The sequence below is a fragment of the Tinamus guttatus genome, unplaced genomic scaffold (genome assembly GCF_059628265.1).
Source record: "Tinamus guttatus ecotype Peru unplaced genomic scaffold, ASM5962826v1 Tinamus_guttatus_pri_ptg000376l, whole genome shotgun sequence".
In the NCBI taxonomy this organism is placed as follows: domain Eukaryota; kingdom Metazoa; phylum Chordata; class Aves; order Tinamiformes; family Tinamidae; genus Tinamus; species Tinamus guttatus.
Genome location: NW_028288910.1, coordinates 1,385,793 through 1,529,971, shown reverse-complemented (window position 1 = coordinate 1,529,971; position 144,179 = coordinate 1,385,793). Strand labels below are relative to the sequence as shown.

Sequence of the window (144,179 nt, the reverse complement as noted above, 5' to 3'; positions counted from 1 at the left end):
GACAAAAAAAACCCACCCGAGACATCAGTAAGCCTCCATGCAGCAGAGCAAACTCATGGCTCTTTTTAGTAAGTGTTTTGACAACAGTGGAAATAGTAAGTGATTAGACACCAGTCCACAGATTCATATTTTTAACTATGAGACCTACTGCATTTCCTTCAGAAGGAGGCAAGATTTTGATTGCAGACTTTTTAGTATGTAGGCAGAAAGATTTTTTTTCCAATGGCAAAAGGCTCTTATTTGGTACTACTGAAATCTACTATGATTTAATAAGCTCTAGGCAGTCATATTTTTCTGATTGCACAGTCTGTAGCTGTTAGCCTACTTTATAAGTAACTCAGTTTCTTGAGAGGAAAGAAATCAAAGAATATCTTTTTTCTTTCTATTGGTAAATATAGGACACAATACCCTAACATCAGAGATTCAGCAAAGCACTATTAGTACAATCCAATGATTAATAGCAAGATTTTTTTTCTCAAGAGAATTATTATACATCAGCATATTTGCTAACATCATTACTAAAAAGTTATGAATTAGATCAATATAGACTTGTATAGACAAGCATTTAGAAGCAATAATAAAAGAGAGAATCTGTTTATTCAAAACTATGGCCATTACTTATGCAATCATTTATTCAGACTGCATTAGATTTAGGTTACCCTAATTAACTTGTCATAAGTGAAAAAAACATTCAAGGAAAAGTAATAATAATGTCTCTAAGGCAGTAGCAATTTGAGAAAACTGCCATGTGAATATATAGAATTTAGAAGGGCTACATCCATTTAAAAAGTCCCTTGGGCCATGCAGCTTCCCGCAGATTGATCTTCCATCAGTTATGCCATAAATGTTAGGGCTTGGTTGATTTATTACAAATATCTGCCCCTGAGGGTTAATGCCAAGCAAGAAAGTGCTTGAAGACTCTTTCATATTCGCAGCAATGCTCTCTTCTCATATGGATTTTATTGTTAATTTGAGCTTGCTAAAATAATTCTGAGGGAATATTTTAGCACTCCAGTTCATTTGCCTAATGTAAAAAGACTCCCCCAGACGTAAGGAGAAGAGCAAGCGCCGCCACCGCGGGCAGCAAGGGAGCTTCCCCCTGCTCCGCCCCATGGGCAGCTTCCTGCACAGACTGCAGTTACCACCAGCTTCTAACGCATGTTTTATTTTTCCCAAGAAAACAGACCAGGCAATATAGACTCCTTGTATGAGCCTTTTCCATTAAAACCTTTTCTGTTACAAGTATAAACTGGCAACATAGAGAGCAAAATATGCATTTACAAAAGACTAATGGTTATATTTCTTCACGATTCAATTAAGAATGACAGACAATTCTATTTCTTTCTATTTCTGTTATGAGTATATGCAGTCTTTAATCTGAATTTTTTTTTTTTTTGGATCATCAGTCTTCCCAGCTTAATTTTGCAGTGAAAAAGCTTCTGTCAGCGGCCTTGATCAAATGTTGGCTTTGAATGTTATATATAGTAAGGACAGAGAAAAAGGAAACAATAGAGGTCACAATACAGTAACAGAAAGCTTTACAATATAGGGGCCATTACAGAAAAAGAAACAGGATGAAAAAAAAGCCTGCTCTCATCCTTACATACTAACAGACTATACTATATTTTTACAAGTGTTTTCTATAGGTTCTTCATTACTGACTTCTGAACAAGTTTTGTTTTCACTTCTTTTTTTCACTCTTCCTACTAGTAAAATTAAACTACATGACAACTATGACAAAAATTAACCACTCCATAAGAAGGAAATAGATTTTTTTTCTCTAATCCTCATAGTTGTTTTAAAGAACTGGAAGAAAAGAAAAGCTAGAAGATTTTTATCAGCAAAGATCATTTTCTAATGCGGTTAAGACTATAGGCCATTATGAAGCTGTAAATCTTTCAAGATATGCATGTTCTAAAAGCCTGATTAAGAGGATAAGACCAGGAAAATTCCAGCTTCCTGTAGAACTTTGTGCCTGCGGATTTCACACTTACTTGGATGTTTCTCTGATGTGGAGCAGGCGCGTGTTGCTCCGATGCTGCATTGACCCAGGACACGCATCCCCTAGGAGCTGCGCTCAGGGAAGTTTTTCTAGACAGTCCAATGTAATTACAATGCTATAATGTGGAAACCAGAACAGAAACACTAATCCTGGAGTTGTCTTTAAAAGCCCAGGGATGATGGCAAAGCCCTTCGGTGCAAGGCCGCAAACCACAGAGCTAAGAGCTGTTTCTCAACTCATGTTTCACTGCCCAGAGCCTGGGGCATCCCCAGCTCCCAGCCCCGGGCTGCCGCGCTTTGCTTTAAGCCTGGATTTAGGCTAGCACTACAAGCTCTGCAACACTGCTGCCTTCTCAGCTAAATCAGGCAGCAATTTTCTGTGAGAAAGATAAATTAATGAGGCGGAAATGCTCTTCAGTCATGGCCAACAGGACATCATTACAAAATCAAAGGAAGCTGAAGCAACGACTGCAGCTGGCAGTTGCAGCTTTCCATTTTTTAATCAATGGCAAATATTTTTTCGCCCATCGTGTGTCTGAAGCAGAGAGAACCCGTTAGCAGCACGGGTGGCCGTGAGAAGAGTATTTGCAAAGGCCAGGATGGGAGTGGGGATGGGAGAAGCAGCTGCCACGAGGCGCTCAGCGCTGAGGGAGGAGGCGAGGCCGCAGCTCACGCAAGCAGCGGCAGAGGGAAGGCCCCTCGGGAATTCCTGCTTCCCGGCCGGGCCTCCGGCTCCGGGCTCCCGCTGGCTGGTCTGCAGGCAGACACCCTTCACTGGCACGTCGTGCCCTGCATCTGACCCTGCAGCTGAAATTTCCTTCCTCACTCAACAACACTGCGATGGCTCTGTCTCTCCAAAGACTGAAATGGGATCTTATCCACAGCATTTCTATTTTTACCCTCATTACGACTGGCCAGATCACTTAGTTTCCTTTTTTTCTCCATAATGGTGGAGCCCTGACAAGCTATTAAGCAAATTAACTCAAGTTTCAAACCAAACTTTAGGACTAAAGTTTAGTTTCATACTCGGGCAGCCAGGCAGACCAACCTAACGCCTTCATATCCGCATCTAGAACTCTTTAGACTACACCTCATCCCACAAACTCACCTCCACAAGCCACCATTAATACAGAGGCACCATTTAGATTACAAAACATTCTATGAAAATACATTTACTAAAAAGTCCACAATATTTATTTAAATGAATAAATGAATATGATAATCTTAACTACATTCTAATTTCCTCTAATCAAGTTATTATAAGGACATAACACCGTAAGATTGGGAATATCTCTTTGGAGGGATTTAAGCCTTTTCCTTAGAGCCAGGCAGGCAGCAGCGCTGGCAGAGCGGAGCCGCCCCGGGAGGAGGAACGTGTTTCCCCCGCTCAGGGCCAGGGCCTGGTTTTTGGTTTTTGTTTACCTGAACATTCTGGTGAAGGAAACAAGTGACAGCCACTGCTCCAGGCCCAGCTGCGAGCCTTTCATCTGGACCCTGGTAAGGCACACAAGGGAGCGTGACATGTTCCTTTCCCTTCTCTTTTTGCTGGGTGTTTGTCCCTACTGCACCTCCTTTTCTCCCTGTCTATATGAACAAAATTCTTTCACTCTTTAACTACAGACTGTTGTCATTTAAGTTCATGAGATTCTAAAGCAGTATCTGGCAAATGTAACATTTCTTTTTTCGTTGAACCAAATGAATGTGGTACGTAACTTCAAGTCTGATGCTTGCTAGTTCTGTACTACATCTGGGAGTTCAGAACTCAGTCATTTAAGAGTGTAATTTCAAGGCAGGAGGAAATCACATATCATTTGAGATACTGTTGGTAACAATCATCATAGCTGGAGCCCAGAATCATGATAGGTTATTCAAATACTACTTTCTGCAAAAGCAGTGAGTTGGATCCTGGGCTATAGCAGTTCCCCTTTCTCTGGTGTCTCAGACATTACAGGCACGCACCACTACCTGTTTGCATAATTCTGCTTTGAATTTATGACAAGCTGCAGTGACCACCAGAGATTTAAAACACCTGTTAAGCAGCAGAGCCCTAGGCCTGGGTTTCCTTCCTCCAGCCACATGCTGCAAGGTTGACAGCGATGATCAGGTGAATCTGAATGTCCCTGTGATGCCGGGGACTAAGTCTTTAACAGCGGAACGTGGTTTTGGAGGTGCTAACTCCAGCGCTCCCAACACGCCCCCTCGGCCCCGAGCTCCCCAGCTCCCTGCAGAGCACCAGAGCGCTCAGGACTGCAGCCAGCCCGGCGGCTGCTGCTGGGGCTGACCTGAGGGTCTGAATCCAGCCGTTTCTTCCAGTAATCACTTATAGGTGTAGACACTTGAAAATAAACCTGTGAGGGAAAACAGGCTTACCTGAGTGTCACGCAGAAAATAAATTGTCCTTTCCTTTGTATTCAAATTCATTGTTTTCTTAACCTGAAAGTAGAAACATAATTTCAGAAAAATGACTCATCACTAAATTATTCCAAAGCCATGTTAGTACAGTGACTAACTCATAAATATATTAAAGTTTCATTCTTCCCCAGCTTTAACCTCACTATCTTCAATTTTAGCACCTATGTGCTAGCTTCTCTTGGAGCTGTGATTCAGTCTGGTCTGGAGCCTCCTTCCTCTGGCATTACGGAACATTTCAAACAAAAGAGAGTTGAGTAACAAGTACAAAAACTTAGAAAAGTTCTTAGAAAAGAAAAATTAATTTTACAATATGATTCAAAATAGTTTCTTTGTATTTCTTTCAGACAATTGTATTTACAAAATTCAGTTCCTCCCACCCCTCATTTATCATCTATTTCAGGCTCATAGCACAGAGTTATCAAAAGTATGAAGATGTAAATTGTAATTAATCTACAAGGGTATTGGTGCAGATAGAAAAGCAGAAGTAGAATACTAGAGAAATATCTAGCTTAAAGCCAAGTGTGACTACCAATAACTTAAACTTTTGTTTAGCCCTTAAACTGTATCAGCCCTTAAACTGAAGCATCATGATTTTTTCCTAATACTGGTCACAAGTATTTCTCAGTTTTGAAATATTTAGAAGTATTTGCAAAGACCCCAACTCTGCACAATACTGACCAGGGAGGACAGAGCGCTAAGTTAGTAACAGCCAATAAAACTTTCTGTTAAAGGTTTAAAGAATAGAAGTTCTCTTCTTGTAAACCATTTCACACTGATATTTTAAAAAGAGGCTAGCAACACCTCCTGCCTCCATTGTGTGGTCTCAAACATCATGTGGGAAGTTAGCATTTCAGACAGTGGGGAAACCTCTTGTCTCATAAAAGAGAAAATGTCAGGACTGCAAGTTTTAGATGTTCTGATTCATCCCCAGTTAGAGGTACAAAAATAAAAAATACTTAAAACACCTGGTTATTTTGGAAAATACTCTAAAATAGTACCATAATTATGCAAGTATATAAACAGTATTTACAATAAAACGTCTTTTTTGAAAGAAACTGGTGCCACTGCATTAACACAATTCAAAAATCTTCAAGCATTAAGCATCCTGCAGTTAGTTCTTTTTTGCATGGTTTTCAGTAGTTAAGATTTTGCAGTTTTTTATCCAAAATGGCACTCCTTCAAAAACAAACAGAACGTGCATGTTGAAATTTCCATGCTTTACAACAAAAGAAGTTAAATGGAGGGAGAGGGTGACATACACAGCTTTGAACAACACACAGGGATCTGGTGAGGAAGGAGAGGACACTCAGTAATAGCTGAAGAGGCAGGGAACTCGGTGGGAAGGAAAATCAATTGCACTTGGCCCTTTTTCACTCACAATGTTTTATCAGCCACCACCACCACCTTCTAGAAAAAGGATTTTTTGTTTTTGGTGGTGCTTTCAAGACAAGCACAAGCTGTAGGACAAATGTCTTGAGAGCGGGGTCTGAGCATCACTGAGCACCCGGCAGTGCGGCCGGGTAATAAAATCACATTACCCCACTGGGAGACTGAACACATCACAGCTTTGTCGTATGGACAGAGAAAAAAAATCGTCTTAAAGCTGAATATATAAAAAATGTTTTGGACAAATTAATTCATGTACCAGAGAACAAGTATCTCAGCAAGGAAGCAACAGTAGAAGAGCAAAGCAGAGAAAGGCACAACTGCATTCCAGTAAGGAAAACCAGTTATTAATGAAACTTCTGGTTTCACTTTAGGGTTCTGGTCAAACTCTTACTTTCTTAATATAACACAACCTAGCAAGACTTAGGAGCCTGGAGAGCACTACATCATCTCCCTGCTACCAGACTCTGCAGAATGCAAACCAAGTTTCATGCATTTCTCAGAGCATAATGCTTCACACGGCAGATCCAGCCTTTGGTAGGGCCAAAGTGCTTTAGTTTCAGAACTTGCAATTTAAGGAGTTAGTATTTTCTGAAAGCCACGGAGACAGCGGCAGGAAATTTAATAAGGAAATTTTATTTCCTGAAGCCAAAGCATGAGGTGAAGTGCTCTGAGGGCTGGCGAATGCCAACCCATTGATTTGCCTGACTGAGAACCCCTCAGCGTGCGGCTGTTGGCCATGCACATCAACACTGCTTACTTCCTCCTCCTCCTCTTCAGTGTCCATCAGTAGAAGACAGTAGACAAAGTTACTTCTAGGAGCTTCATCCAGGGTTTTCACTTGTCTAGTTAAACACTGGATCTGGCCATGCCTATTTAGTAACAGAAGGTATTTGATTTGCGCTATTCCAAGCTGGCTTCGTTCACCATATGACATCTAAGACTCCACAGAAGGCCAGTCAATTTAGCAGACTGAAGATAACAACTATTTAGTTTCTAATTTATTAAAACTACTAAATAAATGTAGGAAAGTGTTAATAAATGCAAGATCACCGATTTTCACTGGGCTTTGTGGTCCCCTCGGCTGGTCCCCCACTGGCTGGGGAAAGGCACCTCGCTGTCTCTGAGCGCTCATTGCCAAGGCTGGACGCGTCTGTGCTAACTCAACCTGCCAGGAAACACTGCAGCCTGCCAGGAACAGGACACGAGAGCCCGAGCTAGGCAGGGAATGATTAACAGATGGGTAATGAAAAGAAAATGAAGTATTAGAAAATTTTCTAGGGGCCTGGCACAGGAATAGGAATAGCTATCTATGAAGTCCTCTTCATTTGAGAAAATGACAACCAAATCATAATCCTAAGTTTCTTAGCTACATTTTGCTGGCAAAGTTTTTCTATTTAATGTAAAGGATGGACTGAGAGTTGGGTGGCACTGGGTTTGCTCTTTCACTGGCTGGTAAGCGCCACAGCCCAGGGGGTCCCAGCTAATTGGTAATGACTTTGCACTTGTCACCAGCAGCAGTTTGCTCTGCTCCTCTCTTCACTGCCATCCACTCAGTGCCCAGCCAGCGGGCTCTGCATGAACACATCTCCCAAAGAACTCGGTCCGTCTTTCACCTCCTCAGCTTACAAATTCTTCTGAAGCTAAACCACTGAGTGGATCTAAGTCGGTTCTACTGTGAGAGGGTCTAGCCTCATTTTTAGAAATATAATTATCCTCTTGAAATCCTAACTGGCTGAAACTAAGGAATTTCATTTCTCCTCTTCCAAATACTAACTAAGCAGACACAGCCCTAGCAAAATCTTAATGAAGGCTTGAGACAGAATGAAATTCTGATGGGTAAGTTTCATTGCAGAGCACGAACAACAGAAATGTCAAGGGACTGCCAGTGAGGACACCCATTGCTTAGCACCACGAAGTGTAAGAAAATTGTTTGCTGCTATAAGGTGTTACTTGGAGTTAAAGTCACCTGAGATAAGCTGTCTATCTCAAACAAGCCTCTGTAGGGGGAAAATTGTAGGTTTCCTTACAGACATACCTTAACACAGGCATTACAGCCTGCTCCCGTTACTTCACAGGCCGGAGGGAACACGTGAAAGGCCAGATGTGAAGATGAGTATCTGTTTCGACAAGACCAGGCGCTCTGCACTGGGGATATCATGGCTGTCTTCGCTGCCTCGCCAGCATAGCAGTGGGTAGGATCTCATGGTTGCCATTGTACAAATGCATTTACTGCCCAGGAGTTTCAGGAGTTTTTCTGAAAGTCTCTGACAACAGTATTTTCTCCTCTTTCCTTCCTCTCTTTTCAGATTTCCAATTCCATTATGTCAAACGTCAGCTTTAGATCAATTCTGCCCTCAATACAGACACACATAGAGCAACTATACAGAAGAGAGCCTATGCTGAAGCAACACTTGTCTGCCCCAACTGTTCTAACGGGAAAGATTTTGTTTCTTTCCTCTTTTTGTCAGTCACATGGTGCTATTTCATAAAATCCTCAGGAACAAAATCTTGACAAAAATTAAAGGTACAAAGAAGAACCTGTTTGAAACACACACAACTACAGGGAACATAACTGAGTTATCTGCTGAAAAAATGACAAACGGAAATAAAGCCGAAACTGTGAAATGCTTTATTTTACTAGACTGTTTTCCACATTAATTAAAAAATACCTTTCATTAGTTTGTGCAGTGACTGCCCAGTTGGTGATGAAAAAGCTAAGATCAGAAAATGTGGAAGAGCCATCTTGTACGCTGTGTTTGTTTGGTAGAAAACATCTGCTGAAATGTGATTAAGATGCAGCTTCCTTCATTTTCATTAAAATGCTGCTGCCTTTATGTTTACAGAGCTTCAAAAAACAACTTGATTTGTATGCTTATGTAGTATCCCCTGCCTTAAAAAAAAATAAATTTAACTTAATTTCATTGCTATGCTTGTGGAAGTGAATGCCAAGAAGAAACTTTAACTTACTATGGTTGCCCTCAGGGATAAACTAGGAACCTATTAACTCAGAGCCCCCAGTGGCGGCTACTCCTAACGAGGCCTGGGAGCCCTGCGGGATCCTCGGAGCAGACGCATCCCCCAGGCACCACCAGAAGAGGAAGGCACCAGGCTCCGACAGGGACGAGGAGACCTGCCGCACGGAGCAATGCCGGCTCCTGCAGCGGCTCTGGGAGAAGCCCTGAAGATGCCACTTGTCCACGAGCACAAATGCAACTCGGGAAAAAATCACCACCATTGCAACTACATGGTCCTTCATCTCCAGCAAAGCTACAGAACACCATTTTCAGCATCTTGTCAAAAGCTTTCTGTACTAGAATTTCTAATTTAATAAGCACTTTGAAAAAATTAAAGCTTATTTGGTGGAAGCTGCATTAGATGGCAAAATGGGCTTTTTTTTTTTTTGCTCATAAATGACATAAAAACAAGCCCTGAAAGGCAGAAAGTAGTTCTTTTTCTAGGAAAAGAGCAATGAGTCTGTTTTCCTAGCGGATTTTCCAGTACTTACATTACAGCTTTTGTATTACTCACTCTTGTGACTGCATTCATCTTGGTAACTGATAAATATTCAGTCGGGATTCTGTTCTTAAATTTATCTGCCATCTGCATCACGTTCTGTTGGAGAATATGTTATTATTTTCCTGTATCTCACATAAACGCCTGCGAAGGAGCTGCCGCGAGCGTTCAGAGCGCAGAGCTGTCCCTCGTGTTGGGCCAGGGGAGGAGGCTCTGCAGTTCACGCTCGGACACTGTGCCCACTTCCCCTTCACTGCTCTGGTTCTAGTTAAAGCACAAAGTCTAAGGCAACAGTTTGGAATTGCTCACTGAGTATCTCTAACTTTCAGCAAGAACACGCCTGGGAATTTAGGCACTAGACACGCTCAGCTCCAGGAAATGCTGGAAATCAGACTTGGATTTGCCAGACACAACTATTTGAGTACACATATTCCCAGCTGGCGTCAATCTGTCAGTTTTTGTTTTCTGGATGTGGTAACACATAATCCATTATATTTAATCAAACTGTTTCCTCCAAAATGTTCTTATGTTACTCTGTGTGCCTACACATCAACCTGAGATGCATACAGTAAAACTTACGATAAAATGAGGATTTAAGGTTAGAAATGATGCTCTGAATTCACCCAGACTACCATTCCGTTCTCAGACAAGTGAAACTGTATCTGTACAACTGTTTGAAAAACGGACACTGAGAATCAATAGCTAGTCCACTTGGCAGGTTTTCCTGCTCAGTGCAAACAACTGTGTTTTGAAAGATCTGTTCAGACAGCAGATAGGATCTAATCCTTTTCTAGAAGAGAAAGTCTGTCACGTTGCTGGGGAATGCAGAGGTCCTCTCGGAGGGCAGTGCCCGACCCACACGCTCAGCTTCCCGCTGCCTCCGTAGCACTTGGGTACCTGCACGTACAGGAGCTGCCTGGCTGGAGACTTACCAGGCTCAGCAACACCCTGAGAACATTGTATCTCAAGTACTTTTTTCATCACCTGTTCTTACTCAAATATCATCTTTCGGTCTTTGAAAACACTTATTATTTTTGCATCTATTTTGGGGTTATTATGAATCACTTCTAATAACATATATCGAATATGGAGACTGGCTTTTTTCCTTCCGCAACCTAAGTATTTAAATCCAAACACACCCACCACTCAAGCAAACTCAGTGTTTATAACTGAGGGTTACAGTGTCTTCTGAGGACTTCTTGGGAGCTTAAAGCTATGCATATATTTATGGTATAGCACTGAACTGGGGACCAAATCTGCAGTGTTCTCCTATTTCCCTGCTTACATCACCTCAGAAACCGACCTCTGAATTTTGGATAATTCTAACATAACCCAGGCTCCGTGCACTTAGCATTGAAATTGGATTTCTTACTTTGCCCTAAGTGCTAACTGCCCCTGACGCACTAATACTAGGTGTGTTGTCCTGACCTGTGTTTAGCTCTGGTCGCATCTCATAAAGCAGGAGCCTGTCAAGGACCGCAGCTTAACTCCTCTTCCAGGCTAAGGCTTCATTGTTCACTGCTCTCATTCACAGAGCACAATCCATTCTTTCCCTGATTTGGTGAATAAAACATGACTGAGCTATAAAATATAAATGAAAACATGTTGATGCTGAGAGTAAATTAAAAGAACAATTCACTCTTTCTTGCCAGACATTTCCATGTTGGCGTGCAGAGCCATTTGTCTTCTCTCTGCCTTTTGTGAAGCTTCAAACACAGCGTCAGAGAGGAGCCTTTCCTCCCTTGCGACACCCAAGGATGTTACACGTGTTCTTTCCACACAGAAGGAACATCCATGTGTTCTTTCACACTCGCCGATACTCCTTTCGCTTCTAACATTCCCATGAAAGCTGGATTAACGATAACTTCCCATAAAGTGAAGCTGTAAGTAAAGGAGTAACTGTGCACAAGGAAGGCATTTTCTCATTCTACACAAAATTTTCTGATTTTTTCTTTGAATTCGTTAGTATCATAACAGGTTTTGTAGTCTCCAACAGGGCATCGCTATATCCTGTTATTAAGGTTTGGAATATTTTGGATGGTAAAGACAGACAAGTATGGAAAACATTATGATCTTTTCCATAAATAAACTGTTACCTTTGTGTACTCCCTATTTGTCTCAGTAAGTGCTTTACGTGACTCAGGGCTGAAAGACCGAGCTGGAAAAAACTTTTTTTTTTTTTCAGAGAGAAGGAGATAAAGAAAAAGTAATAGGACCATGAGAAATCCAGCTAACTCTATTAAAAAAGTAATAAAGATAATTTATGAGCCAGGCTGCGCAGACTGCTTGGAGTAGCCGCTGGGATGTGCCGAGCTGCATTGTGCTCCGTGCACAATGGGAACATCCCGAGGGCCCGGGGCAGCTTCACAGCAGCGCTGCCAGGTGGGAGGCTGCTCAATGCCTGCTTCACACAGGGCTCACAGAAGACTGTCTCTTCGATTCCAACTCTGGAATACACTAATTCAACAACTTTAATGATAACAGACTCAAGGTCCCCCATTTACTGCCAGCTTAGCACTTAATCTTTTGAGCAGAAATGCAACGGTGGCCATGAACATGGCCTTTCCTACACATTCGCTACACAATACCGCTACACAATAATTCTTTGTTTCATTAACGTTTTAGTTGGGTGTGTTGCTGGATCTGTTTAGAGAAAAACCTCACAAAAAACACATTAGGCATATTAAGGGAAAAAATCCACAATACAGATCAAGATGAGGCTTAGACGGGTAGTACTGATATGACAGTACTGTTTTATAACATGGCACTGAAGCCCTGCTCCAAGTTTTATTTGTCCCCATGGCTACTTCTTGAACAAAGCACTTCTTTTTTTATATGTTATTTAAAAGCAAATTCCTTAATGTTTGAGATCTTGAGTTCAAACAAGATATAAAATCATCTAAATAGAACAGAAAGCAACAGTTCACAACACTCCATACTTTATGTAGCTCCACATTCTTTTAACAATCTTTTCATCATTATTTCTCATTATTCTCAGACCAGTACATCAAAAGCACACTCTTCTGAGCTGATTAAGTCTTATAGCTAAAATAAAAGGTAGTCATTTGCTCCGTTTTGAAGCCATTAAGCAAAGCTATAATCGCAAGGAGAGATGAAGAACAACAGCTAACTGGGGTGTCTCCTGCCCGCAGCCTGAGAGAACATGCTCTCAGGACAAGAATACTGAAGGCAACAACCCTGCAGAACCGGGCAGACCCCAAAGCTCAGGGCTGTGCAGTGGGCTCATTACAGGTGCTCGTGTCCTGCATTCTCAGGGCAGTTGATCTAACCGTGCCTGAAGCACCACGCCGCAAGGGAAGGAGAGGAGTCAAACCGGATCATTCAGCACTGACACCTTGAGGCTCTCCCGCCCAGCACGCGGCCTCCAGCTCCACATACAGCATTGGACACCCCAAGGCTCTCCCGCCCAGCACGCGGCCTCCAGCTCCACATACAGCATTGGACACCCCAAGGCTCTCCCGCCCGGCACGCGGCCTCCAGCTCCACATTCAGCACTGACACCTCGAGGCTCTCCCACCCGGCACGCGGCCTCCAGCTCCACATTCAGCACTGACACCTCGAGGCTCTCCCACCCGGCACGCGGCCTCCAGCTCCACATACAGCACTGACACCTCGAGGCTCTCCCGCCCGGCACGCGGCCTCCAGCTCCACATACAGCATTGGACACCCCAAGGCTCTCCCGCCCGGCACGCGGCCTCCAGCTCCACATACAGCACTGGACACCCCGAGGCTCTCCTGCCCGGCACGCGGCCTCCAGCTCCACATACAGCATTGGACACCCCAAGGCTCTCCCGCCCGGCACGCGGCCTCCCAGCTCCACATTCAGCACTGACACCTCGAGGCTCTCCCGCCCGGCACGCAGCCTCCAGCTCCACATACAGCATTGGACACCCCGAGGCTCTCCCGCCCGGCACGCGGCCTCCAGCTCCACATACAGCATTGGACACCCCAAGGCTCTCCTGCCCGACACGCGGCCTCCAGCTCCCCATTCAGCACTGACACCCCAAGGCTCTCCCACCCGGCACGCGGCCTCCAGCTCCACATTCAGCATTGGACACCTCGAGGCTCTCCCGCCCGGCACGCGGCCTCCAGCTCCACATTCAGCATTGGACACCTCGAGGCTCTCCCGCCCGGCACGCGGCCTCCAGCTCCACATACAGCACTGGACACCCCAAGGCTCTCCTGCCCGACACGCGGCCTCCAGCTCCCCATTCAGCACTGACACCCCAAGGCTCTCCCACCCGGCACGCGGCCTCCAGCTCCACATTCAGCACTGACACCCCGAGGCTCTCCCGCCCGGCACGCGGCCTCCAGCTCCACATACAGCATTGGACACCCCAAGGCTCTCCCGCCCGGCACGCGGCCTCCAGCTCCACATTCAGCACTGGACACCCCAAGGCTCTCCCACCCGGCACGCGGCCTCCAGCTCCACATTCAGCACTGACACCCCAAGGCTCTCCCACCCGGCACGCGGCCTCCAGCTCCACATTCAGCACTGACACCCCAAGGCTCTCCCACCCGGCACGCGGCCTCCAGCTCCCCAGTCAGCACTGACACCTCGAGGCTCTCCCGCCCGGCACGCGGCCTCCAGCTCCCCAGTCAGCACTGACACCCCGAGGCTCTCCCGCCCGGCACGCGGCCTCCAGCTCGCGCTGTGCCCGGCTGTGCGGCGGCACAAAGGCCGCTGTCCCCCCGGCAGCCAGACCCTCTGCCCAGAGCCGGGCTGGGCCGCGCAGCACGTGGGCCGCCCGGGCCCGGCCTGCTGCCCTCTCGCTGGAGACGCTGAGAAGAGCCAGGCTCCTCCATTTGTGTGTTAGGCTAAATATGGATTATGTCCAAAGTGTGAATTTTCCAAAAAACAGTCTTGCAGACACCACTGGAACCTGGATCCTACTTGTTTTGCCTAAGTTGTTCTAAAATCCTTGCATTTACGGATGCCATATGTGCAAAAAACATGCAGCAATCATGCACATACACACACCTACACCTACAGGAGGGCACTGCCTGCTATGTCTTTTTATTTTGGAACATGTCTACTCCACATGCTATGTATTTAGAAAACGACTTCTCCATCAGCGCACGCTTTTACGTCAGCAGTGTTTTGCTTGAGTTTCAGCACTGTGAATAGGTACAGCTGTTGCATGTTATTAGTAAGCAACACCTCCTCCACAGAGCTGCAAAATGGATGAGGGCTATGTTTGAATTGTGAGCAGAATTAAATTTGCAGCAGAAGATCAAACACTACTTTAAAGGGCTGGCACAATTAGAGCTGAAGCTTTCTTTTGCTACAAGACAACCTTAAAGCTTTTGCTCTGTAGAACACAGAACGAACGTCCTCCTAGGTGCCAGTGCTCAGGGTTTACAAACGCTTCCACGATGAAGCTCAGATTTTATCATTCACACTCTGCTCACTGTGCCTTCTTTTATTCAAAGATGCTTTTGTCTTTTACATCAACTCAGGGTCCAGACAAAAAAAATCGGCAAGGAAAATCAGACAGTGATTTACTCAGAGCACCTGTTCCATGTAACGCCCAGATAGGCTGAATCAACACCACGGTCATTCTGGCAGTTCAAAGAATAGACCTGAAGGCACCTACTGAGTCATGGAGTTTGTGGCTGCTCTAGCCCTACTTTGTCCCCTCCCCCAATAAACTCATCTGAATCCATCCAAAAATTCCTGTTTCTTCCCCAAAATAAATCTGTTGAAGAAAAACTTCCAATTTCCAGCAAACGGGTATTCAATTTCAGTTTATGCTTGTGCACTGCTATGTTGTACCTTCCTTTGGATAGCCCTTTTGTCTCCCTCACACTGCTTTTCCAATGGTCTCTTTTGGGCCCTTACAAATCTGTAGGCGCCCTTCCTGACATGGGGATGCCGTCCCTGAGGAGGGAGCCAGGGGCTTCCTTCGCTATTCCCAGCACCCGTTCTGCTCATTCTGGAGCTGCTCTCCCTCCTTTGCTCACTTTGCCCCACTCCACTCTTGCAGCTTCACCTCATCACGGAGCGTGACCCGGCTCCCCAGCTCGCTGCCATCACCCACAACGCTCACAGTCACCAGATCCCCTGTGTCTGATGTTCTGACCCCTCTCCTGCTGCTGTGCACTGCAGCTTCCTCACACAAGAGTTCCACTTTTTCTATGAAGGTCATTAACAAAAACTGGTCTAAAATAATCTAAGCTTTTGATGACTTATTAAGAAAAATGTGTCTCAAGCAGGACTAAATAATGGTACTGAATTCTCCTATCTCTCTTTACAAAATTAAAAACTCTGGGGAGAAAACCACCCTAGGAGAATCTCTAACAACAGTAAAGACTCCTCCATCCATATGGAGTTCAACCTCGGCACAACTGTAGTTTTTCTCTGACTGCTACAGACTCAGACGGATTTTGTTTTATCCATGATGCTTTTTCCTGTATCTTTCTGCACTATGGTGACTCACTGTGGGAAACTACATGACAACACACCTAATCAAATAAAAATACTAGAAAAGATGTACTTCACACTGATAAACCAGAATGATGGCAGATATCATACCAGCATTGGCAGAACCCAGCAAGGCTGCTGCATGTGGCATCCCTGTCCCAGTGGCGATCCCCTCTGCTGGAATCCACGCAGCGCGCGCAGATGTGCCGAAGAGAAGAGCGCGTCTGTACATCAGCTGTCTTGGACAGCACACTCGGTGCAGGAGGCTGGTACTGTCCACAGCCAGGGACGCCTAAGGGAACAGTAAAGCACGAGCTTTCTGCCAGCACGCAGTGGGGTTCATGGCTCCGCATACACAGAAACAATTACCCAGAGCTCAGGAGCTGGGAACTGCACGAGCTGCTTCTGGAGAGCGTGCATGTGAACAAGGCCAGGTGACCATTTTAACGATTAGTTGTTTACCTAGTAGAAAAGCTATGGAAAACCGAGTTCATTAACAGATGATAATTAAATTTGTGTCAGCCTACAGAATTGACATTAAAGAAAAAAATGCATCCTCCTTTGCCCTCCCTCTAGCCACAATAAAGCCATGTGCAGCTCCAGATAGTTCTGCTACCTCATTAGTGACTGCAAGCTGGCCCCGGGTCACAGGTTATGGGCGTGCAAACACCCACGCAGAGCTGGGCCCCACTGAGAGCCCCTGCAGCCCCCAGCACTGCCGGGGCAGCGCTCAGTGGCAGCAGTGCCGGCACACGCGGCACCCCAGGCTAAAGCCCTGTCTGCACTTCAGTGCTGAGCGCACTGCACGTCTCCAGGCCTCTGAACTCGGCGCAGATAGGGATAACGATTGCTGGAAGACAATCAGGCTGAGAAATTGAACCAGACAAGAAATATTTTATACTCTCAAACAAAAAGGACCTATATAAGTAAAAAAAAAAAGAAAAGTTAAGCTCCTCACAGCCTCTCACTATTCAATTGCTATTTTCAAAGCACAGCTGGGAGGCGCTGGCTTAGGCAAGCAACAGTGCAATGCGGCTCAGTGTTGAGCCCTCTGTTGCAGAAGGGTGAAGTAATATTCAAGCTAATTATTATGGCAAGTTTCTTTTCCAGGTTCTACACTGTTCTTTACACTGAAGTTGTTGGTGAAAGCAGTCTACAAGTTACACATTTGCAGCATTTAAATTCTGGCAGCAATACACGTGAGGACACAGAGTTCTCGCATAATGAGCTGTGCCAAGTCCCCGAGCACTGTTGTTAGTCACACACCTACAGCGGGAACGCGCTCCGAATGCCTGTCACAGCACACCGAGATTCATCTCTAGCAACACCCAGGTTCAGTCCTTGCCTCCCTTTCCTCACAAGAGCTCACAATGCCTTCCTCTTGCTGCAGACCTCTGCAGAACCAGAGGAAAGCTACACATTTCCTAGCACCACCTCGGGAAACTGTATGAGTGCAGCACCTCGTCATTCCTTACTTTCAATTATCATCATTAAAAACCGTATGTAGTGAGCCACCATGTAAGCGGAGGAGGATACATCTGGAGAGGAACAAAGCTGGACCAACACATAAGCTAGTGGTGAGACGAGTCTGCCCAAGGAGGACATATGGATTCCAACCTAACCAAGCACAGAGTGAAGAGTCACTGGATAAGGTTATGTATTAAGATTACTGTGGTGCCTAAATTAAACTTATATCGGCAATTTCTTACTTATTTCCAGTACCACAGACCGTAATAATTACAAGAAAGGACATTTTACAATCCAGATTTCTTCAACTAGATCAAGCCTTGGTATTCCTGCTTCAGAGCAGGCTTTCTACAAAAATCAGATGTTGGTAGCTAAAAGACTGAGTTTCTGGATGGTGCTGGTTTACTACTTTGCAAATTTGGAACCAGCAGCAACAGTGCAGGACAGAGAGAAGTGCTTCAAGGTCTGTTTACATATAAAGGAAGTGTGTGTCACACAGGTCAGTACTCCCTGTGACACGGACTGGCCAGCGACTGCTTCCCTCCTTCCCACACGGGAACCCCCAACCAATACTCACGGGAGCAAATCGGCAAACACATCAAAAGAGAGCCCGTGCAGATGCCTTACTCTTGGATTCATCCTGAATGTGGTTCTCTTAGCTTTACCTCCCTTCTCTCCTTCTAAGAGGAAGAAAAATAAAAATTCTGTGGACATCCCCTTCCTGACACTGCAGTCCCAGCTTCTCCATCTGAAAGACGGGGGCTTGCACAGACTACCAAGGAGGCACTTGCATGGCCTGCAGACACGGGCTCCTCTGCTCTTCTTCGGATTCACCGTGATCCAAGGGGGAAAGCTGCACCCTTGCCCAGCTGCAGTCTGACTGGCCTTTCCCTCCGTACAAGCAGTGCACAAAATGCCTCCGTCTTACGCATAAGTAAACAGAAATCTGCAAACAATGAAACTACAGCAGCAAAAACAAGTCGCCCAGCACCCTGGCAGGCCTCCGAGGCCGCAGGAAGGGAGCGGCGCTGCCCCTCGCCGCAGGGATCCCTGCCGCCGGGCACCGGGCCCCGCAGCATCAGCGCTTCCGTCTCACCCGCTCTGCTCCTCCACAGCCCCCGAGCAACCGGCGGGGCAGCTCATCGCCCTCCTTCACCCTTCTTCTCCAGAACCAACATGTTAACAGGCCACACAAGACGGGCAGCTACCGCTGCACTCGCTGCCCTTCTTCATCCTGCCAGGGTCGCTCCTGCCCAGTTATATTTCACGTTCTTTGCCATCAGTGCTGCACATCACTCCTGCCTCCATCCATGATCCATCCATACCTCACGCATCTTCCAAGCTCCAGAGAGCAGCCATTCTCCTTGCTGGCCTCTTACAGAGCCTATCATGCACACGGCATGTGCCCTTTCACAATTAGATCTACCACAGCAAAACAAATATACAGGAAATATTGTTTTTATCCTTTCTGCAATTACTTGTAAGTAGCTAGTGAACTGCTTGTATTACATTGTCTTATTAAAATAAAAAATATAAAATTTGATTAAAATTGGCAGTGCAGTGCATGTAATTTGATTGCAATAGCTGAATAGGAAAACCACCTTGGAAAGGGAAAAAAACGCACCTAAGCACATGCCTACCAAATTCCTTGAAACACACCTCTAGGTGCCACATATTGTCATGGCTCGCTGGCGTCTCAGCACCAGCAGGGATCTACCTATTACGAATTTATCAAACATGTCACTTTATCACACACAAGAGCTCACACATTTGCTTAGGAAGCTTAGGAAACAAATAATTTTGTTAAGTCCCCTGATAAAGAGTCTTTCTATAGGAAAAGTGGAACAGCCTTTTGTGATTCATATGCTGAACTTTGCTATGAAACAAAAATGGTAATTGATTCACTTCCATTACCACCACCCAGCATCTTCTGTGCCAGGAATGTCAAATTGACATAAACATTCTGACAGACAATCACAAAGTAATTGTACGTTTAATCTCACTTAAATATGCATAGACTAATAAATCAGTAATAGGAATACGCTGCTGAACAAGGTTTCTTAAACCAACTTGAGATCATTTGTAATGTTGATTTCTGTAAATTCTGAAGTATATAAAAATGCGGCATTAAAAAAACATATTAAAGGCAAGACTGGGAGCTGATTATATTGGAGCAGCTCAATGTCCTTGCAATTTCAACTCAAAATTTCTCTGCCTGATGAAGGTTGCTGTCAGTGTGCGATCGGCAGCCCCCCGCACATTCAGGACGTTTGGGTGAAGCAGCACAATCATGGGAAAGGGACCTCGAATCCATCTTGATGCTGAAAGCAACAGCATTCCCAGAGAGGAAAAGCACTCCAAACTCTTAGGCTTTAAGCAGAGAAAGATAATGGATGATAACAGCCTTCTTATTCCCTTGGTTAACTACTGTGCTAACCACAACTTCTACCACTATATGCAGTAAAAAAGTAATGCATTTATTCTGGACTTCTTATCTATTCTTGCTTTTCCAGGTTCCAGATATTTTCCTGGAATGTGTTGCCTGCATCTGAACATAAAAAAATAGCAAGTTCAAACCACTGTGGCAAGAGCTGCTGTACAGGCATGGAATTACTTTTTATCTCATTTTCTCTGAGTTAAAAAAAAAAAAGTAATTACACAGCCAGATGAAACCTGGGTCCCAAAGAAGAACAGATGTCCCATTTATTAATCTACACCAGCCTTTTCAGAAACCTCAGGCATCTGGCTCCTCCTTGCAAGCCTGGTATCACTTGCCACTAGCTTTATGGCCAGTCATTTGTGGGATGCTGCTTCCTACCACAAGGCATCTCTCAGTGAACACTTTTATCTCAGTCTGTGGCAAGACACAGGGAGTCTTCAGTGAAGCAGACTCTTCACAACCCTAAGAGCTAGGACAAGGCTCTTGCAAACACCAGGAAACTGCAACAAGCCCAAGCACACCTTGAGGGGCACATCGTGCTCTTGGCATCAGCCCGCTGCTGGGATGGACATCTGGAGTAACTAGACACTGGCAGAGACTGATAGAGCCCAGATGGCTGAAACGGCTGCAGAAAATGACTTCCAGGCTCATTTCCTACTAAAAGAAAAAAGTGACTTGTTAACATTCATGGCTGCAAAGGAGAGGCCCAGCAGCTCTCGGCTATATGAGGCAGATGTAGTCAGCTCAGTGAAGTGAGGAAACCAAAGCCGGTGTCTTTAGCATAAACGCTCTGCTCAGCGGTACCGTATCGCAAAAGGCAGTGCTGCACATTTATACTGGGTCAGACTTTACTCCTCTATCTCAGCTATCTTCCATAGTTATTCTACAGCACCAGTGTATTAAGCAGAAGTATTGCTTGGTCAGGGTCACAGCATTTGACTCTCTCTGTCAATACACAGCAGCACAGAGCTGAAAAAAAAAACTCTGAAAAAAAACAGCCTGGCAGAGTCAGTAACTGCATCGTGCTGGGCAAACACCTGGCAACAGTGCTGTCACACACATACGCATCTGATGGGCAATTCCGAATCTTAAAAAATACATGTCCCTGATCCGACTTCAATTAAAACAAGAAGGAAAGTATGAAGGTTTTACAAACATTGGTACTAGTCGAAGACAGGAAGTATTTCTGTTAAAATGTTGTAAATACACATTATAAAAATGTATTATGTTGTGTGTGGGAGCCACGCTGCGGGCGGCCTGCGCAGCACTGCAGGAGGCTGACACGCGCGTCGGCCCAGCCGGGCTGCAGCACCGGCACCGCGGGTGAACAGGCCACGCCACAGCCTGCTGCCCTGCCGTGCCCTGCTATACGGGGACTCCCGTTCCACACTGACAAAGACAGACCCGATCAAGGGCTGCAGCACCTACCTGGGGCAAGGCAGACTGATTTGCTCCACGGGCCCTGAACAGTCAGTGCCATCCCCAAGGCCGATGCTGCCTCGCGGCACCACACACACACAGCGAGGCCGTGGCAGCACCGCCAGCGCTGCCGCCTCCCCCAGACTGCGCCCTGCGACAGGCACTGATGGCACCGCCACCCCAAAAACAGGTGAAGGGAAACGAGAGTCACATGGGCTGCACAGGAAAGCAACAACCAACATCTTGGAGACTATTCAGGGTTTTTCTGAAAGAGCAAATAGAAAGACATGATGAAAGATTGAAAGGTAATGAGGAAAGTGTTAGAACTCCCCCTTTTAAGTACGTTTTTTTCTAGAAGAAAGCTATGAAGAAGAACAAAACTGAGGACACTGCCAAGGAGAGCCGTTAGGCAGTGAGTTGTAACTGTTTTAATGATTTCATATCATGTTATCCAGAGTTCTCAGAAGAAGAACAGCAGACATTGCATATCCCAAATCGATGGGCAAAACCACCACCTGCTGCTCCCTGCAGCCCAAAGAGCACAAACTGCTCTTCAGAGAGCTACGCCAGCCAGCAAGAGGTTCCTGCTGTACCTGGAAGCCGTGCGTGAAGCAACGCCATGGGCAAGAGCGGGCAAGGGACTCAACAGGCTCCTTGCAGCAGGCAGGTGCCAAGGAGTATCTGCACAACTGCCTCTGAGTTACGCTTCAGAGCAGCGTGCAAAGTCCGTTAGCATTAGTGGGAGTTTTTAAATGTACATATGGACAAGCTGCAGCTCCAGGTGTGATCCAGTTACATGTGATCACCTGCCTCACATGGTGTCACAGAGCATTATCACATCAGCAATTATAATTAACACACGCTAAAGAACAGTGTGCACACACAATCAATTAAAAATCAGTCATGATCTCTCTAAAAATATCCACAGTAGACAGACCTAAGATACCAATCTCTTGGCTGCAAAAAAACACTAGGATTCGTTTAACTCTTCTGTTTCTGTGGGTTTCTTTTTCAACAGAAATCCACCTCTAGGCACTGCAGTTATGCAAGCACTCACCTGGAAGTGTGATTTTGCACTGACTACTCAGATGGCAGATATTTGTCAAAGACTTTTAATCCTGCCCACTCCTGCTCCTTGACTCAGCACAAAGAAACAACAAACCCTTTTACCTAACATTACATGATTCCTCAAAATGCTCTAGTAGGAAATTTAAGTGAACCTATATCCATTAACATTTGATTAAAAACCTAGAACCAGGAGGAAGGATCTGTCCTTAACCGAAAGGTGACTTGTCCATATGGAGTTTTCTTGGTACTCTGCATGTAAATGAACTAATCACATGAATGCTTGATCTGACATGACCTTGACTAGCACGAGCTTCCCTTTGCAAAGGGAAATTAGCAGACTCCTCTAATTTATTAGAAGCAATTCAATTGTATTTCTTACAGTACTCTGCCTTTCAGTTGAAGCTTTGTCATAATCATACTAGTTATTAAAAAGCCATGGTACATTAGATTTTAATTTCAATTAGGGGTACTATGACAAAAATGGACAGCTGCTAATTTGGTAGTCCTTGCACTGTGACACTGTATGTCTGCATGTTCACAGTGACATGCCCTCTTTGTCAATGTATTGGAATCTCCTGAGGAAGGGAGCCTAACTGAGGCTTCATAAATTCTCACAGATGATCAGAAATCACGTGGAGCCAAAAAGGCCCATTCCAGCTATCACTGGCTGAATTTTCCAAACAAGACATGTTAGGGCTCCAGTCTTGCACAACCTTCAGTCCATACTGACTTTCCATGAGGAGCTGTCTCACTCATTGACTGGAGCTGCTAAATCTGTACTGCAGGCACTGATGCCCTGAGGTCTAGTGTTGAACATTTCCGCTGCTTCGTCTACCAGCAAAGAAGAGAGTTAGCACAAATACTGGGAGAATGTCCTTAAAATCATGTGATAAATCTAGCATCACTTTGCTCTAAAGATTGGATCCTGATCAAATAAGTATCAGCTTGAGACTGGTAAGAATTCAGACCAAGTAACAAATCTGTGTTTCAGCCCTGACAATTTGCAGAAAGGATGTCTGAATTCTCCGGCCAAAGCATGCAAAACATATCTAACCAGGTAGTGAACAGCAATAGAGCATCAGCAATGGCAAAGAAAATGCTAAGAATTGAACAACAACAACAACAACAAAATATATACATATATTTATGGCAGGTTTTGAAATGCAGCAAAAAAAGGATGAAATACAGCTGCAATTCAGCAAAGGCCCAGAGGGCTATGACCTGTTCGGAAGAGACAAAGGCAGGCAACAGGGTAGCTCTACACATTAACAATGTGATGTACTGCCAAGAAATGACAAATGATTAACACAGTCAGTTTAAATCAAACTACCTGAGAGGAAGGATGGGAAAAGAGGCTTTCCTGCCATAAGACAGCTAATGGTCTCCCTGAAGTGCTCTGATCAGCCACACTCAAGGACAGCTAAGGCCGCTGGAACACGTACAGAAGGGCTAATAGGTTCATCGCATGCATGGAGAAAAGGTTAAAAAGCCTGGTCTACTAAGCCAATAAAATTAAGGCTGACAGGAGACATGATTGCTAAAATGTGCACCCAAGAAAGGCAGCACGAAACACCACTGAATAAGATAAAGCAGATGTAAGCGTAAAGACAAAAAGAGTGACCTAACTCTTATAAGGAGGTCTGCAAATACTACAGCCATTGGTACAAACTCTGGCTCTTGGAAGCACCTGCAAGAGCCCTCATTCAGTACGAGGGTACAAACCCCCTAGATCTCATGACAAGAACAGGTTCTGCAAAATACAACCGGGCGCGTGTGCGAGCTCCGCATTAGACCTGATGCCCCCCGGCTCCTGCGTGGTGACGCACACAACCTGGGAAGCTGCGTGGTCCACCTGCACCACAGCCCGTAGGGCCTGCATGACACTGCTCTCTTCATTCCACTCAAACTCTAAGGAAAAGGAATAAAAATTCGCACACCTTGCAAATACGAAGATAGTGAAAAAGCAGGACTATGCTTTATATGTTGAAGTCATTTCAGCTGGCCTGGTCCTGCATGTGTTATTCATCAAAGGGTCCTCAAGGCAGGTCCATCTCTATTACACGTCAAAATAACAAGTCACTGATTGGGTTTCCCATGTCCTAGAAAAAATGTCCAATGAAAAAATCCCAATCTCATTCAGGAAAAATGACATTTTTCCTGATTCATCATAAATAAGATTATTTCTAAAGCCCTATTACTTAGCTACCACAATAATTCAGTGTTCACTGTCTTACCGAGTTAAGTGGCAGTAGAAGTGGGTCATTATTTTTTTTATCCTGTGTTTATTCACATTCTGCTATTAAACCTGATAATTTCTTTTACCAGATGCAAATTTCATTATCAAATCAACCCAACAAGGCTGCCCAGGGAGGCTGCGGAGCCTCCTTCTTCGGAGATCTCCAAGCCTGCCTGGATGCCACCCTGTGCCCCGTGCTCGGGGTGTCCCTGCTGGAGCAGGGCGTTGGACTGGATGATCTCTAGAGGTCCCTTCCAGCCTCAACCATTCTGGGATTCTGTGAAACAAAGACAGAAATGTTTATGAACTCCCATGGAATACATTAGCTTAGAGAAAACACGACATCTGTTTAGAAAGCTCAGAAGATAGGAGGTAAAGCAGACCTGTTGGTATGGATAGTAGGTCTACTAGAACAGTATCAGGTGTCATTTTTAAGTTTATTAGAAATATTATCATATTAACCAGGCAAAGCTGTTCAATTAAACAATTAAAATCTCCCATTAAGTGTGGTCTGGAATTGATTTGTAGATATTTTACAATATTTGCACACTTTTTTTTTTTGTCTTCTACTGACAGCAAAGCAGAATCACAGAAAATACATGACTTTGCTTTGATTCTATTCAAAGTTAAACATTTTGGAACAAAGTTTTATTACTGGCAGCCTTTCTGTAGGAATTCAGCCAAATAGTACTTCAAATGAAAAAAAACACTCTATCTCTTTTTTATTCCAAGACATTGCTGGAAATGTAATAGCTTCTAGTAGCTTCCTGACCAAAGCACAGCTCAGTGCCTAGGCACCTATTTTTTCACCTAAACATCACTTAAGCTCTAAGATTAGACCAAACACTACCATAATCCCTTAACTAAATTCCAGTGTGTGCATATTTTAGTTAGATGCAACCTAATACTAGTCTTTATACTTCTTTTAAACAGGCCACCAGCACTGACAGCACCTGAACGCAAATTGCTAGCAATCACCAGCTTTATCCCAAGGCCATGCACTCGGGTGTGTTGCAGACGTCAGACAGCTTTGAATTAGACAGGACAGTTGCAACAACATGCAGCTCAGAGTAGAACACACAAAGACACCCCAGGAAAATAACCAGGCATTGCGCTGCTGCATCATCTGTGCTAGCTGTCATTAATTCACTTAGCTTAAAGCGGGTGCAGACAGTTCCATGCTACATCAGCATCACAGCATGCAGAAGTAACTAACATGCCAAAAATGCAAGTACGTTTGGATCCTGCTGGGTTTTGTTGCATTCTCCTATTTCATATTTCAACCCCAGAGGATAATTCTCTGTTACTGATGCGCTATTTTGGAGAAAAGAGGCTGAATCACGCTTCAGTAGTTTATTAAGATCCTTCAAAAGATTTTATTGAACTTGTGTACCCAAAGACATGAACTTCTGTACACTTAAAATGGAAGGTAAAAGCTATCTGTTAATGTTTGTTAATTCCGCTATTGAAATAGAATTTGGCGCCATTCATCTATGCCTTTCCCTTCCTTAAGAAATCCGTAAGGCTCCAGCATTAACTGGCTCCCTTCCAGAAGGCTGTTCCTAAGTCTCTGTGTTGCTGCAGAATGTTCCTTTGCAACTGCAGCCTCTGGCGATCAGCAGTGTCAGTACAACGGGTCACCCTTGTAGAGGTGCACGCGAGCTCTGCTGAATTTTCACATCTCTCTCAATGTTGTGACCAGGCACTTCCATTTCAGCAGTCTCTTATCTTTCCACTGGCCCCCCGATCCCTGAGGTAAGCACATGGCAGAAGACCACTGCACTAAGATGAGGTGGTGCTCACCCAGTGGAAGAGGGTGGCATTCCATGTGTTTTATTAGGCCTGATCTCAGCTTACAATAAATAAAATGAACGGAGAGAGCAAGGATTTGTACAACTGCAGCTTCCTGCACTAGAACTGGGCTGTGCTGTGCCACGTCAGGCACACTGGCACTACCATTAGCCAGGAAAGCCAGCTCCCACAGGGTCCAGGAAGCTTTGTGTCCCAAAAAAACAGTCTGTGGGGAAAACCTAACAGCTGCAAGTTAAATACATGGTTCCATGCATCTGAATGTTGTGAATCAACCTATTTAAATATAGATGAAGTTTTACACACATGAACTAAAACATAAAATATAAACAGATTATGTTAACAACTGTATTTCATGACAGCCACCAAACTCATGTACTAAATGAATCATGTACTTTTCTCTAAGAGGATATTCTCATGCCTAAGAGAGGAGAATGACCATTTGTTCTTCAGTCAAACGCTTCCGAAGTCACTGTGCAGTAACTGCGCGGGAGGGACTGCTGAACGCCAGCAGGATCCCACATGGGTCTCTGTGCACTGCCCCCTTGGCACGCTCTGCAGTCTGCTGGGTACTTCGGGAAGCAGCATCACCCCGGAGGGTACCTGCTGCAGCCCGCAATCCTCGGCATCCCCAGGCTCCTAAGGACAAAGCGCATCAGTATGAGAAGCAAAGCTCTAGCAGCTGGTTTGCATAATCTTTCTGGAGGCTCTGTAAGGCCACCAGAGCTTTGGTATGTGTGAATGGAAGGAGAACATCTAGCAGCTTTGAAAGACCAAGTTAAAAAAAAAAAAAAAAAAGGACAACAGGACAGAGCAGAATAATAACAGATGGAAGACAGGGAGCACCAACTGAGAAATGTAGAGGAACATTACACTGCAAGCACGAAGAAAAACGCACTCACTGTAACCACACAACACAGCAGCTGAAGTGTGATGTGGCAGCAAAGCGGGGAACGACATGCGTGACTTGATGTGGACCTGTGGATATACCACAGAGATAAAGTTTCTGCATATAAGTTTTTGCCTTTTGTCCCACAAACCATAACTTACTTGAGAAGAAATTTAAGAAACATGTTATGGTATTTAAATAGAAGAAAATTGTTTTTCCACATTTTAGCAATGTGAGAAGCACAAATGACCTCAGCAAGTGTGGGCAACAGCCCTCCACTACAGCCCTGACTACAGTCAACCATGTTGGAGAATATGCACCATTGCTCTGCTAGCTCTCAGGGTCTTTTCCAGAATCTCATATTTATGGCAACAGACTGAATCTGTGCTTTTCAGAATTATTACTTGATCTGGAGAGCGTAATCTTGTTAAGCACTGACCTCTTCCTGCACAATTCTGACTGTGTTCAGCTCTGATTGAAACCTGGGCACTCAGCACATTATACAGGCAGATTCCTAAAGCAGCTTTTCAACGGGCCATGTTTGAAATGTAAGTGCTAAGTAGAAATGCAATTATAATAAGAGAAAAACACTACTTGTCTTTGTCATGCAGCTCTTTAGGAGTTTTTTTCTTCCCACATTGCTAGATTCCTCCACAGAGGTATTTTTGTATTTTCCTCTCTCAGCTGCCTTTATGGCAATTTAAGGCTCCATCCCAGAACTGCACAGCCACATTTTGTGCACATCGCATCTGTGTTCAGTGTGTACATGTGTATGCACTTACCGCTTTGTGAAAGAACTAAGGTTAGTATTCAGCACATGAAAAGGAGGGTATTTATTTAAATACACACTTCTTTATAGAGGACAACAAAATCTTTATAGCCAGGTAAAAAGTTACATACCTTAAAAGCATTATTGCAAAAGGTAATGTTAGCTATTGATTCAAGCAAAACATGGCCTCTCCTCTGCTCTCCTCTCCTCTGACCATTCTAGGTGCCATTCCTCACAAGCAGAGAGGCAGATCACACTTGTACCACTATTTCATTAGATAATGCTTAAAAAAACAAAAAAAACCCTAAACTATTGCTATCTTTAAGGAACCAAAAATTGCAGGAAGATGTCATTCCAAGCGGCCTTCCAACACTGCAGTTGACATCAGCCAGGCCAAACAACTGCCTGTCTCACTGGTGGTTGAATTTCTGAGTTGAACTGAAGCAGCACAGAATCAGTGCTAATCCGCACAAACCAAGATGTAGACAGTTCAGCTCCGGCACCCTCTCAGCGTGGCTGCAGGCAGGTATCAACTTAAATCTCCTCCTGGCCACAGAGGTGGCAGCACAAATTGTCACAAGTCAAGGGCTCCGCAGCAAGACAGTGGCAGCTCATGCTGTCAGCGTGACGGTGACCTACAGTTCTCATTTGCCTCTGCTAAAGCAGTAGTGGAGCCCAAGAGTTTATCAGTGCTAGCCGAACCTTACAAAAAAACCAGCTGGACCCAAAGGAACCAGGAGGACCCTGGTGACAGAAGTGACCACGGGCTGCACTAGGTGCTGCAGTAGCAGGCAGATGTCCTCGGTAGAAGCCAAGGATGTTGCACGCTACTGATTCTGGCATGGGCTTCATTTCTGGCGTCTCGCCCAACAGCAGACTAGCAGGAATTCCAGGAAAGCCTTGGATGCACACGGACTTCGTGCTAACCACCACAGACGCCAGCCCACGCTGCTAACGACGCTAGTGCTGGGCGTGGGTCTGGAGGCAGGGCTGCCTCGCCAAGTAGCACGCTACTACACATAAAAACACCAGAAGCAGTTAAAGACATTGGATTTAGCGTTCATTTCTGTCATTAGGCTGCAATGGGACTGATATAAGCTGTAAACAGAAACAAGTGTCACTCTACTGAAACACACTAATTTATTCACATTCTGTCTATGGACATATAATTATTAAACACTTTTTTCCCAACTCTGATATGTCATATCTTAATGTTGACTTCAGCATAGACCTCACAGCAACTTAGTAAGATTGAAACTTTTCCATAATTAATTACAAGGATACAACAGATGAAAAGGATATTTATAGTCCTCTCCCACTCTGGAATTAGCTTAAAAAGCTTCAGAACTGACCAAAGCTCAGAACTAGCGCACAGAATAAGCAGACATTGTTCCACACTAGGACAACATGAATGAATTTCATTACACATTTCCATTCTTAAATCTGTCTGAACACCTGCATTTCATTGGCATTTCAAACGGGATTTTCAGCCAGAATTAGAAGGAAAATAGTGTGCGAGGGAGGGTTCTGGTATGATGCAAGAGAAAAAAACACAGCTTGAAAATGTCTCTTGTGATACCATTTAAAAATGTTACCTTTCCTTCTGCTCTCACGCACTTTATCTCGTGTTACAGCTGGCTCGGGGATGCATAGCTCAGCTCCTCAGACAGCCAGGTTGACTTGACATTCTGAAATGAAAGTCCTGTGTAGTTTTAAGCAAAGGTTAGAACTGTGTGATTAAAGGCACATTATTCTTCGTTGCATGTAGGTACCTCTTTGCCAAGAAAGTGAAGATCATGTGAGGGGGAATGAGATACAAGTGTATTTCCCTTCTGTTTTGTTCAGTCATGACATATTAAGTTCAGTTTTTCTTGACAATACTAAGCAATTTTGTTCTATTTTTGACCTGTCAAACATGGGATAACGTCCCTGAAAACAGAATTAGAACATCAAAACAACTTTTGTAGCCAAAGTTCAGCCACTGGAATCAAGTGGCCCATTCTAAAAGGCTGCTCTGCACATACATTATTGCCAGAAAATAGATTTTAGACTTGATATCTTGGCATGCAAATGCAGGAAACAATCAATTAGACCTCTATCTAAATATATATAATGCTGTTAAAAAAATTCAGGGAAGTGGTGCCAAGATGTCTTAAGGCAAAGGAAAGGTTTCCTCTCAGGAGAAAGTTTGAGATAGCCTTGAATTAATTATAACAGAACAGAAGGCACAGTGGTATTTTCTAAAATATGGAAATCTTTACTGCTTTTTACTTAGGAAATACGAGAGGGGGGGGAAAAAAGGATGGTAGGAAACATTTGACAGGCTGTCACTGGGAATACCGAAGGATTTTGCTTTAGGAAGAGCAACCTTGCAATCACTCGGGCCTTGCTATTAAGGAATCATGTGCCTGTGTTTGGACACTAAGCAGGTGCCTCCTTTGCAGCACACGGAGAGGGGATGCAGCTGAGCTGCAAGGCCGCCACTCCAGGATGTTCCAGCTCATTCGGGATGGTGGGAGAGGCACAACAAGGCAAACAGCAGCCATTTTTCTAGTTCTTTTGATTTTTTTCCTAGTTTGATACCCAGTGAGCATCAGGTTATAAAATAAACATTTCTCACACAGTGTGCTAAAAAAGTAAGGTTCTGCTCTCAGTGTGTTCATAGGAATGCCCACTAAACTCTCATACCACTCCTGAAGACAGTGGAGTTCATATCAATTTTCATGATCAGACTGTAAGCTCAGGTTGAACACATCCGGCTGCATAAAGAAAGGGTGAGATTTAAGTGTATTTCTTCACTAGACACAACTAATACGTAAATGAAAAGCCCACAACACTAGTAAGATTTGAAGCTGGTATCTTGGCAAACAGAACATTGTTAACAAGCCTGTGAACAAAACGCTCACACTGCTGCAACATATTCATTTTCCAAGTGCAGATTTCCAACTGACCACAGTCTTCCGACCCTCCGAATGTGCAAAGTGATCTCCCCAGTCAAAAATCCTTTCAACGTGCTACAACCAAGACAACTGCAACTACTGTCTGTAACGTGCTCTGAATCCTACAAAGCTGGATATATTTCCAATACAGAAGCTTCACTTGGAAGGACTGGAAAACAGGAACAAGTCTGATAAATGACAAATGGCAATCAAGCTAAAAAACAGCTCAGATTCACTGGTTGGCTTAAAAACACTGCTGTTCCACAGAAAATAAAAGTAGATGGATAATAGCGACTTTCCCGTTGTACTAAGTTGTTAACTGGAAAATACAGAACCCTCATGTGAGCAGCAGTGTAAAAGGCAGCACATGTTCCTTATTAGTGAAAACTGCCTTAAGAAGCAGTGTGGGTTCTGAGTCACTGAGTCTCAGTGACACATTGTTAGCTGCTTCTACAGCCACATGCATCCATTCTCTCCAGCTTAATATATTAACTAATTTCTTGAGTAATATATTAGATTGACATAAAAAATACTGGGCCTTATTGATTAAAATCAGCAAAAAAAAAGATTTAAAGAGATGCTAAAGAATACATGAAGCATTAAATATACTTTGACTTGAAACAAACTAGGCTAGATAACTGAGCAGTTCCTGTGGGTTTCCAATAGTCAGGTTTTCTCAGGTAGGTGTTGCCAGCACTCATGAGAGGTCACAGAGAAATGGCCATGAAAGTTCAGATCATGGCTCAATCCATTTTCAAAGCAGAAAACCCCAAGCAAACGAAAAAAAACCAAAGGCAGCAACTTGCATACACCTTGTGAGCGGAACTGACAGTGTTTAAAATGAAAACGTACTGTGCAAATCTTCAAAGCTTCATGAACACTCTGTCAACATTACAGGGCATTTTTTGAATAATTAGATTTGTCTGTACAAGAGCAAAATGATCCTGGAAGAAAGATCCACATTCTGTCCATGACCAGTTCTACTAATCTCAACTAGACTCTTCATGTGCTTGCAGTTAAGCCAAAGGTCCAAGCCTGCTGGGACCAAGTAAAACACCCAGCACCCTTCAGAATCTATCCACAAAGACTCTGCAGTTCTCTGAAGAGCCTCGTTGGGCTCCGGGCTTCATGGACAAGGAGGGCTGACAATTACAGGCAATTTCAACCTTCCCAGCCCACTGAGAGAGCAAACTAGCAAAACTTGGTTATTCTGCTGTACGAATGATGAAAACTAAATCAATAATGACAACACAGGAAAATATAAAGTGGATAATGAATTACAGATTTTTTCCCTTAACTCTAACAAAATAAAATTTCAAGTTATTTTTAAAACTCCATTGGCATAGAAATACTGTAATACTTAACAATGGATAGCATGAGCCTTTCAACTACACACGGCCAGCTTATGGAAGCAAACTTAATTAAGCTAACATGTCTCAGAATATATAAAATTCTGATGCATATTACATTGTATTATATTATATATATTATATATGTGTATATATATGTGTATATACATATATTTGTTGAATCAAGGCACAGCTTGCAAGTTTTTTGCTATTCAGTTCCATTGGCCTTGGAAAGGCGGGTGAAATCATGAATGATCCTTAGCACTAGGGGGAGCCCCCTCCACAGAATAAGACACTGATGGGCACACGCAAACACTCCTCCAGAGCCTGGATGATCTTTGCATGAACTTCCCGAGCAGGATCACAGGGCCGCGTCCACACAGCCCACCCGGGCTGAGCTAACTCTCAAGCCCACGGGTACATTCTGTGTTTCCAAGCTTTGTAAAGGGGCCTTCAGAAGGCAAAAGGTAGTTGTCTTTTATGTCTCAAATCTCTTTTCTGCTTAACTTGGTTTATCAGTGAGCAGACAGCATGGTTGTCTGTTGCTTTTTCCTATGTAATACCAGTTTAGTAAGAGTATTTTTACTGTTCCTGTGGCCAGATATTGCAGGGAACAGCATATAATGACAAAAAGGAAAGACATTTGACAGTTATTCACTGGTAATCACAAAACCCAAAAGCTTCCAAACTATTCTCATTTTCTGCAGATCACATTTTATGGGTCAAATTTCTCCCTTCCACCAGGAGGTGTGCACTGAAAGCCAATTCGGACTCCTCTCCACAGTTACTACAGCAAGAAGCCTAAGACACTTAGGATGAATCACTGCTTTTCCATAGGCAACACGGAAATGTGTGAGTATGGCTACACATAGTGCAGTAAGCAAGACACACACACACATTAATTCCAGCAAGACTGTAGGCTGCGGCTTCACTGAAGATGTTTTAACAAGGTATGGCCTTGTCACCTGTCAAACCACTCCGTGATTTCCAAACGTGTAATTGAGACATGTGGCGGAATAAAAACAACTTCTATACTTATTTCTCAACCTGTAGCCTCAGGCTTGCTTGCTCCGAGAGCAGTTTTCTGTGTCTCTCTAGTCCTGTCAGAGGTGAACATTTTTGAGAGACTGTGGAATGAAAACATTCTTCTCAGCTCTGCTGCTACCTCCGCACTGGCATGAGCAGGTTTGCAGGGCTGTGAGGAGCACATCTGCCCCACAGCAGGTTTGCTTTGGTTCCGCATGGCATTTCACTGCTCAACCCCCTGCAAGAGCAAAACAAAACCAGCTTGTGAAATCAGCTCTTCAAATCAGCTCGGCCCCACCGGGGTTGCCTGTACTGCCCTGGTGGTGAAGGACGCAGTGTAAGAGAAGGCACTGTGGGTGCGCTCTGCTTCGAGAGACCTGGCTGTCTAGGAAGGTCCCTCTTCCCTCCCCACCACGAAGGGTTTGGTGGGGAACACAACCTGACGCTGCCTCTGGGCTCCCTGGACTAGAACTCAGGGAGCTCTGGCCCAAACCAGGTCTCACCCAGCTCTGGGCCACCCTCTTCGGGCTTTCAGGCCCTAAGTAGAAGTGCAGTTCTCACAATTTCCAGATGGACTGTCAGCTCTGGCGAACCCAGAGCTGAGGGTGTTTTATAGCAGAATTCAAGGAAAAACAAGAGCTAAACTAAGCTTGGATTGTACATGAAATTTGTTTGAAAACAGTATTTTCTCTGTACCTTTTTTTCCCTCTGTGTTTCTAAATGGGCAGACCAGAAAGGTCATTTTCTGGCTCTTTTCTCAGCAACACTGATGTTTCTGTGATATCTGCTACCGACTCGTATTTACATTTTCATCTTTGTGAGAAATTGTACACGCTATGGGAATAAACTCAGGTGTGAGCTACACCTCTCATGAGAAACACGGGGAAAGGCAGCTCTCAAACCTGCCTCCTGCCTTTACGTCGGGCTTCCCTTGCTCACAGCACCTCCTCCTGCTGCCTTCACGCTCTCCTGACTCTCACGGGGACTGGAGAGCGCCCCGACGCTCCCTGCTCCAGCCCGCCACAGTGCTACACAGAAAGTGGCGCGCTGGCATTAACTCACGGGATGCACAATTTCCTTGCAGCCAGTTTGGAGCTGGGGTCACTGTTTCTGCTCTCAGAAGCTTAAAATTTTTCATGTTGTCAAGTTGGTGGTGGTAGCAGATAATAACCACAAAACATGGAAATGCGACAGCAAAAAAAAAATGCTGTCTAAAAGCAGGTTTTTCAGCTTGGCTATTCCCAAGCCTTCTAGTCTATGATTAAGCCTTGTTTGAAGGATTAAGCCTACTGAAATGCTCCCTCTCAAAATGTTCCTACCAGCTGTTTGCCTCCTGCCACCCCTCTTCCCTCAGTGAGGAAGAACATACTGGCTCTCACATCTGCATTCTCCATTACTAAAAGATCAACTGCAAACTGTAAAAGCTAAAAAGCAAAGCTGCACCATGGAAGCTGAGGGCAGGCCAAGTATCCTATCTCATAGAACCAGCGCCTTCAGCTGAGTACCCCTTCTCCTGCCTCTTCACTGCTGACACCGGGCGTTACTGATGAGCCTGGTTTTCGCCTTACGGGCTGCAGTTAATGCTCCACATCACACTGTGTATGTTGAACAGACTGAGGTCTTTGTTCTTAAATACATGTGACCACCAACGCTTGCGGGATTTTTTGTCGAAGGTAAAACATGAACTATATACTCGTTTAATAAGGAAGGAACTTGAATATTCCTACCCTTCATCAGTCATGCAGGTAAAGCCCAATAGCCTCCACCCAGCACTATGTTCCATGACGTTTAGCAGTTCCTATCGCGTGGAAGGGGCTGAGCAGTGTCAGAAAGGATCCAGCACATGCGAGAACAAAGATGCAATGGGCTCATCGGCAATGAGGAGGAAAAAACACATTTCTTTAAAAATCTGCCTTGACCTTGGGAAAGACAGAAGTATTTGCTGCTGCAACTCAGGCAGAATTTTTCGTGTCTCGTCTCAAATTTGTGAACTGACACAGGTTTTGATTCAGTGCATTTATTACTTTTAACAAGGAATCTTAAGGTCTCTCATCTACTTTAAGGCTATTGTTGTTACTTTTTTTTACACTTTGTTATGGAAACGAGCAATTGTTTCTCATAAAACCTTGGAAATTTCTGCATGTGCTTTAACCTAGTCATAAAAGAATTGTTAAAGCACCAACAAGAACTTGAAACGATTGAAAACGATGATAAAGACCTAAGACTCTCTCTTTCATCTCAAATGATAACTCTGCTCTATTATTAAACTAAGTATAATTCAAATGTCAAATAGATTAAATGTTTTAATTGGATCAAGGTTGACATAAAAGAAGATCATCCAGCAGAATTGTTTAACTGTGTGCTGTATCACAAACCAAAATCCCCATAGATTTTAACTTAGCAATTTTTCCTTCCCCATCTGAAGTAACCAGTAAAGTTAACTGAATTCTTTGCAACAAGCAGTGCTCCATAGCCACTTCCTGGAGGTCTCGGAAGCTGTTACTGCCACATGTCTGTCAAGGTCCTGCCAGTATTAGTTGTAAAAAAAACAATCTCTAAGAGCTGGCTGGAGGTTTTGGACCCTGTAAGTCCTGTCTCTCTGGCTGCACCAATGTCTTCTCTTTTGTGCATTTCTCACCTAGGAATTTAATTATAATCAAATTTGCAACAGTTAGCATAAATCCCCAAAAGAGAACTATGTATCACGGGCAGAATATTTGGGAAATAATACTGCATATCTATTGCTTCAGGCATGGCCATCTTATTTTACTCTTTAACGTTCTGATCCATTGCTGACTTAATATGGTATCATTATTTAAGAAGAGAAAAAGATAAAAAGGGAGGAGGCACTTTATGGAACCAGTACATATCCAAACCCTTTCCCATTCCTGTCAGAATAGGAGGGACTGTAGTACTCAGGTCGCAGACAGTTCATAATCAACATGATCATAGCACTGGAGCAGAGACTGATTTTCCTACTTTCCCAGTGGGGCACATTACAAGCAACTTTGCATGTATTTGCTGGTCTCTGGGGTCCTTCACTAGAATCCCAGATTTCTCCTTTGGAAAAACAGAAAAATAAAAACAGCATTCAGAGGGACAGCAAGACAGGAGGCTGCAACACACCACTAGTGAAGGGACAAAAATAACGTTCCACTGCTAGGAGCCTGGAGGTACAAGAGATACCTTGGATCACAACCTGCCTCCACAGATCACAACATTCTGAACAGGAGTCAGTGGGCCCTCCACATTCGTAGTGCTGCTGTCCATTTTCTTTCTGGGATGAAAGTCCTCCAGAATGAAACCATAACACTGCTGAGGGACAAGACAGCAGGTAAAGACGGCTGCTGAACTGTGCCACTCTGCTGGTGGATGGTGACATGTCCAGCTGGACCGCTTCCACCGCGGCTGCTGGGGCTCTCTCCTGTTCTGGCTGGCTGGTTTCATTCTCTTCTTGCACTAATTCCCACAGTCTTTATGGCTAGCAGAGGTCCTGGTGACTGGTAGGCAAAATTATAATCCTTCTTTACCACACACATTTGCCTTCCCAGCCAGAAAGTAAGATAGCTCCTGATCTTACCCATATTTAATCTGTTTTATTACCTTCAGAGCGTGAGAAAAGAGGGCTAGCAGATATTTTTCAAGTAATGTAAGCTCAGTGATCAATATTCTCTAAAATATCCTCATGTATCACCATCCAAGAACAAACCTTTAATTGTGAAGCACAGACATCTTCAGTAGTTTCTATGTCAGATGTCACTCATATCTTCTCACCAAATTCTGCAGAAATTTGCCTGAGTCAGAATAAAAACCTCAAGATCTGGTTCACTAGTAATAAAACTTCTTGCATTCTTAAAATGCAGAAGTAGCATTCCTGAGTTCACTTCTTGAGTTCAAAATGGCCTAAAAGTAAGAAGTTATGTTTTCAGGGGAAGTTCATGCAACTGGCTCATTGGGGTAAATCTGCTCACCTTTCATTATCTAAATTAGAAAAACTGTGGTGACTGCAGCTTAGACAGAGACTGTTCCTCTTGCTCTGAATCACTTTAGTCTGTACTATCCCTGCAAGAGCAGCGTATACAAACTGAGTGTTAACTGCAAAATCACCTGTGCACTCAGAAAGCCTGCCCAGCTCACCACTGCTATCTCTGCTACCCAGGCCAAACTCTAACCTATGTCCATATGTTTAAACGAGTTGTGAACACTGGATACCAAGAAATTCCATGTGAGATTCGCTCAGGCCTGTGAGGAACACAAGCATTTATAAACCTCCACAAATAGGTGAGGAAGCCGCAGCTCAGAATGATGAGGAGGTCAGCACAGCAGACTGCAAGCAGAAACTGTGAGCTCGCACGTGAGGACTGGACGCAACCCTTTTAAAGTAGTGCTGGATATTCCTTAGTAATGCCCCATCATCCCAAGGCCAAAATTTTTAATACAGGGCAGCACCATTTGGGACAGCTAAGAGCAAATTTCTAAGCAAGTTATAGGGAAGACAGGAAAGAATGGGTAGTTCTGTTATTAGTTTTTAGTTATTTTTTCTTCCTTCATATTCTGATCAGCCTCAAATGGGGACAGACATGAGTCTAGACGATCTCAGCTGCACCCTATACCACACTGCAGCAAGATCATGTCTCACTGTTATGTTTCAGTGGGAATCCTGCTAAGTACACCAGAGTCTGCCCCACCTATGAGTGCCCACAAACTTGCACTCTCATGTGCCCTTCTGACTCCCCTCCTAGGCAGAGAGCGACTTAAAAGGAACCACTCTGGCTCACTTCAACTCAGACAAGGTCAGAGTTACACCATGTGCTTCTTTCTGCACCTGGCAGCTTTGCAGGAAAGACAGCCAAGATTGTAGTGCAGACAGCTCTAGCTGCAGTTATCCACACTGTGAATGTCTCTGCACAGGGGTCCGTGCTACAAGGCACCTCAAGCTGCAATTTGACCCATTTATGTGTGGCCTCAGTACTGTCTTTGATTAAGTATTCCACACTGCTGTAAACAATTTCAACTTCAAAGAGAGATTTCTTCAAGAACGTGATTGTCTATGGGAGTTGGCATGTTGAAGAATGTGCACAGATTTGAAACGAGGATGAATGTTCAACTTACTTTTACTTGAGCTCATCACTACATACCAGAAGTCACTGCCCTTCAACGCCTGCTTGAAAGCCCAGATTAAAAAAAAACAGAGTTGGCAGTTTCAATCCAGCCAACATTGACAATGTTGACAGCCACTGCCATGAGCTTGATGCGAGCTGGCAGCTTCAGCAGATGCTCATGTGCCTGCAAGTAGAGGCTATTCTGTTTTTCACTTGAATGTTGAACAGAAGAAGTTTAGCTGATTTGATGCGAGCTTGTCTGAGACAGTTTTAAGTAAAAGTTAAATTAGGATATAAGGGCTGTGAATATAGATTCTACCTAGGTTCTCCGTTCAAACAGAAACACATTGCTTGAATTGTGAGAGAAAGTTCTTATCTGTGAAAACAGGTTTCCAGTCTCTAGTGCTATGAAATCAGCCATTCATTAGCATCAAATGCAACACACTCTTTTAGGGGGAATAAAAGTTTGGAAATAACAAATTTTGGAGGCAGCTCTGCTAGTGCAAATGATTCTCCATCATCTTTTATAGGTCTCTAAAAATGGGATATGTATTCACCTCTGTAAAGTTAAAGACGTAACTGCCACCCACTTAAAGCTCTATTTGGAGAGAAATAAAAATAGCTTGGTTTAAATAGGAATCTGGTCCTTTGTTTAAAATGATTATTAGAAATCTGACTAGAATAATTATTATAGTTTCACTAATAACCTGAAAATCAGGCAGAATTGTGCCTTCGAACATTCTGTGAAAACATCTTCAGCCATTAGAGCTATGAACGTGACTTTCTGCAGAAGACCTGCTCACTCTTTCATGATATTCTTTCCCTTTCAATTGACCCATTCAACAGAATATAGTAATTCTGGAAGAAAACAAGAAGTCCCTGTGATTGTTCCAAGACATCTCAAGACTCATGTTCATTTAAGTTCACAACTGCACTTTTCAATTATGTGGAATTCAATTATTGTGCTATCAATTAATGATAGCATCTACATCTCTGCGATTATTATTCCACAAGGATGTATTGGCATACAAATATATAATAACAATAATAATAATAAAGTATTCCAAAGTAAAAGAATTAAGTAACTATGTTCAAAGCAAATAAGTCAATTGTCTATGTCAATCCTTTTATTTTCACTATAGATATGCAGATATTTTGCTTCTAATTGTACATATTTGAGAGAGGGTGACAAATATTTCATTTAGAATAGAAGGAAGAATTTGTTCTGTGATTTGTAGTCATCTTCTGGAGGAAACCATTATCAGATCCTTGTAGACTTTCAACAGAACTAGTTTTCTCAGGTAATGTTCCAACTCAAGCCAATAATTTTTCTTCCTTTTTTAAAAGTAATTCTATCTTTGTGAAAACATATGCAAGGAATTCCTTGTACTTTTAAATATGATTTAACCTTAGAATTCTGTGGATATTGTTTGAGTGCAGTAAGGCCCTGGCACTGGCGCAGACAAGCGGACGGGGTGCGGGCAGCGGGCAGTGAGCTGGGCTGGCAAGCGGCGGAACCGCTCGGGTCAGAGGGCTGCGATGGGCAGCACGGCGTCCGCCTGGAGACCAAGCCCTAGCGGCATCCCAAGGGCCAATGCTCTGCAGCATATTCATTAATAAATTAGACGCTGGGACTGAACACACCCTCGACAAGCCTACAGAACCAGCGAGGTGGGAGGAGCAGCTGACGCACCAGAGGGTTGCTCTGCTGTTCAGGGGCCTCCACAGACTGCAGGGATGGGCAGAGAGGAACCCCGAGCTCAACATGGCCAGTGTGAAGTCCTGCCCCCGGGCAGCAATAACACCAAGCAGAAGCACAGGCTGGCAGGGTGACTGGCTGGAGAGCAGCTTTGTAGGCAGGACCGGGGTCCTGCGGGTGGGCTAAGCGGGGGCCAGCAGCGTCCTCTGAAAAAGGCACCTGGTGCCACCTTGCGCTGCATCAGAAGAGCGTTTCCAGCACACTGTCCCTTTGCTGAGTGCTGGGCACTTGCACTGTCGTTATGGGCAGCTGTATCCAATGCTGGGCTCCCCAGTACAAGAGAGAAAGGAACAGCCTGCAGTGAGTCCAGCAAAGCACCAGCAGTCACTTCGGAACTGCAGCATCTCGCATGAGAACTGCGAGAGCTGGGAGCGCTGCAGCGGCACGGCCTGCGCAGGAGAGGGCTAAGGGGCCCTTTCCAGTGTGCCTACCTGTGGGAAGGGAGGGTGTGCAGGGAAAGGGGCCAGGCTAAATGTTTACAGTAAATTAACCTAAAAATCATGTCACTTCTGTGAAAAAACTTCAGTTTTGTTGTACACCAATACAGATATATAAATCTCTTAATTGGAGTCCTCCTAAGGTTTAGCTCAGGAAAACCAAAGAGGTTTGTATCACAAACTTAGCAACCATGAGCAAAATAGCGAGCTTCTGATAAAGTCTGATAAAGTATATGAGCAAATCAGCAGAATATGGTCTGAAGTACTCCTGCGAGCACGCAGATCAGATCGAGCAATTATTATTCCACTGGATTTAGAAAACCAGATACTACTTGAATCTCTAGGAGTTAAACACATTAGCAGATTTTTATGATAGACGTTTTACAGAACTCCCTATACTGTAATTAGGTACTTCAATTACTCTTTCATTTCTTTGGTAACCAAGTATATCCTGTTAAAAGAAAGACAATAAACAGTAATGAAATTATTCACATTTTTAGTAATGGTAAAACAAGTCCTTCAATTTTCTAATCTTACTGGCTTTGTGGAGAAAAGTCAGCACTAAGCAGGGCCCAGCATTAACTGCAGGCAGAACTGAAGTGCCAGTGGCCGGGGCATAGGATGGGGACAGAACGGCCAAACAATGCCGAGAGAGAGGAGCAGAACTTTGCATTAGGCTCTCCAGAAGGAAAAAATTCCCTTTTATGCTTGAAACTTCCCTTGATATTCTATACGGGGAAGTAATTCTCACCCGTTCTTTTTTCAGATCCAGGTGATAAATCTAATTTTTGTTCAAAATAAATGTTTATGAAGTACTTTTATGTGCAAGAATCTAAACATAGCATCTACCAAAAACTAGAAAATATAAGAAAACATTATGATGAAAGTGTGAGAGGGGCAGCAGATTGTTCTTCCCAAACCTATTGATTCTAACCTCAGATGTGCTAGCAAAGTTAACACTATTGTGTTGAGGATTGAACCCAAATTCTATTTTCTTTTTACCATCCCGTCCGAGCAGTTAAAGGAAGAAAAATATCAAGAATGACCAAAAATGTCTCTTGCCAGTATCGAAGTGTTAACTATGATGCTGATTTCTTTTTTTTTTGCAGGAAAAAAGAGGGTGGATTATTCTCTGATGTCTATAGCAAGCTCTGATGTCTATGATAAACTTATTCAGCTGTTGGGTTTTTTTCAAGGAAAATTCAGGGTCTGATCTTTCACCTTTTCTAAGTACAAAATAACTCCTGATTTCAGGGAAGACGACTAGTGACAGCTCAGAGTTAGAACTTTGCGGGGGAAAGAAGTTTGATTAGCTTTAAGACATAGAACAGCATAATACCTGCTGAGCAATCTCCCTCATCTTTCGTAGAAAACGCTGCAATAGGTACTGACGTCTGGGAGGATAAACACATCACGTATGATAGATGTGTGGGACGGAGGGAAGCTGCAAGCCTGCAATTTAATGCAAGCAGGGGGAGTATTTCACTCACAAGGGCTCAAGTCCTCTATTTATAGTTCAAATAAAGTAGAAGCCAGCATAATGTGATGCCTCCCGACCGCCTGCCAACGACAGCGACAATTACGAGGAGCGGCGGCTCCTTCCGGGGGCACGGGCAAGCGGTTCTGCGTTCGCTCCGGAGCAAGGCCAGGCAGAGAGCCTCAAGCGGGTTCTTTCCTGTACCTGACGGGGAAAGCTGCTCACCCAAAGACAACAGCACGCAGTACTCTAACGAGGTGAGGTTCACGTCTGTCTGTAACCACAGCTACCAGAGACGGCAAGAGCCTTCCTCGTCACACAGGCAATCTAGCAGGCTCTGTCACCCGAACACCTCACACCCCTCTCCCGGATTTCATGACTCTTGCAACCATGTACAGAAAAACACCCGAGGGCAGAAGCTAAGGAAAATACTCTTCTAGGGTATTCCTGCCTTCCTTATCAAGGGTCTGATTCAAAGTTTCCTGAAGTTTAAGTCTCCAGTGATTTTAATGGAGTTTAGACCAGATGACAGAAAAAAAGAGAAAAAAAAAGAAAATAGAAGGATATGGAATGCACAGATCCTGTAAATGATTTTGTGCACTGAATAATCCCTATGCAGGTAGTAGCATTGGTGGGATTCAGTCCAAACCTATATACCAGGAAAGAAAATGACACAAGCACACAAAACCCTGTCCCTCAGCCAGCAGCGCAGAATTGCTTTGCAAGATGTCTTCGGAGAGCACGGGTATGTCAGGCTGCGTTATGCAGCTGAAAAATTAAACATTCTGAAGTCAAAGACAAGCTGCTTCTCTTAATGTATTTACTAACAGCAGTCTCCCAAGATTGTCTTGGCAGACTAAATGGGTTAAACTGATGAAGTATTTTTAATGTGTGTTGACACAGATCCAGGATGAATGTACAGTTACATTAGTTAAGTTGGTGACTACTCTGCCCACTGCCAGTAGAAAGGTCTTCCTCCTTTATTATTTAAGGCTTCTATTTTTTAACATTTATTATGTAGGAAAAAAGAAAGTGCTTCTGCCTTCTCTGCAAAAGCACACTGCAAAAGCCATAAAAGACATACTTGTTTCATTTCAATGTTTCCTTTACTCCACGTTCGTACATCATCTTTCTCCTTTTCTTTCTCTTCCTTCTTTATAGGGATGCAAGAGAAGAGGAAAGCTAAAGTAACTTTGTGTCCTCCTGATTACTGAGAAGCCCTAGAGGAGGATCCTGAGTTTACGCTCAACCAATGGTGGCCAACTAACTAATTCTTCATGCTTCTTTCAACCCCGCTATGAACTTGCACCAAAAGACGACTGACAGCTAAGCATGTGCTGCACGGAGATGAGCGCTACCAGGAACCCAGCCCTCTGGTGTGGTATTTTCTGATGCCTTGCCAGTATGTCTGCTTTGTTGGACCCTAATCTAAGATTTTCTAATTCATGTTGCAGATGTCCTCGCAGATCAGGCTATGCTGCCCATAGCCATTAGCAGCAAATGGGAGATTTTAATGAATCGCGAGTGACAGATCAGTTTCCTCCTCCTGTTTCTCTAATACAGACTAAAAAAAGTTGTAGAGAAAACACAGGTCTGCTTTTGCTGTCTCCTGCTAATAAAAATGACAAAATTATTTTACCATTTTGGCTGGCGTTTGCCTTATGTCAGCTTGTGGCATTTTGACATTTCCAATGAAGCTGCGACCTCTTCACGATGCCCGCACGGGCTGAGCAGCACCGCAGAGCGGCAGCGCGAGGGGCAGCACGAGGGCAGCGCGAGGGGCAGCGTGGACGCTGCCCTCGGCGAGCTGCACGCTCGCCTGCCCAATCTGTGCTAGAGTGGACTGGCCTCACTCAGCCACGCTGCAGGGACATCTCGTGTTAGTTTTAGTCAGCCAGTTCCAGGTTTATTTTTAACTATGATCACTAGGACAGTAGACTGTGAATCCCATCCAAAGTGCCAGAATATGGGCAAGCCTATTCACAGCAGCTCTGTTTTGCTATGTGATTGTCAATATATGTAAACAGATACTGAGAGAGGTAGATTTGCTTTTGAAACACTGATTTCTAAAGAATAGTCATGAAGCGCAGATAACATTCCCCCTGACAGCAAGGCAGCAAGACTTTGTTGAGAAATCAATAGCATTTTGCAAAGAAGCTTAGAATAACAGAACAACATTCACTTAAGCCTGTGATAAAAATCAGCACTGTCATCTTCAGTCTCTGTGGTTTTAGTCCCCACAACAAGCAGAGAAACAGAGTCTAGAACAAAAACTCACTGTGATCTTCCTTCCTACCTTCACTTAGGAGTACATGGGCCGATGCATTTGTATCTGGTACAGGAAGATAACCAAGGAATGTTCCAACAGTTTCACCAAGCAACTTGTTCTTAAGCAGCATTCTGGCATAGTTAGGAAATGTGTTCACAGGATAATGTAGTATTTTCAAAGATACCTAAGTAATTTAGGAACCCCTCATGACTTTTCAGAATGACATTAAGTCCCACTACAATACAGTGCCTTGACTATGCTACCCCTTCACTACCAGTCTGTCCAAATATTTGCTTTTACTGCAAATTGCAGCTGTATTTTGCATGAATTAGGAGACAACTGGGTTGCAGCTTGGTCTTGTTTGTGGTGTGAAGGATTCCGAAGCTGACCACAAACCCCTGGCATAAGGAGGAATTTCATCTTGATGACCCAACAGTTTTAAAATGTAACAATGAACACTGGCCCAAAGCATGGCAATGGCCAACGGTAGTACCAACTGTAATCGCTCCTTCTCATGAAGGCTGCAGAACGCCCCTTGGACCTTCCTTCCCTTCGGGCAGACGCAGGGCCTGTCGTATTCACTGTGAAAGGGAGCAAGGCCTCTTGCAGCTCCCTAAGGTCAGCGATGCTGCCTCCTCCCGGCTCCAGCCCAGCCTTTCCTCAAGCCTGGCACTCAGACGTAGCTTGCTCTAATAAGGTGATCGCAACTAAAGACTACACTGCTACACTGCTCGGACTCAGTCTGGCTCCTGAACAGCTGCTCTGAAAGCATTTCTCCTGCTACAACTGCACTCCTACAAGCTAATAAATCCCTTTGCCAGGGAAAGTATGACAGTTTAAGCCCATTTCTTCCTCTCAAAGCTGACACAAGAGGAGTAAGCAAACGGCTTTCCAGAGGGAAATTCTACAGACTTTCATCATACATTTCAAATTTTCCTTATTCTGCATCACCAGCAATGATAATTAACACTCAACTGTGCCAAGAACCTGTTTGAAATAACCTATCCTTACTTGCTTCTTTCTAGAAGCAGAAATGTCTAGATAAAAACTAACAGAACATAAAAAAAAAAAGGGCAAAAAGCTGCTGTGTGAGCTCTGTGCTCCAGATTAGAATGCACAGCCCCCAAGTCCTGACACAAAAACATCAGCAGCAGAAGTACAACTAAAGATACTATATTTGAATACGCTGTCTGTTCAGAAATGCTCCACAGGTCTTCTTGGGGAGCCATGAGAAACAGACCAGCTGGGAAGGAGAAGAACCAAACGGCAAAGAGATTTGTGACATTTGCCTTGTGCTAAGCCTCACTGATGCCACTGATTCTTCTCAAATCATGGAAGACATGGAAAAGAAAAGCAGGGACATTTGTTTTCCTGCAAAGTTACCAAAACAAGAACAGACCTTTCTGATCTCTGAGAAAGGAAGCCGCCCCTCCACAGTATCAGAAAAGCTAAAACCAGTGCTCCTAGGTCAGCAAGTGAAGTCTAAAACAAGACTGCACAATTTCCCCAAAGCTTTCAGCCTCAAATTCTGGACTGATACTAAAAACTGTAAGTAGACTCAATAAAGATATATCTCTATTATAGGAACACATTTTACATGTTCATAATGACTAATAACTGGAAGAGCTGGACAGTGCCTATAGTCATCAAAGAAAGTGAGGCAGGGAACAGCTTTTATTTATTAATCATCAATCCTATTTAGGATCTCTTGCTGCAATGCATTTCAAGATGATGTTATACTTGCTCCTTAGTATAGTTTGTTTCTTGTTTCGGTACAACACACTGTGAAGCCAGAAGCATTTAAAAGTACCCAATCAGATTTCCAGTATTCTAGAACTGAAACTCAAGTATATTTTTATATTAAAAGAAAGCATTCCTTTATATTAAGCTGGGCCCTGGCTGCAGCTGCACCTAAAGTGCTATGCCCCCATTAAAAGCAATAAGAGGAAATCAATTCTTCATCTCTTTTCCCTGTGTCCACAGCCCCTCCCCTCACCCCTTCTTCCCATATGGAATTTGGATAAGCAGAAGCAGTGGTGTAACATTGCTAAGCTTGTGTTCCTGAAAAAGGCTTATCTGCACATATTATAAACACAGAGCTACACACTTAACTCTGATCAGAAAGACAGCACTTCCACACAAAAACGTCTGGCAAAAAGAAATGCATCAGTTGTGTATTGCAAATAAGCTGAACACAAACAAGTTTTGCTGTTATGATTTTAAATAAAATTTTCCTCTTCCAAGGACTTATATAATTTCACACTTCGGGGAAAAATCTCCCAAGTTTTTCAAACGAGATTCAGTCACAGCTGTTCTATCACAAATCTAGAAAATCAAAATAATAAGTCAGATAATTTGGCTACATAAAGTAAGTCTTTGCTTAATTTGTTTCTCATAAACCAGCTTGTATACAAGTGCTGTGGAACTTTTTCATAACATGTATATTGACAGAGGGCAAGAGCAAAAGAAAGAGGGAACATGGCAGTAAAGAAGACAAAAGAGGAAGAACGCAGGAATATGCAGCCTAACTAGCAATGAGCATTAACAGACAAATAATTTAAATTCTCTGGAGCCACAAAAGCACCGGAGAAGGAGGGAGCACATTCCACTCGGTCAGATTAAGAAGATCACAAGTTAATGATAATGAGAAAAGTCTACTGGAATCACTGAAAATAAAAATGAGAGCAGGAAGAAAAAGAGAGAATATGGCATAATCCGCGTAGTTCAAAGAGGGATTTAAATTTACCAATCCAAAAAGGAATGAGGCTTTTCAGAGTCACTGCCCTGTAGTCTTCCCAAATCAATTATTGTGCTATTTGAACACAATTCTGCCTCTGAAATGGCCATTCCTGAATCCTGATAAAATTCTTCCATTTCTGGTGAAATACTTTTTCTTAAGATACTTGTAGGCATCATGCCAGCTAGCAGTGACTAGGTGTAAATGACATTAAGATGCTGCAGATCTTTGCAGGCATTCATGAACTTTCTTCGAAGAGCTGAATCAGGACTGGTATTAAACCCAAAGGTAATATACATGCGCATGCCATAGCAACTATTTTTTACTCTTGTATGACTAGCCAAACTGGTAACTGGACATTCCTAATTTAAAAAAAAAAAAAAAAAAAAAAAGATAAGATAATCCCTACAAGGTTTACCTATAGCTGGTTTAATCATAATGAAGATATGGGAGCTAATAATAGGACAAAATTTTCTATCACCTGAGACGATCAGCTGATAACTAAAAAATGAACGGTACAAGCAGACTGGCATGAGGTTTTCCTCCTCAGCTAGTATTTGTGTTAGGTTTGCACTAGCAGTAGTACACAGTAGTTAAGCTAACTCGTGGCAGGCAAGGAATAACTACAAACCGGACCTTCTATTTGCAGAAGAAAAATCTCCCTTGCTAACAAACAGCATCATCCCGACTCAAAGCTAACATCAGATGCCAGGGTCTGTAATAACCCCAGGAATGGCTCAGTCACAGCCTTGTGGCACGAAGCCCAGTGCTCCAGAGCTGTGGCGGGAGGACACCAGCCCCTGCAGGACACCCACAATGCCATAGGTTGGGGCATTTCCTGACCGAGCACCATTTCGTAGCGACCCAAACGGAAACGCTCTGGGGCCCAGAGTTTTCCCAGTGCAGTTACGCTCTGATGGAACAGCCTCTTAGAGCCTTTAAGTCAGTTTTATTTTAGCAATTTTTGTGAAATCTAATTCTTTCCTGACAGATCACATACACTGATTGCACCAGATAATGGTTTAATTCAGGCATAATTCAGGATTGTTCCTGTCCTTGGTTTCAGACCCGGCATTTACATCCCAGTGCTGCATAAAAGGTGTATGCAGTTGGAAGTTGAGAAGTCAGTTTTCTGTGTGTTTTCCTCCTCCGTGGTGTCTCTGTGGCTTAGGAACTGAGTGCTTCTTTGCAGCAGGGCCTGCTGAAACACAATGCACACACAGGTATTTTACGGACCTCTACCTTCCTCTGGTTATTTGAGAAAATTGGTTGCCAAGCTAATCTTAGTGGATATAACTAGGAATGCAGCATATACTTTGATTATACACTTCACTTTCTGCAACAAAGTACTCACTGAACACAGTGTTACCAGAAAGGCCCAACAGTTCTTTGTGCACTAAATTAGGATTTCTGTGGTCTATACGAGCCACCCTTGGCTGCCATCTTTTGATAACATTCCTTCACCAAAGAAAAAATATAAAGATTTACTTCATATTCACTGTCAATCAGGTTTCCACTAGTAGCAAATGAGCTACAGAGAGTCAAACTGATCTGCAGGGATTCTGAAGATCAACAGAAACAGCTCCTGACAAACGACGTCAGTGAGACTGATATCAAATACTAATATTGAAGACAAATATATGTATGAGTTCAGGATAAAATTAAAAATACTGAATTAGCAGTTATTTTCCGGTTCTTATTCCATAAAAATTAGTTAACATAACCAGGGAAATACACATATTGCGATATTTACATATGATCAAAACACATCATAAACGTGTATTTCTTTCATGTTTTAACAGAGACTGAAGTGGCAAATACTACAAGGAATCTTTCAGCACCGTCAGTTTCTTTGATATTCCACAATATCTCATATGTGTTTACACCTCAAGATTCATGCACCTCTGCACTAAACAGATGAATTCTTCAAATAATCCTATGAAGAATTCTATCTGATTTACAAGTTTTAATGTCCTTAATCACACATCCAAATTAGGTATCTGCTGTACCAAATACCACTTAGATTCATTTCATCAAGCAGGATTAACTACTTAAAAGAACCAGCTTACAACTAGCTTGCCAAAGAATTACTCCAAAAGAGCCACAGGGTTCTGCAGATCCCGGTAATGCTCCACGCAGAATTATTAATAAGGGCGGAATTCCTTGGAATGCATTAGACCTCCACTGCGTCCCGCCAACCCCCTATCACTACGATCATCAAGAGAGCTCGAGAACTTTCCCCTCAACATCCGAGCACATGATGTCCTGTGCCTCTAGGGAACATCCTGCCTCAGCAGCCTGCGCTCACGCCAGTGCATCACGCAGCCACCCTGCAAACACTCCTTCCTAGTACTACTGAGCAATGTTATAAAGCCTGCAGGGGAGGGCCTGGAGCTACTTGTGTAGCTTTTCATAATTTAAGTCTTGCTCATTTTTAATTTTTCCCTGTAGAATCAGTAGAGTCTTTACAGGACAGATATAAGGGGAGGTGTCTAGGTAACAGTGCACCATGACTGACGCACAGAAAGAAACCTGAGCAATGAAGAACAGCTCTGGAAGGCAAGAAACCTGGAAGAAGCCAGAAAGAGAAGCAGACTCCAGCGTGATGCAATATCCCATTCCACTGGGCTCTCTAGTGTAGAATGTATCAGGAATCACTACACATGGATATCCTCAAATGTTCCTTCACACAGTCTGAAAAGCAAAAGCACTGTCATCTTTTAAGCACTATTCTGATTGTCTATTAGACCAAACAAATCACAAATAATTCTGTATGTGCTATATAAACTCAATGCTTCCTCTCTGATTTCCAAGACACCTAGTGCTCTTACTCTCCTGAGTTCTGAATTAAGCATGCAGTTACAGAGAGCTGCCCGCTCACGGCTGCGCATTTTTAAGTGAATAGATAAAGGGCAGAGCCTTTGCTTCATTCATGCACCCTGGTTTGTAACTCTTTGACACCAGCTGCAGCTGTTGTATCTGCTGCAAGGGATAAGATTTCAATTTATTGCTCAACAAAAGATGTTTTGTTGTGACGGTATATTTGGGCGCTGAGGTTCACAGTGCCAAACATCTGCATTTATTCGAACAGATGTGCAAAAGAATCATGTTTTGTGATTTATATTACCTTGCCTGATACCAACTTCTTAATAACTAGCTAACACTAGTGAAAATCAATGGGGAAAACCGCTTCGACACCTCATGTGTCACGTTCTTCACACACTAAACATGCAACAAAAAGACACTTAGCTCTTTATTAGGGCAGAGGAAGAGCAATTTTGCATTAGCTCTCTGTTCAAACACACTTCTCTGCTCTGCATGCCTTTCTGTGGTATAAATTTGCCGTTTGCAAGCTCATTGTGTGCAACTGCTCAAAGTACTCATAATGTGGAAAAAGTGCACCTACTAAGTGGCTGTCATTAAAAATGATACTGCTTTTAAAATGCTTCTTATGGGTTATATCACTTCAACAGCTTAGCGTATTGCCTTGCACAAAGTTTTCATAATATAGGGACTCCATATATTTGATCTGTATCCTATTAAACTCCACAAATTGCTGTTATCATAGTCCATTATTGACCTGATTTGTAAAATAATGCTTAGAGCAGACCTTCAGGACTGCAGATGTTTTCAGCACCTTGATTTTGGCCTCCATGTGTTGTAATTCCACATCATCACCAACGTGCATGCTGCACCCTCACTCCCCTGTCCTGGGGTTACCTTTCACTTGTTACCCTTGTGCCGGTGTATTTTCTCAGGTTTATGCTGCTGTTTTTTTTTAGATTTTTGGGGGGCAGGAATGACTGGTAATGTATTGTGGGAAAATGTAGACACCTTTTGCCTAGACATACTTTTTCTTTTTCATCCTATTTTTCATGGCAATCCTGACCTGCTTCCTTTTATATGACAAGTTTTAGATCTGCCCCTTGGTCCACTTGGTAAAGTGGTATACTTTATTTATGACCAGAGATAACAGATATTTTATATAGCTATGCTAAAACGCTAGATTTTTTCTGACTTGTTTAGGTTTAAGGTATCTTCTGAGCTGAAAAGTTTACAAAGAGGCCACTTGTTGTGTCCTATGCTTAGAAGAGCAGCATAACCACTAAGCTTAATTTACCAGTTTACTCAGATTGCCGGAATATCTAGAAAAAATACAGCACTGACTTCTGAAGTTCTTATGTTCTAAAGATTTCTCCTCAGTTCAGGCAGTAACTTGAGCCATTAACCATTAACCTGAGCCATTATCCACAGCAATGTATCTCTACATTGAAGTACTCCCTTCCTCTAAGGTTGTTCAAGCACTAATTATGTTGCTATTCATCATGTCCTTCGACTTCTGAAATTCTGGTCAAGCTTGTCCATGTCAGCAACCTCAGTGACATCTTTCTTTAAAATGCAAGAGACACAATTAGGGTAGAAAAATGACCAAACGAATAGCTCTAACAAGACATCCTTGTGTGAACTTGCAACAGTGATGATTAGCTGGACATGGTGACCTGATAGGTTTACGTGTATTAGCCAGCTGCATTAAAATTGAGATGCTGAGATGCTTCTCACAACAAGAAACCAGTTAAGGCAGTTAAACTGACACCATCCACATTTGGTAGGAGCTACTTCAATCCAATCGCTCTTCTATCACTGTACTGACTTTTCATACAGAACTACTCCTGCATGTGAAATTAGAAAATGACCTTAGCCGTTCACCTGACTGAAAACAACAAGAGTCTGAACAACCTTGACCATTTTTGGATTAGCTCTGCATTTAACTAAACTCAGTTGGTGTTCATGGACAGTGAAATCACATTGCATCATTTCTGACATTTACACATTTCCTCTTGTTTTGTTCCTTGCGTGTAATAAATGACTTCCATATGTATTTTGAATTTAGGGAATGCATCAGAGACTCTTCATTATCCATAGTAATTATGCTACAGTCTAACAAAACAATACTTTTGCTATTTTCCTTCTTAAATTGAGAACAGGGAGGAGTTTATGCAGGGTTCCTGCTCCTGTTTCAGAAGAATTTTCTGAAAGTACACCAACATAAGACTTAGCTCTCCAGCTCTGATCCCTGGCAGATTCCCAATTTTTATGTTTTTGTTAGAAGTGCCCACTACACTGGGCAAACATCAGAGGAAAATTCTAAAAACATAAGCATGGATTAAGCCTATAAAGGTGTAAACTCCTCACAATTATGGCTAGTTTATATATATATATAAAAAAAAAGCTCTTATTTTTTGTTTTATATTGGTCTTTAAAAAGCACTTGTAAAGTGTCCCATATTCTTAATAAACACTAATCTGTGCTTTGAAGTCTTTATGAGTATTTTTAATAAGCATTTCCCTTGTCAGTGAATGTAAGTAACGTTTTGTGTTGCTGAGGAGAAAAGCATCGTGCCAGGATGCTTTGTAACTTTTGCTTATATTTGCCTTCACTATTTTTGAACCTGTTGCCTTTATACTTCCCTTCAGGTATCAGAAATTGGCAGCAGCCCATGTATAAAAGAAAAGGAATAGGAAGTCCAAGTTGTTCTCTAAAATCAGAATGACTTAAGAGATGAAGCAGAGAATAAGCACAGAAGATGAAAATGACACATTTTGATTGCAAGAGCAGTGTTTGAAACCAGAAACAATTTTTTATCCAGTACTGCTCTTAGAGCTGACTTAACTGTTGGGCATAATACTGACAGAGAAAAATACCTTCCTAATGTGTAAACGTTAATACTCTAGTAATTCAGTTACTAATTAATTTTTCATAAAAAAGTAGGGGATCAGATATTTCCTTTCTGTCCTGAATTTTCAAGGAATGGAGCATATTTGAGTGAGCAGATAATCTAGCAGCAACAGATTCAAAAGGCCAAAAGTGCTCCTTTTTTATAGCCAGAGAAGTCCTCTTTCATTACCACATGCTAGCCACATTCATACTCATTTTACACATCTCCACTCAGGAGCACCATTTCTGAGCACAGCTTCCACACTGCTGCACATCCCTTGTTCCTAAGGGGCATAAAGCTGCCACAGTGTTCCACACAAAACAGCCAGTGGTAATTCCCATGGGGAAGGACCCTCGAACTCCTGCAATGTTTCAGAGCATATTCCTTGAAACTAAATCTGTCCAGATGAAGCACTGTATGCACACTGCACAGTGCCGGAGGTGATACGTTCAATTATTAAACAGAGCAGTCATTTTATATCTATAATTAATTAGGCAGCTTAAAAAACACACAAGCACCGCCTATTTTGGCAAAAGATTCAGTGTACAGTAAGTCCCGGTGTCCCTCCGTTCTTAAACTCTCAGAAGACCTTAGTGTCCACTCATGTCATTTAAAAGGCCTTTCCGCAGCGGTGTTGCATGTTCCAGAAGCTCAGCTAAAGATTACCGAGGAGTTAAAGAATTTTTATAGTACAAATGTAGGAATGGCTGTCAAAACAATTTCTCAGGTAGCATATGCGAACTCTCCCTTCATTCTCCCCAGGGCTATTCTTCACTCCCTCCACAAATCACATGCCAAATGTTTAACAGCTGCTACTCAGACGTGGGATTTTTCCTGCACTTACCCCTTCCAGTCACCTACAGAACAGCCAGGCAGAGCCCAGGATTTGATTATCAAATACAAGCATTTTCAACTGCAGCAAATAAGAAAAGATAAAGTATTTCTTTACACATTCTTATTTAAAAATCCTACATTTTATATAATATTTTAGCATCCATGGCATATAGATTGACATATGAAAATTTCCAATGCAAATATTCAACAAAGGAGAAGAAGCAACTTAACATAAGAAAACTGATTAAAAAAATTGTGCTTATTTAGCCTTTACCCTCCCCATTAAACACATCAGCTAGAATGCCAGGTATGAGATTTGGTTTTGATACCGTAATATCCAAGTATAAGGAATTTAACTAGTTTCAATTAACCCTAAAACAATTATCCAAGAGCTAAGAAATGTCATTTAACCATTGATAAAAGTCAACTTTCTACAAGCAACCCCAAGGCTTTTAACCATTTTTTGGTTTATTCTTTCAAATCCATAATTTCTTCAATCATTTGAATCAAAGTCAACTTTGTGGTAGTATATACAATTCCACCAACTTCAATGAATTCATGTCCACCTTCCACTAATCCTGAATTTGATCCAAAATAAATTTGATCCAAAACCTGAATCAGGATATGCAACATATGGCAAAGTTTAATTACCTTTTGGAAAACCAAGCAACTCCAGCATTTGTTCTCCTGATTTCTTTCAACTCTTAAAATTAGGCATTTGCTTGGTTTGCCTCACAGTTACTGATTTTTTTATGCCCCTCCAAGAGCCCTCTCAGCTGACGGCTTTGTTGCTTTTCCATTATTTTATTTTAGAAGGCACAGTTCACCAACCCAGTAATTCCCAAGTGAGCTTGCATCCAAGATAGATGGCACTTGCTGCCCGAGTAGCGCCACAGACCTTTCCATTTGTGTACATCTATCTCTAGTCTGCTGCTACAGCTGTTCACTCTGGGATTTGCTGCATCAGAACTGCTTTATTCTCCACAATGCTCTAAATCTATGGACCAGCTGGAAAATGAAAGTGGCACAAAGTAAAAAGTCTCGCTTTTCTAAGCTAAGGGCATACAAAACAACACTCCTTGCAAACAGCAGCATTTAACTAGATGGAATATTAACTTTCAGCTTTAAAGTTGTAAGGAGATGAGGAGATAACTAAGGGAGCAGTTTTCTCTCCAAACTATACTGTCATGTCCATAATCATCAGAGGCAACGGCAGTAACATCCCTCAACTGGAAACATATTCTCTGTCCCCTGAATCAGACATATGATTCCTGGCCCGCCAGCAAGCCACTTTGTTAACAATGCAGAAGAACTGAAAAGCCCATCTTTCTGTTAAGAATTTAAAGGACAGATAGATAAAGTATTAAGGGATTTTGATTCTAATCCAGTTTGTCACTATCTGGCTGCTGCAGAGACTGAAGCGTGTTCTATATCACAGCTGATTAGATTAATACCTGACAACTGCATGAGAGCTATGAACTTGTCTTGGAAAGGTGAGATGGGTCAACAATTAAAACAAGGTTATATTAGAATTATAAGTAATTATTTTTAAAACCTTAGAATAATAGCTATTCTGGCTGAGAGATTAGAACATATCCTACCGAAACATACAAGGGGTCAAAGCAAAGTAGTACACACTGCGGAGGGAAAATCAACACATAGTGGAAAGGAAGAGGCATCACTGACAAGTAGCTTAACATCTTCAGAAAATATCAGCAGCTGCCTGAATGGATGATTATTTGTTTTGCATGCATGTTGCCCTCGAGTGCATGACATATTTAATTCATTACTTCACATAATCTGCCACAAAATATTGTCACTATGTACATGTAGCGATCATAAGTACTATTAAAAATAGGGTATTTTTGGTTAAAGTTTAAGTTTTGGGTTTTTTTTGGACAATTTATTCAGAAATACCTTCCTTGTGTAAGCATTAATAAAGCAGTTAATACATTAATATAATATAGAAAATGGGGGATGGGAAATTAATTAATGGAAGCTCAAGCCTGAAGATTAAGGAAGACTAACGACAAAAAGAAATGATAAAAGAATGTGAAGAACAGCTCTTCTGCCAAAATTATTGTGGTATTGCTGGTGAAGTGTCTGGAAAACTTTTGACGTGACATAAAATACAATTACTGAGGAAGACCAAGAAGCGAAGTCCTTTGTTATTTCTTTGTACTAAAGTGGCGACCAGGCATAACTGCTTACTAACTGAAAGAGTGGGGTATGGTTTTTTTCTTTGCCTTAGAAAACAAACAAACAAAAAAAACCCCACACACTTCAAATTACACTAGTGCTACCTGGAATTCGGTTTTCATAAAAGACTCTTCAGCTGAACTGCTGAAATGGCTTGTTGGTGTAGGTGTCAATTCACATCCCAAAGCCATCATCTCAGTGGGTAGCTAAAAATACAGTGTCTCGCACGCAGCTGCAACGGGGCTATCTGAACAGTTCATGGTTTACAAAGCTGACACATAGCAGTTACGCGTCCTGAGACTCCAATCCCAGCCTAGTCTCTAAACCACAGGAGCCTGACATGTTGCAATTTGCTACTGGCTGGAGAAGGAGCTACCCACAAGCTGGGAAGATAATGTCTGGTTTTGGGTCACTCCGATATTATAATCTCATTGAGCTAAATCCCTGGTTGGTAAGAGTCATATATTCACACATCTGGAATTCTCCTGCATGCGATTACATTACCTGCTATATTAGTAATGTGACCTGGGTTGAAGTGCTGAACTTCCAGAAATGAAAGCCTTGCTAATTATAGTGTGAGTCAAATGGCTGAGAATCCTTTAGGCAGAGTTGTCAATGCTACAGAAGGAACAGGCAGTTAGGAGTATGTAGACAGTGAGGTCCACAAACACTTCCATTTTAGAAAAAAAATCTGAAATGCAACTATTTCTTCAACTCCACTTAACAGACATCTAGTACAGAAAAGACTTTCAAAAAATTTCAGTTTGCATACATACCTCCTATATATCCAAGCCACCTTGCATTCTGCTGGGCCTATTTTCTGTCCTAATTCTCACTGATCTCCTGGGGAGGAGACTGCGAACTGCACTGGAAAATGAATTAGGACAATCTCTGATAATACAACAAGGTTTGCAACTAGGCCTATCATGTCAGCCTGCATCTGAAAAATATGACTGGCTTTCTATTTGTTATTTGTACAGTACAATTCACTTAGTGCACAGAACAGTAAGAGACAGAGCAACTGCTGCACAGAATGCAATTTGAGTATATAATCAAGCAGGTGGGGATTCAAGCATTACCATATTGTGCTCTATTACAACTTTAACTTATTGATGCCATTAGAATGGTTTGTATTATATGTATATATCAAAAACTGTTATATTTCACCCACGCAGAATACTACCGAAACACTGAATCATATTCAAACTATGGAAAGACTGAAGATTGAAGGCTCCAGATGAGCCTTTTTTTCCCCCTGAATTCCTCAGTTTTCCACCGCTACGATGAGCAATTCCACTAAATCCAGTAACAATACAGGGTTTGGAAAGTCATTCTTTTCCTCTGCTGGAAACTGTAATAGAGAAATTTGAGTTTACATATTTAAAAATATAAACAACACAAAGCACTTCAAAAGATTCTCTCCATCTTACTCAGAAAAGCTGCCACCCACTCTTTTTATTTTTTCTCTCCAATTTTTTTTTTGTAACAACAGCACAGCCAAAACAAGAGGCATTGCATGTGGAGAAATGTGCATAAATGAGGCTTGGACTTGGGCTTCAGGCTTGGACTTTCTGGCTGGGAAGTCATTGATACACCTCCTGTCCCAAACCACTCTTCCTGCTCATATACTTATAAAAATTTTATTCTGAGATCTAACCCTTGTATTTTGAATCCAGCTATTCCAGATGTGCTCGGAAGATATGCTTTGGATGGGTTTTGGATTGCCTTCCAGTTCTCATTCTTCCAAAGCTATTTCGGCACACGGGGATGTCCTTTGACAGTCGTATCCTGCAGCAGTGTTTCCTACTTCAGAGCAAACGTTTTAGCACAGGTGCTGCTCTCACACAGTTCAAGGAACTTCTGCATCAGTTCAACCAGTGATATTCCACTACTCCATCATCTAGGAGCAGCTCACATGTAGCTAAAATACAGCATTCCAGCAAAAGTACCAAAACTAATGGAATTAAACTAAATAAGAAAAATCCTAGTAATGGCAGCTGACTGGTAAGAAACATTATGTTCACAGAAGCCTAATTAGATCAACTTTCAACTGCATTAAGGAGAAAAAAAAGCTTACAAGATGGGTTAGAACTTTCCAAAAGCACGCAAGTAATTTAAGAGTTCAAGTTCTAAAGTAAAGCACGTGGTATGAAGGACTGACTCTAAAAAAATGGAAGTATTCACTAGAATTGCCACCAGGTGACCAAAAAAATTTCCTTTTTAGGAAACACTAAAAGCATGAACTGGAAATACTGATTTTTCCAGCAGGGGATAACTCTAGTATGCTAAAGTTCATCTAAAATGGCACCCAGAAACCAAGAAATCATAATTGCATAAATATTCTATATTAGGTTCTATGTTAGAACCTCCCAGAAGATTTTAAACTTTATTGCGTATTTTCTTTTTACTGTAAAAAAAGAAACAAACACCAAATGACAATATCTTGAATCTGAATGCCACTCAATGGAAAATTAAGTACATAGGGGAAAAAAAAAAAAAGATTATTTTAGCATAAATTTAAGTCTTTTCTTTGAAAATTCAACCTCATTCTATTTCAAAATTCAACCTCATTCTATTTAGCCCGTCTTTTAAAAGATACATCATCCTTTATTATCCCATTAAAATTTTTTATCTATAATACTTTTCAGCTACTTAATTATCTTCCACCACATTACGTAGCACTTTTCTCCTTATGCTTTCTTCTGCACTACTTTCATGTAACAAAATAGCCTCTGATAAAATCTCTACAGACTCCAGTTTTTGTCTTTCAAATCCCTCCCCTTAACATTTCTCTCTGGCAAGATGCTCCAAAATCAAGGTGGGCTCACTTGACCATACCCCTTCTAACAGTTCCTTTCTCTTTCAGTACTCCCTTAGTAATTCTTCCCCTAACTAAACACCATGCACATACACAGCTAAGAAAACTCTTCTGACTGTTCACTACACCACATATTTTATGTGGTCTCTCTGATGTCCCTCCTTTACTTGTGTTTTTACTGTAACCCACCCCTGGGGAAAAGACAGGGCATAAGCAGTAAATAATATAGGTAATTTGAAATAAGATCACACATCTTCATATTTCGAAATGAGTATAAAATTTGGTAAGGTATGCCCTTATTAAAATCCACAGCCACATTTTTTTTTAACCACACCTGTTAGCATAAACCCAATTACAAGACTTCAACAAAATCAATGGAATGATTTCTATTAAACTTGACAGGTATTGCATCAGGTATCTGAGCTATTACATTTCAAGGATAGGGCATATGTGAACCCATTTCTAAAATGACAGATTTCACTAAGCTGCTGAAGAAAGACAGGCTTCAGTATTATTTTTTGAAAGATATTTTTGAACCTGCAGATCAAAAAAATAATCATGCCATGAATAAAAAGTAATTGAGAAAACTGTGGCAAAGATGACATTACCATGGAAAATACAAGAAACTGATCTATTGTGATCTAACATTAACAATGTTAGTCGGTATCGTCACCATTCCATATCGTCCAAGATGATTTTCCAAGATGCCTGAAGTTAAGCTACCCAAGACGCAGCAGGACGTGCCAGTGTTGCTTCACAGAACGTTGTAGATAAGATAAGGGAAGGGCAGGAAAAAGTAATAAAAAACATTCCTGTGAAATACTGTTTTTGCTCAGCCATCTTAAATTGAGTAGAATACTGTGTATACATTGAAAGTGAAATCTTACCTGTAACCAAGATTACTAATGTATTCTAAGGACAAGTTAATTCTGTCTCAGGTAAAAACAGATGCAGCTTATAAACACTAGACCATCCAGTCAAAGACAAGGAACATGGTATGTACACATATACATATGTGTATGTGTGTGTACATACAGTTTACTGTTTTTTCAAATGTAAAATAACCATTTTGAATGATGCACAAGCAAATGCAATATATTTACTGAACACTGTCAATAAATGCTTGCATTAAAAAAATAAGATTTAAAAAATCTACCTAGGACCAAACTACAATACACACCAAACAAACACACTGTGTGAGGTTGTGAGGATGGCCAAGATCAGATGAATGTAAGGATGATGCCTTCTCATTAAGCTTCGCACACCTTAGAGGAACACTGCTCTGTGTAACATGTCTCAACTATGTCCTTCACCTGAAAGATGTGCTTTGCACCACTGGGTACAACAGAAGTCAAGTAGGCACCAAAGAAGTGTCCTGTCTGTTGTTGAAAAACTAAACAAACACGGCTTCCAACGTTTCCCAAGATATTATAGCCACTAACAGTGTTTCAGAAATGCTGACACTGTAGAGATCCAGGATCCTACAGAGGATACATACAGAGAAGAGACAAATGAAAACAAGTACCTGTGCACTAGTGAGGACTTGCATTGTTTTGTAGCTATAAAATTACTCACATAAGTTAACAACACTGAATAAATTATATACAGCCCTTGTGGAAGGAATTCTTATTTATGGTGTCATTTAAACTCAAATTGAGTCATAATTCTTCCTCCACAGGAACCTTTTGAGAAACATCCCCCAAAACTGTAAGAAAGATTTTGTAAAGTAAAATTTTCATGTATAAACTAATAGCTATTGTATCAGGATACTGCTAGTTATTGTAACAAGATCTAAGTATTTCTCTAAACTCCATCAATTCACCAGTCCTGCACAAGTTGCAGGTCAGCATTTATCTTTTATCATTTACACAAATTCTGAGTTGGTTTTGATTACTCAAACCAGTATTTACTGTTCACAGCTTTCATACCACCGTAGAATTATAATTTAACCTTAAAGAAAAATGCACATGAGAAACTACCGGATAAGTAACTGATAAATGTCTCACGAATGAGAAACTGTCTAATCTAGCAAACAGATCCTAGGAGGAAAGACTGACATAAGTACGGTAGTTCAGAAAGTCTTGGAGGACAGTCTGACAGTGGTTTGGGCAGAACAAAACTCATGACTGTTCCTGGACTTCTGTAATGTATTTATAAACCTGCTAGAATTGCTATATCCCTTCTCGGGATGCAAAACTGAGGAATAATTCCTTTATCAATCATCAGTGTCTCTTTTTTATGCTACCCCAGCATCCTTCACAGTCTGATACATTTTTCACCATCTGATATTTGCTATTTGCTCTTCCTATAGGAAAGGAATAAATTTAACTGGTCCACAAAGTAGGATTTTTTGTTTAATTTTAACGTGGCATTCCCTGAGATTTTCTCACTGAGTGAGAGAATAATAACACACTTCTGGAGCGGGCTTGGTACTTGAGCCAGATCCTCCATTCTCACTTCCGCCGAGTCGTTCTCTGATCCCCGAGCCTTCTCCACAGCTGGGTGTCGGATTATTTTGGCTGGGAGCTGTACTTGCACAGTTGGTACCACCTGCTGTAAATTCTTCAGTCCTTGTTATCTCTGCAGCAGCTCTTGGCTTTTCAAAAGCTTATTCAGTGAAGAAAGAGGAAGGGACAATTTATGCTTGATGTTTGAACTGCCGTTTTGTTTTGCAGAAACTCTTCAGATTGATGGTTCTCAGTATATTTTAAGAATTCACAGTGTGACACAATCAACTATCAAATGCTGCTGCTATTATTTAAAGAAAGCCAAACTCCATACTGTTAAGTTGGACGAGCTTACTTTAACTGCAGGTAAGAGAACTATGCAGAAGTTGTGTAAATAAGAACATGAAACTTCTTTGTACCTCTTTATGTAGACAAAGAGGAAGTTTTTAGGCACAAGGCAGCCTGTAGTATTTTTCTGTTTACAGCAGCATTTTTAGAAGCACCTATCTTCTAGTAGTCAGGATACCACCCACCATGTAATGGAGAAATAAGAAAGATACTGAACAATAACTGAAACAGCTGAATTGATATTCTTACATGTAAACAAGACCTACTTAAATTCACTGCAGCTTCAAGACCTGACCATTCGATAGAACTGAAGAGAGCCTTAGCATCAAAAAATGGACTCAGAAGGATAAAGACCTGAGTTAGGAGTATGGACCCAAATTACACTGAGAAGCTGATACACTTTACCATCTGTAAAACTGTAAATTAAATAGATATAATAAAAAATGGATTTGAGTCTAGATCAAAATTTGACAGGCAAGACAAATTGCATATCCAAAAATAAATCTGATCAGCTCAAATATAAATAAGGTTTACACTCTCTTTGCGGACTTTTAATAGGATAATCACTGAAAGAAGGGAAGAATGATTCTAGTCATGTTTTGGACATCTGTCCTTGAAAAAATAGCAGTATTTTGCCCCAATGACAGAACTGACAATTTGATTTTTGTCTTTCTTTTCCCCCACCCCTTACTCTGTCTAAGATAAAAATTTAATCGGAAGACCTAAGAAGTGTTTATTATTTGGTCATACACAATTTGCACCTTTGATGGGCAAACGTTTTTGATGTGCAAACGTTTTTGATGGGCACCTTTTTTAATGCAATTATGTATTCTAGGATCAGGAATTAGTATTTATATATACCTACAGTATGATACACATATACAGTGCATGGTTAATGTGAATTTTAATATTCATTATATATGCAAATTCTATTTTTCAGAGAAAATATACATGATACAATTAACATCATTTAAGTTTCACCACCAAGACAATTTTGAAAATCTATTTTCACACTTAAGAAATCTTTGAAATTTGTCTGTGTTTTCCAGGAAATAAAAAATTCTACTTTTTATTTTTCAGTTTTTCTGTGTATTTAAAGACACCCTAGTTGCATCTTCTTTGCCTAGTTAGGTGGTGTCTCTAAAAACTTTTAGGGAGTTTAATCAGTTAAAAACTCTTAGTATGCTACTAAATCCCTTTGTAAATCCTGGCAAATTCCCCAATTGCCCACTGTGACAGGGATATATGGCCTAATTACAAATCCATTAAAATTTTTAAGTTCAAGGGTCAGATTTAACCCTGAAATTATTTGATCTGCTTTGCATTGTTTGCTTTAGTGAACCAGAGTAAAAAAAAATAGGAACATGAGATGAAAATAAGGTCAGAGAGCAGACAAAATAAAATATGTGAGAAAGCAGAAGTGGCTAGAACACTTTCAGGTAAGGGGAAGAACACTGTTCATTAAGTTTACACTGGATCTTTTAACCAAGTGTAAGTAAAGCAAGAAAAGACACTAAAAGGCCAATATTGTGCCCCCTTCTACAAAAAAGTGGCATGAGACCAGTTTCATGCTTTTTGAGCTGGATGCAATCACTGGAAGTGAACAAATGTCATTGTAGGACTCCACAAAGCATGAGTCTGATGATACCTTGTAAGCTCAACAGTGAGTTGGTAGTTGCTTTATTTTTTATATTTGATTTTATGTATGCTCATACACACCTCTGTGTTTTATCCAACCAAAACACAGAACCACAAGTGGATGAGGTTGGGATGCACCTCTGGAGACCATCTATTCCAGTCCCCTGCTCCAGCAGGGCACCCAGAGCAGGGTGCTCAGGTCCCTGTCCACGCGGCCTGTGAGTGTCCCCAAGGATGGAGCCTGCCCGGCCTCTCTGCGCAGCCCGGGCCAGCGCCGGCACCACGCAGGGAAGGGGCTTTTCCTCGCGTTTGAACACACAGCCTGGTGCAGCCCAGGAGACCACCGGACTTCTTTGCCATAAGGGCACGTTGCTGGCTCATGGGCACCTTGCTGTCCACCAGGACCCCAGGTCCTTCTCCACAGAGCCGCCTTCCAGCAGAAATACCACATTTTGCACCTGATTAAATGACCTTCTACAGTTAAAGTTACTGGAAGCTTTGCCAGAAACTTCAGTGAAGGCAGAACATATTCTCACTTAGGACAGGCAATACAGATTTACTTGCTCTTTTTCAGACTGATGCATGCAAAAATTTTCCCCTTTTCTCTTTCAAGGCACTCCACCGAAACTGTCACCTTTTAGGAAAAAAAAATATTCTTTTTCTCTCTGGGGATTAAAAAAAAAAAAAAAAAAAAGCTACTCTTTTTCTCTCCCAGATCTACAGCTTGATGTGATCTAAGATGAATTGCTTGGAACATGACAACTGTCACTATGGCCTGACATTCCAGAGAATCAGGGCTTTTTCTCCTCATTTTCTATGCATACTCTGGGTCACGCAGTTCTTAGACTTCGTCATTCAGGATTAAAAAAAGACCAAAAAAGAGACACTAAAATAATAGGCTTTATTCAAACTATCTCACTGTCCAGGGACACAAATTCAGTTAACCTATGACACAATTTCTTTTTTCTTGTAGACTATTTGCTTATGCCATTGGGATGAGGAAACGAAACTTCAATCTAGGGTACAAACAGCAAGACGGGACAAGAAAGAAAAACTGCATTCTGACTGTGTTAGTAACAATGCCAGGCAAGGTGGTATGGCTTACTGTTTTGCTGTGAGAGACTGTTTTACAGTGACCTAAACATTACTTACCAGAATTTTTCATTTCTCATCCTATCTATAGGTCATTTTTTTTATCCCTCTCATGTTGAACAGTACCTTCCAGCCTTAACAACCCTCTTTTTGGGAACTGTATTCAACACTTGGAGCAACCATGGCCTTTAGTTTAACATGTTTATTATGTTTGCAGTCTGTCAATGACTCATTGTTTTAAGAGAATATGGCAACGGAAAGAATCATACCCTTAGGCATGGCATAGACTGATTAGTGGCTGTGCCAGTCTGACATTTTTCCAACCTACTGAGAAAACACATACTTCACAATTTGTCCTTCGAAGGGTTTGTCTCTCCTGACAAATGCCTCTTCATCTATCAGTGATGTGCAGTACTTCAGGAGAGTGCTATCTTACAACTCCCACAGAACACTGCTATGCCCTACTAATTACTTAAGAAATACATCACTAGTTTGATATTCTGAACAATTATTTAAAGTGTAGTTGGACTAGATGTTTTGATTTGTGCGTGTGAGGTAAGATACACCAGGCAGGCATGTATATATATATATATATATATATATATAAAAAAAAAAAAGGTCGTAATACTTCTATCAACTGAAATAACCTATATTCTTCTTTCTCATGCTTCTTTCTCTGCTATAATTTTAATACTCACACTAAGACATCTAGGAGGAGATACCGTATCTTTGCTTAAGGATTGTTGGATGTTTATTATAAACCTCCACAAAAAGTAATGGGGCCTGAATTCTTTTCAAAGCTACTATGTCAGTCTGACTTCAGCAACAGCTGTGGAGTCTACTAAAATATTTTCCTCCAAATACATACAAGTAACTATCACACTAGCAGCGTATTTGACCTTGAAGAGGCAACTCACAGGAGGGCTCATCTAAGTGAATGGATGCATAATCAACAAAAAGACAGCGTCTGCACTGTATGACACAGCAGTCTTCAGCTTTTCAGGCCTGCTACATTTCCATGTCCAAATTAAAAGGCTTCACCTAAGATTTTACAGTATTACTTAAAATTTCTGAGGGTATATGCAGGGTTATTACCCTGCAACTTCAGACCACTCTCAGATAACCATCTGCTCCTGGTTATCATGAAAAAAATTGTCTGCCTCTCCCAAGCAGCACGCAGGGCCAAGAAACTGCTTGGAAAGTTACTCTATGACCACAGTTACTACAGCAGGACACAGAGATATACCTGCACATACCTTTGGGAAGCAGCATCAAAGCTTGGAAGCAGAACCTTGGATGGCCAACAGTGCTTCAAAATCTTCCATGAAAGACATGCCATCTTCCTGGAACCAGGTGTGAAGCTTGTGTCACTGTCCAGGGAAGAAGAGGAAGGTATGAGAAGCATACTTTTCTGAAAGCACATTGCTTGTGCCACCTGGAAACTGCTCCACATCTGACGCAACCTCGCATGAGAGATAGGTGATACTACACATCTGCTTTACTTTTGTAACCACTTTCTTCATACCTTTTTTTTTTTTAACTTCTCTGATAAATAAGTCTCTGAGGGCCCTTTTCCATGCATCAGATAATCTCCAAGACCTTTCTTTTTTCTATGAAAGTTCAGCAAAACATCATCTTTAACCTACCCTTCCACCTTGTAAACAAGACTGAGTTCAAAGGCACATATTCATGGATGTCAGTTGAAGTTCCACTAAATACAAATAAAAATAATGGGCATGTGAAGATCAAGAAAAAGGGAATACACATCTCATATTATGAATATTCGTTTTCATTGATATCACTATTAGATTCTTCCCACTATATATTCCACAAAGTATTATCCTTTACTATGGGCTTTCATAGTCATTTACTTGCAATAAAAATGTCATAAAATCACAGAATCCCAGCATGGTTGAGGTTGGCAGGGACCTCTAGAGATCATCTAGTCCAAACCCCCGGCTCCAGCAGGGACACCCAGAGCATGGGGCACCTGTTTGCATCCAGACAGATTTTGAAGATCTCCAGAGAAGGAGATTGCAGCCTCTCTCGGCAGCCTGTTCCAGGGCTCTGGCACCCTCGCAGCAAAGAGGTTCTTTCTTAAATGGAGATGGAACTGCCTGGGTTTCAACTTGTACCCATTACCCCTTGTCCTGTCACTGGCCACCACCAAGAAAAGTTTAACTCCATTCTCCCTGCATTCTCCCCTCAGGTACTTGAACATGTTGATCAGATCTCCTTTCAATCTTCTCCAAGCTAAACAGGCCCAGCTAACTTAAGTGTTTCCTCAAACAATAGATGCTCCAGTCCCTTAATCATTTTTGTGGCTCTATGGTGGACCCTCTCCAGAAGCTCCACATTCCTCCTATCCTAGGGAGCCCAGAACTGCCCCCAATACTCCAGGTGCTGCCTCACCAGAGCTGAGGAGAAGGGCAGGATTCCTCCCTCAACCTGCTGGCAACGCTACTCCTGATGCAGCCAGGATCCCATTTGCCTTCTTGTCATGAAGCCAAGAATGGCACAAATCTATGAAAAAAGTAAATCAACTAGTATAAAAAAGAATGTTCTATTTGTTGACCTCCTTTGAATTTTACTTAAAATTTCTTTGATGATTTAAGATGCCCCATAAATACCGTGCAAAGGCAGATTGTGAGCAAGTAAAAACAGGTGTATGGTCTGGCCTTTTTTCCTGCTCTTTTTTTTTTTCCATTAAATGAAAGACTTTTTCTGTCATTGCTTCCACAAAAGTTCTTATGGATAAACAACCATTTAGTCAATTATGATTTAAAAAACAAACAAACAAAAAAACTAATGTCTCGGTAACTGGAGAAAGAAACTGATTTTATTACCCGAGCGCCAGTTTTGGTCTATATTTGCTTAACAAATACTGCCACTCTTTGGGGAGAAAGTGTCCTCTATGAAGGTTTCAACATTCCTTGTATGTTAATAATTTAGGACGCTCCACTGAATTTCTTCAACCATTCAAGCCGTCTTCCAGGAAACGGAAGACAAAAAGACTAAATTCTCCAATACCTGATAATGAAAGCATGAAAAGGTTGTTTTGTTGCTGAGAGAATGCATGATATTAATCTCTATTTCATGAGGGAAAGAAAAGGAAGAATAAAACTACAAATCTTTTATCTTCATGGACTAACAGCCAGTAATACCTTTAAGAACATTTTAACTGGCTATTGTCTGCTTGTCTTCGCAGCTCTTACTAAAAAAAAAAAATTAAAAATCAAAAATATACTCATTTTCTCCTCTCTACAATTTCTAGCATATTGGTTTCTTTTTTTGAAATACCAATATTCAATGTACAATACTAAAGTATTTCCTGCAAAACTCAGGGCTACTTACTCTTAAAATGACACCTGGACTAGGGCAGGCTTTTTATTTACAATCGCCAGGCCATTCCATATTGTGCATATTTTTGATTCTTGTTGATATCACTATTAGATTGTTCCTGCTGCACATTCCACCAATTGCTATCTTTACTAGAAGCGATTTTGATAAACTGTGTTGTGTACTTTGTTAAGAGAATGCAGTTAGAATTTTGAATTTTTTTTAATTGAATAATGCTGCATGTTGTGCATCTAAAGCAGCCAAATCCAGCTTTTTGTTAAATTAGAAGCATTTGCATTATTTCTTGAAATATATTCTGTGTAATAAAGACAAGAATTTAGGACTGTTGCTGGACAATAATTTATTCTGAGCCAAACTATACCTGCTGGCTTATCCCTTGAACCGAGTTTCTCAGGCATTCAGTGCCACACTGGGAGAACTGCTCTATCAACACAACCTGCGTGGCTCAATAGCCTTCTATTAAAAAATAGATGTAGGAGAGCTATTTAAGGAGGCAGCAGTAAAGCAGCTCCCACTCTCGATTTTGAAAATGTTCATTGGCAGTCTCACCCAGGCTGCTGCACAGAGAAGCAGATGTCTCCCATGAGAGAGCAAGGTCATATTCCACAAGCAAGGAATGCAGCCCAAACCCTTGAAAAGTGCCATACTTCAAACAGAATTAAGCATTACTAAAAGTGAGCCCAATATCTACTAGAGTTAAAGAATTCGTAAGATATAGGAGCCATGGAAATTATTAGACACTTTATAGACAATGAAAATACTAAAGACTGCAGAAAAAAATCAGCAAAACATGAAGAATGATAGAAAATACATATGTGATGTTTCTATTCCTACTTACTCAAATTTAAAGCAACAGTGCATCTAGTAGTATTTTCTTTTTAAAAACTGACCTCTTGACTTTTTAGCATACGCTATCTTTTAAGACAGCTCAATACAAATTGATAGATCGTCTCTTATTTTTAATGCAGTAAAGAATCCTAACATTGCTGTAATAGTGGTCTCTGCATGAAACAAAGGAACTATATTATAAAAATTCCGTCAAGCATTGCATAGCTAAATAAGAAACAAATGGAACACTAACATGCAGGCACCACAAATACAAGAGAAACACTGCATGTATCTCTAAGTTACCATCAGCAGTTTAGCCTGCAAAAGTTAGCAAACACATATTAAAAAATATATATATATATTTTTTTTTTCAAAAGAATCAACATTTCTTCAAAGTTGATAAACCATAAACTTCCTATTCAGTTAAAAAGAAAAGTCAATGCCTTTGTCCCCAGTCAATTAGTGTATAGCCACAAATTTAACATTTTTTGTAAGAGGGGAGGGAAAAAAAAGAAAAAAAAACAAAAGAAAAAAGAAGGTATTGAGAACATTGTAATATATTGCAGAATGGCAGAAGACCAACACTGGAAAATGTTAAACATATCTATATGAATATTAAGCAGATTTATTTGAAATGTTAATGAAAAGAATCACTCTATTCAAATGTACAGCACACAATACTGCACATTATAAAGTCCAACCATGCAAGGTTCCAGTGCCAAGTTCAAGGCAACATCGGGAAAATCTTTCCATACCTCAGTGAAATCTTTCCATATACTGTACACAGGTGGCCTCTTCAGACTACCTGATATTACTTTCCTGCGACACCCTCCAAGCCCCTGTCACTAGAAAACACCAACAAACGTCTAGTTTCTCCCTTCCACTTTGGTTAGATGAACTAATATCTTCAGTGCTCCACAGCCAGGCCACCTTCATGCCTAGCAGGTATGAAGTGCCACCAGAATGGGAAAGCCACCAGTCTGGGGAATCTTATAAAAGGTTCCCTCCTTTGCTAAGTAACTGAAATTGCAGACATGGAGTCTCTGAGCATGCTACAAGATGCTGATGGAGTTTAAAGCTTACATACTTGGACAAATTTCAGTTTCAGAGAGTGAAACACACATTCAGGAAAAAAAAAGAAATAAAAGAATAGTAGGAAATTTTACAATTCAAAATCACCTTGAATGGAGTTACTGCATATATAAATTATTTCTAGTTATTCAGTTGTGAGCTTAGAAGCAGAAAGGCTTCCTCTATAAGAAATCTGTAACTTATACATTAAGTTTCCTATTAATAGCAAGAAGTAACATTTCCAAAGACTTGTTACTGTGCTGCCAAACACCTCCTATCCATCCAGGCTCACACACCAGTCAGAAACAGAAAACAGAAGAGAGGTGCAACAAGCACCTCTCATGGACACGCAGCCAGTTTTATTTCTGGCATCAGATTCTATACCAACACTGCTGCCTCTGAGGACTCTGCAGTACGCTCAGTGGGAACCTTGGAGGCATCCAAAATAGCTGTTTTGTATTTTGCTACAATAATTTGCATAAATTGGCTTGAATTCACATCCCCTCTGTCAACAAGGGCAGGAGCTTTCATAAGCTCACTCCAAAGCTTCCAGGCTAACGTCCTCCGCAGCACGTAGGAAGGCCAGTCAAATAACTGGATTCCAAAACGGCTGAGTGATCTAAGGATTATCAAAGAGATCAGAAAAGCTTTACTTCTTGGACTTAACTTTAATTGCCTTGTGCAGACACACCAGACATTGCAATTCAGCTGCAAATGGTGGCACAATCCAATACATTGCAAGCCCAACCTCATTATTTAGTAAAGGCTAGCTGCTGCCGCTTAGCCTGGAGAAGTACAGACCAAACACACAATTCCAAAGTTTCTTACTCAAGATATTCCCCACATTTGAGGCACCCAAATATCTATACCCCTGTTCATGGTTCACCCTTTAGTTGACAATTGCTGTTGACTCTCTGGCATTTCCTGTCGAAAAACAGCCCCAAAACACACGGCAGGTTTTGACAGGACCTCGCAAGGCAGGGCAGGGCCCCTTCCTTGGGGAATTGCTTCCTACCACACCACATGGGTCCCTGGCAGCAAGCTCTGCAGTAACAGAGAGTAAGAAATTACTAACCCCAAGGCCTAGCACAACAAAGGTGATATAAAGACTAACAAAGCAAGAGCAGAGTTAGGCATTCAACATGATACAAACAGGTAACTTCTCAGAAAAGGAGATGTTTATGCTTAAAATGAAGGACACTCTCAAAAAAAATAAGCATAACAAAATGCTTCACCATTTTCCTAAGTGCAATAATGCTGATAATTATTGGCATTAACTGCTAAAGCAGCATTTCCTGCAGCACTGTTTACACCTGCACAAGAATTCGTTTAAGCCAAAGAGCACCCTGAGGTACAGACGGGTGGTAGTGGCACCTTCCCTGGTCCCAACTATGAGCCAGGTTCTCTCCCCAGCAGGATGCAGCTCAGGCCATTGCTGCCCACCACAATGCCAGGTAAAGCCCCAAAGCCAGAAACTTCACCAAGTGGAGAAAGGCCGGAGCATGCAGAAACGCTACCTCGGTTGCCACAGTGCATCCCGCCACCTCCCCAGAGAAGAAAACCATCATTCCCCAGCAGAGTGCGCCTGGTGAGTGCCTTCCAGAACGTTCCCTGAAGCCGCTGCAGCTGCCGCGTACCCGTTCCAGAATGTTCCAGAATGTTCCAGGACGCTCCCGGCGCCCCCTAGCGGCCGGCCCCGCCCTGCCGCTTTCGCGGCGTCCGCGAACGGTCGCGGCGCCCCCTGGCGGCTCCCCCACCGCCCGCGCTTTCCAGAACGTTCTTCGCTGTGGAGATGGAGGAGCAGCCGCGTCCCGCGTGGCTCTTGCCGGCTCCTGAACGTGAGGGGAGCCGGGGCGATGGCGTGCGGGAGCCCGCGCGTGGGCAGGCCGCGGGCAGCACTGTGCGGTATCCACCAAGCCCTCTTGTTCTGGGCATCTGCAGGCGTTTCGGGTCTGGTAGCTCTGGAGAGGGAGGCCACACTGCTCCCAGCCTCACCTTACTCTTTCTGCAGCGCTGCAGTTCTGAGAGTTGAGAGGAAAAGCCAAGGGTGACCAAGCTGTGTGTAGTTACATTTGAGCGGTGCAGGAGATGTTGCAGTTAATTCATCTGAGTTTCTGTCTCTTCTGCCTTGACTCTGTGCTTACCTTGCTATTAGCTGCTATGTTTTCTGCTTACGTGAAATAAAGTCTCGGCAGGTTAAATTTAAACTCCCTCCTTAAAAACAAACTTTTTTTCTGTAGCACTTAAAACAATGAGCACTGTTATGGCTGCTGAGAAATTTGAGACCCCACAGAGCCTGTTACCCCATGTTGGCTAAAGCATTTAATGTGGATTTTAGGCAAGCTTAAAAATAAGGAAAAAAATGCCTCGAGCTTGCGAACTCCTGCAAATCAGTTAGAGTGTGAAGCTTGTCAACTAACAGTGATAAAGCTTGGTAATATTATATGGTTAGATCTGAAAAAGATTAGGTGGCGTAGCAAATATTTTGAGACCTGGGCTGTTTGCCTTCTGCAGTGAGCAATCACTGAAACTTGGATTAATTATAAACATACTGGATAAAAAAGTGTACACTAGTGTGTTAAGACTTCAGCATCCAAATTTTCTCAGTTCAAGTGCGCTGGACACACACCAAACGAAGAAAATTAGGCAGCAAGAGACTTTCCAGGTGATTTATTTTTCTGCCTGCAACATAGGAGGTGAGAGAAGAATGCTCCAGGATTGTAAAGGACAGTCAGAATCACCCAAGCAACATGATTGTTGGTAATTATTTGCCTCTTTAAGTGTTGACTTTGTTGCTTTTGGAAAGTGAACTTTCCCAGAAAAAAATACAATTATAGTCAACAGTGTTTACATAACTGTAAACGATTCCCCATTTCCTAAACATCATCCAGAGGGAGTGACAATAAAAGGCCTTACTGTTGTCAGTTTGGACCAACTGGAGAAAATGCTATTGAATGGTTATTGGCTTTCGTCACTTAAGAGCCTGTGAACTGAAACTGTAGTTAGGTTATTGTGTCACAATTTGTGTTTCAGAATGCTGGACGGTGCATCCATTTCTGTGCCTTGTTCTGGAAAACCCGGGAGCACAGTCTTTCAAGGCACATGCTTCTCTAGCTACAGAATTGAAAACAACAGTATTGGAGTTTCTGTCTGTTCTGCAGATATCAAGGTACTACTGTATTCTCTTAAATTAGTATTGGGCAGAAACCTTTATTTTTCAAGGTTATGTACTAATCTAAAGACAGTGTACTCTCCTGAATTTACCCTTTTTTCATCATCTGTCTCTGTAAATAGTCTGTTTTATTTGGTTCTATAATTTTTTTTATTTAACCCAGTGGTTTTCCTTGAGAATTATAGATAATTGTGTAGGGAAGTATAGAGGACTGTCACGTAACAGTGCCAGATTCCATTTATCCCTAATGGCTGATCATACAAACTGTTTCTCCTGCTCTCTTTTCTCACTGAAAGCAGTAGGACTACTCAGGGAAGCATTAAAACAACTTCAAAAGGTTTATGAGGGCGAATTATTTATTACAATCTCTAAATGGGAGGTTTTAATTACATTGTCAGTTCAGGGGAGAACTTTCTGTTGTTCTTTTTTTTTAGTTTACACTGAAATCAATGCACAAAATATTTCCACTGGCAGAGTGAAGCTATAAGTCTCATTAAAATTACAGGGCATAAGAAATGATCAGATGCATTCTCGAAATCTTCTTGACTAAGAATTTATATTGGTGTAAGCTGCTCACATGCTTGGCTTGAAGGTCAGTGAAGGAAGGAACTTAATGTGTATACAGCCCGCTGAAAGCCTTCTGGTCAGCTGAAGGACACTCCAGTGAGTAAGCAGCATACATTACACAGCAGCAAATTGCTGTTAATAGATGTAGAGCCATCTTGTAGCAGTAGTGTTATGACTGTGTTGAACTGAGGATTTTTCAGCTATGTCATTGGCTTAGTGTAATATACTGGCTCCTCACAAACCTGGCTTCTCTGGTTGTTCACAAGAGCATAGGTAATAGGGTTTTGCTTATTTCTGAAATATTGCACTGTTTACTGGATAGGGGGGTTCTCTAAGGTCTGAACAGAAATTACAGTATTTGACTCACAGATCACACATACTTTAGCCTGTGTGTATACAAATTTCTACTACCTCTTTTCCAAGCACAAGGTTCTGCAAGAGTGGAAATTCTCACAGTGTGTGAGGCATATTAACCCTCTTTAAACTATTTGCAAATTTCCAACTGCATTTACCACCTTTCTCTCTTTTGGAAGTGGCAGTTGCACATTTCTGACTTATCTCAAATTTTTGAAACAAATCTTCATCTGATGTTTTAGTTCAGGCTATTTGCCTTGTCCTTTACTTTCACAGCTTTGCCATATTTAAGGCCACAGAATAGACATCTAGTTACAAAATTGCATATATTTTTAATGATGCATCTATTTGATGGTGAGTGGTGAGACTTATTATTTGTGTCAGGGATGACTTGGAGGCATTGTCAGGACTGCAGGCAGGAGCAGATGGCTTGTGCTACTAAGCAAAATGGGAGATTTTTAAATTCAGGACAGGTTGAAAGTGAGGTATTAGTATTAATTTGAACATTAATTCTGGAAATGATAGAAACAGCATTTTCTCCACCTTTTACGGTAAGAAAATGCAGTATTTTTGTTCTGTAGCCTTTTTTTCAGAATGTTTTTTTCCTGTGTTCGCTACTTTTATTGCCTTTTCAGTGAATAAAATATTTCTTTGTTCATGTTCCTTTTTCAGATGGTCATTTTGCAAATATGCTTCATTTTTAACATCTTTTCAGTTGAAGTCTCCTTCTCTCTTAATTGCCTCTACTCTGTGGATCATTTGCTGTGCAGACTGTACGAAATTAGTTCCCATTTTCCACCTGAGAAGAGGAGGAAGGGTGCACATCTCCAGAAGCAAACATTCTAGTGTGTGTCTGGTAGTAAAAGACTGCAGAAATTTCAGCTGCCATTTCTGTCTTAGAGGTAATTTAGGTGCCCCGAGGAAGGCAGCAGAAGCATGTGATAGTCTGGTTTGGGACGGAGGAATGACAGCAATTCGTCTTCTCATGTTTGTCGGCTTCTTAGGAAAAGTGAAACTTGGGGAAGAGAGGTCCTGCAATGCTTGTTTTGCTGTTAAGTGTTAAAGCAGAGTTCAGGGCTGCCTCTCCATGCAGAAAGTCACAGCTATCTCTGGAGAAGAAATCATTAGGAGAATGAGGGCGTATGATCTTGCATAGAATACGTGTCTGCATTAATTTGACACAGGCAGTGAGTTTGCATGAGAACAGACACCAGGCTTTGCAGAAATTAATGTTCCCTGTGCATCTTTTCTTCCCGCTTTGAACCGAGTGGAAAAAAATGAGAAGCCGGAGAAGGAAGGAAGGTCCAGCCTGCCTTTGCACTCCAGCTCAGCTGTCGCTTTGCATACGGCCTCGCTGCCTTGCAGGCTGCTCCGGCAGGAGCGCAGCAGAGAGGTGCCCTCCCAAGGCTCCCGTGCTGGGAAGGGGGCAGCTCCGCCGGACGGGGTGCCCAGCCGACCTGCCCGTGCCCGGGCTGCAGCCCCTTCTCTCGCTGCTTCCCAAGCGCTCAGCATCTCGGCGAGGTGAAGAGCGCCGGTTAGTGCTCCGGGAGCGGGGGGGTTGTTTGTTTCCCGCCCCATCCCACTTGTGCGATCGCGAAGAGGAAGAAGCCTTCAGGTCGCCCGGAGAACGGCTCGTCCGGCAGCCCGAAGACAAGGGCGCCTTTGACGGCGAGCGGCGGCCCGGCCCCGCCGCGGCTGCGGGCGCGCCCGCCTCGGCTGTCCCGGCGATGCCGGCGCCGCGCGCCGTTGGCCGCGGGCGGGCAGGGCGCTGAGCGCCGCCAGCCGAGGCGCTTGTGCGCGGCGCCGTGCCCCGCCGGCCCGGGCTGCCCCGCCGCCGGGGGATGCGCGAGGCGGCCCCCGGGCCGGACCGCTCCGAGCGCCAGCTGGTGAGTGGGGGCCGCGGGCGCGGGGCGGGACGGGGCTCCCAGGCGGTCCCGCGGGGGCTCCGACCCGAAGTTCCGAGGTTCCCCCGCGCGCCCGCTCTGGGCGCCGCGAAGTTGGGGCTCGGCGGCGGCGCCTCCCGGAGCAGCAGCCGGCTCCCCGCGCGGGGCTCCCAGCCGTCCGGCGCGGCGTTCCCGCAGCGCGGGCCGCCCGGCCACGCAGCGCCGCGCACCGCGGCGCCACCTAACGGCGGCGGCTGCCCCGCGCGGAGCGGGGCGCGCCGGGCGCCGCCGCGGGCCCCTGCGCAGCCTGCCCCGCGCTCGGCGGCGCGGAGGGCACGGCCCCAGCGCGGCTTCACAGAGTGATGCCGGGGCCACTTGTTAGTCATCCCGACCTGCTCTTGTGGAAACAGTCCTGGTGTAGCTCGTCCGCATACAACATATCCTATATATATTGTGATTTTTTAAATATAGTATATGGTGATTTGGTGACGTGTTACATTTTTCTGTAGAAGCTAAGACCTAGGTAAGCCACAAGTCAGCTTTTAAAACATCCCGAAAGGAAAAGCTATGCATTAATTAACTCCCTGTACCACCTAGGCCAGGGTAAGTGAAAGACAGCTGTGTGCTGAATCTCAGCTTTAGTAGGCAGCTGGTAGAAGAGATCAGAGGAGCGCTAAGAGAAAGGGAAGAAAGCCATAATGCATTGGTTTTTAGCTGCTTTAATTATTCTTATATTTTTGCTGTGCTTGCAATTAGCACAGAAGCTTTTACTGGGTGTTCTTTAATGCAGACACAATAGGCTCTCCAAATATCTAGAGGTAAAACTGATCAGTGGGATGCCTTTAAATGTGAGGAACACTTCTGCAGAAACAGAAAAATTGGCTCACTTGGAAGAACTCAGTTGACTCTAAGAAGCATATTTGCACATGAAAGGTACAGTATTTCTTGTTGCTCTAATAAATTATTTTCAGTGCATTAAGGACACTTGCAGAGCCAGAAGACAAGCATCACTTTTTTTAATTAGGCTTCAGGTTTTGCAAGATTCTAGGGGCTGGTCAGCAGTTAGTCAGTATGAAGACATTTTTTGCACTTTATTATGACTGAAAGTAAGAAGACTGCACTAGTTAATTTGCTCTTATATTATCTGTGATTTTTCTAGTTCACAGTTAATGCAGGGCCAGTCTGCAAATAGCTCTCGCTTTTATCTGTGATATTTCAACTCTGCGTTCACCTCTTTGCTGACTGGAACAAAAACTTACTCTTCAGAACAAAACAGTGGCTTATCAGGAGAGCTCTAATGTTCCCTATGGGCTTGTGAAGATAGAGGCTGAACTTGCAGGATTCCAGCCTACAGAGCACCTGTGATCCCAGGACCACCTATTGCTTAACACATCTTGATGTCTCGAGGGTAGTCACAGAAAGGAAAGGAGACACCGAAATAGCAATGTTCTCTCATTCATGTGGATAAATAGCATTACTCTGAAAGGATCAGGGATCCATTGAGCCAGGTATTGCATAAGTGCAGGGAATACAAAATCTCTCTTTACATGAAAATGATTTATTTAACATCTAATAGAAATGTTCATTAATAAGCATGTACACTTTAGTTACGTTCTAGCTCCTCCTCTGAAAAAATATAAGGTGGACATAGGAAAAGCTTACTGAAACTGAGCAATGGAAAACAAATAGAAGGTACAGAGGAAAAGTAAGAACTGGATATCTGAAAGACCACAGGCACTTGAAAAGACAAAGGTAAACACAATGCAGCAACATACACCTTAAAACAGCTGAAGTTCAAGTCATGGAGTTGAATGTACCGGCTGAGAAGGGTCCCTTTCTTGCTATTGCTATTCCTATGTATACAAAATGGGAATTAAAGGGTGTGATGAGTATTAGAGGACTTAAGTACCCTCACCGAGCCCTGCACCATTGATTAAGCTTCCTGTGAGTGAGGCCAGGCAATATAGGTGCTTCCATCATTCATCCCAGTGGAACACTCTTATTTTTCCCTGTAGAATGTAGAGGGGAAGCTCCATTGATGTGAGAGCAGTGAGCTGGAACTGTCAAGATTTTTCCATTTGTTGCGCTGTGTATAGGAACTGGAATCTTTATCAGCAGAGGAAATGCTAAATCCTAAGCAAGTGAGAGTGTTTAAGAACAGAGCAGGAAATTTAGAACAGCAGTACTGCAAAAAGTAGCCAAAATCATCTTTACAGCATGGCAGAAAAGCTACTTCAAAATATACCATTGCATATACATTCTGTGAGCAGGAATGAGTGTGTTTCATTCCCACCAGTTCTGCATGTACATACTCTGCTTACTTGTAGCTTATACTGATCTTACCTCAAATAGAGAGGACCTGGTCACACTTTTTCTAAAATTAGCATAAAGACTCATTATCTTCAGTGTGAATCTGACAGGATCTGAGCAGAGTCTATTTTTTACCTCCTGTGACAGTGACAGCTTTAAAGCTGTAGTCAATAATTGCTTACATGATTTTTAAAAATGACAGCAAAGCACAATGACATGTTTTGACCTTTGGCATTTGATCAGCAATTGTGAGATTAAGTTAATTTTTATTCAAGCAGTAAAACTTGTCTTTTGCTTGCCTTTGAACCCTTGTACCACTGTCAGAGATTAAATTAAATGGCTAAGTCTTAAAAACAGGTGTTGGTTTGTTGACCTTCCTTTTGTATTTGATGGCCTCTTCATGTGGAGGAAGCATCCTTGAGGGGTATGTATCTGTATATTTTTGATTTCGTGACTGACGTTCTTCTAAGCGTTCCAAGGTAACAAACTTTGAGTTTGTAAGCCTCAAAACTGGCACAGGAAATCTCTTTGTTATTGTGTAGTTGAGTCCTCAGCGAATTTTCCCTTTTCTTTTTCAGGCTCTAGGTTATGGGCAAGTCAGAAAGCCAGATGGATATAACTGAAATGAACACTCCAAAACCAAAGAAAAAACTGCGGTGGAGTGCCCTGGAAATAGGGCTAGCTGTTGTAGTGGTTCTGCTGACTATTGTAGCTGTCACGATGATAGTTCTGTATGCAACATATGACGGTGGGTAAATTTGAGCCTGAATGAATAAATGTATTTGAATCTAAAGTATATGTTTTAACAAAAATCCAGTTGTTTGAGTAAAAGATAATAATTTGCAGTATCCTAAAAAGTTTTTTTAGAAGACAGTATGTTGCATGGCATATATATATAGCTATGTGCAGCTATATATAGCTACTTTCAGCTAATAAAAAGTGTGAGTTCATCTGAAAATTACCTGATAATTCCATGCTGTACCTTATTTATTTTATCAAATTAGATGATAATAACTGTTCCATCATAATCGTATTTCATATATCTATAAATATATATCACTAGTCAGTACGACAGTTATCTGAAATGTAAAACTGCATGCACACTTATTGCTGGAGATTGACAGGAAACTGCTTTTTCCCAAATGGGAGTCTGTACATTCATTTTTTTCACAAAAGGTTGCAGTAAACTTAAGCACCTGTTTTTTCTGACTTACCAACACTTATGTTTGCAGTTAGAGCTTCAGCAAGCAAAAATATGCCACACTCTTCTGAAGAAAGACAAACTGCAATATGTCCTTCATATTCCTGTCCATTATCAGAAAATTCTATTTTTTTCCTATCCTTTTTCAGGATGCTGAGGCAAAGACTCTTAGAGCATATAGTCGTACTAATGGATTTTCTGATTCAGTAGCCATATCAAAATGCCTGGAACTAATTAGTTTCAGCAGAAATACTTTGGTAATATTTACAAAATGCGATACAGGGAAGCTGATAATTTACATTTTGAATCAAACTAGACTGTTACAATAGGAATGAAATGCTTCACTTCTTTTTAAAGTCCTTAATGATTTTGTTTGAGGTTTTTATTATGGTCTAGTTCAATTATGGAATGGGAAAATGCCATTTTGAAATGAAAAGTAAAAAATGTTGTATTTTTAAATTCTTAAAACATTTTCATGTTCCTGAACCCTGTATTTTGTTTAGAAGACTTCCAAGCGAACATCTCAGAATTACATAATTCCTCCAAAGTCTTTTAATTGTAGTAAATTTGTAAATTTAGACTGAATTTGCTTCAGTACCCATGAACAGTTTTTCTTTTTATTTCTTATTTTTCATAAAAATAATATTTTGCCCAGCTCTAAATCAGATGCTAAATGCTCTCCTGTGATGACTACTAAAACTCCACATGATGGTAGTCACCCAGCAAGGCAGGACCCTAAAATGATAAAGATGAAGGTATATTTAGAGTCTGGTCCTATAAACATTCACTTACTGAATGTAAGGAATGTTTTTTTTCTTACTGTACATTAAATGGAATTCTGATTGTGTCATTGACAGTGAAATTTAGTGTATCATTTATTACATTGACTTTCAGTAGAAATTAAGAGCATTATTTTCTGTTTTTTAGATGGGGTCTGCAAGACATCAGACTGTATAAAATCAGGTAAGAACAAAAATCTGTGCTTTCTAAATGGATATACTTTTTAAAAAATCTGTTATCGCCATGTAAAGCTAACTGAAAAGAAATATGGCAAATAGAGACAGGAGATGTGCTAACTGAAACGATTTTATTAACATACTTCTACAAATGTAAAATCTTGCAGCATGATATTATCAGATCTTCCAAAGTCATCAGGGTCAGGCAAGTTAATAGTGCAAATGTGTCAAGTAATGCCACTAGCTGCAGAAAATGATTTAATTGAATTAGAAGGTGGGTCTTCCTCCTCTGAGTCAGAATTCAAGTGGAGCCATGGCATGATGCTGAGCAGTGCTGTCACTGGTAAGACATAAAGGGAAAGTCTTGTTCCCTCATAGCCATTAAGGGTGCCTTGCTGCTGTATTTATGCAGTATTATTGTCCTTGAAAAGAAATCCAGATTTCACAGTCTGCCAAGCTAACAATGCTTAAATAATAATTGCATAAAAATATCTTGTTTATGTCCTAGTCTACACTCTCCTAGAAAGCAACTAAAATGACCCAAGGAAATACAAAAATCCATATTACATATTCCTTCCCTTTCAGTTCACCTGCAGTTTTCATGCTTTCTGTTTTCTTCTCCCAAACAATTAATGCTGGTCTCCCTTTTTTTGCCTAATCTACTTTTAAATTTCTCCATTCTCTTTACAACACTTCCTATTGGAATGATTCACTAGCTGTACCCCAGTGCAGTCCATTGTCTCAGTAGCTGGACGTGGGTATTTGCATAGTCCGAGCATCTCCTGGGAATTACTAGAGGGGGCAATCACTGTGTTTTAGTGCTTATGTAATCACTATGTCTTATGCTGCCACTGGAAAGCTCATACTGTGGTTTGAAGTGATGAAATTAGATCCCTAATTTGATTACAGCTTTTTCAATCTACCAGGTGCCCATTTTCAATTTAATATTTTACAACTTTTCACAACTTCTCAATCAATACTTTTGAAAACTTGTTTAAAAGAAGCTTAGCTAGACTTTTTAGGTAATGATGAATGAACTGAAAAAGAATGGTAAATGATTTGGAGAAATAATGCATAATGTAAACTAAAAACTAGTAAGATGTGAACGAGTTAATTTGGGCTCTCCAGTACCAGAGGGATGTGGAGTTTCTAGAGAGGGCCTGGCGTAGGGCCACAAAGGTGATTAAGGGACTGGAGCATCTATTGTATGAGGAAAGACTGAGCGAGCTGGGCCTGGTTAGCCTGGAGAAGAGAAGGCTGTGAGGGATCTGATCAACATGTGCAAGTACCTGAGGGGAGAATGCAGGAAGGATGGGCCAGGCTCTTTTCCATGGTGGCCAGTGACAGGACAAGGGGTAAGAGTACAAGTTGAAACCCAGGCAGTTCCATCTCCATGTGAGGAAGGACCTCTTTCCTGTAAAGTTGCCCGAGCCCTGGCACAGGCTGCCCAGAGATGCCACCCTGTGCTCTGGGTGTCCCCGCTGGAGCAGGAGGTTGGGCAAGATGATCTCTAGAGGTCCCTTCCAGCCTCAACCATTCTGAGATGCTGTGTGTTTCTGTGAACAGTTTCATTCTTTCATATTTCCATTCAAAGTTTTAATAGCATGCAAAGATATAAGAGGATGAGTAAAAGTACTGAATGCTAGATTGTCAATATAGAAGTAAACTTCAGAAAGGAGTGCAGTAAAGACATTGATGGGGAAAAATGGCAAATTTACAAAGGTGTATAACAGGATGGAGAGAGAGCATCTTTTAAAAAAGGAATATAAATTGCCTCAGTTCAGCAGAGATAGTGACAAAATACAAAATGAGAAAAAAGGGTAGCTAGATGAAAACTTTCCAAAATTGGAAAGGTACCATGTTGTTCTAATAGCATAGTCTGTTTTCATTTTTCATGAAATCCATCCATTTTATCCACACATTTATCTTCATTTACTATCTGCCTTTTATTCTATGGATTATCTTGTCTGAGCATTGAAAGATTACATCTTATAGAAAGAGGGGGATTGCTGTGTATCAAAACATGTAAAATGAAAGCCCAGCACTATAAATGTATTCTATGGAAGTGTTTCATAGTGACAGGAAGATGAGACAACTGACATAACAGAGTCTTTCTGTAATCCATGTTTTATTGTCCCTGTAAAGGAGATGTAACCTGATCCACTGCAGCCAGTAAGACTATTCCTGTGAGTAAATACTACTACATATGCAAGAACTGCACATTCTTGTTTGGAACAAATAAAATTTCCAAGAGGGGAGAAGATAGCTTTTGCATTTTCCTGGGTATTAATATTTTGTCTTTGCATACCACACAATAAGCATTTTGGTACATTTGTCCGATTAGTTTGTCAGTTTGTCTGATTAGGTTTTACCTCATTAACTTTTTGTTATAGGATTGTACCTCAAAACAGATGCAAAAGTACTATTGTCAAATTGGAAGACCTACTTCTGACTCTGGTACCATCTGTACAGTTAGTATGCAGTTCTGCCCAGCAAGGGTCAGCTATCAGAAGCAGCTAAAAATCTGTAGGGCCTATCAGCCTGCGGTAGCAGTAGTGCTTTTGTTTGGCCTGCAACAAAGGAGGCAGTTACAATCAGGAAGCAACCTCATGAAGCTCGGATGTGCTGGCCGGGACAGAACTCTAATTCAGTTCCATGTGCTGCATCTGACTGTCAATGTTTTAGAACGGAGAGCTCCCAGCAAAGTTGAGAATGACCAGTCTGAATTTCAAATAGCTAAAATATTTGTTAACTGAGCCAGAAATTCCTTGCCATACCATGTTATAATGGATTTAAGATAGAAATTGCTATGAAAGTGCTGGGCTTCCTCCACACTTACATGGCCACTAAGCAAAACGTGATTGTCAGATTTTGTTAGATGAGAGGCAACTGTCAGTAAGACTTACCACCTAAAGGACTTGTTTGATTAGGTGGTCACTGGTGTGAGAGGGTTCTCAGCTCCAGAAACAGAGCCCTGCAAATCAGGGGTCCGGGATGGTTAGCCATCATCTGCTCCAGCCAGTCAGTGCACAAGTAACTTTGCAATATAATTCCAAGAATTTGTAAGAGTGACATAATTTAATAATAAATCAGCTTTACTATTAAAAAAAGAAGTTTTAAGCCCAAGAAATAGCCTATATTATTAGGATTAAACAGTATTGTTGGCTGGGATGAGTCCACAAGTTTAATATTGCTTCAAAGCAAGATTTCATAACAGTTCTATGTTTAATTGGAACTTTTGTCCAGCCAGTGTAGGATATAGGCAAAATTGTATAGCTAGAAAGCTAGAAATATCAAGTCTGGAAATATATTGAGGTATTTTAAGAAATATCATTAGTAGTAGGCGTTAAGTGAAACGGTAATACCTTAAACTAGACTTGAACAATATTAGAACAGCTTTTGCAGTAAATTTCAGAAATTTGCAATAGTTAGGAGGCACTGAAAAGAATAAAGATCCTGAGAGTTTGTTTCGTAGTACATTTAATAGAGGAGCATTTAAGAAATGACCAGTCATAAAGATAATCAGAATATGATTGGGCGCACATGAGATAAAATATTAGTAACTGCATGAAAATGTTATCAGTGTTTGTGAAATCCATTGTGCTGCAGTATAGAAAGATACAATGTAATTTGTACATTTAGGCATTTTTGGAATACACTGACACACTTTCAATTTTCTTAAACTTGGATAGGAAAAACTGATGAGATTAGGGAATTTCACACCAGTTTCTCCTAGGTAAGCACTTTTTTTTCCTCACATACCCTCTCCAGGTCACTGGTTGTTGTATCGGCTTAGTTACTTTATTTGTAAACTATTAAACGCAACAACTGGGGTTATGATTACTGCAATAAAATTAATCATTAGAAGTAATTGTAACAAGGCTCTATATTCTTCAGTAATAGCTAGAAAACTGAATAAACACTTGAGAAAAGGAACTAACACCCAAACTTGTTCATCAAGCAATACGGAAGACTATGAAAACCATTCCGTGCATTATCTGCATCACTTTGAGATTATAATTAAAATAACAAAATATTCATTAGTCTCAAACTGATTATTTCCAGAGCAAAAAGGTTTCAATGTAAACAGCCTAAACTATGTATCATAAAGATTCTTTGGGCACAGGTATCAACTCATTAATAAATTAGAGCATGTTCAGGATTCTGCACAGCTTGTCTGGGCCTGTTGACTTCAAAGGGCTGATTCATGTGCTTGACACCAAGCTGTGAGCTTCAGGCTTGGCTGATAACAAAATCACTATTCACTGATTTTTAATATGCCCATGCAATCGCCAGGTAATGGCTGCCTGTCTCAAGGGAAAAACTGGTAGTCCACGTGTGCAAATTACACTCTTGAGGAGAATACCTAATATATATGTTCTGAAGACCCAAATGAAAGACTACAGTTTCCATGACTGAGCTCTGCTGTGTTCACAGTACTTAAAGGTTTCATTAATATTTGATTAGCATATATTTTAATTAATATTAGCTAATCTGGGCTTTAGAACAGAAAGGTTATGATAATTATGTTTGTATCACGGTAGTAAGCAAGAAAAGTTTCACAGATGCTGACTACAAATAAAGCACTCTGATTGCAAGGTTAAAGCAAAGTTTACATAGATTGTTAATAATTTGCCAGATGCACACACGATGTGGATTTTTTCCTGTTTTCCTGTGGGTAAAACCCATCTTTTCATGGCATTGGAAGATTCTTCCATGCTGTCATTGCCTTACGACAGAGCTGGCACACCGCACCGCGCGGGACAGCTGTGTTGTGCAGCCTGGCTACGAGAGCCGACGTTGCACTGACGTGTGCCAAGATAATCCAAGGGGCAGCGCGGCCCTTCCGATGATGCTCCAGCCTAGCAGAGGGGCTCACAGGTAGACACTTGAACCCAAGCGCTTGACGTAATTACCAAAGTACCTGTGCTACAGCAAATAGTTGGAGCTAGGACAGGAATAAAAGTAGGTGAAAACTTTTATTTCCCTTAAATGAAATGGTACAAACTAGACAAGATGAAGACACCAGAGTTTACAGGATCACAGAATGGTTGGGGTTGGAAAGCACCTCTGCAGATACCTAGTCCAAATGCCCAACTCAGGAAGAGTCAGCCAGAGCAGGTTGCTCAGGGCTGTGTCAACCTGTGTCAGTGCTGACTATTCATAGAGTTAAAAAAGAATTCTTATGTTTAAATGGTGGGGTTTTTTTTGGTGTTTCAGTTTGTGCACATTGCTCTTGTCTGAATTTACAGGCAGAAAGGAGACTCCTTGCTCTAACAGGCAGGAGGGTAGGGCTGTGTGCTTGGATTTCTGCAGAACTGGTAAAAAAAAAAAACAAGTGACATACTTGGTGAAAACATGATCGAATTCCACAGTTTCTGGTTGTTGGCATAAACCTGTATCCTTCCAAATTGAAGTCAGTCTGCCATTGACTTCAGAAAGAAAGCAATCAGGTGCTAGACATATTTGGGGTTCCCATACCTATTTGGGGTTTTTTATGTTTCTTAGGCAGTCCAAATTTGAAAATGTGTTGTGTTCATGTTTTTTCCATCTTCTATGCACTGGAACATTGTAAAACCATCAGATGTTGGCCTCAAATAAAACTTTCCTAAGCAAACAGAAGATTCCAAGAAAAACAGAAAATAAAAAGCAAGTAAATAAATACCATAGCCTGCTTACACCTCTCGTTTCCACCAGTGCAACAGACATGGAAAATATTGAAAGTAGTGGGGAAGTAACTATAAATATTTGACTCACCCATGTGGGAGGAATGAACACTTGTAATCACAAGTCTCACCATTTACTAAAAATAATGTTTGAAAAAAGGGAAGGATGCTCCGCGTTCTGGGAAATTCAGACATATCACTAGCTTTTGCTTGGCTCTTGGCATCTCTCCATTTCTTGACAGACTTAGTGCCAGCTTACTAGTGAAGAAAAGCTAGAAAAGAAATAGTGGTTTAAGAACACAAAAACAACAAAAAAGAAAAAGGGCAGAAGGGGTAATAACAGCAGTTGGGAAAAGCATCAAGAAAAGGTTTCACTTGAGAATCCAATGACAGGATTAGTCAATGACTAGGAAATCTCTGACTAGTCTCTTTAATAGAGTCATTAGGAATAGCAAGAGGCAGCACCAGTTCTAAGAGAAAATGTGGAGTAGGTCCAGAAAATTGGATGTAGAAGACCTAGTAACTGCTGTAAATATTAGTGAGAGGATGCAAAAGGTGTGCAATTATAATGAGTCAGGAAAACATAGGAAAACCTGCCTGACATTCCTTTTCATTCCTTCTGATATAGGCCCTAAGAGTGTTTAACAATATATTTCAAAACCTATTTCACAAATTAAATAAGTTGGATGATAGGTACATCCATGGAAAGGAAAACATATGCAAAGAATAATGCAGTCTTTTCATTGTTTGTTGGTATTTTTTTCTCCTTAGATAAAATGACTGCAGTATGTGACATGTTGTGCTCTTTTACAGAGCCTGTTATAATAAGGTGGAGTGAGGACTTTACATGTGCAAACACTCAAATAACCCACTTTCCAGCAATTTCTAATAGTTACATTTTACTTAAAAACCTAGTTACATTACAGTCAGGTTACCCATTAGTAAACATAAGGAAACAGAAGAACATAAAAGTTGCTGGAAGTACAATAATTTTATTTTGTTCTCTGAAAAGTACTTTGCTCAGCCTAGAATTTCAAAGTAGACTTAAAACTATTCTAAGCTAAAGAAAGTGTGATTATTTCTTCCCTGCTCAGAGAAAAAATGTATTTATTTCTTTTAAAGATTTGTCATGTATTGATTTGTTTCATATTACAGCAGCCCGAATTATTGAGAACATGGACACCACTGCAGAGCCTTGTAAAGATTTTTACCAATATGCCTGTGGAGGATGGCTAAAGAGGAATGTCATTCCAGAAACCAGCTCCCGTTATAGTAACTTTGACATTTTAAGAGATGAACTAGAAGTTGTTTTAAAAGGTCAGTGGGGTTTACGTTTGTGGGCTGTATAAAGTTTCTTCTTTGGCTTACGTGTAGTCCTGACTAGATGTGCTATCTAGCAAAGTGTTACTGATTCCAGTTTCTTTATGTTCAGTTCAGGATAAATTCACCACAAACTCTTTTCTTGGAGAATGCTTTGGAAGATATGCTCTTGTTAGGATCTTTCTGAAAACCTCACCTTCATGTGCTCCCCTGCATGCTATTACAGCTGAAATCCACATTACCCTCACAAGCTAGCACTAGCAGACAAACTAGGTGAAGGAGAGATCTGCCTGTGTTCAAGTCAGCTGAAATGCTGGAAGTTGCTCTCTGTCTTCTCTTGTCTCATATATCTGTATCCCATCAGCTACATGCCGTAGGCAATGCAATTTTCTAACTAAGCACATTATAGACTTACAAAATGTATTAAGGTCAAACTATCGATACTTTGTTTTCAGATGAAAATAACACAAAGATATTCCTGAGTTTATATTCATGAAGCCGTCTTGAAACCGTTCTCACCAGGGTGAACACCTTTTCTCTGCTCTGTATAGCTTCTGGTTTTGCCTGGTTTGCAGTTCAGGGATGTCCATGTGTTCCTTAGAATTCAGTTTCTGTGGAGCAAATAAGTTTTCAAGGAGTGGCAAGAGTGGGCTGTGCACAAGGGAGGTGAGCTGGAAGCCAAGGGTGGCAGCCAGACAGGCAGGGGCAGAAGCCTCCCAGAGAAGAGGCTCAGCCAACAGGCCCGTGCTGCCCAGCCAAGTCTCCAGTGACGCTGCAGGGCTGCCAGCAAGACAAGGCCAAGGCCATCCTAACTGCAGCAGAGCTGAGGCAAGGACCATGGCCAAGGGCTGAGCCTAACTGCTGCTCCTGGGCCACCAAGCAGTGCTCTTGTGGAGCCCCTATGTGAGGCTTTGCACAGCAATTCCTTACAATTCAGCTGTTTTCATGCAAGTCTGATCCAAGGTTACACAGCTGTGCCACATCAGAGCAGGTCTTGAAAACAGGCAGCTAAAGTCCTTGCTGCAGAGAAGAGAGTGAGGATTAGGATTACAGAAAAAAAATGGTTATGGACTGGTTGGCTCAATTAGAGCCCGCTGGTGCACTTAGGGCCCTGAAAGCAATTCTCTTCACCCCGGTGAAATCTTTCTTAGCTTGGCTACTAAAATCATCGTTGAAAAGTCACGGCATTTCTATTTTGCAAAGGATGATCTACAGAGTATCTCTGGAATTTATGATGGACAGGGAGCACTGATCCTGCTTTGGTCCTTAGGATGATATCCTCCCTGTTTTTCCCAGTATCTTTCCAATATAGATCAGATATTAAAATATGTTTTTTTCTGTGTATTTCAGATGTCTTGGACAAAACAAACAGTAATGATATAACAGCAGTGCAGAAGGCAAAAACTCTATTCAGATCGTGTATAAATGAAAGTAAGTTCCTACCCAACTTATTGTATATGGGGTTTGTAAATATCATATGAAGGTCCACGTCCCCCACAGCCAGCAGTATGTATATCCTCCTGGTTTCTGTGTCAATTCCAGTAAGACAGAGAAGAAATTCTTACCCTCCTTCTTGAAAATTAAAATATACCAGTTTTATAGTGTTAAACGTCAGTCAATACTTTACTTAATTTGGTATTTTACGTAAAATTATATTACTTCAATTATCCAATTACTGCAGGTATTTTAAGTCAAATCTTTTCCGTCTTTTTTTTTTTGAGTTGAGATCTTGCAGAAATCATGACGAAGGAGTTAGAGAACAGCTGGAATACCAACCTCCTGGGAAGACAAAGACACAGGAGATAATTTATTCCAACAATTTGAGCTAGATGCTGCCATTAGAAAGAGGAGCAGTAAAACAGCTGGCAGTGCTATTTAAATCACTTATTTTTATAGTTTCCATTAAGTAGTTAGTACTTCTCAAGCTGTTATTTCAAGCTTTCTGCTGAATCAAAATACAGTAGTTCTTCAATGTTATTGTCCCAAGGATTTGTGTTATTTGCAGTTATGACTGAAACAGATTTTTAAAATTATATGTTAAAGTATGATCATGCAACAAGCATTATCCTTCTGTAGTGATAGTGAAAATAGATTTCTCAGCTTTAGTATTTTGAACTTATGATAAAAATATTATTTGTGCTCTTTAAAATGCCCTGATAACTCTTATTTTTTTACAAAAGCTGCCATTGATAGCAGAGGTGGAATGCCTTTAATCAGTTTACTATCAAATGTATCTGACTGGCCTGTAGCAACAGACAACTGGGACTCTTCCTACGGTAAGTTACCTTGTGTTTGTTTATTTTTCAGTTAAAATTTCTGAATTACTGTGCTTCCATTGTTACCCAAAGATAGAGCTTGAGTACATCTTTCATTTGTCTAGGTGTCACATGGACAGCTGAGACAGCTATTGCACAGCTGAACGCTGTATACGGGAAAAAGGTCCTTATTAATTTTTTTGTTGGCACAGATGATAAAAATTCCACGGCGCATATCATTCATGTAAGTCTCCATGGGTGACATAGCCTTGTTGCTCTTAAAAGTGCAGCAGAATAACTAGAATCACAAATATAAATGGTAACCAGGAGGAAAATCAGTGAGTTTTACTAGTTAGCCACCAGTAGATGAGTTTGTGAATCTCTAGTTCTTAAACCAAATTATGGGTTTTGCAGCATACTGTCCACTCTCAGGATAAGCATGTTTATTCCTGGCACTCTTATACTGTTGTTGTCAATAAGGTTAGAATAACAGAGACATACAGATACAACATATGTGTTCACTGGGCAGAAGATGGACCTGATCTGCTTAGAAAAGGAAATAAATATGAAACTGATTCTCATGCATCAGGAAGAAAGCTCCATTACAGAAAATAAGGGCTATAGTCCAAATGGCCAAGAGCCCCCAAAGAAAGGTGTTTTTCAAGGTGTTCAAGTGCCAAGTTACTCACGGGAGTGGCGGTCATCAGGCACAGATGTGAAAGTGTCTGAGGACATTTGTGTAAGTAGTATGTCTAGAATGCCCTGCCTGCAAACCTAACATGATGGAGAATTCCAAAGAAAACAGTGTCTTTCATGCAGGTGGTAGATAGGTCCTTCACGGATTTGCATCTGAGGAATTTCAGAGATACAGTAACTGCCTTCTTTGTCTGTGGACTCTTTTGTGTTCTGTACATCCAGTATTTTAGCATTGTTATACAGAGCATGTGTGGTTTAGCAACAAAAGAAAAGACTGAAAAGAAATGCAAGAGATATAAAGAGAGTGAAAAGAATTAAAGGAGAGCAAGAAAAGGGAAGAGAAATTCCCCTTTGGCCAGCCAGCTGTGAGCAAAAGATAATCTTGCAAGAGTGAAGCATCACTGACCTGCAATTGATGAAAGAATAGTACAGTGCCAGGCCATTTGATCTCTAAGCATGTTTTAATTCTTATTTGAATTTATAGATCGATCAACCTGGGCTTGGCCTGCCTTCTCGTGACTACTATGAATGCACTGGTGCATACAAAGAGGTAAGATGGAGCTGAGAGATCACTAACTACATTTTAATGGTTTTTATCTGTATTTTCAAGGCAGTCAACCTCCTCTGGAGGTGGAATATGCAAAGATGTCACTCAGAGGACATCTGAGGACATCTTAATCAGTCCTTCCCCAAAGGGGGAAATGGGAGTAGGGAGGTTGGTAATGATGAAAAGATTGATCTATAGGTGAGAAGAAAATGTGTCACAGAAGCTCTAAGAGGGGTAAATGCACAAAAAGGCAAGAGATTAGGAACTAAAGAAAAAGAAATTAAGAGGATACAGAGGGATGAGATTAAGTAGAAAGTAGAAATACATGAGCAAAGAATAGAAGCAGAGCACATCAAGCGTCCTGAAAGCAAGGCAGTCTGATATTATGCTATAGATTCCAGGGACTTTGATCTCCCTGACTGTGCTGGGAGCCAGGTGTTTTATCCAGGCTCCCGGTATTAATATGCACCAACTGTTTTTGCGCTGGATGAGAAGGATGCCCCACTGCGCGCCACCAATCCCAACCCGTTTCCATTCCCTCCTTATCCCTCTACTTCCCTTCCATTTCTCCTCTCATTCCCTTTCATGGTCTCTTGTAACCACATAGATGTGGAAGAAAAGTAGTGGCTTTTCAACAGAATTCCTGTATGATTCTGCAAGTCAGACAAAGAATAACTCCTTGAGGACTTTTTAAGTTGTCTTGGAGGGAGATGAATAGGACAAAATTTAGCTTTGTAAGTCAGCTTCTGCCAGACTTAGCAGTATCTTGTAGCTGTCAAAGGCAAAAATATTTGTTAAAGTAGATAAATTGTGGTGCTAATGGATCACTACTGTTCTGTCAGTAGAAGGATGCCAACTGTGCTGCATCAGTTCGAAGATGGTGAGGATGTCATTAGTGTCCAGGCAGTATACGTTTATTGCTGCTCTGATACCATATGTATCGCCAGAGAGAACTGATTCACTACATTTTATTGACTTGCTAGAGTTAACTTAATAAGCAGGAAGAGACAACTGATCATCCTGGGAAATGCATAGTCTTAAAAAGGAAAATATGCAAAGAGAACCATTCAGAATCAAAGATCACACTTTTCTGCGTGATAGATCTGAAAATATCACAGTCCTCAAGTCAATTTCTGAATTGCAAGAGTTACAGTGTATAATGTCATATAAGCCACTTCAGATCCCTATAATCTCATATGCGTTTCTTTATGTTTATGCATTATTCATACATACTTTCATTAATCTTTTAGCACTGACGTGTAGCCCTCATTGCTGGTCATGGATACACTTTAAGTCCTTGAATATATGCACGTGTTGAAGTCAGGTGGTAGCTGAAACCATCCTCAATTAGCCAGTTTACTACCTGGTAATTAGATGCAGAAGTGATAAAAAAGCACACAGAATATACTGGCTTTGTAGCTGTTTGGCTGACATGCTAACAGTTAATGCTATAATTAAAACTCATGAAATTTTATTATAGATCATATGCTAGCAGCAACAGTCATTCACAGGCATTAACAGTCATTAATTATTATTATATATCATAACGGTTTGTAGGAGCCTGCTCACTTATTAAGATTCCCTCCCCTCTTACTGCAATCTCTGCCACACAAAAAGTATCATGTTCCATCTTCTGACCTACCAAGAAGTATATTATACTGGTTTCTACTGCTGGAAAGTAGAGAAGGAAGCATTTAAAATCCAAAGATTGATTACTGGAAGGCACATTCATACTATTCTTACAAGCATGAATACTTGGAGAGAGAGGCATTCCTCCCCTCAGCCCTTGCTCTCTGATAGCCTTTCTTGGCTCTGTTTCCTGCTGTGTCATTCTACTCTTTGAGCTGTCTGTAGCAAACAAGATAGCTGCCTCCTGTACTTTAATCTCTGGCTTTGTCAGGGCTTCTCACCACAAAGCTGCAAATGGAATCTGTGAAAAAAGAGGTTTTTGAAAATCGTTTACACTTGTAAGCGCTATCATGTCTGAGTTCATGCAGTTGTTCTGACATCTAACTTCCCATTAAAATATCCAAAAATATTTATAGAGTCCCTCTATAAATGTCAGAATAGTCAGAATTACATCTGAATGTCAGAATGACATCTGTAAGTCAGAATTGGCTGTCTTAATTCTTTGTCTGCTGGATGACCATGTAATGATCTTCACATTAGGCCAAATAAGTTCATTGACAGAACCTGAGGATCTCTTCTGACATACTGGTCTCAGTCATGTCTGTATTGAATGTTTAAAAACCTGTTGACTGATTTGAATACTTCAGATGGTATTTGCAGTCCTGATAGGCACTCTCCTTTGTGACTCCTTGTTCTGGTGGTCAGGGGTTTCATAACCTTTTCTCTCTTATAAAATCGCCTATATCTGGATTAAAAACAGCGCTGAGAGCTTAGTCCTTGGAGGTGCCGCGAGGGCCTTTCTTGCTGGAGTCAGCAGGCAGTGCCGTGCAGGAGCTCCGCCGTCTCCAGCAGCCTGGTTGGCAGGCAGCAGATGCAATAGCTGCATGCATGCATCAGTCTCTCCAGGGGTGGGTCCTTTTGCCTAGAACTTCTCTTTTGCTGAAGTTGATTACATGCATCCTTTAGTCATCAGGTTTTTTTCAGTAATTGTTACAGTAGATTAAGCTATTTTGCGTAAAGTTTAATATACATATTTATTTGTATTTAGTAAACATTGTTTCTGTTGGAGATAGACTGTGGATTATCAGAGGCATTGCAGCAATATTAAGTTCTTTAAAATATATTGAGGGATCTGTAAGACAGCAAGAGATCTGTAGATATTTTACAGTGTAACATTTAAAAGAACACACTTTTATACTCCTATGCTTGGTAAATTCAGCTATATTAAGTGTAATATATACAATCCTACCTACAGTATATTTAGATATGCTAAGACGCGACCCAGCGAAATGATTGCTAAGTGTGCCAGGGGCAACAGAGCAGCTGCACTGCTCCTGGGAGTTAATTTTCCCACAATTCCATCAGCATTTCTCCTGGTTTTATGTTTCTGGGAACACTGCTCTTTGGAAGCAGTATTTTTGGAAGTTACAATTAAATTGAGCTAGCAAAACATGGGTGGTGGTTTAAATATGGATGTCCAAATGTCTCATTTTAAATAATGAAAACAGTGCAGTGGTTGACAAGAGTTTAGCTTTGAGCAGTACTACAAAACATACAGCAATTTTCCATGGGAGAATTTTCGAAGTTAATTTCCTCTTGTGACAAAACAGTGTTTCAGAATAAATTACTACAAATCTAAGAAAGGGGTGAAGAATAACAGTGCTCAAAAATGACTATGAAATCTTCAAGTAATCAAGGTACACCCTACTTCGAACAGTTTTGTCTTTAAATTATGTGTATTTTCTCTTGCAGGCATGTTCTGCCTATGTTGATTTCATGATTTCTGTAGCTAAACTAATTCTCCAAGAAAGAAATATTTCAGTTAATGAGAGCAAAGTTTCTGAAGAAATGAAGAGAGTTATGGACCTGGAGAAAGAGATTGCCAATGTAAGAAAAGCATTTTTAAAGTATCCTCTAATTAGCTGTCTTCCTTCTCAATACTAAGAAAGCTAGTTGTAAACTGACTTAAGTTACTGGCTAATGTTATTTTGTGGGGCTGATGCTGATCAAGAATGTGTGAAGCCTGGTGCACCTAAAAGGGACACATAACAAGGTGTCTCCAAAAGAACAAGGGAAAATATTTGTTAGCTGTCTGCCAGGAGGCAAAATGCGTTACCCTGACCTGCGCGCTACAGTCCTTCTAGAGCAAAAAGGAGAGCAAAAGGGAGACAAACTTGGTTCTGTGCAGTCTGCTGTAAAACATGTTCTGGAAGACACTTTTGGGGCCTCTTTTCTCTTTTCCTTTTCTCCACTTCTGCAGTCTTGGTCATCAGAGCAGCAGATTCCCAACCCTTGGCCTGCCCTGCAGCACAAAGTAATCTTTGTCCCACACAAGCTGTTCCACACCGCTGATGGTTCCAAGGGCATGTTTAATCAACGCTGTTCTCCAAGAAAGTATGCCTTGGAGAAAGAGCTAGCGTTTAAAAATGTGCAGAGAAAGGCAAATAGAAATTCAAACATTCATGAGGAAAACACAGCCTATTATTACTAAACATTTCACAAGTACCTGCCTGCGGTGAAGTATAACTGTAAAACAAGTCAAATACAAATATTTTAGCTTCAATTATTTTTAAGTTACACTGTCAGTAATGGCACGTGTTGGGTAGAGGGAGACTTTTCCCCATTTATATGAATTAGAGCCATTTGGTTCTAATGAGCATTGTTATGTTTTTCTGAGAAATAAAATATACCTGTGGACCTAAATAAATAAGAAAAAAAAAAAGGAAAGGAAGAAAAAAAAACAAAAAAAAGGGAAAATAAAGAGAAAAATATTTAATGTACAATTGATTGGAAAGAATAGTAGGAAAGAGGGAGTGAGAGAGAAGTCTGTTTTTAAAAAGGATAAAGAGATGGAATGGGAGCAGAGATTTTGCATTTGCCAGCGCAGATGGAATGGGTGAAATCTACTATTCCTGCTCTTGAAAAGTCAGTTGGAGGCTAGTGCTGGGCAGGGGCAGGCCGGCCTGGTGGCGCTTCTGTCATGAGTCACCCTCCTGGCTTACCAAAGCAGGCTTCTCCCGTTGCTGTTTGCCTGCATTTGCTCTGCTTGCTGTCCAGGGTGTCAAGGTGGAGGGGAGCAGCACCGTGAGGAGCTGCTGGTGCTGATGGCCCACGTGACTGCGTGGTGGGGAGGGCGGTTCAGCAGTGTGTTTCAGGCCCCCGCAGAAGCATCTTGGCAGGTGACACGCTGGTGTTGAAGAAAAGAACTGGAACGTAGTCAAGACTGTTCAGAGACCAGGGGAATAATTGGGATGCAGTAGTCACCATTAGAATTGTTTTAGTCGGTTCTTACTGTGTCTGTGCTGTCAGCACTGGGATCCCAGAGACCTCTGTGCTGTCTAAAGGTTCCAGTGCTAAACCTGTCTCAGAAAGCAGCACCAGAGAGCCACATCACTGGCATTTAGCCACTTGCACTGGCTGTGGGAAATGGCCAGGCTGCAGGCATTTCACTAAGGCACCAATGTATGCTCATTCTTCAAGCATACGGACATAGAACTCCTATGACATTCCTTTCACAGCACATGGGTCACCCTATCCTTAATACATACATCTCCTTTATTCCCTTCTCTAAGGATTTTGCACCCTGCATCATCCCACAGAAGTTACACACCCACTCTTGTGTTAATTGTATTTATTGGTAACGGGGCCTGCTGTAACTAGCACTTTGCATGCTCTGTGTCTGTGTTCCAGCTGATGTTCCTATACTGCCTGTGCTATTGATGCTTTAACACAAAACAGACCCAAAAGTTAAGTTCCGTATTATTATCAGAAATTTAGTTCATTTAATCTATCCATTTATTTGCTTATAATACTCTATATAATACTCTCCAGGTATATGTGCAAGAAGCTTCACAGTTATGTGAACATCACATACTAATGTACCCAGCTAGAAATATTTCCTTTTACTTCCACTTAGCAAAATCGTTGTGAACTGACTGAATGTACATAGTAATTTCCTATTTTGATAGGCAACAACAAAAGCTGAAGATAGAAATGATCCAATTTTGCTGTACAATAAAATGACACTGGCAGAACTCCAAAGCAACTTCTCAGTGGAAATTAATCATAAGGTGAGTGATCAGTAATCTGATATTTTAAATTGATGAAATTAAACTTTAGGGCTGTACAAATGGGTGTATTTTAAAGACATTTTTTCTTGGGCTTAGACATATTTGAAAACAAACAGGATTCCCGAAGCAAATACCCATATTACCTGGATACTGTGCTTCTGTACCATTTGTCCTCACTCCTGGGCAAATCTTGCCCCTCTGCATCAGTATAAAGAGACAGAAAAGGAGAAAGGAGAAAAAGAAATAATATTGTGAGCTTTACCTACCATAATGGTAGGTCAGAAGACCAGTGGGCTCAGGATGAAAGTTGAGACTACAGCCAGCAATTTATTCAAGTATGTTATAGTGTAACAATTTAGGGCCTCTCTGTTTACTCAGAACTGCGGATTCGGAACAAAGTCCTGTTTTTCCCTCAGTCCAGTTGTAGGACATGCTCCCTAAGCAGGCAGAAAGCAGCCCATGAAGCAAGAAAATTCTCCCTTCCCTCCCACTTGATGTTTCAGCTCCTCATTTTCTCTGACACTAAGGCATGTGCTGTTTGCAGACTATAATCTTCAATTCGTGGTACCATAAATTTCAGCTAAAGAATATCCAGGGGTTTGATAACATGGGTGTGCCTCCTCAGTAACAGATCATGTCTTGCCAGACATGGGTATTTTTATCATAAACAACTTCAGTATCTTGCACGAAGCAGGTTAACTTGTCACAGGACAGACACCATGGTCAGACTGGCAGGAGTGTATTACTGAGTTTACTAACTTTTGAGGCCAGAAAGGTACTATGAAATATTACTATTCTTACCAAAGTTTGATTATTACTGCCATTTTATTGACTTCAAATTCTTCAACCTTAAACTTTATGAAAGTTCCATCCTGCCTAGTGTACACAACTCCTCATTTTATAATGTAGCTTCTCCCATAGATCTTATTTGAATAATTATCATTACAGTCATAATGTCATAATGCACTTCTAATGCCAGGAAAAAAACTCCTTCAAAAATGGTATTGCCCTGGTTATTTTTAGTTCCTGGAGTGCTGCAGATCAGCAATGATCGTCTCTAAATTTATCCAAAAAATGCTTAAAAGACACATGGTAGGAGTCGGTAGTGTTGTTGTAATGATTCTAAGGATAGAACAGCCATTATTCCTAAACTTAGCTGCTGCTTCTCTTTCAAACCTGGAGATTGTATTCCTGAAAGTTTAGCTGCTTTCCCCAGCTCCAAAGGTTTGTCTGATGAAAGCTGTTACCTCTCCTAGCAAAGCTTTCTTCTCAAAAGATTCAGACGAGAGAAACATCACCAGTATTTTTCAAACTAACAAACATAATACAAAGTTTTTAAATTAACCATTTCTTTTTTCTTCAAATAAAGTAAAAATATGATCTGCCTTTCTTTAATGTAACACCTTTTCTTAGAAAGAGTACCTACTCGATCTGGTATAATACTGAGTACTTCTGGAGTTTTGACACGATCCCTGTTGATTTCCAGCTTCTGTTCTAAATCATTTTCTCAGTCACACTGGAGCCCACAGAAACTCGCCTCTTGTGGCCACAGATGAGGAAGCTGTGGACCAGTGTGAGGTACTAAAAGCAGGGCCCTGAGAGCCAGCCGTAGCAGAAGGGGATGAAAAAGCTGCAGGAGGAGTATCTGGCCCTGCGCAGTGTCGTGCTGCAAGCTGAAGCATCTCTCAGCCAGTACCATGCACAGAAGGACAAATAACATTTAAACTTGTGTAAATACTTAGATTACCACCAGTAAATACTTAGATCACCACCAGCTGCAGGTAATAACTTCTTGGATAGGGGGTTGCCATTAATAGCAATTTGGTGCTTTGGGTCGTATGATGGAGGAACAGACATGTGGCTGTGCTCGATCTAGCCCTTTTCCCCATTTCTGGCACAGCTGCGTGGGTCAACTTCTAGTGCTGCCTGGGCTAGTAGTGACCACATTCTACATTTTCTAAGAAAATAGAAGCAAGAGTGATTCTGTGTTCTCCTGTCAGTCCTTTTACCCATCTGTTTTCTGAGGCACATAGTATTGACCAAGGAATTATCACAGGGAATTGCTACTCTTAACAGAAAACTAGTTTAAAATTTCCAGTTGGGAGTGTGCCCTGTATTAAATACGTCTTACAAAGGTATATTCTAGCATAAAGCAATCAGTGGTTTAGGAACAAAGAAAATAATAAAAAGAAAACTATTAAAACTGTTAGCCTGAGATTTGTCTGCAGCAGTGTGCTGCACACTGGCTTACTGTCACATAAGAGTTTTTTCTGCTGTCTAGTAATACGGTCTGCAGAGGAAGTCATTGCAGAGAGCAGATTTCGTGCAAGTCTTTTAAAGCCTACTGAAATGAATGCTTTCATGCACTTCCATGTACTGCAGAACAACTCCTTGCCATATGCTTCAGAATGGATTCTCGTACACAGCAAGAATGTCTTATTGCCCCGTAGCTACAGAACCATAGTGTAATGAAAATCAGGCTATTAGTCATGCTTTGATTTTAAAGCTCTTAGCAAAAAAGACAAATGAAATTTTGCTTAAAATAACATTTCTCCTCCTACAGGCTAAAGGAAAGGATTATAACATGTTTAATTGCTTCACTTTGAAAACAAAGCAATGTCTGGACCCTTTTTGCTAAATATCCTTGTTTTCATAGGATTTTAGAGCAAGGAAGCCTGAAATATCCCAGATTAGTTATTATTATGATAACATCATTTACAACTATTGAAACTACTAGGAAATTTGTTTCATTCAGACAGACTGGAGAAAAATCAGCTGAAGTCTGTTTGTTTATGATTAACAGTAATGTATATTGCCTTTCCAGGTATTCAACTGGTCAAAATTCATAAATACTATAATGTCAACTGTACAAATTTATATTGAGAATACGGAACAAGTGGTTGTTTATGATCCGGAATACCTTTTCAAGTTGAAGTCTATTCTTAATAAATATACTCCCAGGTAGGTATCCTAGGTATTCCTTTTAGTTGCATTTTATTTCCAATACACTCAAAAACCTAAAAACATCACCAGCTTTTTCTTTCTCTTTTTTTTTTCCTTTGTTATACAGAGAAATTCAAAATTACCTGATATGGCGATTCGTAATGGATCTTGTAAACAGCCTAAGCCGAAACTACAAGGACACAAGGAATGATTTTCGTAAGGTGCAGAAATTCATCTCTCTCTTTAAATTACAAAGATGACCTTTATTAACAGAAGATAAATGTTTTATATAGCTGTGCTATATAAACATTTCTTATGTTTTGAATTTTGCACACAAAAGGTGGAGAGGTTTGCTAAAGCTTATGCTGGAAGGTACATATAGTTGATGTGATACCTGCTTGATTGTTGGAGTGGATTTGAAAAGCTCTGTTCTGCTACTTGGTCTCTGTGCTGTTCTGAACAAAGGGTGTCCCCTGATGAGATGAGCACTTTGCTTGTAGAAGAGTACTCCTATTTGCAAATGGTTGCTCTACAGGTCTGAGTGTCTTCTTACAAACTCCTCAGCATCCCAAAGTAATAGAGTCACAGTCAAACATCATGGGTCTGATTCTGTTATTCAGTGATTTAATCTTTATTAATTATTTTAGTGCTTTTAAGGAAATGCTGAGCAATCTCACAAATTTGAAGACTGAATATGAAAGCCTTAAGTATTTTGCAGGTATAGCTTTCTACATTACAGATTTGTTAAGCCCCATTAAAAAAGGTGTAAGGCTATTTTGTTATATCTATTAGTGACAGAAGAAACATTTAAACACATAAACAGCTTTTTAAAGGGATTGTATTGTTACAGAAAAAAAATAGAATCATGAGAGAAAGTCAATAAATGTTTAGTTTGATTGGTTTGATATATGTGAACGTGGTAGTCTTATTCATTAATTATTTGGCCATTTTCCATAGTCATGTAAAGTATAAAACTGTTTCAATATAAAGCTTCATATTTGCTTAGTAAGCATCATCAAATAATACAGTGTTTTGCAATCTATAATGTATAAATTAAAGACATCCCCTACTGCATCTTAGGACTTCAATGAAGTTTGTTTCTTAGAAAATTTTCAGTGTTTGAAACAACAACAACAGAAAAGATTTACCATAATCTGTGTATAAAAAAAATGAATTGCTTAATAATAGATGGTAGTGCAAGTAAATTGTTACTGGTCTTGTTAATTTGCCTTCAAATATAAACATTTTTGCAGAGTTAAGGCGTTCTCTCAATCTCCCATACTCTCTTTGCTGGAATATGTGGATACCTGGTCATTTAGTCATTTAAAAATCAATTTTCTTTAAAAAAAGAGTGCTTAAAATATGGTACAGAAAGTGCCAGCGTCCTAGCAAAACAGTCACTGGATCTGCAACCAATCCTCTAATAAATTAGCAAAAAGATCTAAGCAGATTTACTAGACTGTGCATTTGGCTAATCCTACATGTGTTACTGAGGCCTCGCTGTGACTCTAAATTACTCACATTTCTTTCTGCATCCCAAGGCTGCACCATAGAATTTATTCAAAATTCTGCCCTCCCAGCAGCTCTACCATCAAGAAGCCCAGCTGTAATGTGGAGGAGCATGCAGAGTAGTCTGGTTTAGCACTTACACGTACTAGACCTGTATCCTGAGGATACTGTCACTCCTGCTGAAGAATCACATCGATTTTTTTTTCCTGAGATTTATTTAAAGAGGAAGCACTGTGTTCCCTAGTGTAATTGAGAATTTATGCCTACATGAAGAATCCCACAAATCTACAGTCATGTGCTGCAACTGCCTGCTGCTTTTACCAACAGGGGATGCAGATAAGTTTCTGCTGCTGCAGAAGGCTTCGCTTTGATTGCTGCCGTGCACACCTGGCACACCAGGCAGGCATACTTTAAAAGAATCTAAGTGGCAATTCCTGTGAGGGCAGGTCTGGTCTGCCAAGGCCACCGTGGTCTCAACCAAATGTCCCACGTGTGTCGTGCTAAGGCCAGTGAACTGTAATTGATAAACACCAATATTTTTCAGTTGCAGTTACTGAGGGAAATCTGAACAGCACAAGAGATCTACCACAATCTTTGTTGCATAGCCACTCTGATTTTGTGGTTTAATTAAGCTTAATATTGCTAATGTTTGTCACGGGTTTGCTTTCGAAGTTTTGAGGGAAAGGGGTTACATTTACTTTTGCTGGATAAGTATGTAACTCTGATGCAGCCTGTATGTGTCCAGGGAGTAACTAAAAGAGAAAGAAATGGATTAAGGATTGGCAGATTTCTCTATTCAGCTATTCTTCATCACTAATTAATTATAAAAGTCCAAAAAAAGCTCCAACATTACACACTCTTAAGGGAGGCCAGCAGTAGCTACCACTGTACTGTTTTTACTGGTATCATTTTAAAAAGACCCTTCTTGTGTCTGTAATACTTTAAATATTAATTTAAGGGATGAAAAGAAAAAATAGCAAATTTCCTTTTCAGTACAGTCCAGTTGAAGGTGTAGCAGTTACGTATCTTTGAATATTGAAAGTTACTGGTCTGTGTCTCTGAAGAGGTTGGTGACAGCTTTATTATGAAATGGGACTTCAGTGTTCCCCTGGAGTGGGATAACCTTCTGTTATATTCCTTGCAAACCATTATCTCGTTCTCTCTGCATTGTCACTTATTTATAAATTATCGTGACAAAATCCATGCACACCTTGTATCAACATCACATAGCGTAAACAAGCTTCTATCCTATCTGCAATGCTTTCTGCAAGCTACCAGGTGTGGGAGGGAAGCTGTAGCACTAAGGAACACACTGGTAGTACTGCTGGTGGGTGGAAAACATGATCTTACCCCTTAAGGAATAGATTCACTGCACAATCACAGTAGTGCTGTCGGAGCCAGAATTGCGGTTCTGATCCCCACAGCAGTGAGAGTTGTATGTCAGTGCATGCTTCTGTAACTTCTTCCATTCCTGAGCATGAGAGTGATTTTCTTCTCTCTACGCTTCTGAGTCTGGGAGGGATAAAGAGTATTGTTAATAATTCTTGTATTTCCTCAACCTGTGACTGATGTTCCCTTTACAGAACGAGTCTACCTAATTTCCATAAATAGTAAGTGAATTAAATGCATGTATTTAAGGTCAGTTAGGCCTCTCTGAAACATGTGTCAGACAGTCACCATTCTCCTTGACCTTTTGCTGGCCCTGGTGTCACTGTTTTATCTAACATTTATATTTCACAGGCACTTTATGGCACAACATCAGAAACTGCTGTTTGGCGTCGGTGTGCAAACTACGTCAATGGCAACATGGAGAATGCAGTGGGACGATTATATGTAGAAGAAGCATTTGCTGGAGAAAGTAAACATGTGGTAAAGCCTTCAACACACTTAACCTGTCTGCCATTCAAGTGGCTGAGTTTTGCTGGACAAAGATTTAGTAGAGATTATTTTCCTATTAAAGTGCAGAAACCCAATCTCATTTCATTCTAATGTCACCGCACATGTCTAATTATAGAGAAAAGTCTGTCTTGGAAATGGTTATAAGCTGTCCCACTTGACATTACTGGAAGCTGTTCATTACTTCATCCAATGCAAAGGGATCAATGAAAAAATCCAACCATTCTCTAAAGACCCATTCCTTTCAGAAAGTTCTCAGCACGAGAAAATCATTCCGTTGTATAGAGTAAGCATTGTAGGGGATGTCGTAACAGAATTATCATCTAAGTAGTGATTCAACACAGGGAGAACCAGTAGTTACAAAAAGCAAATTGTCATATTCAGGCTTTTTAAAGCTTATTTGAGAATAAGGTTAGAAATTACTTTCCTACAGTGTGTCAGTAAACATGAGTGTCAGCAATCTGCAATGATATTAGATGTTTTGCATGGACAATTAGCAAATGGTACTATGAACGGGTGTCACTTAAAATTAGAAGAATGCACTAAAAATACTGTGGAGGGCTTCTTAAAGCTGACAAGATAAAAAGCTAGGACAGTAAATTGGATTGCCTTTTTTAAAGGAAAAACTTCTTTTAGATTACCATAATAATGTAATGACAAATGGTATTTTTCAAAAAGCTGTTTTATAAGGCGTGTTTTCTAGAGAAAACATATTTAATTTAAATATTTGAAATTGCATCTTATTAATATTAATACTGTCTTCAAACAACCTTCACAGTTTAAATGTCATTACTGAGATATGTCTGGTCATGAATTCCTTATCATTCTCTAGGATTATTGGTCTTGTGGAACAGTCTGTCAGAATTGTTCATTCTTACTAGAACAAACACAGGCTCTTTGATCCTGACAACGTGTCCTGCTGACAGGGGGCACAGGGACAGTCAGAACTTGGTTATTTTTGTTTGGCGTAAGTCAGACAGAAGAATTGCTTCTAACCTGAAGTTAAACTTCATTTGCCTCCTATCACTCTTTTGCAATTCAAGCTAAAATACACCACTTTTTTTGGTGCTGACCTGTATTTGGTGGTTTGATCGGATGCATAGGAGTAGATGGGTAGCTGGCAGAGTTTTTGGAACTCTGTGTAGGGTTACTCTGATGGGCACTGCCTTATTAGCTCATGCCCATCCCCTGTGCTCCCACAGAGCAGGCAGAAGCACTGCTAAACTCGATATCCAGATCTCGTGTGTGGCCTGTAAGCAGTGTACACTCAAGCTACACTACTGCAAGGGAGACATACCTGTAGTATACAAAGTATGTCTTTGGAAAAGTAACTGTAGCATTTGATGTGAATTTGTAACATATGGATGTTTGTCCAAGGTTCAAGAAATGATTGCTGATATACGTGAGGTTTTCATAAAAACCTTAGATGAACTTACCTGGATGGATGTAGAAACCAAAAGGAAAGCAGAACAAAAAGTAAGTGAAATCTTTGATTTGAAACACTATGTATTTCTATAAAAATCAGTATTTCACTTGTTTCAATTGTGAAAAAAACAAGCAGTTACATCTTTCAGTGCATTTATTGTGATCTAAATTGTGACTCTATTGTGACTTTAAACCACATATATCCATTTATGTGTGTTTATGTCAGTATTTGCAGCTTACAGACTTCCTGTGTCAGAAATGAGTTACAAGGGAAATGGCTTCTATGAACCATTCTTCTATAAGCACACAAAAGAGGAGAAATACATATAGAATATAAAGATTTTCCAGGCAAATCACTGCTTAAGTAGAAGATAATGAAAATCTACAAGAAGGAAGTACTGAAAATGGGATTTATGGGGATTTGTTCAGCTATTAGGATCAATGAGGCAAAAACAAAAACTCGAAACATACAACTGATGTCATCAGTGAGTTCCCTTTTAAGGGAAATAATAGCTTCAGACAGATAAAATAAATCTGATTACTTAATCAAAATCAATAGTGGAGAGTCCTAAACAGAACTATTTACTTCACTAATTTGTTATATTGTAGAGGCAGTTAAAGTTTTCCCGTTTTTCAATTTTTGATGTTATTTTAAGTTAATATTAAAAAATCATTTAAATAGCAGGAAATGACATGTTTTCATTAATTACAACACTGCAGCTGGCCGAAAATTCCAGATTTTTGTGTTACTACATTTTTTAAAAAATCTGTCAAATCTATTATGAACTCTTGACTGTATAATCTGTAAAAAAACTACTACGACAAGAGATAACTAAGATAATCATGGCATCCCATGGGCTCATGCGATTAACCAGTTTGGATGCAAATACATGAAGTGGTGCTTACACACAACCCTAGTGACAGAATTACCAGTAACCTCGGGCAGGTACAGCCATACAGTCAGCCTGGCAGTACAGCTAAACCCAAAGGAATTCTTTACTGTAATTAGATAGAGACAGTATAAGTACAAAATCTTTCAAATATTGACACTGTTAAGAACAACTGAATGGATAAAATTGGATGGAAACTGTCTGAAATACTAGTATCAGAAACCTGCATACACTCTAGGGGTTGCTTATAATGTCCAGTTATCTTTTGGTGGGAAGAGCCTAAATCAGAGAATTACTTGTATAAATAATGTCATTTAACCACTAACTATATTAAGACATATTTGTATGAATATATCAGAAAGCATTGTCAGAGAGTTATTTGCTATTTGCTTTTTTAAAAATTATTTCTGATATTGCCATGAAATAAAATGAACATTTAGCTACCAAAAAAAAAAGAGTAAAGTTAAAGTTTGGGTTAAAAAAGCCTTGTTGAAGATATCAAATATCTGAAAATTTGAGGCATTTGAATGTACTGTTTTACTCCAATGTAAATGTGTAAGCTAGCTAACAAATTTGGATACAGATGCAAACTGAGGGTCTGGAGACTTGAGACTGTACTTTCCCATTAAACATTGAAGTTAAAAAGCTTCCACTCATGAATTTTGATTTTGTTTTAAATGCTATGAGATCTATCAAATATTTCAGGAGATTAACTATTTGTTTAAACAAGGCTTTTTCTATAGTCTTCCATTGTTATAAAGTAAAACACTAAACTTTCTAGTGCTCTCAGTGAATAAAGAAATGTTAGTAAAAGCTATGCATAGCTAAAGTCCTGGCTTCTCTTCAATTTCTTCCATATTGCATTCATTATGTAATACATAATTGATTTTAAAATATGACTGGATTTGTTATGGAGCTCAAATTATTTTTTCCTTAGGCAACAGCAATTAGAGAGAGGATTGGTTATCCAGATGAGATCCTGACTGATAACAATAAGCTGAATAGTGAATACCAGGAGGTGAGTAACTGCAATAGGCAGCATAATTAGAAATGGGATCTTAAGATAAAAACTGTCCTTTTGCCTTACCATGCAGAATCATGTGCGTCTGTACAAAGTAATTCAATCTTGTGTTCAGCTGAAGAGGTGTAAATAAAAGTGTATTAAAACCCATTTTAGTACAGCTGATCTAATATAGATAGAAAATGATACATATTTGATAGTATTTTGTGGAAACATATCGTTTCTAGTGGAAGTGGACAAGAATAGCACTGTAAACCAAGTTCTAGTTGTGGCCCAAAAAATACTCTCTAAATTGCATTGCTTAGATCAGCGTGCTCAAGAATAAATTTTCCACATCTGTCCTCTGCATCAAAACAATAACGCTGCTATGTCTTTCTTCTCTTTCTTTTTAGTTGAACTACAAAGAAGATGAATACTTTGAAAACATTATTCAAAACCTGGTATTTAGCCAGAAGAAAAGGTTGAAAAAGCTTAGAGAAAAGGTGGACAAAGAAGAGTAAGTATTTACAAATACTACATATAGCTTTTCACTCAGTTTCCACAATAAGAGCTGGTTGTCTGGGGAGTAAGAAGTGAGGATTTCGTTACCTTTCTTTGGCACTTTCTCTTCCTTGAAGAGGGAAGGTAGGAGGGAATTGCTCTTTTTTCAAAGGCTGGATCTATGTTAGCAAGTTTTGCAACAAAATAGAAGCAGCTATTTAGAGCCAAACAGTTGGTGCCAAAGACTCAATATCCGATTTGTCCATGTCTGGGCACAAGGCAGAAGGTTGAGTAATCTGAAGTAGCTCTAGTCTGGTCCCCTAGCAGTTGGAGTGTCCTATTTCTGGACAGTGGAAAATATATGTAAATACAACTGTCCAGACTCTTTCCAGTGTGTCATCTTGCACCTTCAAGATTTCACCTTTTCAGAAGGTGAAATATACTTTACATCTCTGGAGTGGCTACTGTGAAATTCTCCAAAACTGCATTGCTCAAGTAGTTTAACTAGAAATAAAAATCTTTAAGAACAGAGATAAAAATACCAGAATGAAAGTTGAAGTATACATACATGTTCCCATGTGACTCTCTTTCCTTAGTCAGTCGAGCAGATCAGAATGTACAGTGACTGGAGGATTTGCCTCTCTTTTTTTTCTCTAAACTTCCCATGCTTTCAGCAGGCTTCTTAAAATGATCAAACACATAGACCTAAAAGTGATGGTCACTAGTGTGTGCTTTATTGAACAAGTGGCTTGTAGTTAACCAGTTTTCCCAGCTATAGACATTATTTTTCATGAACAGTTTCACCTGTTGCTTTTGCAGTCCTGGACTTACAGATCATTACATGGAAACGTATGCTCCACTTAACAGCCACTTCATTTCTGTTCTGTTTTAACCTAAAGCTTGGAGCTGGTCTTCCTGAGTTGCTTCACATTAATTTAACACAATTCTTGCCTTGTTCTCACAACAGTATGTCAGCTAGGAGTAACTATCATAAATTTAATTGCATTCAGAGATTACATAAGTGAATCTGGAAGTATCAACCACAAATGGTTGGTTGTTCTGTGAATAATGATCATTTGTTCTGCAAATGAATGTTCACCTAATAACAAATCAGAATCTTCCCTACAATGAAGTGGGTTTTTTTCTAGTTTTAGTAGTAGACACTGTCAGAATACTTTTCATCACCTTTTGAGTGGCCTAGGCCATGCAGTTATCAAATAGATCATTTACAGCTTCACGCTGTTACTCCAAATTCTGCTATGAAAAGGCAGACTTCCGTGCTTTCAGCATACTCACAGATACAGTTAAGCATAATAAAACTCTCAGACTCATAAAGCTCTTGCTTATCTACGTAAAAGGAAAAACTTGCTTATCAAAAATCAGCATACTTGTTCATATCCTTCAAAATACTAAGATGTTCAGGTTTTAATCTAAAACAAAGATGCAATACTTTGTTTTTTCTTTTTTATTCCTATCAGCTGCTTGATTAGTGACTATGTCCCAGTCACTTCCCTAGCATAGAAGACCCAGAGGCCAAGAGGCCTGCAGAGGCAGATGAAGCAGATAAAATAGGGACAGCTGTACGTGGTAAAACACAATGAACACTACAAACCTTATGAAATGAGAGAAGAGAAACTGATCTCCTGTTAACAATGCAGAAACCCTGCAGCCTGTGCATTTCTTGGTTCTGCATCCTGATTCTGTAAATTAAACCTCTGCTATTTAGCATGGACTTCCTTAAGTCAGCAGTAGGCTGTTTCTGCCTGCTCTATCACCCTACTATTGATAACTTCATAGCTGCCCCCTCCAAAATAGTCACTCTTGTGTCTTCCTTATCATCTGGGATATTTTGTCAAAAATGTATTTTCAGTCAGTAATCTAAGGAAATATGAGTATCAGTTATTTTAATTATTGACAAATGCTTGCACAAAGGATTAGAAAAAGCCATTTGTTGAACTCCATTTTGAGGTCTCACTGGAACTTGATTGGGCTCTTTTGGCCTTTCTTTTGCCAAGCAGAAGCTATGAATCAGGGAAATGAGGGGCCCTATGCTGGTGTCCCACTGTGCAGGTTGTTGGTTGCTTTCTGTAACTGGTATAATAATCTAATAAAAGCAAGGTGAAGTGCAAACAGAAGCCAGTCCTTCCTCAGCTTCATTCTTTGCTTGCCTTATTATAAAAGTGAATTTCACTCCGAAAACATGAAGCCAAAAATATGACTTCAGTAATGTAAGGGCTAACCAGTTTATTTTGCAGAACACATGGCTCATTTTCACTAAGATCTTTTCTTAAATATTGTGAAGTGATCTAGTAATGACCCAAACCACAACTCTACCCCTACATGTGAGTCTAGAAATTTCATCAAGTGGTCCCTGATAAAAGGCAGTAAAATTGTAAGCCAAGGAAAGGGTTAAGACTCTTCAGGTATTTCACCTGCTTTTGGCCAGACCTAGATAGGCCCTCCTGCAAGGAAGAGAGATCCTGCTGAAGCTGGACCTGTAGGACTTTTCCTGTCACAGATCTCCTGATGATCTTTGTATGTGCTTTCGTTCCTCACAAGATGTTGATAAGGAGAAAATTATAGTAGTGTCCAATCTGATTCTTCGAATGCGTTGGTATTTCATATGGGTGGCTATATGACAATGATAGGTGACACTGAAATCCATGTAGTTAAGCCAGATGCTGAACAGCTTTATTTCTCTGCTTAGTCAATGACAGTGAAAGTTACAGGATCATTTCTCTTTTATTGCTTTTAAAAACTTTTTTACACTTGCAGTAAGTTCTCATTTATTAGATTGGAATTTTTCTCCATTGCAGATTTGTTGATTTTTTTTTTGTTGGCAGGGGCCCAAACTTATTAGCATGTCATAAATGAAAGGCCCATCATCCCACATGCTAAGATACCAGTGCAACCTCAGCTTCTGTTCTTTGGTTTCTTTGTACAGGAAATTTTGCCTGTACAGTGCTGCAGCGTGAGCAGAACTAGGAACAAAATCCAAAACGGCTTAATTAAGCAGTATGGATCCTGAATAAGCACCTAAGATGATCAGTGGATCAGAGTGTCTGACACAGGAGGAGAGGCTGAGAGAGCTGGCAGTGGTTGGCCTTGACGAGGGATGGCTCAGGGGGTCTTCTCCTGTGTGCAAACAGCTGGTGGGAGGGTGTAAAGAAGATTCCATCACTCTCCATGATGGAATGAAAGGCAGTGGGCACAAAGTGGGATACGGAAAATTGTATTTAAACATAAGAAAAGCTTTTTTACTGTAATCGTGATCAAACACTGGAACAAATTGTCCAGAGAGGCTGTATATTCTCCGTTTTTGTCGATATTGAAGACCCAATTGGATGTAGCCCGAGAAACCTTCTCCATTTGACCCTGATTTGAGCAGGGGGATTGCGCTAGACAATTTCCAGAGGATTCTTCCAAGCTCAGTTATTCTGTGATTCAGTTTCTAGGTTTGTTGAAGTATTGAGATAACCCTGCTGTTAAAAACTGGCTTTCTAATTTGTATTCTTCTGTGTTATTATTAGGTGGATAAGTGGAGCTGCTGTTGTCAATGCCTTTTATTCTGCAAGTAGAAATCAGATAGGTAAGGATTACCAACTTATTAACTAGATACAGCTTTAATGGCCAAATTGTACATTTTCTAAACACAAGATGTGAAATGAACTTAGTAATATTGTGATTGCAGAAGGGCCTCAGTAGAGCAAAATCAGAGGCTCCACTGCTTGAGAGCAGTGACTAGCATTTTCATCTCATTTTCTGCATTTTCTCTGTGCAAAATGAGGGAAAATGCTCGGGATTCAGCTGTGAAAGCAACAGCAGAGTGGTGTAGGTAGAAGTTCACTGACCAAGTAAATTTGGCTGTGCTAGACATTTTTTATAGGATGAGCAGGAGTTTCAGTAACTCTTTTATCTAAAGGGAACAGTGATTAACAGAAAACTACAGCATTTTCTTGCCATGCAGCAGATGTGGATTCCATTCCCTGTAACCCCTTCCAAACCCTTTTGTACAAGCTTATTTAGTGTGGCTTTGGGAAGGATGCTGATTTACTTCCTGATGGTTAATGAATACACCAATTCATCAGCTGAACTTAAAATCCTGTAATGTTTTGCATATTCAGGCCAGAATCACAAACTCCTGTGCTTGTTCTCATGAAGCAGTACCATTTTTCTGTAATTGCCCTTATGGAAAGCAATCAGGCAAGTCTAAATGTCCTTTATTAAGTCAACAAATGTGCTCTGCATTTGATGCTGAGGGAATGCTGAAATATTAGTACAAAGACAGTTTATTCCCATTTTCTGTTTTTCTCAATTCCAGCAGTTTCCCCTACACAACTGTAAGATAAAGTGCTCAGAAGGTGCAGCTTTACAGGAGCTGTGCAGGGGCCAGGGGTCTGTGTTCCTGCAGATATGTTCACTGTTCAGAGCTGCTGCGAGTCCCAGCTCTCCTGACATAAAGCCTGCATGATTCTGTCAGCACCTTCTCCAAGTCAAGTAATCACAACAGTTTGAACGAAACACGCAGGGCTCAAAGAAAACCGTTTTCTCCGAAAGTTTCTCACCACCTGTCTGTTTAGCACTTCAAGATGTATTGATGATCCACAGCATAGCAGAGCTCCATGCTAGTCATGCCACATTCTCAGTTGTTAGCATTGCCTATCTTAAGTGCAAAGTTCTACCATATACTCTTTTATATACAGCATAGTGAAAGTTTAAGGAATTTTGAGGCATCTTTAATTAGTTCTCATGGTGTGAAGTGTGCCAGATGATGACACTGAGTTCATGGTCTGAAAGATGTGTCATGTCTACTTAATTCTGCTTCTTTGTGTTGGGAAAATGAAAATGTAAACCTGGCAAGTTAAAACAAGAAAAAGCAAGTTTAAAAAAGAAGGAAAAAGATCAGTAGTAATGACATAGTTTATGTGATGGTTTTTAGGTATGAACATTTCTATTGTCAGCCTCTCCAAAAGCATGCTTAAAAGAACATCGAATAAAAGAGAAAGTATTAAAATGTTTTTAAAGAAATACAAAAAAACACAGTTATAGCTGAAGACTATTATGCAAAGAAGCAACAGAAACCTCTGGGGTTTCTCTTCTTGTGCCAGCTCTCTTCAGAGAGGTGCAAAGTCTTTCCAAGAGTCCCAGAACAATTTATAGTGTTAATTACGCCTGACAACCTTCCTGTTCTATCAACTCTCTTGAACCATTTGTGAGACACTATGACCCATTTATAACTCCTGAAAAAAGTCTGAAAAATGAAGGACCTTGTCCTGTAGGCCTTTGCACAGGAATGAAACAATATTTTTTGTTTATTTATGAAGGCTTCCAAAGAAAATATTTGGTTGAGACATGCTATTTTCATTGCCAACGATGAAATTACCATTTCTTTTCAGGCTTCAGTAATAGCTGCCTATGTAGTCCTACTTGTGTTATTAAACAGACCGTTACACCAAGGTGAGACGTGTCAGGCCCACTTGCCCACGGGGTTCTCACAGTGCTGGTGTAAAAACTGCTGTCACTGCTCTGCAAGATGCCCCTGCAGCAGGAGGGAATCTGGGGCCTTGTTTCAGGGCTGTCTATCATCCTGCCCTGTAAGCACAGCTGCACTGAGCCAAATGGATGCAGCTTTCTTCTAACTTTTATAGGATGTGTTTAATATGGTATACATTTTAATGGTGGGTCTTTTCTGTGCAAAAAAGAAAGCCTAAAATTTATTTAGCACCCTTGATGACACAGGTCTTGATACTACTCCGGCAGGCTTAAAGGAATAGCATTGAATTTTTAATGGAAGAAGTCAATAAAGTCAGATTTCCCAATCAGTTTCTATTTTTTTCCTTTTTAAATTTCTTCTGTTCCCACTGAAGAGCTAAAAAATAACTCAAAATAGCCATGCAGTCCTAGATTTTCAGGTTTGACTGGGTTAGGTCATGTATTGAGCAGACCCTGCACATGTGGTGCTGACTTCTTGGCTGCTCTGCGGTGCGTTGCAGTAGTTGCACTTGCAGAAGTGCCCGGGGCAGCGGCTGCAACGCGCGGGGCCTGCAGCGGTACCAGCGTCGCGGCAGGCAGGCAGGAGAGCTGACCCAGCTGCACAGTGCTGCTCGGGCACGCAGGTGGGGGTGAGGCTAAGCAAGTATTCATTACATTATTCAGTATTCAGAATACAAGTCTGCTCGTAGGTTTTGTTTAAGATAGCTTTGGTCCGAAACTTGTAGAAAAGGAATTCTAATCTGGAAGACTGAAGCTGATGACTGGCAGTTAATATGAGCCATAAATTTTTATCTCATCCCTTAGCTGTGGCTACAGGATAGCTAAAGCCTTATGATCTTAGCGTTGATGTCCGAATTAGCTTAGCAATAAAAGAGTTCTCTCTTGAAAGGAATTTTCTGCAGGATTTGTAGGAAATCTAGAGCCGAGCTGTTACGTTTTGGCACGGCCACGGCCCTCCCTGCTGCAGCGGGAGCGAGGAAGGAGCCGCCGTGGCGAGCAGGGACCCCCGGGGCTGCAGGGCTGAGCCTGGGATGTTCCTGCCTTGGATGTTCACAAAGTCGAGAAGTACAGTCTGCGTTTTTTATCCCCAAATAGTTGCACTTACCCCTTTCTTCTTAGATCTGTTCAAAATTTATCACTTAGGAGGAATACCTGTCCACTTTGGACCTGTATTATATAAAAGCAGCCATGGAGTATTGTTTTCAAAGGGCAAATTTATATATATATATGAATTCTGACAGCTAACTCCAAATATGCTTGCGGTGACAGAGTGTTAATTAAATGGAACTGAAAACCTGGGGAACTGCCTGCCTTCAGAGAGGGAAGATGCTCTCAGGATATGAAGCAAAAGATAAACTGAGCTACCAGCGAGTTAGAGCTCTAGTGTTTCAAGCCAGCGGGACTAATGTGTGTAATACCAAGTAAATGCCTTGCCAGCAATAATCTCCCCAGAAGAGTCTTCTGGTGCTGTCCTCTAGATATTGCTCATATTGCCAGCCATTAAAATGTCTTTTCACAAATTATGGCACCTGCACTCTTATCTTTACTGTCAGTATTTCCTGATAACAACAATTAATATCTGAACATTTGGACATTTAATTCCATGTCAAAAGAGCAATGCAATGAAATGACCATGTCCATAGGCAGCAGTAACAGTTTCTTTTCCAACCTGTTCATTAAATTTCAGTTTTCCCATGGTTCTTCCTTCTTGTGAGATAAAAGGTTAGAGCTACACTGGGATTTATACAAGAAATGCAACAAGTGTTTTGTTTTCTTTATTTTTCTGTTTGAAATCTGTCATTTAATTTCACTTTTTTATTCAAGTTTTATGATGTAATCAACATGTCACACATGATAAAAAATTAATTCTTTGTATTGCTGCAGCAGAGTGAAGTACAGGGAAAAGACTTCCTTGAGATAAAAAGTGTAACAGGACTATTTATTTTATAACAAAGAACAAAATTTGTTTTCTGTTCTTCTTTTAAGGGAAGATCACAATTGCAACACTATTTGTTTTTGCTAATTTGAATTTTAAAGGCATAGAAAAATGAGCATGGAAGTGGGCGAAAAGCAGCAATTTGTTCTAGTTCTTCCATTGCCAGCATGACCTGTTTTTATTAGTTCTAGTGGGAGTTACTAATATTTCCAGTGGGAGAATAAATTCTGCTGACATTGACCTCTGGAGAGGGCAGTGATCAAATGCTTCATTCATTCTAGGGAAGCACCCTCCCACCTTTGATGATGTTGTGAGGTTTATTTGTTAAAGATGCATAAAGATGCTGACAATGCGTAGTGCTCTACACTGAAAAATTAAAACTGCTTCTTTGCAAAGCAAAATAGTAACAAAGACTTAAAGCTGACGCCAATTCTGCAAGTAATTGAAGAGCTATTTTGCTTTACTCTAGGCTGGGTGTGCGTGAGGGGTGCAGGGAATAGTCTTGCTGAACTGTTCCTGTTATAGCCAGTAAGGTGTGTAAATTCACTGTTGCTGAAAAAATCTAACTTTATTTCATAATGGCATGACCTAATCATGTTGGGGTTTTATTTTGCAGTCTTCCCTGCTGGCATTTTGCAACCCCCTTTCTTCAGTGCAACCCAGTCCAAATCACTGAATTATGGTGGCATAGGCATGGTCATCGGTCATGAAATTACACATGGTTTTGATGATAATGGTAAGGCACTGAGTTTCTAATGACACAACTTCAGTACTTAGCATGTTTTACATATTGTACTGCTCAATCATTCCACAGAGCAGATAACTGGAGTTAACAAATTTCAGACCAAGTCTGGATTTATTAGTGTTTATAGTATTCTTCCCCATGATGATTTCCAGAAGTATCAGCCAAAGAAATGCCCAAAGACAGCAGCAACAGCACACTCAAGGGCTTTTAGTTTAGTTGAAGGTTCCACAGATTCCATCAAAGAAATACTCATTAGAGGGTAGAAATGATCACAAGCTCTAAGTGACTGTGCACAGGAGGCATAACTAGGCCAGCATAGGACTGAATTCAAGAGTCAAGTCATCAGCCCTGCTGTTCAGTCACGTTTCCTTTCTAGACCCACACTAGGGTCAGTTTGGAAACGAGTCACAGATAGAACATGCCAGGTTTCCTAAGAGAGCCTTAATTCAATCCTGTAATTCAGAGTGAATTGGTTTCTCTTTCTCTGTGGTGGAATACAGCCCTTTTAGTAAAAAGAAAAAAAAAAAAGAGCATCATCTGTGTGACCAACTCATTACAGAAAAATTTTGCATAAATTAGTATACTCAGTACCCTTCTTATTGCATCAAAACATTTTTTTTCTTGTGTACATAACTGTTAATGTATTATTTACAGGCAGAAATTTTAATGAGAATGGAGACCTCATAGACTGGTGGACTGAAGAATCAGCACGCAATTTTAAGGAGCAATCTCAGTGTATGGTGTACCAATATGGAAACTTTTCATGGGACCTAGCAGGTGGACAGCATGTATGCCATATTTATTTGTAGCTGCCAATGCTGTTTTAAATAAGAAAACACAAAATCTTAAGTCATTTTCTGAAAGGAGAAAAGAACAAAAGAAAATCCTAAAGATAATGGTAAAAAATGCATGTAGATACTAACTGTTGTGGAAGAGGCAGGTGTTACATTCTGTATGACTGGCAGTCCTTGAAGCCCTTGCACTGACTTCGGCCCTCAAAGGCTGATTCCCTGTGAGAACAGAAAAAAATAATTTATAAGGTTGAACCTGATTTCCCTGAAGTTTGGTGCTCAAATAATGTATATCCCCATTGAAACAAGTCCTGCCTGCTGCTGTCCGCCATTCAGAGGTTTCTTGTCCTTTAGCCAAGACAAACATCTGGACCCCACAGCAGGAAGGCTAAAGGTCAAAAATAAAATTTCTCAAAAGTAAAATTCTGCATTGCCATAGCTTCATCATGGTTAGCGATACTGTTTTACTAATACTATTACCACCTAGTGATGCCAGTTCTAAATATCTTGCTACTAAAGAGCTGCTTAACTTGCCTAATAAACAACAAAATGCTTAGTGGTTTTACAGCAGATTCACTCATGACTGTGAACTAGTAATTTAAATTGCTTGGAGTTTGCATTTAACTTGTTTTATCTAACTTGTACAGACAAATTCTGCCCTTTTCTGGAACTGTGATAGGAAGCTGAGGTTTGAAGAGATGGAGAAAACAGGCAGAACAAACAAACGAATCGGCATCAGAAAAGAAAGTCTGAGCAAAATAGATAGGAAAGCCTAGAGAGCTGCCTCTATGGGAAGGAAGGGAAGGAAGAAGATCAGGGAAAGTAGTAGTATCTGCTTGGGTTTTGAGACAAGGGAGGTAAATACTCTTCAGAGATGTTAACATAATCTTCTGCTGAAACTTCAGACTTTAAGTGATTTCTCCCCTTAGAAAAAGCTAAAAAAAAATTGCAAAATTTAACATTACACATACTGGATAAGCTCTTTTGACAAAATTATGTTTTTCCTTTCTGTCTTTACAGCTGAGCGGGATCAACACACTGGGAGAAAACATTGCTGATAATGGGGGTGTTAGACAAGCATATAAGGTAAGAAATATCCATTTTACTACCTCAACTGAAACCAACACAGATTAAGAAAATTCATTTCAGAGCCTCTGAAGAAGAACCAAGGTTTTTGTATTAGGAACAGTACTATACCACTCTGTCACTGAGGCATAGTTTAAAATTGTGGCCAGGTATTTTATTTCTTTCGACCTATTATTTATTTCAGAGTAGGTATTATCTCTTCCTAGCACACGCTGGCTTTTTCAGCTCACTTGCTTTCTTTTTATTGTTTCCCTTTGTGAATAGGGAATTTCTAGAATGAAAGCATTTAATGAATCAGTGTCACATTCGGACCTTCACCTAACTTAACTGATGATGCAAAACATCTGTCTGCCTCTGGCCATCTGTCGTGACCAGTTTTTGTTCACTTCAGAAAGGTGGGACAGATTGATGGTGTTCCAAGCTCCAGCCACAAATGTCTCTGCCTACATGGGGCACTATTTACCACAACCTGTTTAAAGTACCATCTCATCCAAGGGACTCATGTCACCTATACAGGTATCCAAAGATGTCAGTGAGTCCTTCTGGACACTCCCTGCTCAGCCCTCCCATGGGAGCCTGTTTGCTTTTTGGTTTTGCTTTCACTGTCTTCCTGACATAGATACTTCACTTCCTAGATTTGTCTCTTGTGAGACTGGAAGTAAAAACAAGTTGAGATCTTCTCTTGGTGACTGCAGGCTGAGAGGTGGGAAGCAGCCAGCTTTTCCATGCCCTTCTGCTGTCAAACACATCTGTATCTATCTGATGGTGCAGTTCTTGTAACATGATCTCCCTCTTTCTCCAAACCCTCCTTCGGTGTCTGACACGGGTAGGATTCCTTGCAGAGGGCACCTGGGACGCATGGGTCAACTCATACTTCCCAAAGGCATCACCACAACTTCTGCAAACGCCATCAGCAACACTCAGCTCCCTAGAAATATGCATGTGTGAGGGCAAATACAATTATTGATAAGAATTTAAAGTATGATTTGACAGCTTAAAGACTGTGTCAGCATGACATATTATATTAGTCTTACCTTTGATTACTAGAACATTTGTGCATAAACAAAATAGTAGAAGCCTATGAAAGAGTATACCCTGTCTGAAAGGAATGGGAGTAGCCAAAAGAAAATTATGAAGTCAGAAGTTATAACAAAAAATAGACATTCAGAATTATTACAACATCATATAAGTAATAGGAAAAAGGTCAGGAAAAAAATCTTGAGAGTTCATCTAGTCCACTCTCCACCTCGCAGGCAGAACCAACTCTATCTGTATCATTCACGTAAGCAGTAGGAGAGGTTCCAGTATCCCCTGCTTGCAATTCAAGCACCATCACATCTTTGCTTTTGACAGCGGAAATAGAGAGCAGCCTGTCCCTTTCTTTTCTGCAACCTTTTAAATATTTGAAGACTCTTACATACTTGAAGGCCAAGACTTCCCTTCTTTAGACTAAACAAACCCAGTTCTTTCAATCTTTCCTCATATGTCGTGTTTGCTGGACCTCTGCTCATTCTTACTGTTTTCTTTTGGACTCTCTCCAGTTGATCCACATCTTTCTTGAAGCCTAGTGCCCAAAAGTGGACACAGAGCTCCAGCTGAGACCTAGCCAGTGCCAAGTAGAGTGGAAGGATTATTTCATGTGTCTTATCAACGGTCCTGTTTATGCTTCCCAGTCGGATCTTTGCCTTTTCTGTAGCACCACGGCACTGCTGGCTGTTGTTGGCCTGTGAGCCACGGGAGCTTCCGGCAGCCCCAACAACCACTCATTCCTCACTCGCACTTGTGCAGCCGACTGCTCTTACTTGGGAAGTTGTGCAGCTCTGTCTTTAGTCTAAATACCTGCATTCTTCTATCAGTAATGCTACACTAACAATACACTGACCCATGGTGTTCATGAGGAACACGCGAAAGCAGCTCTTCTCCCTTTTGAAAGGTTTTGAAGTCTTCTGCAACTTATTAAAAAAAAAAAAAAGAACAAAACCTGCAGGCATACTTCTAGTCCAATAATAAATTCTGCAAAGACAAAAATTCCCCTTTTCGTAATGCCGCATTAGATGTATAACAAAACTCTTTTCTTCAGTGCAGGACGAGTTTTATACTAGAGAAACTGGATCCTGCACTGCATTCCTTTAAAACTGGAATGTATGCAGAAGTATGTGTTATCAGAGGTGTATGGTTTTAGACTCTGACCCAGTAGGTGGCAAAAGCATAGGAAATAAATACATTTATGTGGTTAACTTCTGAGAGAAAAACAAGTTATCTGGAAACAGAACAGCATGCATGGTCTGTAGAGTAAGAGAAGAGAAAGATTTTTGCCACAGTTGAACCTTGATGTCTTAACTCTAATGGAAAGAATGAGGTGAAGGAAAGATGAACGGGCAGAGGAGAAGCGAATTCTTTGGTGCTCGTTGTCTTGGAGATCCCTTGATCCTCCTCAAGCAGAGGACGGAGCCCCGGGAGCCCTCAGCACCCGTGTGCCGGTGTCGCACCCTGAGGTGAGACCTCGGCCACGCTGGTTCCTGGGACCCTGCCTGATGCAGGCCCTCGGCCACGGCGCTTCACTGTGCAAGGTGCAGGCTGAGGGCAACCTACAGCAACAGGCAGTGCACAGAATCTGCAGGAGAATGAGCTGCTGAGGAGGGAAGTTCACACAGGAGCTAGCGCTGAACCAACGGTGGCCTTGGAGCTTGCTGGCCCCTTACTGTAGCTGCCAGTGTGATGACGACGGAAAATCGCAGCCATTTCCATTGAAGAATATACTGTGTTTTGTGTGTATTTTTTTAACATGGAACAGTTTTGCCTCATGCAGCCATTAATTAAATCATAAATCCTGTGATTTTCCAGAAAATACATGTAACAGTTCAAATGAATTGAATGCACTGAAGTTGTAGCTGTTATACTTGAGAACACAACTGTCCTCCTTTGCATTCTTAAGTTGTTTTTCCTTATGAAAAGATGTGTAATCTAGTCACCTGGTTTACCCATCTTCCTGAAATCACTACATTAACTGTTTTTTTTTTCCTATGGGAGGAACAAGCTAAAAGAAGACAATCTACTGTCATTTATTCCAACACAAGTCGGGCAATTTCACTAAACCCAGTGTGAATCGCTACTGTAAAGTCTATTCAGTGAGAAATCCTTCCTGATGCAATGAGGCCAGTTGTATTCTGATACTAAGAAATGACACCTCTTTCTCTGCTTAAAGATGGCATGCAGTAAGATGGATGGCCAGCACACTAGTCGATGCCAAATTGTGTCAAAGACTCAATGTTGCTCCTTGTCATCACTTCATTTTAACAATGTGGACACAAAGCTATAACATTTCTTCTCAATTTTGCAGGCCTATGAAAACTTTGTGAAAAAGAATGGGAACGAAAAACTTCTTCCTGGCCTTGACATGAACCATAAACAGCTGTTTTTTCTGAACTTTGCACAGGTATTTTATACTTCTTGATTGAAAACTATAAAAATCATTCTCAATTTTGTGTTAACAGCATATCAGAAAGAGTAGGCTGACTTTTTCAATTTTAGCACAAGCTGGCCAAGTCGCTAAGCTGAGCAGTGCTCACTGCAAAGCAGAGAAAACAAAGTGCTGCTAGGGGGTTTTAGGCCTCCCTCCATACCTGAACACATCCAGGAATAATCTGGCAGGTAGTTTCTGGTGTCCGGGTGCTTGAGAAAGTTTGACAACAACAGTGGGTTTTTAAAATTGCTTTTTCCTCACAATGTTCTGATGTAAAATTTGTTCTCATAGCATTAAGTGTTTCATAGTGAAATGAAAGCAAGTGTTGTCTTGGGAAAGCTCATTCCTAACAAATCCTTTTCTTTGTTACGTGCGTAGGTTTGGTGTGGAACATATAGACCAGAATATGCTGTCAACTCCATCAAAACTGATGTGCACAGCCCAGGCAAATTCAGGTCAGTATGTATAATGATCTTAAGCATAAATTTTAAGTGCAGCACAGCTTTTGTTTATGGATTTCAGAGAACCCTATTCCAGTTTACCAGGGTGATTCCAGCATATGGGAAGTGTATTAGGGTGGCTGTCTGAAAGTGGATGAGAGACAAGAGACTGCCCCTCTGCACAGGCCAGCGTGAGCACAGCTTTGTGATTTTGATGTGTAGTTGGAATTAGAAACCTCTCTGCCAGAACAACCTGTTCCAAACTAGGGTCTTTTCATTGAACTTAAGCCAGAACAACCTGTTCATCACTAATGTAACTTTTTTGCTCTAATAAGTTTGGACAAGTCCCATGCGATCACGTAGCACAGCGGACAGCACAGCGTCTGCTGGCTTTGAAAGGCTGGGTCCTCTCCAGGATTTACATACACAGTGACTGATTTCTTTCCTGATACAATTCGGTACATTAATTCCAATATCTTTCTTTCAACGGCTTTTCATCAGACTTTCTCTGCTAATCCCACACGCTCAAGTATTTGGTGAAAGCAGTGGCTGTTCCCTCCACTGCCATCTGGCTGGCACTTCCCTGTGGGTGGCTTTTGTGCTGCGGTCTCTGCAGAGGCGCCCTGGCCCGACGTGCTGCCCTCGCGGGGCTGCTCGTGCTGCCCTGCAGGCTCTGCAGCGTTCATGACTCTTTGCATAACTGATTTGTATTATATATTGTACTGTTTAGTACTTCAAGAGTCCTTTAAGCTCACTGTTGTGAGCATCTTCATGTCGTTGTATCTGTGTATGTTTTGGACCTACTGGGTGGTGTTCTTGCATCAGCATGAAAGCTATAAACCTCCCGTCCAGTTACACGAGTATTCACAACACATCATAGCAAAGAAGTCCATCGTCGCAAGGCTACTTACAGCCCTGCCTCCTCCTCGTTGAATCCTGAACTCCACCAACTCATGGTCACTGCAGCCGAGGCTACCCCCCACCTTAACATCTCCTACTAGGCCCTCCCTATTTGATAGCACGAGGTCCAGTAGCCCACCTCTCCTCGTCGGCTCCTCCACAACCTGCGTCAAAAAGTTATCGTCGACGCTCTGCAGGAACCTCCAGGACTGCTTATGCCTGGCTGTGTTGTCCTCCCAGTTGATGTCGGGGTCACAAGACTTAGGAATTTTAGACCACATTAGAGGTCTGAAATAGAAAACATTTCAATACAGGAGACATACGCACAAAATTACTGCTTAATGACATAATGTTAAAGGGTCATAGTGGCCCCCAGTGCGCTTAATCTCATCTGCTACTCTGACTGCAGAATATTTCTTTTTGCAGGTAGGACAGGACATTTTTCATGAATATTTTTATTTGCATAATAAAATCTTAGTCTGTGGACTGACAGCTCTAAGTACTGGACAAGTAAAAGCTTTTATCCACTAAAAAAAAAGAGTTGTAACAGTCAGTGCTAAAACATAAGTGCATTTAACAGTCACAGGTCGGGCCTTGCGTATTTACCAAACCTCGCTGGTCCTAGGGATGTCAGGGAAGGAGGCAGAGTTCATATTATAGTGACTTTTTAAAAAAATGTCAGATGTAAATAATGTTTTATTAAACACCAAATATTTTTCTGCTCCGTTTCTGGTAAAACCCTACTCCTGGGGTCTAGTCCTGGGAATGCAGAAGGACTGCTGCTTCACCTGAACGTATGAGGGCTTTTTAATGATTTCTCTGTGTAATCTCCTGTGCTGTGGCTGACTTCTGAAGCAGATAACAGGGTTTTTTTGAGCTGTTAGAGCCACTCAATTGTTACAAATGTCTGTCAGCTGCTGAACTTCACCTGTTTCTGCTCACCTCTTCTTTGGACACTTCATGGTTCTGCTGAATCATATCATCAAAATTATTCACAAAATCATCACAAATTATTCACAGAATCAGTTCCTTAAATAATTCCTGTTACACGATCAGTATGGATCAGTGGCTGTATTTGTCATTTAAAGCTAAAGTTGTTTTGCCACACAGATATGTGCATCGTGGATCTTCTTCCTGAAGTAAGGAGCAGTTCACAGCATAGAGGTGCTCAGTTACACTTTAAAAAACTGTTTTAGCTGGATGATCTTCATAATGTCTTGAAATCTGCTGTTTGTGTGAGTGTTTTTTTCCAGGAAATTTATTCACTGGAATATTTGTGGAGACTATCCAGAGAAGCAGTGTGATCCTGGTGAAACTCGACTGGTTTGAAAGTACTCATGAACATTCCCCCTACATCACAGGGTTTGGCCTCCCTTTCCCAGGAGTCCGGTCGTGCAGAGCTGTGAAAAATTCTCAGTGGAAACTCATGGCAGGCAGTGAGGCTATTGCTAGTAAAACCAGTGGGAGTTTTGTAAGAGCCATCAATGGAAAAGGGACAGGCCTGTGGTTTGGGGGGTTGCAACATGAAAAACAGAGCAGAAGCAGCATGCACCGTTTTAGGTGAAAGGAAAGCTAGAGTCAGAGCTTAGAAATTAGGGCATTTCACACACTATTCTGGATGAAGCAAAAAAAGTTACAAAATGTGAGGTTTTGGGTTGTTTTAAACAGAATTAATAAAGCCAAAATGTTTCTGTTTTGTTTTAAAGGGTCATAGGATCATTGCAAAACTCTCCAGAGTTTTCTGAAGCATTTTCATGCACCAAGACCAACTACATGGATCCTGCCAAGAAGTGCCGAGTGTGGTGACAGGACAGTAAACCTTGCGTCTCAAGAAGCTTTACAGAAAAAGAAAAACTAATTTTGAGAAAGGGAGGAGGGAAGAAAATTGAGGGAAATACACTACAAAAGTCACGGTAGTGGCTGGCAAACAGGCACACGTGAAGCAATGTCATCAGAACAACCTGCTTCTCAAGCGAGCGAGGAACAGGCAGGCGGCAGGGGCCCTGCCCTGGGCTGCTCCGTCCGCTCCGCTCCGCGCGGGCAGGCGGGCGCCGCTCCCGACCCTGTCCAGGTTGGAGCCTCTCTCCCAGCTGCGAGCGGGAACGGGACCGCCCGCGGCTGGGCCTGAGGCAGCGGTACCTGGCAGCGCGGTGCCACCCTAGAGCACAAGGGTCAGACTCGGTGCCCCCTGCTGCTCCACACACCAGTCCTACCAACTGCTCTCATTTGTACTTGAAACCACTGACACGGGAGGATCCAAAGACCTGTTCTGATTAATACACAGTGGAATAATTACTGAGAAGTTACTTAAGTCACTATATATCTGTTTTTATTTACTGCTTTCCAGCCAAATGAAAATTGTAGGTAATTTATTAATTTTTCAACATATAACCTGTAATATTGTGCTCAAAGATCCTTTCACAATTTTCTAAGCTTTTTCTTGCTTTCTCTAAAGGCTGGTCTTTTTTAAAATTTCTAGTAATGTATAAATCATAGTTTTTATATTTAATTCTGAGCTACACTTTTGACTTGAAGTATTGTAATATACTTTATCAGTGGCTGCATAATGGAATCAGGCAATAAGACAAAGTCTGCCAACTCACACGTTTCCAGACTGACCTCCTCAGTGTTTGGGACCCAATCCTGCACGTACTTTGTACTTGTTCCGATTGATGTCAGTCCTCACATCAGTAAATTTGCACAGCTGCTTGCAAGAATGGAGCTTTAAACAAGACAGGTAAAAAGCTTTAAATCTGCAATAATAGGTACTGAACATTCTCATGCAGGTTGCAAAGGAACTACTGCTTTGTGTATCAAAGCAAACTGAGATTTCCAAAAACAGGTACCAGATACCTCAGATGACTGCTACAACAGGTATATTTAAAAACCTATGTTCCTTTTAGCTTTCCAAGTTTGTCATCTGATAAAAACATTTTGATAATAAACTGAAATTATGAGTCAAATGTATCACGTGTTCCTTGTAGAAAGTACAGGGAATGCGTTCCCTGCGAATACCCGCCGCAGCCGCTGCCCGTGGCAGTGACGCCCGACGTCCGGCGCAGAGGCCTGAGCCCCTCCGGGCACAGCAGGGCAGAGAGCAGCGACACGGAGACGAGGGCTGGAAACGGGCTGGGGAAAACCGTGAGGAGGAACGAGCTCTTCCCACTGCACCCGCTCGACTCCTCTCTGTTCGTCACAGGGCTTTGTTACACTCCTCATCATTAACTTACCACATCCGCATGAAAGTCAAGCTTTTACATGTTCAGGGGCACAGAACTATGAGGTAGGAAATACTGTTAAGCTCATTTTACAGCAACATGTACCAAGGATGCAAAAATTCAGAAAGTAACAAACCAGTGAATTACTAAATGTAAAATAATTAATATTAAATGCAACAAAATCATTAAATATAGTATCTCTAGGACAGGACATGGACGGTGTTAACAAAGACCTCCAAAACAAAAGACAGGGCTGAAGCACAGGGCACTCAACACAACATTTGGGTTTTAGCGCTTCTTCGGTTCTACATTGAAACACACAGACAGGTCTCACAGATGGAGCTCAACTTGCATGAAAATGCACTGCTTCCTTCTAGCAGTTCCATGAACTCAGCGTGAAGCACCTAAATTCCCTGCTGGAAGTTGTAAAAACAATAAACACAGTCTCGGTAATGGAAAAACTTTGCTGCTAAAGTGCTTGCATTTTCTGTGAATTTTACATGCCTCGGCTACGTTGCCAAGACTGTTTGTTTTCATTTTCCTGACAAAGACAATTACCATCAAGCAGGCAGGAACGAGGAGAGGAGCCGGAGCAGGAGTGCACACAGATGGCGGGAACGGCGCGGCCTGCCCCACGGCGCGGCCTGCCCCACGGCCCGGGCAAGAGAGGAGCGGGGAGCAGCAAGGGCGGGAGAAAGAAACGAGAAAGGAGGAAACAAGAAACTAAAGAGGTGTTGAAAATGACCCCACAATGAAACGTAAGGCACTTATCTCTCTACTCCAAAAAATATAAAAAAAAAGGCAATTCAATCTTGACATACAAGTAACGGTGACGGAGATATTTGAGTACGTGAAGATAATTACCTAGAGTTCACCTAGAGATGCAGTACAGACTAACAGACTGCCAGCCAAGACCAGGTGTCTTCCAAAACGACATTGCTGAGCGCTACCAGAAGTTACGATTTCCATTCAGGAAGCTACAAGTGAAATTTTGTCGTTACATTATTCATGGCAGGATGTTAAATTAAATATCCCAATTGTTCTCTGCTGAGAATTACATCCTCAGGCTAACCCAAAAAAGGGCCAGAGCTGTCACTTCTCATGAGGCACTGGACTCAGCTCCACTCTGGAAGAGCACGGGATACACACGGAGTCCGTCAGTGTGAGCAAAACAGGATTTGGGGGTACTTTATACAATGCAGTCAATTTTACACTGCTCAAGCAATGCTTCTCAGAATAAAAAACATCCTGATCACAAAAAAAACAGACCCAATTAAAGAATGCGCTGCATCGCTGGGAGGCTGGAGAGCAGCAGAGAGCCCCTACATTAGTGGGCTTGCAGGTGTCTCGCTGGCTGCAGTTCCTCGAGCCTCTCGTCACGTCACGCAGGAGATGCCAGGCCGGTGTGGAGGGAGCAACGACGGTGACTCAGAGCAGAAGGAAGTTTTCCCATAAAACCGGCGTTTAGTGGAAGTGGGGCTGACTGCGCTCAGACTGAGTCAGTAGTGGAGAAGGTCTGGATCATGCTCCAGGGGACTATTAATCTCCCATAGCATGAAATTATAGTCATTCTGTCACACAGATTCTGCTGGATGTTTATATTATCTTCTGTCTCTGGGACTCTGATGTGCAATGAAGAAGGTTTGGTGCATGCAACCAAACACGAGCATCTCAGATAAGTGTTCCTTGGCCTTGGGAAAGAACACAGGCACAGACTGTGCAAATAATGCAGACCCCTTCCAGCCTTTAGAGGTACCCAACAGAATCTACAAATCACTTCTTGGTGATAAAACTCCTTGTGTTAGGAAGATCCAGTCCTATACACATCTGCTGTTTCACATTGACCGAACAGTAGGCAACTGTAGGCAACAAGTGGCAACTGGATTTTACACCAATGGGTACAACTATACAACAGGTACCAAAATAGCTTGGAATAATCCTTTGGGAGATGGCATGCTTCATGCTATCAAGCAAGTGGATCATTTTATTATTCTAAAGCTTCCTTGGTTGCACAAGGACTTCACTGATGAAGTGCTGCAGTTCCCTGGAAGGCCTCTAAACCATTTCCACTCGGCTGATGTCGGTTCTCCCACATTTCCTTAGGCCTCAACCATGAAACACGAGCAGGACCGAAAAGAGAGGGAGCTCCCGTTCGCTCTTACTCCGAGAGTGGAACTCCAGTGCAGCATCTGGTCCTGTTTATTCACTCACACACATCGCTGCACGTCCATGGGGGTAGAGGCGAGGTCAAGGCAGCAAGCAGGCGTATGTAGAAAACCATATGATATCGTTTCCACCGGGCCTTATATTCCAGAGCTCATTCCAGAGCTGGTCCCGAGACGGATCTTTCTCCTCCACAGGCCACCTGTGCAGTAGTTACACCCCGCTTCCAAAACACGCTTGCCAATTTAACTCTTCATGCAGATATTGTTCTTACATCGTCTGGACCTGTTTCAGCTAGAGCCTTGAAGACAAAGACTGACACCTGCAAGTTGACTATTTCATGGAAAACTAATGTAGAAGCAGAAACCAGATGTCCTGCCGGTGTGAGGCCTCCTACGCTCGCGGGGTTTCTCCAGGCCGGGCTCCGTGCCCAAGTGTCCCACATGCCTGCAGTCCAGCCACGAGGTGATGGAATGAGGCGAAGCCGGTAATCGCCATGATGAGTTATGGCAACCGAGACAAAACGGGTGGCAGAAACATCATGTGCAACTGCCGCTAGGGATGAGCCTGTGGTCGTGAGGAAACCAGCAGGAATCGCCAGCCTCTTCACCAAATAAACCAATTACGGGGTCCCCCTTCCACCAGAGGAAACTGCAGAAGACTCCAGACTCACCAAACTGCTTCCACCTGTTTACAGGGAACACTTCCTACCTTCTTCAAGGCCAACTTTGGGCACTCAGCAAACCAGATGTCTTAGCAGCCCCAGCTTCCCAATTCCAGGTACCTGCTGCTCTCCAGAGGTCGCATCTTCCGAGTGCTGGGCTGCCTTGGTGACCTTTTCTTTCCATCACCACCCAGAAGAAGATACTTATGCAGAGCACAAGTAACCACCATTTCATCATTAAAAAACAATAAATTGGTAAGTCAGTTTTAATTAGTTCAGCTTGAAGCCCCTAGTATTATGTGAGTGGCTCTTCATCCTTTTAAGACTATCTCCAGTGACCACAGCTACCTGCATAAAGAAGGGGGTTGCAGTTATTGCATGCACAGCTCCGCGGACATCACTAGAGCAGATGAGGAGCCGTCACGCTCTGTACAAGGTCAGCCCTGTGTGGAGCTGGGTAATGGGTTAACTGCGGACACCACTGCACTGCGCCCCTGCCTGCCCAGTGCTGCAGGTACCGCCGCGCTGCGCCCCTGCCCGCCCGGCGCTGCAGGCGCTGCCGCCCGGGCCCCACAGCCGCGCAAGGGCCCGCAGTGACGCGCGGCACCCGCGGGGAGCAGACGCGGAGCCCAGTGGCGCCCGGGGGTCTCCTCCTCCCTGCGAGCAGCAACCAGCGACCGCAACAAAACGCAGTCCTGAAAGGAGCCCTGCTTTAGACGGGAACAAACCCTAAAATCAATAAAGTGGTGGTGGGAATGACTCAGGGGCCCTACGTTTTCATGTGAACAAGCCAATGTGCTCTGCACCTGCGCACCAAAACAGAAGAGCAGAAACCCCCCCAACACCCAGGGAGTCTTTTGCAAAGCAGATGTCAGTGACCACACGTGGCGGGGAGGGCGCAGGGCCGCGGGGCCGGGCGCACGACCCGCTCTGCAGAGCAGTAGGCAGGGCCAGGGCTCCCCAGGGCAGCACCCGGCCCGCGCGGGGGCCACGGGGCCTGCGGGGAGCGGGACCCCGCGGCGCGACGCGGTGACGGGGGCACCGCGGGGACGGGCACCGCGGGGCCGCACCGGAGCCACCGCCAGCCTTGCACGGGGACGGGCGCCCTGGGGCTGGACCCACAGCCGCCCTGGGACGCTGCTCCTGCTGCTCCCACGGCTCCCGCTGCTCCTGCCGGGCTGGACACGGTGACCGGCAGTGGGACCATTCCCGACTCCAGCCCTGCAAGTGCCGGAGGCTTCAGCAGAGCCTCTCGCTGCTCCCTGGCCAGAGCCCCATGAGTGGGTCGTGCACAAGGGCCCTGCAAAGGCCACTCTGCGGAGCCGTCAATGCGTTTTGACAGCGTGTGGGCTGGGTATGTTCCTGGAATAATTGTCTTTTATTCCCCTAGAAAACTGGCAGGACGCTCTTTTCCCTTATGTAAGGAGTGCTTGACAATATTGGCGCCACCCTAGAAATTCGTTTTGCTTTGCTTCATCATCGCCTTTTGAGCAGTGCTTCCAATTCATCAGCTCATTGTTAAATGTATAAGAGAAAAATAAACAACAAAGGAGGCATGAGATCTAGCGCATAATTTGAAGGAAACAGCTACAGCAGTGTTTAGTTTTTTTCAAATCACATCTTTCTGCTCTCAAAAACTAGATAAAACTAAAACATATTTTGATGTTTCTGCTTTACCTCTTTACATCTTATTGGAAATGTTCAGCTGCTAAAACGTTCTGTGCCAGATGTTAAACACCTGAAAAACGCTCTCTGGGGCTCGTGTTTTTTTCAGGACTCTACTTTGATCAGCACCTTGTGAATAAATGGGAATGCAGAAATGCACGGGAGGTTCCGGGTTTTCTGGCCTGGGGCCGGTGCCTCCTCTCCCGGGCTGCACGGGGCGGCCCTGGCCGTGGTGCGAAGGGAAGGGCCGTGGGCCCGGAGCAGCCCCACGGCCTGATGCAAACCAGACCCGCAGCACCGGGGCCGCCGCGCCGGGTAAGATCGCTGCTCGCTCTGTCCGCTTGTGAGGGGAAGAATGAGCTCATGAGAAAAGACGTCGATTGGGACTCGACAGAAGTGCAGTCACCGGGTTTCTCAGAATCGTGTTTTCTGGAAGAGTTTTGAAAGCACCAAGGGATTGAACTACACTGCGAGCCTCTCTCCGTGTCCCGAGCTGCCTCCCGTTACCTCCTGCTTGGGCGCTCCGGAGGGAGCGGAAGGTGGTTTGGGGGAGGCTGGAAATGTCCATCCCCCCAGGCTGATCCCTGTCCCCTGCCCTCCGCTCCCATGGGATGTCCATCACCCACCGCAGCCCCTTCCCTCTGCTCTGCGTTTCTCCCATTGACCCGCAACTGGCTCTTCAAGCGCGGTGCCGAAATCAGAGAGCTTGGGAGGCCCTGCCGCTGCTGAGCAGAGCAGGAGGATGATTTCCTTTGCTTTATAGGCTTTGTATCCTCCTGTTATTCATGTCCTTCTCACCAAGGTTATGACGTTGCTTCAGCCTGGGATACGCTGCAATTCCCAGGGTCTCTTCTGAAAACCTGCTACGTAGCCAGCTGCTCCCTGTCCTGATTTGTGCTGGTAACGGTGCCTGCTAGGTTAGATCTTGGGATTTTCACCTACTACATCTTTTTTTATTATTTTTTCCCTAGATTAGTTATTTAATTCCAGTTTGAATCCCAACTCTGTTCTCTAGTGTGCCAGCACTGTGCTCTGGTTGGTGCCATCAGAGGGGACTGTGACCATGGCAGGAAACACACAGGAATTCAGCACCCGCTCGGTCCCCGCTGCAGCCCAGACATATTCACCCGGGTGAGAACGGACTGGGTTCCGCCCAAAAACCCCGCACTTCATCCCGAAAGATAATAAAATTGGGAAATTGGTTTGGTGATTCTTCCTACCTCTAATTAGCATCTCATGTCTTTGTTGTAGATAAAGTGTATGCCATGTCTACAGCACAGATATTACAAATAACTCATTTTATACATTTTACACGTATTTTAGTGGCTAAAAATTTCGATTTCAAATTCTGGAATTTAATGTCCAGGTTCCTTGAATCAACTTCATTGTAAATTCTTCTTTCCTGTAGGACAAAGAAAATTATGTTAGACAAGGCAGCACTGCAAAGCAAAGGCAGCATGGAGGGTCGGTGATACAAGACACTTACTTCTATCAGGAGAAGACAATGTAAACCATCAGAGCACAACCCACTATCCAGCCAACGCCAAGGAGTATGGGAACAACAAGACGGGACAGAGGGACTGCTGCTGAAAGACACAAGATGGTCTTGCTCAGAAAGGTCGCACCAGACTCATTCTGATTTCATTAAATTATCACATCAGTTGAACTGAACACACTGGTTATCACAGAATGAGGTTCTTAAGCCACATAGTCCGTCACTGCTATTTTTAACATGGAGTCACCATTTCTTGGCAGGTCTCCTAGTGACAATACACAGCAAAAGCCCAAAGATTTCCAGTGTAGCCTCTGCAATCAGACCAGCACAGGGCTCAGCACTTCCAAACGCAGCAGGGAGAAGGCAGGAGACGAGCGTGGCTGCATCCTCGGTGCCCGCAGGTCACACAGGAGAACATCTGCACAGGACGAGGTGACAGCAGCTGCCTCAGCAGGGTCAACCCGCTGGCACGTACGGCACCTTCTGGAAGCACCACCCGGGTGGCAGCAGGAAATCAAAGATGGAATCATTATTTAACGTTATGCCTGTTTAACTTGGCATTAACTTGCCTGGGGCAGCCAGCAGCTGTGCCCTAGGGACGGGCAGCTCCTCTCTGAGCTAAACCAGGGGCCTGGTTTAGTCACCTCCTGTCCAGCCACTAGTGACATGAAGGAGCTACAGCCAATGCAGTTACCCACTGATGTCGTTTTCCCCACCTTCAAGTAAGAAAAGACCACAAAAGTCTCCACTGTGGTGCAACCCAGTGACGTGGTGACCACGGGCCTGGGTTTGTCTTGCAGAAGGTACCATTGATCCGGCTGGTTTGGGCCCGGCACGGCCATGGGATGTTGACCAGGGCAAGGCAGTAAATGACACTGGGGCACTAAGGCCCTGCCCTGGGCAGGGTGCGGGTTCAACCCGAGCTATGGCAGGAGCAGAAACAGAGCTTGAATAAACACCCTTCTGCACAGCACTGCACTTCCAAAGATCCCTCTCACAAGGTTTTCTGCAGGTATCAGAAGCCGCTAGAAAGCAGCCGTAACACCCTTTGAGACCATGTTTGATGCCGCTATGTGAGAGCATTTTAAAGCACATTCTTCTGCAGGTGAAAGAGCAGCAGGTTTCTGAAAGGGTTAATGAATATCCTAGAGTGAGTCCCAGCACCTTGCTTGGTTTGGGCCAAGCTGGCAGACCTGGCAGCGATCCCCAGGAATTCCAGGTTAATTCCACACGGCTTTTTAAAGCCACGCACAACACAACGATGTCTCATCTGGTATTCCTGGTCATGTGGACCAGGAGGGTGAGAGAACAGAATACAGAAAACATGCATGTATAAAACAAAATACAGCACAAATACCGCCAAGGTAAAATCCTGCTCTGAACTGCTGGTATCCTTTTGCGGCAAGGGAATTCCATACCTGCTTCCCTTAAAGACCATTACTCTTTTAATATGAGGTAAAGCTACAGCTCCTGGGAATGATTTCTCTTTGCTTGCCATTTTTTTAAAGGTCCCATTGCAAATAACGGGCTGGATCCTGGCAGGGCACACGGAGGAGCTTCGGCAGAGCCAGCGTCGCAGGACGGACACCCCGAGGCTGCGGCTGCAGCAAAGCAACCCGGAACGCTGCATTTTGTGTCATGAGCAAGAGGGGCTGCAGCTTGACACGGGGCTGGGTGAGACGTTGAAGCCAATAACCCGTGTGCAAAGCCTCAGAAAAAAGGGATAAACTCCCTTTTACTTATCTTATGTATCTGCCGCTACGCACATATAAAATCTGCACATGCCTATGCAATGCATACTGAATATCACGCGTATATTTATATCTGTGCAAGCTTCGGTATGATCTCGCAGATTATATCATTCAATGTTTTTAATGTGTAAAAAGTATACTGAGAGCAATACCGAAAAGCCACTGCAAGAGAAAGTCACTAAACTGAGAGGTCCTGATGCGAGGAGAAAGTTTAAACCGCTGGGATACGTCGACCCCATTAAGTGCCATGGGGTCTTTTAAATGAAGTGATTACCCAAGAAAATGATCACTCAAAAAAAAAAAAAAATCCAACCGTTGGCTTAATTGGCTCAAGTGAAAATGGCTTTTTAAGGACATCTGCTTTTTAAGGACAAATCCTGTGATAAGGGCAGTGACATTGAGTTGTCTCCTGTGTCTCCATGCCAGAAACTCCAGCTGCCCAAGTCCCAGCTGGCCACGTTCCGGTCCCCGAAGTTCTGCCAGGACAAACGGCGGTGCCTAAAATCAGGTTGAGCAGCAGGAGGAGCAGGGGCGGCGGGGGCAGCCGGGAGCCTCCCCGCCGGGGCGGCGCCGTCGCGGCCGAGGCCACGCGGAACTCATGACACGTCCGTCTGTGCCAAACGTTTCCCGCTCTGTGGAGCCATGAGGCTGAGTCCTAACCCATCAGGTGATACCAAGCCCCGTGGCACTTCCATGGGTGTCTACGGAAGCTAAAAGGCCCCTCAGCCCCCCCGGTTCCGCGCGCGCAGCCCCAACGCAGCCGTCGCTGCTCGAGGACAGCGAGCGGGAGGCTGCAGCGGCTGTCGGTGCACCCGTGAGGATGTCAACAACTTCCACACCAGCCATTCTGTGAGGAAAACACACCTGAGCAGCGGGGCACACATCGGTTTTATGCATTATTTTACCATGCAAACCTCTTAAGAGTGAGCTAAATAGAAAGGATAGTGAATATAAAATATAGTGCTTTCCTTTTCAGTGAAAATCTGCTTATAATAGAGTTCACTGAAGTTTCATTTGGCCCTGCCTCTTGAGCTTTGTGTGATTAAAATCTACATTTTTAAGCATTCACCCAGCATTACACTCAGATTTCAGTTTATTTTTATACAGACCACTTTATTTGTTAGTCAACTTAAAGGCACATCTGACAAAATGCAATATTAAGGTAGCTGAAGATAACCTCAGGGGAAAAAAAAAATCTATTTTTCAGTATTTTAATGCAGTTTTATGTATACCAGTGGGTGACCCACTACTTTTCAGTGTTTAACCCCTGTAGTCAATCACCTCTTATTAGTCTCTCAGGAGAAGAAATTCAAAAAAGATTCAGGAAAAATTATTTTAAAATCACAGCCACAACAGATAAAAAAAAGCTGGTATGATTCAAAAGGAATTCAGGAGAAGCCAAGCTACTTTCAATAGAATTAGCTTTTACACTGATTGTACTTTTGTACTGAAAGGTAAAATGTATAGATTATCACACAAGAACCAGCACCTTGCAAACAGCTGAGTATTTTCACGCAACACTACCCTCACAGTCATGGATTTTAAGAGCACATTGTTATATTAACATTTAACTGTTCCTCTTACCTGGCTCTGCCATTCTCCTCTCTGCCGGATTTACGGGCAGGTTTTAGGGTTTGTCTCTGCAGTTGTTCTCGGGAGCTTTAGGATGCTTTAAATAGAGCAATATTTGGAACGCGCTGCAGCTGCCCTGCTCCCTGATGCCAGGTTTTGGCTCTGCGTATCCAGCCGTTTAGAAGGCAGGAGTTCAAGGTATTCAAGGTTGGCTCTTCCCATTCCTGTAGCAGCATGGCTATTTTAAAGACAGCCAAATAAAGAAGGGGCATTTTTGAAAGGGACAATGAGACAAGGGCAAAAGTTGCTTTATGGTCTCCTAACAGCTGTGAAATGCTGCATTGTGTTTGCTTGGTTGTTTCTTTCTCTAATACTAACCGGCATCCAGGTATTTACAGCAAGACAGGGATCCAGCTTGTTCTTCATTTCCCAGGTCTTCTTTCTTCCTTCTCCTATCAAAAAACAAACCAACCAAACAAGCCTGGTTCAGTAATACTAGCGTATGTATTTCTGTTAATGCTATTAGTATTTTGCTAAGCATCAGCAGTTAGGTTGCACTCTGCAAAGCACAGAGATACAATTCATAGAATCATAGAATCATAGAATGCTTAGGGTTGGAAGGGACCTCTAGAGATCATCTAGTCCAACCCCCCTGCATACGCAGGGACACCTAAAGCACGTGGCACAGGACTGCATCCAAGCGGGTTTTGAAGATCTCCAGAGAAGGAGACTCCACAACCTCTCTGGGCAGCCTGTTCCAGTGCTCTGTCACCCTCACTGTTAAGAAATTTTTCCTTAAGTTCCTATGGAATTTTTGATGTTTCAGTTTCCGGCCATTTCCTCTAGTCCTATCAGTGGCCACCACTGAAAAGAGACCATGACCGTCCTCTGCACTCCCTCCCTTGAGGTATTTATATACACTGATTAGATCCCCCCTCAGCCTTCTCTTCTCCAGGCTGAACAGGCCCAGCTCCCTCAGCCTCTCCTCATAGGGCAGATGTTCCAGGCCCCTGATCATCCTTGTAGCCCTGCGCTGGACTCTCTCCAGCAGCTCCACATCCCTCTTGTACTGTGGAGCCCAGAACTGGACACAGTACTCCAGATGCGGCCTCACCAGGGCCGAGTAGAGGGGCAGGATCACCTCCCTCGACCTGCTGGAGACGCTCTTCTTAATGCAGCCCAGGATCCCATTGGCCTTCTTGGCCACGAGGGCACACTGCTGCCTCATGGTCAACTTGTCGTCCACCATGACACCCAGGTCTTTCTCCGCAGAGCTGCTCTCCACAAGCTCGGTCCCCAGCCTGTACTGGTGTCTGGGGTTATTCCTCCCCAGGTGCAGGACCTTGCACTTGGCCTTGTTGAACTGCATGAGGTTTTTCACCGCCCAGTTGTCCAGTCTGTCCAGGTCCCTCTGGATGGCAGCACAGCCCTCTGGGGTATCGGCTACTCCTCCCAGTTTGGTATCATCAGCAAACTTGCTGAGGGAGCACTCTGTGCCTTCATCCAGGTCATTGATGAATAAATTGAACAGGACTGGACCAAGGACTGACCCCTGGGGGACCCCACTAGCCACAGGCCTCCAACTAGACTCTGCACCGCTGATCACCACTCTCTGGGCCCTGCCATCCAGCCAGTTCCTAATCCATCTCACTGTCCACTCATCTATCCCACACTTCCGGAGCTTGCCCAGGAGGATGTTGTGAGGGACGGTGTCAAAAGCCTTGGTGAAGTTGAGATAGACGACATCCACCGCTCTCCCCTCGTCTATCCAGCCGGTCATTTCATCATAGAAGGCTATCAGGTTAGTCAGGCAAGATTTTCCCTTGGTGAATCCATGCTGACTACTCTTGAGCACCTTCTTGTCCTCCATGTGCCTGGAGACAACAGCCAGTATGAGCCGTTCCATCACTTTTCCGGGGACGGAGGTGAGGCTGACTGGCCTGTAGTTGCCTGGGTCCTCCTTCTTGCCTTTTTTGAAGACTGGCGTGACATTGGCCTTCTTCCAGTCTTCCGGCACCTCCCCCGTTCTCCAGGATCTTTCAAAGATGATGGAGAGCGGCTTAGCTATGGCATCTGCCAGCTCCCGCAGCACTCTGGGGTGCATCCCATCAGGGCCCATGGATTTGTGGGTATCGAGGTTCCTTAGGTGCTCTCTGACCCAATCTTCCTCTACCCAGGGCAAGTCTTCCTCTCCACCCGCTTCTTCTCTTGCCTCTAGGGCCTGGGGCTCTAAAGGGCTGCCCTTGGTAAACACCGAAGCAAAGAAGGCATTGAGCAACTCTGCTTTTTCTGTGTTATTTGTAACCAAGGTGCCCATCCCGTCCTCCAGCGGACCCACGTTCTCCCTGATCTTCCTTTTGCTGTTAATGTATTTGAAGAATTTTTTTTTGTTATTTTTAACGTCCCTTGCCAGCTTGCCTTCCAGACGTGCCTTAGCTTTCCTTGTCGCATCTCTGCACTCCCTGACCACGTTCCTGTATTTCTCCCAGGGGGCCTGTCCTTTTTTCCACATTCTGTATACCGCTGCCTTCTGCTTGAGCATTGCCACAAGCTCCCGGCTCATCCACGCAGGTCGCCTGCCCCCTCTGCCTCCCTTCCTACACACAGGGATGCACTGCTGCTGGGCGTGGAGGAAGTGCCGCTTGAAAACTAACCAGCTCTCTTGGGCCCCCCTGCCTTCTAGAGCACTAGCCCATGGGATTCTACCGAGGAGGTCTCTGAAGAGGCTAAAGTTGGCCCTCCTGAAGTCCATCGTCGCAAGGCTACTTACAGCCCTGCCTCCTCCTCGTTGAATCCTGAACTCCACCAACTCATGGTCACTGCAGCCGAGGCTACCCCCCACCTTCACATCTCCTACTAGGCCCTCCCTATTTGATAGCACGAGGTCCAGTAGCCCACCTCTCCTCGTCGGCTCCTCCACAACCTGCGTCAAAAAGTTATCATCGACGCTCTGCAGGAACCTCCAGGACTGCTTATGCCTGGCTGTGTTGTCCTCCCAGTTGATGTCGGGGTAGTTGAAGTCCCCCATGAGAACCAGGGCCTGTGACCGTGAGGCAACATCCAGCTGCCTATAGAAGGCCTCATCAACCTCCTCGTCCTGGTCAGGTGGCCAATTAGTGTCTTATCTTCAAAAAGTTATGTGTTTTCATTATTTCTGTGGGTAGCAGATAAGAAAATTCATGGAAGGGCCATTCCTCAAAATAATCTGAGAATGATTTTATCAGGAACATAATACACATAAATTAACAGAAATCACTGCAAAATGCAGCCTCCAACGTGGGAGAGAAAAGCCATGGAGAGCAGCGCCAGCTCCCAGCTCATGGAGGGGAGCTCCACACGCTGCTCCCTGGGCCTGACACATGGGAAACCCACTTCAGGTTTATAGGGAAACACAACCCCGTGCACAACCAGCAACACCCGGGTCAGAGCAGGAAAACCCGGAGCGAAGGCTCCGAGCAGCCCCGCGTCCCTCCCGGAGCTGCGGACACGCAGGGAAACGGGGACTCTCCCCGCATGTTCCTGCAGTTTAGAAGAACACAAACTGTTGATCAAAGGCCATTCCACACAACAGGTGCACAGGATGTTTGGAAGTGATCTAATCTGGATGTTTGCATAGCTCCGAGGAATCCAGCGTGTTCTCCCAGAAGAGGAGGCACCGCTCAGAAACACACTGTGCAGATCTAAGAAAGATTTTTTCCTTATTGATTAATGATGAAAAAGTTTATATAAACAAATTTAACTTCAATTATGATCTTGATTCAGAATTGGTTCCTCCCTTGCAAGGGCTACAGAGATTACATCTTCCCTAGAGCTATTGTATCAGCCTGCAGAAAAGGAATTAAACCAAAGTTAAACTCTAGAGGACCATCAGAAATTGTTGGCTCCTCAAACCAACATGATCTAACTTGTTTTAAAGCAAGTTCATAACCCAAGTATTGAATTTTAATTTGATTGTAGTTTTTGTAAAAACAGCCCGGAGTTTGTTGGAATGGGAACGCGGTGCCGGTCCCCGCGAGGGAGGTCGTGCTGCGGCGCCGCTTCCCGGGATCCCTGTCCTTCCCAGGCCCCTGCCCTCTCCCGGGTGCTGCAGCCGGGCGACGCGGCCCTCGAAACACCCCTGCAAAAGGCAATGAAAAACCCGGGAATTCTTACAGGGAAAACACGCAGGATGGGGAACGGCAGCCCCGTGCGCCATGGAATTTGTATCCATCTGCAAAACGCTTTCAGCTGGAGTGAGGGGGGAGGAAAAAAAGGATGGCAGTGGAATATTTGAAATACAATTATTTGTATTGCTGTGATGAGTATCTTAGAAACCCTGCTAACATACACAAAGTGATTGAGCAGCGTTCTCCTCTGGCAAAACTTCCCTGAGACAGTTGTTTCACATCAATGATGAATTTAGCTTTGTATAGATTGGTTTCATTGCGTACTATAAACAGTCCCCTTTTTCTGGTCTTTTGAGCTTGGCATGAAGCCTAAGGTGATTACAGGGAAAATATCAGGTCAAGTCATGTCACACGATGAAGCTTCCATCGCTTTCTCTCTTCAGGGTTGTATTTTCTGATTTCTCCTGCTGTCGCTCATTTGTCCTACGCATCTTAAACGGACCCAGCACTGCTAGACTCAGCTTTAGCCCTCTGCAATCCTAATACACCCACCAGAACGTGCAGGCCATCAACCTTAGGCCATACACAACACTGCACTGCACTCACAGTGGCTGGTAGAGGGAAGCAGTTTCAATTACTCACTGATCATTAATAATAAGATGCCATTTTTATTGTCCATAAAACTGAAAAAAAAAAAACAAAACTGTAAAAATATGTAATTAAAGATGCAATAAAAGCATTTTCAAACAAAGCTTATTGAAAATAAGTAAAAACTGCTGCAAAAGCAGATATTTTTCACAAATAAATAATGAGAAAATTCAAATGATCATCATCTGTTATTTGTCCACAATTGGAGGTTGTGTTCTTTTTTGTTCTTTTTCATTCCTCAAGGGGCATGCAGATTTATTTGGGAAATTTGAGGAAAAAAAAACTTCTGCAAATCTGCTACAAATTATGCAGTGTTTTCTCCAGCAAAAACGCTGCCAGTTTGTCTACTTGAACTGCTGCTTCCTTCCAGGTACAATCTGCCAACATCTTAAAAGAATCAGTGATCCAACCAAGGACTTGTCTGCGCAGGAGAGGCAGCGATGGGGACTTGGCTCCCAGTTTTGTTCTTTTCCATCATTTGTCTATTACCGAGTTGGTCTCCTCCAAGTGCTCGAGCTGGGCAGAGTGAAGTGTCCTTAGCCATGGGGAGAGACCCTACAGTCTGACATTTAGCCACTGAGCCGACTATATCTATTCCTTTTGCAATTCAAACCTGTTTCAGACCTTTTCTATTAAACATTATTTTGGTCTTTATAAAGCCTGCCAGATTAGCAGCTTGCTCTACTGCCAGGAAGGACAGAAGGTTCTACCTGTACATGTGATAAGACACCAATGAAAAAATTATTTCCCTTTGCACATGTCTCAGATGACAGATAATTTTGCAAGTATTTAGCAGAATTACAGAAACCTACCTATGCCTCAGTTTGTACTTTCTGTTTCCAGTTTCTTGCATTTCTGTACTCATGATGAGATAGGTCAAAACAAGCACTTTTTATGCCATTTTCAGTTCTGCAGAAACAACAGAAATCAGAGCTTTGTTTTCCCACTTACAGGAGCTCCATACAGGTCTCTGTTGGTGGCAGGGGGTTAATCTTTGAGAGATCTGAAGGAAGGATCAAACTCACACTTTGTACAACAGGAGCACGGGACTGGAAAGGATTTCTTGGGCCTGAAAGCTCCTCTCTCCTGCTGTAAAAACAACCCGTTTCTCACAAGGTTTAGCATCATCTAAAAGAGCAGATTTTCCGACATCCGCCGCTTTCCCTGTGAAGCTGCTGCAGACCTTCCCCGGGTGGTTTCTGCGACGTTGTGGCCGTGCTCAGCACAGCTGTGTCTACCTGCAGCACCACGAGTCCCCTCCAATAACAAAAGCCCTCACAAGAATCCTACTGGTTTCTAGAGATCTCTTTGATCAAAGGATTCTGCTCCTAACTGAAGCAGCGAGTTCTTGGAGTACTGAAGCTTTCCGGTACTAGAGATGCCCTCCATCTCCACTGCAGGCTTTTGCCAATTTTCTGCATTTTTGAACAAGACAATTCTCTTCAAAAACACACCTCTTTCCCCAAGCATTGCATAAAGAACTTGATTTGGTTATTGCTCATGCAAAGTGGCTATACTCTTAAAATAGAACTCATGGCTATAGAGCATTTTACTGTGTCATGCACGATTTGGCGTTATTATGTAATTCTGAGAGACGAGAATAAAATGCAAACTTTCCTTTCTTTTAGTGGCTTTACTATGGAACAATACGCTTTTTGGGATAGGATCCAATCTGTTGCAAAAAGAAATATGATTCTGTCCCTTGCGTAATGCATTTATTTAAAAAAAGCACCCTCAGTGATGCAATAACTTCATTGGCTGCATAGCTATTCCCATAAGAGTCCTATCTGTCGTGATTCTGCTTATTATATATATATATATCTGATCTAATGGAAATAATTTCTACCAGGAATTATGTATTCCTAACAACACAATCTGACCTTCACAAATTGGGTCCTTTCCAGGCCTAGTTGCTTTAAGCAAGGACAGAGAGTCATTGCTGTTTGCAAGACTTCTGATATCCACTACCCTTATTTAGCTGCAAGCCTCGTGCAAAATAAGTATTGTTCCACAAGGCCCGACGGTGAGGATTAAGGATATAGAAGTCGTAACTGCATAAAAATGTAGTGTGACAATTTAATATAGACATTATTTTAAACAACGCATCTGCCTGGAATGGAAGAATGAACAGTAGACAGATTCTACACTAGATCGCAGTCCAACAGCCAGAAAAAGCCCGGGGACAGTTTCAAAACAACAACAAAAAAGGACAATATATAATGATTAAGAAAAAACTCAGAGACCGATTCACGGCAAATAGCTTTTCTTGCCTGCTGAAGAAGAATACACAAGAGAAACAATTTTTCTCTTTTAGGTTATGTTTGAAATTACATTATAATTTGTGTTTTCTTCCCTGTGTTTGTGCTGGGATGACGAAATGCTCGAAATTCAGATTGGGACTGTGCTGGGTAATGTGGTCAGTCACGTAACATGGATGCTGAATGAGTGTCTTTTTTTTTAGCCTTCAGTTCACTGAGGTAACAATGGTTTCTTCTCACTTGGCATTTCCTTCATTATTTAAAGGCATTTAATGTGGCACTCAGGATTGCCCAGAATTGAAACTTCCTATCCAAGCTGCTAAGCCCAAGCTAAAATTCCAGCTTTATCACACTGCATTTTCTGTGTGGTTTTTCTGCTCTCACAAAAACATGGGGTCAGCAGTTATGTCCATGCCACGTCCTTGGCCAAGATAAAAGGTGATGTGCAGGGGGCACCGTGCACAGCCCCCAGCCCAGGGCAAAGCCCCCAGCATGGCCGGGTCCGTCGTCCCGCCGCGCTGAGCACCCTGCGGCCCTCGGGAAGGAAAGTTCCCTTAGTTCCCTCCTTTCCCTTCGTGCTGAAGATTCAATCTGTAGCCCTTTGGCCTTTTGTTCCATTTCAGACTGAAATGGGCAGCAAAAGCCTCCTCGGGTGGCTGCATGAGCTCGGGAGGCCGTGGTGGGAGGAAGCCGGAGCCACGCAGGACGCTCCAACAAGGGGCACCTCGAGCAGGGCACTAACTGGGGTCATTATTCCCAAGTGCGTGAGCTTTGCCATGATGCCCTGGACACAGAGACGGAGTCTGCTGAATGTTAAACAACATTTTTGTTTGTTCCATTGTTTAACCTCCTCAAAAGCAGTAACTGAGTTGCTCAGCTGCGAGGCTGTTCTTGGTTCTTGGTTCAGCTCCGAATTTCCCAGTTGAAAACAACTTACTCAGCTGAAGTTTCTGCTTTCAAAACAAACGCTTGCTTGTATGATTTCAGCTCATGCGCTAAGCAAAGTCATACACAGACTGAAAATATTTTTATTTGGTCTTGCCATGTCCTCTAGAAGAACATTAGATCACGCCAGCAAGGAATACAATGGCAAAACACAAACTGAAAAAAAAAAAAATAACTAGCACAAATTGGGAAAGATTTTATAAATGCTGCATTTATCTAAGATTCAAGAAATAATTTATTTCTTGATCAGATCTTTTGACTGACCATAAACATTGGATGAAGATAGAGCAAGATGGTTCCACTGCCCCTTTAAAACAGAATGAAGGATTTTTTCAGAGGGTTTGTTCTACATTTTCACTTGTAGTGTATGGGGAAAAAAAAAAGGCAATATAATAAAGTGTAATGAAGTATAAATCAAGCCTGGTATTTGTTTCCCAGAGTCATGCATCCTAAACTCCATCTTTTCCAACAAAAGAACTCCATGGGTATCTTTGCTCTTATCCTTACAGATGAGGGTTCCATTTTCCTAAAAGCTGGAAAAGGCAAGAACAAAGTTGGCAGTCCGGGAAAGGGGGTGAAATTGTAGGCCCGAAGACAAACACCTTCTGATAGAGCCAAAGAAATGAAGTGCAGCATCCGAGATCAGCAGAAAGGAAACGGCGCTCAAGCGAGCGGCCAGAGCTCTGGACACTGCGGAATTGCCACCTCGGGACGGGAGCCGAATCCGCACGGTCCCGTGGGAGCTTCCACACTGCGGGCCCAGCTTCAACAGTCTGCTGCATTTCAGAGAGAACTCGTCAAACGCCATTTCTTCTCTCTTTTTTCCAGGTGACTTTTGCATAGATTTACCTGGGCTCTACACAACCCGTAACACCATCTACACCATGAATATGTCCTTTGCAGCACATCCAACTTGTGGGAGAACATGAGAGATGGTATTTCGATCCTTTCCTCTTTTATAGCTTACTTTTTCATTTTTAAATGAAACCTCCAAGAAAATGTGTAACTTTAAAACTACCAGAACAAATCACTCATTCATTAAAAAAACAAAAAACAAAAACTTTGTAAGCCTTGAAAAGCCATGAAAACACACCCAAAATTCATTCAAGAAGAAATAAAACTCTTCAAAAGCATCCAGTAGGATACTTGCAGCACGACGAGCAGCAGCTCTTTGCTGGCCTTGTACCTGCGAGCAGAGACCTTGCAGAGGGGCGCGAGGAGCGGCGGCTGCGCCGGGGCTGCGCGTCCCTCCTGCGCTGGTGCTGCGGGTCCCTCCTGCGCTGGTGCTGCGGGTCCCTCCTGCCACGATGCTGCGGGTCCCTCCTGCGACAGCCCGAGGAACTTCAGCTCTGCCAGGAACCCGCTCTGTGCTCTGCTGCCTCGGGCAGCTGAGATGCAGGAGCAGCAGGAATGGAAAAAGCTCTTTAGGAAACTAAACTGGCTGCGCTTGCTGGACTTGTTGCAAAGATGTGTTTGTTGTTCTGGGGCTTTGAAAGGCTGATGGTTGTTTCCTCACTCTGGGGTGTCTTTATGCACTTAAAATAACTTTTCTACAAGTGTATGAAACTGCAGTGAGTGCTGGAGCGTGTCACCAGCGTCGCATGACTCTCAGTTCACACAAGTGTAAAGATTCCCTCAGAAATGCCTGAGCATGGGCACTTTGGCTGCTGTTCAGGTCACCAAGTACCTGGGAACAATCTGTACCAACAGAAATGCAGACTTTGGTGTTCCTTTAGCTTGATTCCTTTCTCATTACTGCACATTCATTCTTTATTGAGAGCGTGTTTTCCCCCAGCTTGAGTTTCCAGAATTTGCCATCTTTGTTCCCAACGTATCCGTTGGCACAAGGGAACGCAGGTCAACACTGTCTAATCGGCCTCCACTTTCCTTGAGCGGCCACGGATCGTTAACGGTGCCGGAGGCAATGGGTGCAGGCTGCTCCTCCCTGCTCAGAACCACACAGAATTCCCTGCTCGGGTCACACTGAGCTCCTACCCCACAATAAGACACCCCGTTTCTCACCAGGACGAGGAACGGGTCCCGCACGCAGAGTTGTCCGCCCCGAGCCCAGTCTGTGCCCGCGGGCGCTGCCGCCAGGTGGCAACCCCGCACCGGGCAGCGGGAGCCACGGGAAACGGGCCGGAACGGGCGGATAACCTTAGTTAAACAACTGCTTCCATGAGGGAAAAACACACCAGAGAAATGCGATTCTGCTCTGGAGTCTTGGCACAAGTCTCCTCAAGAGGACGTGCCCAGAAGGAAGCACCTTTGTAGTAAATGCTGCACATAGTAATTAATATACATGAAATATATGCAGGGCAGTGTTCTGCTGTTTTCATTGCAACGCCAGCCTTTTAATGAGCATCTTAACAAGAAGATAATGAGTCTTATTAAGAGAGCTAATTATGGGCCACCTCGAGATTGGTTTATGAAATCCACAACCAAAACGTAAAGATCGAGGACCACTTTTGTATGGTTTCATTACACACCCAAACTCACCACTGCAGCTACTCTGCGTTGAGTCAATTGCTGCACAAACGCACGCAGACACCGTTGATCATGAAAGGGAGGATGCAGTTTTCTCCCACTTCAGAGATGCCATCTCCAAACCTCACAGAGAGTGCATTATATTCCACACCAGCCCAGCGGCTTTAAAATCATGGTGCGAGTTACAAGGGCATATACAAAGACCCTAGGCTGAGACAAAAAGGGAAGGAAGATATTTCTGGGAGTTTTTATGAGGAAAC

The 144,179-nt window shown here is 42.3% G+C and overlaps 2 protein-coding genes across 3 annotated transcripts; one reads left to right on the top strand and one right to left on the bottom strand.

Annotated features, from left to right (window-relative positions):
- The first annotated feature begins 72,451 nt into the window (after positions 1–72,451).
- MME (membrane metalloendopeptidase) lies at positions 72,452–122,773 on the top strand. Of its 2 annotated transcripts, none has more exons than XM_088530489.1 (23): positions 72,452–72,472; positions 78,168–78,337; positions 79,718–79,753; positions 86,568–86,729; positions 88,083–88,163; positions 88,913–89,008; positions 89,113–89,231; positions 90,168–90,233; positions 93,612–93,746; positions 95,828–95,929; positions 98,754–98,890; positions 99,000–99,093; positions 102,122–102,250; positions 103,655–103,753; positions 105,530–105,610; positions 106,006–106,109; positions 109,624–109,682; positions 114,139–114,258; positions 114,922–115,055; positions 116,079–116,144; positions 119,485–119,580; positions 119,986–120,062; positions 122,654–122,773. In XM_088530489.1, exons 2-23 carry the CDS (start codon positions 78,178–78,180, stop codon positions 122,751–122,753), a joined length of 2,253 nt encoding a protein of 750 aa, XP_088386615.1. In that variant the 5' UTR covers positions 72,452–72,472; positions 78,168–78,177; the 3' UTR covers positions 122,754–122,773. The 2 variants fall into 2 exon arrangements, with proteins under 2 accessions (XP_088386615.1, XP_088386614.1); XM_088530488.1 differs by lacking the exon at positions 72,452–72,472 and adding an exon at positions 75,252–75,282.
- A 7,375-nt stretch (positions 122,774–130,148) lies between these two features.
- Positions 130,149–133,500, bottom strand: STRIT1 (small transmembrane regulator of ion transport 1). Its single transcript, XM_088530431.1, has 2 exons — positions 133,488–133,500; positions 130,149–130,243 (listed from the first exon to the last, which is right to left on the bottom strand). The coding sequence occupies exons 1-2, from the start codon at positions 133,498–133,500 to the stop codon at positions 130,149–130,151; spliced, it is 108 nt and encodes a 35-aa protein (XP_088386557.1).
- Between the last annotated feature and the right edge of the window lie 10,679 nt (positions 133,501–144,179).

What these genes read in the sequence shown, in the direction of transcription:
- MME (XM_088530489.1), top strand. Translation starts at nt 78,178, where the DNA reads ATGGGCAAGTCAGAAAGCCAGATGGATATAACTGAAATGAACACTCCA. An exon ending in TCTGTATGCAACATATGACG is followed by an intron (nt 78,338 to 79,717) that starts GTGGGTAAATTT and finishes TCTGTTTTTTAG; the next exon opens with ATGGGGTCTGCAAGACATCA. An exon ending in CAGTGGAAATTAATCATAAG is followed by an intron (nt 95,930 to 98,753) that starts GTGAGTGATCAG and finishes TTGCCTTTCCAG; the next exon opens with GTATTCAACTGGTCAAAATT.